The 144179-nt window shown below is 42.2% G+C and overlaps 7 protein-coding genes across 18 annotated transcripts in view; 2 read left to right on the top strand and 5 right to left on the bottom strand.

The window, feature by feature from the left end:
• The window catches only part of edrf1 (erythroid differentiation regulatory factor 1), a 17748-nt gene extending 1508 nt beyond the window's left edge, over positions 1-16240 (top strand). The window contains exons 1-26 of one of the 9 annotated variants that reach the window (XM_076075865.1): positions 1-32; positions 669-771; positions 5066-8215; positions 8299-8504; positions 8919-8985; positions 9082-9207; positions 9305-9429; positions 9536-9683; positions 9877-9978; positions 10063-10184; positions 10398-10509; positions 10615-10762; positions 10840-10951; positions 11305-11416; positions 11561-11839; positions 11967-12038; positions 12155-12494; positions 12639-12839; positions 13066-13272; positions 13466-13692; positions 13830-13988; positions 14186-14335; positions 14482-14635; positions 14730-14845; positions 14961-15133; positions 15229-16240. The exon at positions 1-32 is cut by the window's left edge and continues 1508 nt beyond it. In XM_076075865.1, coding sequence (XP_075931980.1) covers positions 8117-8215; positions 8299-8504; positions 8919-8985; positions 9082-9207; positions 9305-9429; positions 9536-9683; positions 9877-9978; positions 10063-10184; positions 10398-10509; positions 10615-10762; positions 10840-10951; positions 11305-11416; positions 11561-11839; positions 11967-12038; positions 12155-12494; positions 12639-12839; positions 13066-13272; positions 13466-13692; positions 13830-13988; positions 14186-14335; positions 14482-14635; positions 14730-14845; positions 14961-15133; positions 15229-15388 — 3717 coding nt within the window. In that variant the 5' untranslated portion in view covers positions 1-32; positions 669-771; positions 5066-8116 and the 3' untranslated portion in view covers positions 15389-16240. Of the gene's footprint in view, positions 8216-8298; positions 8505-8918; positions 8986-9081; positions 9208-9304; positions 9430-9535; positions 9684-9876; positions 9979-10062; positions 10185-10397; positions 10510-10614; positions 10763-10839; positions 10952-11304; positions 11417-11560; positions 11840-11966; positions 12039-12154; positions 12495-12638; positions 12840-13065; positions 13273-13465; positions 13693-13829; positions 13989-14185; positions 14336-14481; positions 14636-14729; positions 14846-14960; positions 15134-15228 lie in introns of all 9 variants that reach the window. The other 8 variants (XM_076075864.1, XM_076075861.1, XM_076075859.1 and 5 more) reach the window with 8 other exon arrangements.
• Positions 2344-4552, bottom strand: tex36 (testis expressed 36). 2 transcript variants are annotated; one of them, XM_076075876.1, is made up of 6 exons: positions 4454-4552; positions 3723-3787; positions 3340-3567; positions 3102-3242; positions 2850-2924; positions 2344-2761 (listed from the first exon to the last, which is right to left on the bottom strand). In XM_076075876.1, the coding sequence occupies exons 2-6, from the start codon at positions 3750-3752 to the stop codon at positions 2441-2443; spliced, it is 795 nt and encodes a 264-aa protein (XP_075931991.1). In that variant the 5' UTR covers positions 3753-3787; positions 4454-4552; the 3' UTR covers positions 2344-2440. The 2 variants fall into 2 exon arrangements, with proteins under 2 accessions (XP_075931991.1, XP_075931992.1); XM_076075877.1 differs by lacking the exons at positions 3723-3787; positions 4454-4552 and having other exon boundaries at positions 3102-3705.
• Positions 3812-8458, bottom strand: LOC142931781 (autophagy-related protein 16-1). 3 transcript variants are annotated; one of them, XM_076075881.1, is made up of 7 exons: positions 6884-8458; positions 6730-6793; positions 6538-6622; positions 6255-6328; positions 5268-5519; positions 5024-5145; positions 3812-4552 (listed from the first exon to the last, which is right to left on the bottom strand). In XM_076075881.1, exons 1-7 carry the CDS (start codon positions 6969-6971, stop codon positions 4545-4547), a joined length of 693 nt encoding a protein of 230 aa, XP_075931996.1. In that variant the 5' UTR covers positions 6972-8458; the 3' UTR covers positions 3812-4544. The 3 variants fall into 3 exon arrangements, with proteins under 3 accessions (XP_075931996.1, XP_075931995.1, XP_075931993.1); XM_076075880.1 differs by lacking the exon at positions 3812-4552 and having other exon boundaries at positions 4661-5145; positions 6884-7047; positions 7726-8458; XM_076075878.1 differs by lacking the exon at positions 3812-4552 and having other exon boundaries at positions 4661-5145.
• A 1060-nt stretch (positions 16241-17300) lies between the features above and the next one.
• dhx32b (DEAH (Asp-Glu-Ala-His) box polypeptide 32b) lies at positions 17301-22923 on the bottom strand. Its single transcript, XM_076075873.1, has 11 exons — positions 22645-22923; positions 22288-22481; positions 21369-21744; positions 21039-21275; positions 20595-20688; positions 20364-20513; positions 19215-19406; positions 18966-19106; positions 18558-18748; positions 18000-18190; positions 17301-17475 (listed from the first exon to the last, which is right to left on the bottom strand). The coding sequence occupies exons 1-11, from the start codon at positions 22921-22923 to the stop codon at positions 17301-17303; spliced, it is 2220 nt and encodes a 739-aa protein (XP_075931988.1).
• A 3037-nt stretch (positions 22924-25960) lies between these two features.
• Positions 25961-87112, bottom strand: adam12b (ADAM metallopeptidase domain 12b). The gene is made up of 23 exons (XM_076075810.1): positions 86998-87112; positions 77659-77765; positions 74995-75068; positions 59297-59375; positions 57441-57517; positions 56544-56733; positions 55694-55759; positions 54873-54944; positions 54121-54290; positions 53324-53408; positions 50477-50625; positions 42104-42281; positions 39555-39644; positions 38997-39192; positions 38794-38902; positions 38104-38302; positions 36411-36488; positions 34429-34537; positions 33960-34098; positions 33528-33636; positions 31671-31922; positions 26695-26861; positions 25961-26000 (listed from the first exon to the last, which is right to left on the bottom strand). The coding sequence occupies exons 1-23, from the start codon at positions 87110-87112 to the stop codon at positions 25961-25963; spliced, it is 2850 nt and encodes a 949-aa protein (XP_075931925.1).
• Positions 87113-127647: 40535 nt separating this feature from the next.
• On the top strand, positions 127648-131596 carry LOC142931833 (indoleamine 2,3-dioxygenase 2-like). The gene is made up of 10 exons (XM_076075951.1): positions 127648-127728; positions 128981-129043; positions 129154-129312; positions 129844-129962; positions 130141-130155; positions 130296-130395; positions 130562-130679; positions 130763-130814; positions 131039-131187; positions 131352-131596. Exons 1-10 carry the CDS (start codon positions 127648-127650, stop codon positions 131594-131596), a joined length of 1101 nt encoding a protein of 366 aa, XP_075932066.1.
• A 3771-nt stretch (positions 131597-135367) lies between these two features.
• insyn2ab (inhibitory synaptic factor 2Ab) overlaps positions 135368-144179 on the bottom strand; it is a 13106-nt gene continuing 4294 nt past the window's right edge. The window contains exons 2-3 of the mRNA XM_076075679.1: positions 142883-142954; positions 135368-135551 (exon numbers count right to left, since the gene is read on the bottom strand). Coding sequence (XP_075931794.1) covers positions 135368-135551; positions 142883-142954 — 256 coding nt within the window. The remainder of the gene's footprint in view (positions 135552-142882; positions 142955-144179) is intronic.

The following is a 144179-nucleotide window of genomic DNA, read 5'->3' as shown; positions in this document are numbered from 1 at the left end:
CTGCCTGAGAAAAAAAGAACTGCCAGAGAATTGTAAGTACTGCAAGTGGAATGACTGACAGGAGATTGGAAGGAGTCTTACAGTTGGGTAGTTTAACCCAGCTAAGGGAGTCAACTCTCTGGCTGTTTTGGACTTTTACGGTTGGTATTTGCACAGGAAGCTGAACCAGATGAAATGTTAAGCAGAAGGAAGAGTCCCACTGTGAGCCTTGACACCTTATTAAAAAGAATATAAGAAGAGAGAGAGGAAATATCTAAAGAAATCGGGGAAGCTAGACATTAATTATAATTGGCAAAAGAATAAACAGGAAAAAAAAAAATCTTTGAGATTTTGAGATTTAACCGAAACTTCTCCATGGCAACTCTCTTTCCAAGTCACCTCTCTAATGAATAGGTAATAGACAGAATGCAAAACACACAACGTCATAGTGTCAGAACAGAAGCCAAAACTGAAACGAGACACAAAAAAAAAAAAAAAAAAAAAAAAAAAAGAGGATTTTTGTTTGACAAATAGTGATTTTGCAGTGCGCACAACAGAGTATGTCAAAACAGCACAGCAGCCCTTTTTTTGAAAAGAAAACACACACACACACACACTTCTGTTGCTGTCATTTTGACTGTCTGGCAAATCCACTTCTTGTTTTCAAAGCATTTTTTTTTCTCTAACAGGTGCAAAACCTCTCAACTGAACACATCAAAGAGACACATGCACCTGCGAATAAATCACAGTGAATAGTAAGAATCCAGACTAGGGCCTCCTAACACCAAAGAGGTAGGATTCAAAGTGTCTGATTTAATATTCATGAAGTGCAAGGCTTTGGTGGTTGAATGCTTGTTTACTGAGATGTGTCTTTTGTCCTTGGGACAAGGTTTGATATTCCACCAAGCAGTTGTATTTACATATACTCGCGGTTTTACATCTACATGATATACATAGGCTATATATATATATATATAGCCTAACGTGGCACATACATTACACCTAACCACATACTGACTAATGATTGATACGCAATCTCAGCACGCTCTCCTATCCCCTCTGTGAAAGTATTAAAAACCCTTACTGCCGTTCTGACGGAGCTAATGAGAGTTTCTGATTATCAAGTGTTGGTGGCTCCTGTTGCGGAGGAGTCGTTCGAGTTGCAGCAAGTCTCAAGCAAAGTGTAGTCTGCAAACTGCACCCACAGGGACAGAGGTGGCAGACAACCAGTCAAGAGAGGACAGAACTAAACTGTCAAACTTCGTTAATAAACACTTCTTTCCCTCTCGTCAACACCACTCTTCTTTTAGATTAATTAATAAGGTACGCTCTGACTATCAAAAATGTTAACATCTACTTTAGGCTACTGTAGGTTTCTGTTTCAGTGACATGGCAAAGAGTGTGTTAAAATAGTGCTGCAACCTTTTTTTAAATTTTGTTTTATCTGTGCACCTGTTTTTTTTCTGTTTTATCAAAGGTATCGTCATTAAAAACACCCTCGTGTCAGTCGTGCACCTGCATCAAGGAATCCGTTTTTTTGGCAGCAACGTGCGAGATTATCTCAAAGTGGAAAAACAAAGGGGCAGCGGCTCCAAATGGATGTCTCACATCTTTTGTCTCTCGCCATTTAAAAAGAAGAAGCATGAGCTGTATGTCACCTTTTAAAAGTGAAACAAACTCCTACAAGGTTGGTGCCGTGTGCGGATCAGCTAATTAGCACAGCTGAAACAAAGCTTGGGAGAAAAAACCCATCTCCCTGATGGCTACTTAAAGACAGAAAGCAGCTGGTCAGAACGTACTCTGGAGAAAACATCAGCTACTGGAGAAAGTGGTTGGGGATGCTCTTCACTTAAGTGCCTTTCTTTGAACCGTGCTCTGTTATTCTCCCACGCTTTCTCCTCTCCTATAGGAGACACACACACGCACACACATCCATCTCTTTCATCCTCACGGGTGAAACAAACCCATGAATTATGACTCAAATCAAGCCTAATGTATTTAACATGCTCTAAATTAATGTCTTCATGTTGATGTGCATTGGATAAAAATAGCTGGATTATTTTTCTAATTATTTCCCCCCCCCGCATTTTCTCCAGAGCATGCACATTACACAGGGGTTTTGGTTATTACATTTCTCACATAGCTTGGTTAATGAACAACTCAGTGGATCAACAGGCCAACCGATAACTCGTGCAGATCTGCCGCCCTCTGCTGGTGACACTGTGAAGTTCTACTGCTCTGCAATGGCCACAGAGGATCATGAACGCCTATGATTAGGTTTTAGATACTTCCATAGCAACAATTTCATTGCTACATTGGTAATGTAGGCACTCGGTTTTGGCAAAGAAGAAAAATGTATTCTGATTCTGAAAAAGATTCTTTATTTGACAGCTGGACCTCCACAAAGTTCACCTGACCCCCTTCTATGCTGCGCCAACTCAGTGAGCCATCTACTGCCATCTTAGGGCTGGGATGGTGCGGAGCAGTTGGTAGCTGCTCGCGCTTGCAGGGTCTCTGAGTGGTTGGAGTCGTGTCGTCCAAACCACAGGAATGTCTCCCCTGCTTGCGACAAAGCTGCCTCTGCAGACTTCTGCTTGTGGTTGCGGGGGAACCGCCTGTTGCCGGTTGGAACATTAACAGCCTGCTTCATCGTAAAGTCAGCCTGGTGGACCGTAATGTTCCTCCCAGTCCCTTCGGGGCTGCTGTAAGCTCCATCGTCGCACAAGCAGAAGAGGGTGTTTTGCTGACTGTGCTCACCGAGACACTTCCTGAGCCCCACACCCTGAAGTATACCAACATGCAAAAGATATTGTTTCCTTTCAAGGTGCATTACACATTTCATAACGGCCTGAATTTGTGTTTATACTCACATGACTGAAGACCGAGATGTCGTCTTTGAAGGCACGCTTGTTGTCATGGTCGGAGAATGGATATTCTCTGGATTTCTGTTAAAGTGTTTATGAAGACAGTGTCTAGTACGATACAACTGAATGCCGTGGAATGGGATAAAATGAGGAGGCAGTCTTTCTTTGCTGAAGTGCAATGGAATCGTTCAAAGCCCTGGGCCATAGCAGTGAAAAACACGGTCATGACGAATACTATTATCTAGTGTACATACACACCTGCTGAGTTCTCCATTTAGGATAGCGCTCTATGTTCAAAGCCTGAGGCAATGATGATTGAACCTGAGTCAGCATGGTCCCAGTGCTTGTACAAAGCTCCCGACTCCTGGTCTCATCTTCTGGTAATACTGGATGAGCAAACTGAGAAAGAAATGAAAGAAAAGCTTATTACACAGCCAGGTTTGAATGTTTTGATTTGTAATGATCTGATTATGTGTTGAAATGAATAATTTCTTACCCATTTGCCATCATTGCTCATCGAAGAATATCGCTTTCCACCTTTTACCATTTTAATAGAGTTTGAGAGTAGTTTCACTACTACAGCACAGACACACACACACACACACACACACACTGTCCAACTACTGCAAACACACTGGTGACCATGGAAACATGCCGCTGCATGCAAAACAACATGAAATTTGATCACATTTTGCCATGGAGATGTGGAGCTGGAATTCTGGCACTAAAAGAAAATCAAATAATAACTGTTCAATATTACATTTAAACAAATGAAATGTACAATATTGGATTTCCTGTCTTTTAAGTCTCTGAATATAAATCTGGAGAAATTAGACAGAAAGCCTTTATTGAGGAGTTTATTTTGCTAATTTTGTTTACCGTGTTTGAGATGTACAAGGAGAGCAACATTTGATTTCAACCACGAAACCACGATTTCAACCACTCTGATGGATGACAAAAACAAAATGAGCAAATAAGTGACTTTATTTTTTACAACACTGGATTTATAAAAACAATAATACATACTTATATAAAATAACATATTCAAATGGAATAGTTTTTTTTCCATTTTGTTAGTTATTCAAAGTTATTTTTCAAAATATGTTAAAAAGTACAAATTCATTTAAGAAATAAAAATGATTCACATGATTTTCTTTACAAATAAACGTAGTTAAGAGTTGAAAGAGGCACCAATACAAAGCCCTGACTGTACAACACCAGCTGTTGCAATTGAAATGATGTGAACTAGATGAGCAGAAGTGGTTTATCGCCTCAAAAGTGGAAGGATTTTAAAATATCTTCAGTGACAGACGGTTAATCAGGACAAAGTCCAGATGTGATAAGATAACTGGAGTGTAACTGACATTAGGGAAAGGGGGATTTATGTTAAAAGCAGCAAATGTAGAAATTAGGCATTCTTAAGAAAGTCTAAATTAAACAATATATTTAGAAAACGGGGTGGATCTTTAAATACATCTTTAGGTTAATTAAGACAACAGATACGTTTTAAAGGGCCGCTTGTAATCTTTCTGGCCTCAAATATGGACAAATAGATTTTCAACTACACGCAAATGCAGAACAGAGAAATGGAAAGTGTACGGAGAGGTAACCTTTGTGCTGAGGACTGTCGCCTCCAGGATCCCGTGGGAATATTACACTTTTGCCACCGCTGAGACATGGTTGTGGTCTGAGCGCCCCTTTTTATTGGCCTGAAAGGAGTTAAGTATATCAAGTCTAAACATACTGGAATCACGCTGCACAATACCAACCACGTTTACGTTTTTTATGTCTTTTCATGTCTAACAGGAAGCACACAAATGCATAAACATGGCTGCGTCCTGAAGTAACATGCTTTCACAGTCTTTGTCCAGGTCCAGTAGTCACTTGGGTGACTGGCTTTGAACTGACTTCTGGTATTATTCCCCACCGAGTTATTTCATGAAGGCTAAATGGGCACTCATCAGCGCTTTGTTGATCACAGTAACATTGTCTTGACCTCATCAACTACACCCTCTTAATTAAGGAGGTCATAAGGATGCTCTTGATGAAGGCTCGAGGTGCCTCAGAGGGTCAGTGTGTGCAGCACTGAGGTGAGCTAATGGTTGTAAATTGAGAGGCAGCCATTTGATTGCACCTACTACATTATGCATTCATATTTTGAAGAGAATGCTGATTCTTACTCTGAATGACTGATGTTGGCGTTTCTGTTTCACCACTCCAAGAGCTCGTCACTATGGGAACACACTCCTTTCTCATCTCACTATGGAAGTGCTTCTTCAGCTGTTGGGCCAAACGTTGCCATCTGGGGAAAAGCAGTGATCAGCGACAGCTTAAAATCTCCAAAAATGTGGTTATGTTCTCATTCAAAGTGAGTAAATTGTTGTGTTTGAGCTTTCTAAAAGTCACAAGCTCACATCATCTTACCGTTGCTGTATTTCGTTGTGTTTATTCAACCTGTCTGCCTCCTCGCTCTTCTCCTGCATCCATCGCTGCAGAAGTTCTTCTTTCTCTCTCAAAGCCTGTGCCAACGCCTCATGTAGTCCTTTCTGCTCCGCACGCAGGGCTGCCAACTCTTTGGATTGACACTCAACGGTGAACTCGAACTCTGAAAGGGTCGCCTTCAGGGTGTTACTCCCTTTAGCCAGAGTAAGCGCCTCTTGACGGTAGCGGGACACACTGAAACAGACAAGTAATAATGACATAGCGGTTCACTGTACCGTTGATCACCTCCGGGTATTGTTACTTCAAACGTTTAGATGTTGGATTTTGGGCCACAAGTTGATCCACTAGTACTGAAGAACACCAACTGGTTTAAGCTGATTCATGCTTCTTCATCAAGGTGTTTCGGTTTATGAATTTTAACCTGTTGATTATCAAATAGAGCACTGGAACAACTATATCAAGTCTGCTGTTCAGTCACTATATGCTCAAACTGACCATATTAACACTCTTATTTACTATGTAACATATACAGCGATTATGGGAAGGTATTCGTTGAAAATAACTTTGCTAGACAGTTCACAAAATACTTGTAAATTCAGCATTTCTCCAACTTGCTCTATGATGTCTGATAGGTGGATACAATGTAAAGGAGGGAGGCTGACTTGTATATATTTCATATTTTTTTTAAAGCAACGCCCTCCCATCATAAAAAAACTCCTTAATACCCCCTGATAATATATCAAGACAGTATATTTATGTCAAACAAACAACAAAACATTGCCTTTTTTAAGAAAAAAAGCTGTTAAACATTATATATCCCAAATCATTTCCATAGAACTCGTAAATGTGACCCAACAACCAATAGGACTGGCACCCAGTGTTCATTCTTCTCTTGTTATTATACTCAGTTTTGTATAAAGAAAGCAGGGAGAAAACATTGTGATGGCCGGAGTAAAAACCTGAAATTACCGTGACTGCCAGTGCTGCAGTTCAGCCTCTTTCAGGTATAGGACGGTGGTCAGGTCAGAGACAGTCTGAGACAGCTGGGGACGCAACAAGCAAAAGGATGAATTGATTAAAGGGTGGATAAAGTGATGACCACACCAGTTCAAGGGTCACTGCCTGTGTTGAAAACACCAATCACCATTAATGCAAACTGCTTCTGCTTATATAGTGACATGATAGCTGATAACCTCTTTCATACAGTTGGAGGCTGATGTTATTATCACTGATTTCTCCACATTTCACCCACCTTTTCTTCAAGATGTTCACTCTCTCTCAGTTGGAGTTGAAGCAGTCTGATGTTTCTCCCAACTTCAAAGCCACCTCTTTCTAAACTGAAAAAAAACAAACAGTGCAATGATTTTAAATTTTAAGTTTTTTTTTTGCATCCAGATCATCTGAAAGGCCAAAAGTTAGTTTCGTGAAATTCTACTTTTCTGACCTCTTGGACTGAACATCATCCAAAAATTGTTGGCGAATTTCAAAACGTTCCTCCAACTGAGACACTAAAACAAAACAGGCACATGTCCTCAGACTAAGACAGTGAGAACATCATCATTGCAAATGCTGAAATAGAAAATAATAATGAATCTTACAGCTTGTGAAGACGCCAAGGTACGGGAGTTTCTCAGTTTGGTCTCTCTGCTGCAGCCGAGCACGCACGTGATTCTTCCAGCTTGTCATTGTAATAAAAACGAATATGTCACACGGTCCCCAAAAATGTCCTGAAGCGGCGGGTTTAATGAGTCTTTCGCTGCCACTTGATTTAGGTCGAAGACAAAAAAAACACGTACAGCCTACCCGTTAGCACAGGAATGATGCTTGAAGCAAAGTTTCTCAGCTCCTCCCTGTTCAGTCAGCTGCTTCACAATTGTTGTGCTTGGTAGGCCTACGTGTGTCTTATATGAGAGTGCCAAAGACAAATTTCCATTTTATGTAAATCTAATGGACATATTAGTAATCTGAATTTGTGCTGCTAAGGTAATTCGTCTTTAAGTAAAACTATGAATGCATTTTTGACTTGTTATTAACTAAGTCTCATTTACATTCTCATTTGGTTACTTCTACATAAATAAAATACCTCAATACTTCATCCACCACTGAATATAATATAGTATAATATAATATGATATCACGCTTTGACATACATTTGTATTTGTACTTTTAATACTTTACTTTTTGCTGTTAATAGTCGACATGTGAGTACATTTCAGAATAAAATACAACAGCACAGAATAGAAGGTGCTCAACGTTTCTAGAAAGGCTCGGAAACTACTTCCGGTTCATACATTCATCTCAAAAAGTCGCAGTAGCTGAAATATTTTCCTTAATACAAGGTAAAGTTCTACTATTTCAAATTGTTCATTTTATACTTAACATTTGGAGTACTTTTGATTGTCGAAATAACAAATAGGATGAGTTTTAGAGTTTGTCTTACCGTGAAACCGGAAGTTGATACTGCTGGTAATAACGTGCGGTCTAACAACAACAGACTGGCTGGTGATGGAAAGAGAAGAAGCTGCAGGCTTATTACTTAACTACTTAAGTAAAGGCTGAACATTACAACGGTTAACAGTGTATCGTGTGAGTGTTGTCTCTCCTAAATATAAGAACCGTGTAACTACACTTATTTTGTACAGCAGCTTGTGAGTCAGCGTTGAGCTAGCCTGTCAAGCTATCAAACTAGAGACCACTGTATCGAGATAACTCACGTATCTCGCTCGTTACCTTGCCAAACACATAGACTGTCACGAGTTATCCAAGTCATGGATAGCTGGTGTGGTTGTTAGAAAATCGCCAGTGCTCGCTGGGTCGGTCGTGTGTCCAGTATGAGCGCATCATCTGGGGACAGAGAGCCTGGGGTCCTCCAGGATAACGCCAAGGAAGACAGCAGTGGCCCTCCATGCGCAGTAGAGAACAGCAAACACGTGAGTAACTAATGTTAGACTAGACATGTTTACGCCGAAGCACCAGAATCACGGTAACTCACTTTACTTTTGTCGCCCTGAAGGACTCCGTATGCACGGGCAACAGTGAGATAAAGAGCCGCGCCGTGGTCAAGTACTGTGCCGCCCCACCTCCCACCAGCTATGCGCTGCTGCAGGAGAAGACCGACCTGAAGCTGCCTCCTGCCAACTGGCTGAGGGAAAACCCGCAGCTGGGCAGCGCTGGCACCACCGTATTAGGGTCCAGCAGCAAGAGCAAGCCCTTTTCCAGGTATACCATCGTGACTACAACTGATATTTATTAGTGTGAAACTCTGCTGGTCTCTGCAGAGCAGTTCAGTACTGTCTCTTTAACCAGTAGGCCCACTTTCCTCACCCCTCCTGATGGGACCAATCATACAAACACCTAAACAATCTCTCACAGTACCGACGACGCATGTATCACCAATGCATGATCTGCAAAATGGTGTTGACAATTGTCGGGAGTGTACAAGACCTCACGTTACACACCGAGTGCTGCGTTTGCCAGTCTACAGTCATACCTACATGTTGGGCATTTAATATGTATTGTGACGTTAAACACATTTTAGTGAGCACAGTCATGTATTTATGAAGGCTTTCGCTGCACATACTCTGCTTTATTGTGGATCCTGAAGTGAATACGTTCCTTTCTCTTCTTCTGCAGTTTTGGGATGGCTTATGAATTCATCGATTGCATCGGAGACGATGTCGACGTGGTGTCAGACTCGGAGGTTTGTGGAGCTCTTACGAAAGCTCACATTTCTTTCTTTGTTTCTGAAAACGTGCTCATACACCTGAGGGTTAACATTGTTTTCCGTCACATTCAGAACATCAAGAAGCTTTTGAAGATTCCCTACAGCAAGTCCCACGTCAGTATGGCTGTTCACCGCGTGGGGAGGACGTTGCTTCTGGATGAGCTGGACATTCAAGAGCTCTTCATGCGATCCTCTCAGGTACTGCAGGGACTCCAGACCCTTTTTCCTTATGACAGTATCTTTTAAGTGTGGGGTTTAAGGCCCTGTCGTGTGTGTGTGTGTGTGTGTGTTGTAGACAGGAGATTGGACGTGGCTCAAAGAGTTTTACCAGCGACTAATCGATCAGAAGTGGCAGAGGAAAAAGAAGAGTAAAGAGCACTGGTATCAGAAAGCCATCCTGTCAAAGTTCCTCTACTACAGGTGAGTACAAAATACACGAGTAGGGTTTACTATGGGAGCTAGGCGACGCTTTATTTTAAGGTGCATCTTTCCCAGTCTCATCCGATAACAACTGCTGTGTTTGCAGTATCAATGGTGATGGGGCAGCAGAGCCCGTACCAGACAACCCAAATGACGGGGAGGAGCAGAATGAGGCAGAGGAGTACAGTTCTTCATGGCCCACCGCCTTCACCAGCGCAGCGTCCGACACCGAAGAGTCAGATGCTCCCAAGCAGGTACGGTGTCTTAGCTGTTTGTTATTTAGTATCCAACGCGGGAATGTTACTTCAGAAATGATGTGAATTTCTTCTTTGATTAGGAATCAATCCTGTGCGCTGTAGCCAATCAAAACTTTAAGAAAGAAGTGGGATTACATGTTTTAGAAAGTGTTCTTAGATACTGACAGCGCTGCGACTATTCCATGTGCAGGGCAGTGTGTCTATGGACAGCCAGTTTGCTCTGGGCCAGGTGACTTCTGTACCCAAAGAGCAAAACCTCCCGATGCTCTTTGACGAAGGGGAGAACAGCCAGGTAGTACAACCTCTCACCCCTCCTTCATGGCTTACCGCTACAGTTTGGTAGCTTACGGCTAATGTCTGCGTACACGTTTGACAGGGCTTAAGAAACGACTTTGTGCGGAACATAATGTGGACGTTTGAAGACATCCACATGTTGGTTGGGTCCAACATGCCTATTTTCGGAGGTGGTCGCTATCCTGCCGTCAGTCTGAGACTCAGGTTTGACTTTTAAACCATTTGCTCCCGTTAAGGATGTGAAATTACTCATTTAGAGAGTAAATGATAATAATGTGATATTAATTGCACTTCTGTTGGGTGTCAGCAAGATAATGCAAATGAATCTGTGCATGTAATGGCAGAGTTTTTTAGTTTCATTTTAAACCTGTTTAATTCCTGTTTAATCTAACGTGTACCTCTCTAACTGTTCTTCAGGGACAACAATAAACCAATCAACATCCTCACAGGTATCGACTACTGGCTCGACAATCTGATGTGTAACGTCCCAGAGCTGGTCATGTGCTTTCACGTCAATGGCATTGTTCAGGTAAATTACCGTTTGCTGTTGTCCAGCATCGCAATAAGTATTATTATTATTGGTTTATTGATTTAATAACTGAAATAAAATAACAAGTTTTGTTTTTTCCTGCAGAAATATGAGATGATAAAAACAGAGGACATCCCTCATCTGGAGAATTCAAACTTCTCCACAAGGGTGGTAAAAGACATCGCCCAAAATATCCTCTCCTTCCTCAAGTCCAACTGCACCAAAGAGGGTCACACCTACTGGCTCTTCAAAGGTGGGAGATGAGTGAACAGGAAGTCTTCGCTCTGTACTTATCTTGACATTTTCTAATGTTATTTCTTGAATCCACAGCCAGCGGGAGTGACATTGTGAAGCTTTATGATCTTACTACTCTGTGTGAGGAGGCAGAAGAGGAGAAATGTCAGAATCCCTTCACTCTCCCCGTGGCAGTGTTACTGTACAGGTAAGTCTCAGGAAAGGACTGTGCGTCACAATCCCTGCAGTTCTCAAAAAAAAAAAAAAAAAAAAGTTTTCCTTTCCCAAAAATAGCTTTTGACATTTTATATTTTACCTAGAAAATGTATTTTTATGAGCTTATTATTTGTAATATTTATAATATTTGGTTAAGCTGACTGAATTAGGTGTTTAAAGAGTATTATGCTGTTGAATATTTTAAAATGGTCAGAGATTGAATCGGCCATTTTCACGTTGTTTGTACAGATATTGCTTGCAAATGAGTTTCTGCTTGAATCCGACATAAATAACAATGAAAGTGTGCAAAATGTAATGCGTTGTATTTTCTGTTGTTGGTTGCAGAGTTGCCAGCAACTTGATGCTGAAGGCGAGGCAGAACAGAAAGCACTACGGCACAATCCGAACGCTTCTCTTGAACTGCGTCAAACTTCTGGATGAGGAGAGGCACCCCCAGGTGAGCGAGGATTTAAAAACAAGTATTTTGAATCTATATTTAGACATCGGGAAAGTGAAAAGTAAAAGCAGTTTTCATCCGAGAATGCCATAGCTTAGGATTTGATCGAACCCGACTCCAGTCCTGCTCTCCTCGTCTGTTCAGATCATCGCCTCCGCCCACTACATGCTGTCAGAGCTGTTCCAGCTCGACGAGGCTCCGGAAGAAGAAGATGAAGGCGAGTCGCTCCGGGCCGGCGGATCAGAGGACAGCTACAGCGACGAAGACGGGGAGGAAGAGGAGGAGCTGACGGAGGACAGCGACGAGAACGGCTCCTACGGCTCCTGCTCCAGCCCGCAGGACGACAGCAAAGCTGTGGCTGTGATCCGCTCTGTGGGGGAGCTGTCGGTCCCGGAGAAATACAAATCCACTCACCAGATCAGGGTGAGCGCCCCTCCAAATGCTTTTCTTCTACACAGACCTGAGGGGACAGTGTGGAATACACGGATAAATATGTTGTATGTAATCACCAAAACATAACCTTCCCTTTTGTTCTTTTTGATCCCTGCAGCCGAGCGGTGTCTTCCCTGTTTCTCTAGACAAGGAGGAGAGATGCAGACACGTCCTGAGCTACGTGCTAAAGGCGAGTCTCCGCATGATGTTTATGTTTCGGGTTCATACAATGCTAATAATGTGACGGTGTCCCAAGACATGTGTCAGCCACTGTGCTGTAACTGTAACTGTAACTGCACTACACAGGGGCTGAAGGCAGTGGACGGCACCATCAAGAAGGAGAGCGATCTCCCAGCTGCAGACCCCAACACCGCCATTCCTCTTAAATACGAGGACAGAAGTGCAATCGGAGCCTGCGCTGCTGAGCAAGGCATCTCTCTCCTTCTGGAAAGGGGTCAGTCCACGGTCCACAGTCAGAAGCACCCGACTCGCTCCGGGATGATTCCCGGCTCGTGGCAGCACCGCATGAAGCTGCAGCTCTTCCTCAAAGCGTCCAAGGCCTACTACGTCCTGTCTGACGCAGCCACCAACCTGCTGAAGTACGGGCGGGCCCTGCGCTACATCAAGCTATCCCTGCAGTGTTACGGTGAGTTTATCTAATCCTGGAATACACCATTACGATAGTTATTGCTTTTCAGTGTTGTTGCTGGAAAGTGTGTCATTTCTACCAGCTGAAATCACCGAAATAAGTTATCTTTCCCCTTCCTTCCTCCTCTACCGTTTCCTCCAGATGCCTATTGTTCAGTGAGCGGTACACCGCACCCCCACATGCTGCAGTTTCACAGCCAGTGCCTGTCTCTGTGTGGGGACATCCAGCTGATGTTGGCCCAGAATGCCCACAACAGAGCAGCCTACCTGGAGGAGTACAGCTACCAGACCAAAGAGGACCAGGAGATCCTGCACAGCTTGAACAGAGAGAGCAGCTGCCAGGGTCGGTCACTAAAGACACGTACACATGTTAAAGCACACAATGGCCGACTTTCTTGCTTGATGTATTGAAATTAGGGGTGTTAGCAAACGCTTCTCCACAACAGGTGTCTTCTTATCCTTTTCAGTTCTACCAACGTCATTCACAATAACATTTCAGTGCTCGTTTCTTGTCTTATCACGTTGTTCTCTTCATTTATTTATCAATGCCTGTACTCTCTGTCCACCAGCCTTCAACATGGCAACAGACCTGGCCATGGACCCGGAGTACCAGCTGTTTGTGAGCAGTAAGTGCTACGAGGCGGCGTATGAACTGGTGATCTCGGAGGCTTTGAAAGATCAGTTGGCTCAGGTGCTCAAAAGGCTGGGCAACATCCGCAACGAGATGGGGGTCTACTACATGAACCAGGCTGCAGCCATGCAGACTGAGAAAGAAGGTATGTTGGATTAGTAGACAGCAGATCAACCAATGAATTTATAGATACAGCCCCCTGTAATTATGTAATTTACAGTTTTCCACCAAATAATATTTTCCAACCTGAATCAAATGGAGAAAAAAACAATTCATACAAACGTATTGCTGCCTTGCCCATGTTGCTGTTTCTAACTTTCCTTCGCCTCCTCTTCTAGTGAAGAAGTCTGTGTCCATAGCAGAGCAGGAGATGTGGAAAAAGAGTTTTGCATTCTTCGAGAAAGGCATGAAGGACTTTGAAGCCATTGGGGACAGCACCAACACAGCCTTGCTGCTGTGCAACACCGGCCGGCTGATGAGAATCTGCGCTCAGGCCCACTGTGCCGTGTCTGCCGACCAGAGCCGGGGGGAGTTCTCGCCTGAAGAGGCCCTCTACTACAACAAGGTGCGATTTCAAACCCTTTAGGTCTTTAGCTCTGGATCCAGCATTCACACTTGATGGAAAATGATCAGCTTGTTTCTCCCTACACCTTAACCCTAAGCCTAGTACGCTTTTCATTCTATCTATTGTATCACCCCCAGGCCATAGACTACTACTCGAGGGCTATGAAGTCACTGGCGAGCCGAGAGAACCACCCAGCGGTGTGGGACAGCGTGAACTGGGAGCTGTCCACGACCTATTTCACCCTGGCTACACTGCTGCAGGACTACGCCCCGCTGTCCAGGAAGGCCCAGGAGCAGGTGCGTTTGTTTCACAAACATTCGGAATTAAGTTAAAGTCACGGACATTTTGATTATCTTGCGACTGAATGATCATTGATGCCAAAAAGGCAATCATTGTGACTTTAAATGGATGCATTATCAGTTGTTTTTTTGCACCAGTAACGCCAAGACATGCGATCAAACATTCAGTCATCCATCCCTGTTTGTTTCCCCAGATTGAGCGGGAGGTGACTGAGGCGATGATGAAGTCCCTGAAGTACTGCGACCTGCAGACCGAGTCGGCTCGTCAGCCGCTCTACCAGTACAGAGCTGCCACCATCCACCACCGCCTGGCCTCCATGTACCACAGCTGCTTCCGCAACCAGGTGTGAAACCATGCAAAACGACACAGGAATATAAAGCTTCACTCTGACTAGAATAGGATTACTGGAGATGGGGACGCTATAGCTCCTTATAGCAGTAAAGTACACACAGAAGGATGTCCGTGTTTCATGCTCCAATTGTGTGACAGGTGGGGGATGAACACTTGAGGAAGCAGCATCGCAGCCTGGCAGAGCTCCACTACAGCAAGGCGGTCTGTCTGTTCCTCAGCCTCAAAGATGCTCCCTGTGAGCTGCTCCGCACGCTCCTGGAGAGGGTGGCCTTTGCCGAGTTCACCATGGCGGGTGAGTGACTTGTTGTCGTGTTTTGGTTTTGTCAAGAGAAACAGCGTTCCCACCCACGGCCTCCAGAGTGACGTTTCATAATGTGCTTCCACAGGTCAGAGCAGCAATGCAGCCAAGCTGAAGAGCCTGACGGGAGCAGTGGAGCTCATGGCAGAAACTCGCTTTGCTTTCCTGCTGATTCATAAAGAGCTGCTGGAGGAGCAGATAGAGGTACAGATGGGAAGGACGCTTTCTCGTGGTTGTGCGTATATGCAGAGCTTTGGTCGGTTTATGGATCACGCACTGAAACCCACAACTTCTTTTCCTTTCACGTCTTGTGCTGTAGTTGAGGGAACCAGACGCGGCTGAATCGGCAGAGTCTCGTGACTTGGTCGGTGGCTCCGCCTCCGGACTGAACCTCCAGGAAGTGATGAAGTTAATTGGGGTGTTTGAGCCGAGTTTCTCCTTCCTGCTGCTGCAGCTGATCAAACTGATGACGACGATGAAACGGAAACCAAGGTGAGCAAGAATAGACGACCGTTACGGTGTGCGTAATATCCTTTAAACTGTCACGGTGCTCACTGTTGGCCATGTTATTTGTGTTTTTAATACAGCAATAAGGATGAGGAGCTGTTGAAAACCTACAGGAATGTGTATTCCAAGCTGCTGCGAGCTGAGAAAAACGCACCTCTCCTCCGCCGCGTCGAGCTCCACATAGAGCTGCTGCAGCAGCTGACCCCTCATACAGGAAGTGACGACACGCATTCACGATGACACAAAACACAGCAAGACGCTCAAGACCTTAAGACTTAACAACCGTCTTCTCAGAAATGCTGTGACGGAAAACGATGATTTACAGGCACATGCTCAGGCAACACCGTCTTACTCTGAATTACAGTTTGAAAGCTAATTTCACCTCCTGCGCCTTTAAAACTGAGCTCATCTTTTTCTAACATTTGCATCACAGGTTTTTAAATTGTACATTTTTGTGAAAAGAAGTTGTAAATTCAGAAGATATTATTTAACTTTCTTATTGCTCGAGCAGTTATGGGTCACATGTTAAGCTCCTATGTGTAGGATTTGTTGTTGACTGTACCAAACATCACCCGGGTTGCCTCATTTTTCTACAAAACTAAAACATACGGCATAAGAGTTCGAAGATGGTATAATCACATATGACTTCTACGCACATGGGGCTCAAGAGATCGATCATTTAGCACATGCTCACAAAGATGATGATTAATCTGAATATGATTGGTGTTTTTCAATAATACCAGTAATGCTGTGAATATAATAGATTGAAGTATGATCGATGGCTGACAAGTTGAAACGAGATCAAACGAGTTACGTCCTTTTCCAAAACAACATTTAATGCAAGCTCAGATGCTAGTTTGTCCACATGGCTGTATGTATAAATCTAAGTTTATATCGGCATGGTTTGCTGTGACGTGAAAATAAAGTTTTTTAACATTGTATTGCTGCTTATGTACCGTCACCCTGAAGATATTGTAGGTTTCTCCTAAAGCATCACAAAATGCTCCGGTGCCCTTGTGCTAATAGGACACATATCTGACTAGCTTTTAGTTTAGGTAAACATATCTTTGGATAATAAATTATGATCTGACATATTGGACTGTTGTTTCGGTTTATTTATCCTGACATTTAAACACCTACTAACTTATCTCAAAACATATTGCGCACAGCTGGTTCGCCTCGAAAAGACAGTTTGTAAAAGACTTTAAGTGGGTCAGGCCACACTGTACCCTGTGGGTTCTGGCATTGGTTCTTGGTCACCGCTCAGCCCGGGTCACTGGAGAGGGGGAATGATGTTTTCAATGCAGTGTCGGTGAATTAGGTCACCTCACTGTTACTGAACTGTATCCGCACCAGATGGAGCTGCAGGTGGGCCCTAACTGTCCCTGCACCTCATTAATCAGACTGGACCCTCAGTGCTGTGGGTGAATATGTGAGAAGCAGCCCCAGAATCATTACTTTTTTTTTTTTTTTTTAAAGGGACTGTGACCCTAAATAATCAACCTCGCTTGAGTAGAATACAATTTGACATTTTAAAGAATGAGAAATGATCCTTAAAGGAACAGTGTGTAGCATTTAGGGGATCTATTGGCAGAAATGGGATAGCTTATCCATAAGGTTACCTTAGAATGAGCCATTTGTATCTACATACAGAGTGGGTCCTCTTCAAGAAACCACGTTTCTACAGGAGCCCAGAATGGACAAACCAAACACCGGTTCTACATAGGGCCATTCGCGTTTTTGCGTCGGCCACTGTAGTTCTCCTACACGCTTGGCACACGGGATACGTTTTAGTTGTAATCTGCAACCTCACCGCTAGATGCCGCCAAATCCTTCACACTGTTCCTTTAACAATTTAGTAACCAGATCTTTTCTGATGAATAGGTGGATAAATAAATAACCGGGAACTGAAAATCAAGATGAGAACAGCAATTATTGTTTTCATTTCATATATTAGTGCACTTTGTAAAACTATTAAACAACATGGTGTTGTGACACAAAAGAGGAGGGATAGGGGGCACAGACGGAGGAAATTACTCCTAAAAAAACAAATCAAAATATAATTTCAATTATACTAATTGAAATGGTGCTTCTGTGCAAAACATCCTACTGGTTATTTCATCACAATCACTGGGAACAATGGGTCAGTGAGTCATTGTATGACACAGCGGTCAGAGGTCTGGTCCTCCTGGGCTTCATCTGGTGAGGTTGGAGGTTTCTCCTCTTGGTACCGAGAAGCTCCGTGGTTCAAAATGTTTTGGAGGATGTCTTTGCTCTCACTAGGCGGTAGATTGTAGAAAAAGTACTGTGGTGCCATCTGAACAAACCTAGGAGGGGAGGAGAGGACAAAAAAACATTGTTGTGTTGAATGCAACTGAACTAATCTCGTTTTCAATTTGGGTGAGTTTGGAATGACACATTTTTGTTGGAGAGAAGCTATTTGAACCACAATGAACGGATATACACTTCAAGATGTGGAACCTTACAGAGCATGACAAAGGCTGCAGAGCTTTCTCTTCCCCCCTTAAGCTGCTGCTCTTCATTCCCAGGGATCTGTGCTATCCATAATCCCCTCTAACCAGCTGATACTTGAGAACGGGATTGGGATACCTCCCTGCACAACCAGCATGACTAGTCTCTGCTGAACTGGGGCTTTACATCTGGACCGAAAAGGGATCGGGAGCGAGTCTGTCTGATTACTTTTAAGCTTCTTTAAATGTGAAGATACGAGGGGTGGTCTACTGGGTTCTTTTAGAGCAACAGGGGTCTGCAACAATGCCAGTTATGTGATTGCAAAACAAGTGCATAGTTTAAAATACACAAAAAACATAATCTAGTTTAAAGGACTTACTCCTCTGGTGTTATGTGGGTGGCAGTGCGGAGGCAGTTGTCCTCACAGAAGGAGTGCTCGTGGAACAGCACCCACTCAGGCAGGCCCAGCTTGGGGCTCTTGGCTCCGTAGCCAGACAGAGGATGGATCTGTGCCACATGCTTATGGGTCAGAATGAAGTAGTTCCCTGATCCATCCACATCCCGCGCCACCTGAGGGAAATCACAGTCAGGCACAGTTGGATGGATTTCCACCAAAGGGACTGGAGTCACTATACTGATATACTGTGTATACTGATCTAGCCCTGAAAAAAAAGGCTGATTTCTCTGACGAAAATGTACTTGCTGCTAAAATTTGCAGCTGAAACATTTCAAAGGTTGAAATACTGAAACAGTTGTGGAGAGAAGTGGAAGTGTCGAATTAAGTGCAAAGACAAAAATGTCTTTTTAATGACATACATTACTAAATGAACAGAAATACATTGTTTGATGTAAGATGAAAAGTTTTAAGCTGCTGATGTTGATCTAATAATTCTATCGTGTTTTCGTTGACTGGTATCATAAAGTTGTGTTTTCTGACCTGCATGAAGAAACCCGCCAGCAGGGCTCTCTTAATGTTCAGGGTGTTGTTTCGTGAACCGAAGGCGGGCGCCGAGACGGGCAGCTCGATCCTCTTCAGGGTGTCGATTAGCTCGGCGCGAAGAGCGTCAGCCATCAGCAGAGCAGCGTGGTCCAGGTAGAGATCCTGACACCACTGCTCCACATCACAGTCTAACAAGGGAAGAAGGACAGAGCCAAGGAGATGACAATAGGAACGCAGAGTGGGACAATCAATGGGACAATAATGATTTCAAGTGACCTTCAATATCATTTTTCAAGGCCAATAAACTTGTTTTGCTAAACGTTAGGCTGATTTTTCTTCATTCACTCTTTGCAGCATCTGTGTGTGTTTGTGTGTTTCCATGCAGGTGATGCTCTCTAAACTCACATGGATCCTGCTGGCACTGTTTAAAGGCCCTGTAGATATTGATGAGGGTGAAGTGGTCTCCCTCCGGGTGCTGGAGCTTCATGCGGCACTGGGTCACCTCTGGCTTCAGCTCCGCAGAGGGAACCGAGAAGCAAGTTGGTGCTGAAAAAAAGAACAACCGGCTAAATGTGATGTTTAGAAACAGTAAAAAAAATGACCGTTTACTATATACTGACAGATATTTGTTCAAATGGAAGTACAACACGTTACCCGTTAGCATGGCAGCGGCAATGACCACCTCGCTGACACAGTCAAACTCACAGGAAGCGAGCAGAGTTTTGGCCATTTGGGGCTCTAAGGGGAACTCGGACATGATGATGCCCATCTCAGACAGGTTCCCATCATCATCCAGAGCTGCAAGGTAGTCCAGCTCCTCCAAAGCCTGCATTAGGCCTTCAGGATCTGGGTTGGAAAGGTTTTTAGATTATACATTGGTTTTTTTTTGTTGACAAAATGTAATCTTTGTTAAACTGAGAACCAAATCCTGCCAATAACCAGTACATGCATTTATTAATCTATAGTATTTACACTGGGAGATTATTAGGTACATATAGATATACTTTGTCTAACGCTGGATTATTTTTCAGTTTTCATGCTGTCTAAACTGTCAGCTAAAGTGGTGACCTCCCTGGGACAATCCCCGACAATATACTGGCACCCTGGTGGGCACGCATGGGTAAAAAGGCAGCAGAAGATTAGGATTTTATAATCCTCACCAACATCTGCCATGCATCACTATGCAAAATGAAAAACTATGTCATGGTATAAACTAGATTTTTCTATTCCGTCTTTGCAAAAAAAACATGTTTTTCCAGGAACATCGCAGTGAAACAAAGATACATGGACACAGAGAGAGAGAGAGAGAGGGAGAGAGAGAGAGAGAGAGAGAGAGAGAGAGAGAGAGAGAGAGGGAGAGAGAGGGAATTAAATCCACCTTAGATTCTCTCTATTATCATCTTCACTCCCACAGAGCAACACAACGTTTATGCTATAATCAACTAATGGGAGGCTCAGTGTGTGTGTGTGTGTGTGTGTGTGTGTGTGTGTGTGTGTGTGTGTGTGGTAGTGAGGGTGAATAAATCCGGGGGGAACAAAAGCACAGGGAAGCAGGTCAGCTCTAAAAGGATGCTCGCAGAACAGGAGCTGTCAGTTCAGCTGAGGCACGGCTCACTGCCTACCAATAAAAAGAAGCTCCTGTGTTGCAACAAAAGGGAACGGACTGACTGAAACCAAAATTCACCTCATTATCACCGAGGAGGAGGGGATGTTTGGGATGGGAAACACCACGGGCTTAGCCGATACAAACATCCATGAAAATATTCTCTCTGTTTATTTAGTCGCCTTTTTTGTGAATCTCACCCGGCCTGTCGATGAAGTCACAGTGGCCCAGTCCAGCAATCTCCATCCTCTTCAAGAAGAGCACCGTGGAAGAGATGTCAGACTCCACCACATGTGGGCGAATCTCAATGGGAAGCTGTCTGTCCTCTGGGTACAGACAAAAACACTTGCCTACACGAAAGAAAGATATTTTTTTTAGGACAGGACAGCTGCCAGAGATTTGCATCAATAAGTGTTTCCTAAAGTTCTCACCTGTTGGACCGGCCAGCTGTTTGCGACTCTTGGCTTGACTCGTGCTGATCGGCTGAATGATGACTGAGTTTGTTCTGATCCTGGGATTGTAAACCTGATTTATTGTTGTACATTAAAGGGTTATGGCATAAATAATAAAAAATTGTAAGACATTACATTTCAGACATCAGGTTAAAACATTACAGACTGTTTCTGGGTAGCAATTTCTATATACATAATCCCCAATGTCATTGCTTTTTAATGTAACAAAAAGAACCAGCTGCAGTTTAAAAACAAAACTAAACAAGAGTAATTATGTCATTTTAGCTCAACATGGTGAGTTGTTTTATTCCCCGTTATTCTACATCATTGTGGGGAACCCTAAAACCTACATGCCTACTTCTGTTGGGTTTCTACAGAAGCAGTAATATTTATAACCCTAGAATAAAATAAGGACTAACTTACATATCTTTTCCCAAGCCCGGCATCAATGACAAAGCGTATTGAGCTAGCAGCCCAGAAGAAGTCCTCGTTTGGACTGGATGTGAGGAACACTCTGCGGGTCAGTCCCGTCTCCTCCTCCCCCATGATTGGTAGATTCCCAGGCTGGCCAGGGTGCACAGCAACGGGCAGGAGCTCGCCCAGATCAGGGGGTAAGCTGTGCCCCTCATGACACAGGATGTCATGGGCCAGATCTATCTCCTGGTGGAGAGTAAAAAAAAAAGATGAAAGTCAAAGGAAGACATATACTGTATATTCAGACTGCTGATTAAATCATACAGTGTTGATTTTTACCTGCGTCGTCACCAGAAACACAACCACATCTCCTTCCTCCTCAGAGCGGTGGATCTCCAGCACCAGACGGAGGGCCGAGCAGAAGTAGCTGTCACCCGTGCTGCTGTGCACCACCTCCCCTGCACCCGGGCTCTCCAGGCGAATCAGAGGCGCCGCTGACCCGGTGAAATGGGCCAGCTGCTGTGGGCCCGGTTCAACAGCTGTCAGGAGGACCACGCGGAGCTCCGGCCTCTGCAGGGCAATGTCCTTCAGCAGACCCCGGAGCACATCGGTGGCTACGGTCCTCTGGTGGGCCTGGTCCACGACCACCACGCCGTAGCGCTCGAGCAAAGGGTCTGACATCATCTCCCTCAGGAGCATGACATCTGTGCAGTACCTGTGGGGGACAAAATGACGCTTCACATTAGGAGGGAGCAATATAGCCTGAAATAAATACTCAGTTTCTTGAATTGTAAGCCTCTATGCTGAAAGAGAGGAACATCAGAATGGCATTTTAATGAAAGGCACTTCAGCTTTGCCCCCATTAGTGTAATTTACTCTGATAATCAGTCGGAGGAGTGGATCCTTTCGTACTTGCCGGCTGCCAGTTCATTTGATTTTTTCTCCCCTCAATGTGCTGAGTGTCTTTGTTCCCCATCTGACTTATGAGGGACCCACATGAGGGACTGTGACATATGGGCAGACAGGGAGCCGGGGCAGCTGTGGAGGAGTCTCTGAAAAGAGCCCCCCCTCTCCCCCTCCCCCCCCCCCCTCAGGCCTTTTGTTCACTTCTCTCTTGTGAATAAGAAAAGGCGGGGTGATTTAGCTGTGTGTGTGTCATGACAGCGCTTTATTGAAACCCCCGAAAAGGGGGAGAGAAAGAACCAGACAGAGAAACACTGGTGGAGTTTGGAAGTAAGAATTTGAAGCTTCACCATACCTGAGGACTGTGTCATTAGTGGAACACGTCTCCAAAGGGATGCTGTACCCGACTTCATGACCAATGTTGACATCCATCTCATCGGCCACTCTCAAGGCGAGATCTACTGCCTGCTGCGAGTGAGTCTGGGTACAAACCACCATGCCCTGCTGGAACTGGACTGACAGGCAGAATTCGGCACACCACTGGGGAATCTGTTTCAGAATAAGAGTGAGAGAAGTTGTTTACGTGACAGATGCCTCCCAACTATAAGTAGATTAAAAAATGGGTTTGAACGTGTCCCTTTTGCGTGATTACATTTTGCAATATTTTCCATGGCAGTGCAATCTAAAGTGTCCAATACCCCACGGTACTCACTTGAGAACTTCTCCCAGTGTTGGCAGAGCCACTGACAATGACAAACTGTCCCTTGGCCAAAGTGTCCATGAATTCACACTTTGCTCTCCACACTGGCAGCTCTTTCCTTTCTCTGAGCAATTTGTAAAACCTGGAGGAATAAGGAAGTCCATCAAACTGATTAAGCTCCAAAATGTCTTCACATTCTTTGTCCCCTGGACTTAAAGCGTCCGTGTCTGAACAGGGTGAGTTCCCTTCAAAATAATCCTCTCCAGTTAAACTGGTAATGTCCTGCGCCATGACAAGTGAGCTCCCAGTCCGTCCGGTTAAAACTTCCTCTACAGATCCAAGGAAATGAAGTCTGGAAACCTCCAGCTCTCAGTGACGTGTTGGACGGCACACAGACGGCCTCTGCAAGTGAAGCCAAATGAAAGGCTCTCTAGGCGGCCAGCCCAGTGTTGTCATGTGGCCACTAATCCCATAGAAGTGACTCACACACACACACACACACACACACACACACACTGGTGTGACAACAGAGATAGATGGGCAGACTCAGCGGGGTCTGATGTTTACAATGAGAACTGGCTCACATGCAAGGCCCACAAGCTGTACATAAAACACATTTATTTAACAACTGTTGTTTAATTTAGTGATTAAGAATATAATTATCTCAGTGGTTGACAAACTCGGATCATTTATTTCTACAGCCAAGAACAGAAAATGAAGACCTGCAATAAGAGTTTAGCAGTGTGACACTAACAGAAGCCTGCAGTTCTTCAAGAGTAGAATCACTGAACAAAAAAAAGACAAAACGTCCTTCGGTAACGGTATCAAATACTACTACTTACCGCACAGACATGAGAGTGCTACAGCAGTTCAATCCTCTCCTCTAACGCTACGAAAGACAGCATATAATAAGCATATTTACCAAAAATGTCAAAGAATTCCTTTCCACTAACATTAGTCAAATATTTTTTTTTGCGCCAACAAGTGGCATTCTCAATGAATGGACAACTTTACTGATTTTTTTACAGCTGACATTAATTGTTCACATGACGCCATAATGTTACTGTCACTGAAATGTCACAGACTTGTTTCGTTTTGGTTGCTTTTAAAACAATCGGACTGTTTTTAGTCGCTTACAGACATTAATATGGATCATTTCTTTTGGTCCCATCATGTTCTTTAAGTCACAGTTTAGACGTCAAAGGGTTTTCCTGCGTTAGTATTCTTTCCCAGTAACGGTCCAAGTTAACAAGCGGGGGAGCCGGTCCTTCATCAGGACTGAAGGGCATCTTCACCGCGTGGTTTGAGGCAGAACAATAAGACAAGATTAAAGAGGGAAGCGCTTCAGGTTTTGTAATGACCAGTGTTGTCCGGCAGGTGGCAGTGTTGAGCCATTTCAGACGGCAGAGCAGACCCTCGTATAAAGAATGACGTAAGACTTTCATTGGGGAAAATGACACGTACACCTGGAGTGTTTATTGGTCGCTGCTCGAGGAAAGGATGAGCAAAGCCTCGTTTGTCATGGTGACTCTTGGTGGCTTTCTTGCATTTTTGCAGATGGCGCTTTAGGCACACTCCTCCCCCCCAGAGGCCAGAAAACAAACAAACAACAACAAAGAATGTCATCAGTTAATTATTCATGCTCATCGAATGGTGAAAATGTTTTTCTTATGAACCCTTATTTATCTCCTTAACAGCGACTTATGGTTTTAAAAAGTTTCTCTGAAGCTATTTTCTTTTTGAAGTTATTTTTTTTTTTTTAATAACTTTGAAAATCAAAGTGAGGATGCAAATTAAAACAACTTGTTATAAACAGCCATGAAGGGATTTTTATTTGGCTCCGACTTCATCAATAAAATCTCTCAGTTCAAACATTCGTCTCTGGCTTACAAGTCATAGGTTGAAATCTTCAAAGTCATGTTTTCATCAGCCAGTGTAAATGGGGCACAACCTCAAAGCAGTTCTTATATTACTGTGCTTATAGAAAAAAAGAGAAAAGAAATAAAGAAAATGATAACATACAATATTTACTCTTTACAATGGCTTAAGCAGGTTACAGTGATGTAAATAAACACAGCACATTTAGGATTGTTTTACAAATGGAATAAACATTTAAGGACTAATCGACACAGCACTAACATTTTCCAGCGGAGAGCAGTTACTCTGAACACTTGCGAAACAAGAGAAGCATTACTAATTATTAAGAACGCACAAATAATCTCAGAGTTCAAGAATGTCAAACATACAAAACCAAAATGGAATGTTATGAAGGCAAAAAGAGGAGATGGATACGGTTAAGCAGGTTGTTGGACGCGGTCGAGGGGAAGCTTGGAAAGCTCACAGCGCTGAAGTCATCCGGCTTGGCTCGAACAAGTCGAGGACAAAGTGAGCGTAAATGTGAAACATACAAACACCGGAGTTAATGTTGAATTATTTGCTGTTGGTGTAATTCTCTGGAACACAATCAGTCTGTCAAATCTGTTGAGACTCCTCAGCAGCGTCTGCCAGAACCAGGAGGTGGAGCGTCCAACACATGCCCCGAGCAGTGAGTCAGAGAAAGTGCTTTTCCTGTTAAGTACTTAGCCGCTAAAAAAAAAAACTGAATTTATAAGGGAATAGAAGAGCCCGACTGCGAGGCGGCGGAATGAGCTCATCCGATCAATCCCGCAATAAAAACGTAGTGAGAGGAGTTTAATTGGAGTCCGCTGCATTTGATTTAAAAAAAGATTTGATTAATATCGACTTTAGAAAAGATGTACTTGGTATCGAATACATCATAAAAATATGAAACACTGAATAAATAACTCTGCTCTATCGCCCACTCGCTACACTGACAATTTGCCAAGTTGTGCTCCATTTCCCTTTATCGTCACTTTAGCCACAAAACTTTCTTTTGCACTTCAAATATTCAAGCAACTTAACTGGTTATAAAAACATCCGATATTTCAGCATTTCATTTGAGAAAACAAGTATAAAAATCAGCGAAGAATGCAGAAGAAATATTCTTAAGTACACCGTTACACCATTTTTCGAAACTTTTCCGTGTGGAAAAATCACTCTGGACGAGTGTCCTGTGCACAAACTGGTAATATCGCAGTTAAATAATTAAATAGATAAATAGTTCATTGGTACCTGAGTGAGGACAACAAAGCACCTTTCAGAGGCGTAGCACCGAGGTGGGATGTCAGCCCCCTTTCACTAGAAACTCCGTGACACTTCAGACTGTCCAAAAGCTCTTACAGAGTCCCAGTAATTAGTGCAAATACAGAAAGTCTCCGTCTGTTGGTGTGAGATCGACTCGTCCGTGACGTCGAGAGCTCAGCAGTCCTCATGTCTTTGGTGGTCTGTAGGGTAACATTGGCACAGGTCTGAAACGAAAGCATCACAGTAAAGACAGAATGTTAAATCGCTGTGCGTTAATTCAATCAGCAACACGTGCATGATTTCTATTAGCGCAAGGCTAGAGCGGTGTAATAACGCTATCACGTCTCATGCATGACATTGTGTTACAAAAACCAGGATTCACTGCAAATTATCCAATTTGAAGTTGCTGAGGAGGGCTTCTCTGATTAGTCTTTTATCCCACATGGTGTGATGCAAAAGAGGTTAAAAAAAATAGCCTGCGTAAACTAAATTTTATCAGACCATATTAATCAGACCAGCACTCCCAACTGCATGGATGGAATTGTGAATATCCAGCAAAACACTTCACATACAGCGTGTGAGCAAATAGGAATTTAACGAGTGTCGCGAGAGCCTCAAACTTGATGAGATCGAAGGGAAACCACATGAGGAGATTCACAAGTGTCCCTCATGCTCACGATGGTCATTCATTTAGGCTTTAATGGCAAAATAACTCCGTCAGAGATGCAGTGATTCCTCTTGTGCACCAGGTGCCAAACATGGTGCAAGCACTGTGGCTCCTGTCATGAATAAAGCTGCGACAAAACGTTGACGTGATGGACTCGTAAACCATCACTTTCACAGATGAAGATGAAGCCAACAATGTATTGTGTTCCGTGTGTGAACAGAGACATGGGATACGTGTCCCGTAGCACTGACCTGCTGGGTAAAGGGATGGTGGGTGGAGGCCTGGGCACAGTGGGGATGGGTATGGGGAGGGGTCTGGTTCCCGGGACGTGGACCCGGACACTGTGACCCAGCCGAGAGCTCCTCCCCAGCGGGTCTGCAGGTAGGGGTTTCTGTGGTGGACTGGGTTTCTCAAAGTCCTGAAGAAGAAAGTCAAACGTAGTCCATCAGGTCAACACTATATACAGTATGTGCTCATTTGAATGCGTCTACAGGATGAAAGAGAACAGCGTTGTCCTGTTTTCAATGATCCAGGATTTACCGCATAGAGGTGCATGATCAAGCACGCGTCTTGAGGAACGAGGGACTTGTTTTCTAATTAACTGATTTCAAATGCAGATTAAAACCTGTACGGAATCATTATTGGAGCAGCATTTTAAAAACTCCTCATTTGCCAACTCATAGTAATTTGAAAAAAACAAGACAAATCGCATTCCTCTTATCTTGAGACGCATTCTAAGGAAACCTGAATCGTGTATCATGTCACCGTCTACCTCCCTTTGAATATGGATTAGCTGTATAGCAGCTATCTGGAGACAAAGACAGACACGTTTCACTAGAGGGCACTGTGTTATCAGTTTCCTCTCTGAATCCCCAGAGCAGACACCAGATAAATCCCAAACCTCCTCCTCCTCCTCCTCCTCCTCCTCTTGTCTCCTCCGCCACCTCTGTGGCAGTGCTGTGTGAGTGTAGAAGGTTATCTGCATGAGGTGCCATCATGTGTCACTAATCTACAGCAAGGAGGCGAGGCAGTGATAAACATCTGCTACCAGCTACTGTCACACACGCCTAACACATATGCACAAGACCCCCCCCCCCCCCCACACACACACACACCACAACACACATTTTACAAAAGTAAAATAAAGTGCCCACACAGAGAGAGAGAGTGTTCCACATCATGCATGGGTGAGCCTTAGAGAACTGGAAGGTTTAAAAACATGCATGAGTGCAGTCAAGACATGACAGCCTTATAGTTATAAACCTGTGAGTGTTCAGTGCTGTGACCCAGCAGAACTATGCATGGAGGAGTGTTTTACCCGAACGTATTACATATTTATTCACTATATAGACAAAACGAATGGAGACACTCTTGTTCACATACTTTTGTGGTTTGGGGCCCTTTTGCTTCCAATTGAAAGGTCAATCTCAGTGCTCCAAGCAAGCGGTGATGTTTGAGACAGTAGCGTTGTGGCAACCCTTTCTTGTTTCAACATGACGGTATCTTCCTACACTACCCAAGGTGCAAAAAAGTCTTGGCCTGCAGAGACAGAGCCCTGACCTCAACACCGTCCAACACCTTAGTGATGACTTGGATATCTGCCATAGCAGAGAGTCACACACACATATATGGGCGCAGTGTTTGGGTCTCTTCATACTTTTGGCCGTGTATGTCAGGTTGAAATAATAATCAATAATCAAATCAGGACAGCAAATAAAGGCTTTTTTCTTTATTGATTAATCTGCTGTTATTTTCTCGATTTAACCGTTTTGGTCGATAAACTTTCAGAAAATTGCTAAAAAAACAACAACATCAAACTTTCCCACAGCTGGAGCTGAAATCCTCAAATTGTTAGTTTTGTCTGACCAACAGTCCTGAACCAAAGACGTGCATTTTACTTATCACAGAGGACGAAGAAAACCAGCAGAAATTGTCATTTGAGCAGTCAGAACAAGATCATTTTTGCTTTTTCTTAAATGATCAATTGATAATCAAAAAAGTTGCATCTTCATTTTTTTTCTGAACGACGAATCGACCAACTGTTTCAGTTCTAAATAAATACAGTCACGGATGTCACAAATTAAGCAACAACTTGAGACATAACATATTTAAAGGCTACATTCCTTCCAAAGTATCACACTATAATAGTTTATATGTCTACTTGTAGTTATTAAAACAACAAGGGCAACAATTCACTCGTGCTACAGAATATTCATCAGTTAAGGTGCACTGTAGCCTCTTTACTGAGAGAATTACTGACTCAAACCTCTCCGCATACATACATCAGCCTAAAGCTCTTCGGATGCAGCTAGAAGCACGAGATGCCCCACAGAGGTAGAGATGCTACGACGCGTTAATCAGACAGAGCTTCGTCAAAACGGTTTAGCAGGATTGTTGTACTCTGAATCTGCATCGCATCCCCACGTGGACACGGTTCCTACTTGTTGAGAATGTCGAGGGGGGGGGGGGGGGGGGGGGGCAAGAAAACATACAACAGAAACCAACAGAGCATCTCACAGACGGTTTAGTTTAAGTGGAGAATAACTCCCCCAGAAACACACAGAAGCACGATGTTTTTCAAAGGAGTGCACGGACGAAAAAACAAAGATGTAAATGGCCAGCTGCATCCACTCAAACGCAACAATAACCCAGGACCCGTGTGCATTCTAATGCCGCCGTTGGCAGAACAACTTCCCGCTGTAACTGGTGTTCCCGGCGGTGTTCCCATGTCTTAATTCAAAATGAAAGATTGCACTGCCCTCGTCGGCTTGAGGAAGACCTACGAGCCTCGGGCCGACGAGCACCTTTTAAAGCCCTCCAGAGGAACGGAGACATGCGCGGTCGTCTGGCAGAAAGCAAAGCTATTTCTCTGCGTTCCTGAAAGGATGACATTTTGGAAAGGCATGATTTGTTTTTCCCCCTCCTCGACAGTGCGATGAACCTGAAGAGGGTTCGAGCTTGTTTGCTTCACATGTATTTCACTCTACAGGTATCTGATGTGTATTTTTTTTTAGGATAAACGAACAGGTCTGTTTGGGAAAATTCTCATCTCCCACTCTGCTTTCATTGCACTGCCTCATTGTCACAGATGCAGGATAGAATTCCCCTGGAAACAACTCAACATTAATGGGGTGCAATTAGGACACAGAATAGCGACATTTTTTTGAATTATTAAAAAAAAGAGACATATTGGCACAGACCGTGGGGGGGGGGGGGGGAGAGGTTGTGTCAAGTATCACAATGAGCTTGTAATACACTTTCTGTTGCAGGATTGATGTCCAGTACGTCCTTGCTGGGCCGGTTATTAAATCTCAAGAGAACCATCTCCTCTGTTTCTGACCTACAGGTGCCATCTCCACTCGCTCCATCTGTTCCATTACAGCGGTAGCAGGTAGCGGAGGTTTATTGTTTTGGCAGGTCAGCTAGCAGCGGCCTCTCAGCTAAAGTGCATCTTCAGTTGGCACACGTTCGTATCAATCAAGGTTGATATGGTGGATATGTGTCCCACTAAACCATCCAGAACTGGACATGATACCTGCTGCTCAGTGGTAGAGGAACTATTCTTTACTTCAGTAAAAGTACCAATACTCTATTACAGCTGAAAGTCCTGCATCTCAGATCCTACTTTAAGGTTCTTTATACAATATTTAAAGCATAAGTAGAGCAGCAAACAACTGTTTATGTAAAGACATAGTGAAGTAATGTTTACCTGAGCAGAGAGTCAAGTCGCTCTCCCTCTGTGTGTTGTAATCCCACATTCTCTGTACTTTGTTGACAAAGCAAAGTCAGCAGCTTTCGCCCTTTAGTGCATGAGAGCGTGACCCACTAGCTGACTAATGGCCGCCGGCAGTTACAGCTGATAACGCCGCCTTCGACCGAATTTCACCTCTTTGGCCCTCAGTTATTCAAACGCAACACTCTTAGAAGTTCGGAGGGAAATTACTCATTTGATGCAACTGCTAACAATTCATTAATGAATTAATTATCTGAAATGTGACAAGACAAATCTAAAATGCAACTAGTAACTCCAGCTGTAGATAAATGAAGTGAACTAAAGTGTAGCCTCCGAAAGTATAAAACAGCAGAAAATGGAAATACTCAAGTTAAGTACAAGTACCTCAGAATTGTGCTTAAGTACAATACCTTAGTTCGTTTTCACCTCGGCTGCTGCTCACCTGAATGATTAACCTTGGAGGTAGGAGGGTTTGATGTCTCCATGTCACCTTCTAAGTCCTTCATGCTATTGCTTTAAATCTGGGATTATGTTCTGCTCTTTGTCCAACAGAGGGAAAGCGTCTCATCGCAAAGCCAAAGTCTTCCTCTTTTGTTAAAGCGGCACGCGTCTGTCGATGTTTTCCGAGCACCCTGCTGCGGCTCCGACATCCAACACAACTCTGGTAGCTGCGCTGGTACATTATATCTGGATTTGGATGCACCACCAAATCCACCAGACGGACGGATTTACTATCCCCACTGCATCCGATACTGCTGGCTCAGCAGAAAGCAGCGCCTTTTACTCAGGAGCTGGGTCACGGGGAAGGAGACGGATTGAATTTTGCTGTCGATATGTTGGAGAGCGAGCCGACCGCAGTGCAGAAATGCAGCGAGTTTCCCGTATCCTACGCTGTGCTACAACCTTTAATAAGGTGGCTAAGCAAGTTTTAGACCATTAAAGGCAATTTGCACATATTTACTTTATACATTACTGCAGAACGTTTTGTAAGAATACATTTTCAGATGAATTTCCTACTTTCCATTTCACCCCATTGGTTTCTGTTAATTTCAGAGACTTAAAATGAGCTTGACAAAGATCATCCATCACAGAGAGCATTTCTTATTTATTACTTTCATGTTGTAATGAAAGAGTGTCCTTAAATGCACCACCAAGGATTGATTACTAATGTTTACTGGGACGAATTTCGGTTTAAGTCTCAGCAGGTTGACTTGTGCAATAAGCATACTTTATGCAATTTAAAAAAAAGTGATGGTTGCCTAGAATATAGTGTAGAACATCATTAAGATGTGGTATGGTTTAGAAACTGGTCAGGAGTAATCTAGAGTAAAATATACACAGATTGAGCTATTTGAATGGGCTAAGCCACATCAGCATGGTCCATTAAAGATGTGGTCAACATCAAAATAAAGTCCCATTTTTCAATATTAAAAGACAATTTTAAGTAAAAGCAACAACCTTTGTAGGATTCATGAACTCTTGACTCAAACAAACCTGGTCCACTCTGTAGGATGACTGCTGGCGTGGCAGACTGAGAAAAGGTGGCACTCGAGGTGCTGAGAGAGACGCGTGGGCAGGCAGGACCCTGTGGTGGACCGGGAGAGGAAGCAGAGTGGGCTGGCCGACACTCAGGGACACCGGCATGGGCTGGCTGATGTGTAATGGCTGGTAGAAGGGCAGTCTGCGGAGGCTGTGGGAGTGGAAGTTGTGTGGGGGGAGAAGAGGCTCCGCGCTCAGGAAAGACGGCTGAAAAGAGGACGAGAGGAAGTTATTTTCAGGAGCTCCGGGGAGGTTATGCGCTATCTGTTGTGGCAGCAGTACAGAAGCTTTTGTCACAGGTGTTACTAGTTGTTAAAGTTAACAATCTCTGTTTGTAGTCAAGCGTCCCGGTACACCATGACAGTGTGACGAGTAGCTCGCATGCACAACACTAAGACGCTGAAACTGAAGCAGCTAAATGGAATTGTATCATATAATATATCTATAAAATCGATATTACTCTTTTTGATCAAGGCTGCTTGTTGACTGGTCCCATCATGCTGCTGCTTCCTCTGGTGCTCGGGTCTAGTTATCCTCTGGTCTATTCATCGTGTATTACTGTCTTTTGGTCCCTTTTTGAAAGTATTTTGGAGGTCCTGTTCTGGTAGGTTTTTCTAAAAAGTTGCGAATCAGTGAAGACTTCTAACTTCAAGATGTCAAACGAGCCTCTGACAACTTATAGAACACATTCTGAATATCAGATGAACCAAACAAATAATCAACACATTTGTGGTCATGAAGAACATCTACAGTTGCAGCCCTAGTCTGTGATTGTAGTGCAGGCATAAAAAAGTAAAACTCCCCTTCAGTCACACATCTCTCATTAGTGTGAAATAGCTGATGTCAGAAACAGTCATAAAACTGGAGAACAGCTTATTAGATATGACGTTCTGAAATTGTAAAAGCCAGAGTCTGACCGCATGTCCTGAGCAGCTGTTACCTCTCCGCCCCAGAACAAACGAACAACGCCTAAAATGGCCAGAAAGGATTTGGCTGGTGGACAACACACACACACACACACACACGCACACAAACACACACACACAATGCACACGTGCTCTAAGAGGGATGTTGAGGGACATCTGGACGTCAGCGAGTGGCTGAAGCTGTCACCATAATAAGAACAGACAGGCTGTTGTTCTGGTGGACAGAATACTAATCATCATGAACTGGATGAACGTCTAAGCTCAACTATCATAACAAATAGAACTTGTATACAGAGTTGCTGCAGAAATCACTTCCACATGCACACACTCGTGTATATAAATGCCTTAGTCTCGTCACGCACGTATAAAAGAAAGGTAATCTTCCGTTGTGCTTATCATTTCCAACAAACAAATCAAGACCTACCTTCTTCCTCCGCCTGAATCAATCAGCTCTGCTCCCTGCTCATTAAAACAATCTTTATCGCACACAGCGCATTAAAGGGGCTCAAATAACAACATCCTGAGTCTCATTTAAACGGAGCGATCGCTCAATTACAGTTCCTGTGCCTCCCGTCAACAAAAGCGCCGTAATTAATATTTCTCAGAGAAAGATATATATATATATATATGTATATATATATATATATATATATATATATACACAGTGAGGCTGAATCAATTACCCGATAGCTTGTTTTGTGAACAAGCCTGGAAGCATAGCAACTCTAAACCAGAGCTCGGAGGTTGGTGATCTAATGGTTTGTGATTATATAATAAATCTAATGGGCACTCAAACACACACATATGCAGCGAATATATGGCTGCATATGAAGATAAAGTAAACGCCGATACACATTGATTACTGCAGTAACAGATGTATTTTCACCCTATAAATGTTGGCTCCAGAGGGTTTGGGTGGAGGCTTGCGCTGCGGGGTGGGTCTGTACACGGACTGAGTCCTGATGGGGCTGGTCGGCCTGTTGGCCTCCACAGATCTATAAGAAGAACAGAAGTGCTGGTGTCATGTGTTTGTTTTCATGTTGCTCTCTTGTTTCTTACCTTAAACATTTCGGCTATATTTAGATTACATTTCTGGTATATTCACAAACTGTAAGATGTTGCTTCCAGGAAAAAGGTCAGTGAGCTACATCACTAAAATAATGTAACAATTTAACTTTAAAACAAGACAGCAGGAGGAAGAACTGAACATTAAGTGTTAATCCGATAATCTAACTTTCTGAACAGCCTCTCCACACGACACTGAGCCCCGATCGCACCTCACTAGCTCTTTGTTTTGTTTCGTGAAGAGTCGGGTCACCTGAATTTCTCCAAGGTGCTCTTCTTGTTGGCGAAGAGGAGGCGCAGCAGAGTCTTCCTCCTCAGAAAGATGACGATGACGGTCACCAGAAGGCTGACCAGGGTAACCAGGATTGCCACAGTAATGACCACACTGTCGGCTGATGCCACATATGACAACACGCACATTAATACACACGCACGCACATCTACAGCACAGAATGAAAGGACACAACGCAAAGGCTGTTACCGCTGGGCCACAGTCAGCAGCACAGTCTGTGATTCAAAATCACTCCAAGGACTAAAACTCATTTTCTTTCTCTCTCAAAGCTACAGACTGCACACAGGGTAATGCATCGCTGGGTGGAAGGGGAGTTGTGTTATTATAGGAAAGTCACATTCCAGTCCAAAACACACATCAATCCAGTATTGACTCGGCAAGAAAGTGATGTCTAGATGAGTGAGGACAGAAATGAAATTGTCCACATTACCTGCCAGTCTCATTGGCCCGCTGTCAATGCTACCACCGAAGCCCGCTCCCTCACAGAACGGAGGGGCCCTGTGTGCCTCACAGTGGCAATTCTTCTTGTTGTTGCACACCTGCAAACAAGGCAGTTGTGCCGTATATTACATACTATATTGATACTCCTTTTCTCCTGCATAAAATAGCATGGAAAGGCATTTGTATTCCTACCAGCGAAACTCCAGATATACATGATGTATGATTCTATCCATAAATAACACGACTAAAACTGAATTGGTTTATCTTTCATGAATAAACCACTCTCATTCAGTTAGTCTGAGTGGCTTCCAATATGAGGGGACACTGGCTCTGCAAGAGTCACAATAGATAAAACATGTGCATGGGAGAGTCCATCCCGCAAAGCCTCGGGTTTCCAGTGCAGAAGTTTGGATCCAGGAGGATTCCCCCGGTGAAGTAACGCAGTCCAGCTGGCAGTTGGAGGGAGGACGGAGGAGGACGGCAGTGCAGAGGGAGTTGTACAGCTGTGGGGGGGATTTACATTTAGCATAGACGTGCAGTCAAGTGCCTTCACTTGCCTCCCGGCCATGGACACTCCTTCACCGGGTGACGGGGTTAAGAAGCACTTGGGGGGGCTCACAGGGAGGTATGATTTTGAGTGTGAGTGTGTGTGTGTGTGTGTGTGTGTAGGGAAATGTTACAGCTGCATAGCAAATATGATCTCTTAACTTTCTAACAAGGAAACAATCTCTGGATGAACACTAAATATGAAATCAGTATAGTCACCTAATTCTTTAAAATCCTCTTGAACTACAGATGCATACAAAAAACAAATATACAAAGACAGATTATATCGACTCTATGCATATTTGTAAAAGTCATTTTTCTATGTCTGAGGATATCTAAATATATATTTGAAATGTAATCAGTGGCTGATTGTCGTATTTGATGACACACACAGGCTCTGTCTTCAGTTCCTCATATCAACACCTTTTATACATCAGAAAAGACGAGACTTTTTGAAGATGTCTCGTTGATAAAAGCAGCAAACATTCAGCAGATACTAATGTACTTGTCTACAGTCAATACATGCCTGGCAAGATAAATTGAGTTGCCTTGCAGGCAAACAACATTCTTTAAACCAAAGTAAATTCAGATAATCACTATTTTTCCAGTCAGGTCTCGTACTGTGTGAGGTGTTTGAGAAAATGACGGACAAATTGATTTGGCAGCTCATGTCCACACTCTCAATGGGAAACTATTTCTCTTTACTTCAATTCTCAAAAAGTACTTTCTATGTGATTATTGTTACTGCGGCGAGCCCATCAACTGGCAGCATAACTACATTATTTTCTATTGACGGACTGATTTGGCTCAAGGGTGTTTGGCCATTTGCAAGATAATAAGAAAAAGTTGAAGAAATATAACGTTTTTTTAGAATCACAGGTTTGGTTTCTCCTTGTATAGAAGCTCTGCGCAGTAAACCGACGATGAAGATCAGAGTTCACCGTGAGCTAAGCTAGCCCCCGGTGAGCGTTTGATTCCGAAAGGTAAAACATAAACGTACCCCCTGTTGATGTATTGATAAGAAATTCCAAGAGAGAAGGGTGATCATTTCTTGGCAGGAAGTGTTACTTTTAGGCTGAACTACCAAATTGTGGTTCCTCCCCGCAGTGCTGCACTGTGCAGCCTCTCACTGTACAGCCAGAAGATGACGAACAACAGCTTCAGTAGAACATGAACGGAGCTGCTAAGTGGGATTGATTTAACCTCCGTGGGACAATGAAGATCGATCGTACAAAATAGGAGTTTCTGCCACAAGTCACAGGCCGTGAAGTAAATACACGGTTGCTCTGCTGTTATATGGCAATAAAAGAGTCTTCATTTTGTTTAGTTGGTCAAACAGTGGCTCAATGGATAAACACAGAGTTTCACAGGCTACAGTGTTTTATTCAACACGGATTATTAAGCTTGTAGATACTTTGCACTCACCCCACGTCCGTTGCACTTCCCAGAGCACTCATGCACACCATAGACACTGACATTCTGGCACCGGCGATTCAGGCACACCTTTAAAGAGGAAAGCATCATTAGGCATTCATAAGAGGCAGAGGATTTGAGGGACAATAAAGACGAACACAAAAGCTGAGAGGAAGTGTGAACCGTTGGATCATATCTTGTCCTGTACGTGCACGACTTTAGTAGACAATATGTTGTGAATCCCCTAGAACAAACAAAAACATAGAACTGGCAACGGTAGCTGTTGCTTTTATGTAGAAAATAAGGCCTGTATTAGGCAAAGCAGTTCTGAGCTTTCATCTTCCACAAATTGCCACTGCCGTGTGGGCCAAGCCAACGTAACGCCCTGATACGCATGGAAAATAGAAAGCCAACAAAGGTCCATGACAAAAACCCACCGGCAGGCCAGCAACATTTCTAGATAATGTGTGCAGCTCATTCACATTGTTCAGAGACAACAGCCAGGAGGGGGGGGACAACCTGACCTGGCAACCGGCCCAAAGGCTTCTTAGCTCCAAGGGCAAGTCGCTTCAGGAAACGGACAAAGCGTAGGAGGACTTGTGGGACTGTGAGACAGCACGTTGTATAAAACTAGTTCTCTTTCTAGCATCGCACAGCCCTCACACATTCAGCCTTTCACAAGCTAAGGTTTGGTCAGTCATCCAGTGGTGAGGATTACTGAGGAGACACCATGTGTGTCTGGACAGGTCCGGGCCCCATGTGTCAAAACTTGTGTCATATTTTCTGTGTTACAGGAAATGGTGAGAAAGGACAATGTCAATGCAACTGGATTTTAAAAATGTCCACCAGGGAGAAGCAGAAGGAAAGAGTATTTACTCCAACAACAGTTCACCTGGTACCATAAGGAAAGCATCAAGGCCAGTGAACACTTCATTACTGAAGCTCTGCACAGGGAACCTCACTTCTAAAGTCTGTACAGCTGCTACATCTTTTTACTTATTGATATAAAACCAAAGAGGAAGTTGGTAACATTGCCCATACGAGCCTCATACCATACGCCCTCACGACCACTTGCCAATTTGCCATTAATGCAGGACTGAGAACAGATCTTGTAACCTCATATGGAGAGAGAATTAGGGAGGCAAGTGCTCCAGGCCAAAGCTCTTTCTCCGCCTCATTCTTGGCAGAAAAAGGGCCTCGATGTCACTGGTGTGGTGAGAGAGGGTTTCTGAGGGCAGCGCATAGAAGGAGAGACGTTGAGAGGCACAGCTAATAAAATAACGGGTTGCCATAAGGGTCTTGTCCAGCCCTCGGCATGATGTGTATATACGGATCACTGGATTCACTCGGGAGTTAACTTTATTAGCCCTTCTCTTTAGGAAGGGCAACCACTCTGTCCATGCCGTTGCTCTGCACTGCAGTACTCTTTACTCAGCACCCAAAGGAATATTACAATAGGCTCATACAGTTATCAGCCTTTTTAAGGTGTCAAGAGGACAACTACTATAGGGCAATACACAACAACGGAACAGCTACAGAAAGAGATCGCACATTAACGTAGTGAGCAATCAGAAAATATATAAGTTTAATATAAACACCTATACATGGGTGAGTCTTGAGCAGCGTCCGTGCTACTTAGCAATAATTAAAAAACAACCTCTTAAAAATGTCTCTTTACAAATGAAATGATAAACTGAGCACTCACCGTGCCGTCTCCGCACTTTGTACCAGCCAGCACCAGTCCAGGATCCGGCATGTCGTCGCCCAGATAAACATGCGTTCCCCGACACAGAATGCGCCCTCCTTCCTGTAGTGGGATGTTGGTTTCGATGGAAACGGCGTTTGTTCCGATCACTGGCCGGTTGGCTCCTCCCTGGCACTGAATTTTACCACACTTTGCATCCCTGCATGAAACACACACACACAAACGGAAACACACACATGCACAAACATTGGAAGACACGTTATGGAAACGCTTAATCAATTAAGCTTCACACATTAACGCCTGTCAGTCACGGACAAAGATAAGTAACTGTATAGACTGATGAAAGACGGCTGAAGAGAGATGTAGTGCTTCAGTCCTCCGGTCATTAAAGCAATTATATCAGTTAGCAAAGAGCTTGATTACAGGATTCACCCAAAGATAGAAGGTCTTTAGAACAATTAGCCGACAAGAATAGCGTGAAATGATTCATGAACACTTTCCTAGACCGTAATAAGCTGCTATCTTCCTCAAATTACATTTCTCAGCCATGTAAACTTTTGTTTGAAGATCACATGTCAGATTCCACCACGTAATGAAGATTGCTAATGACACCACTTAAGCTAATCAGATGTGTTTTGTACAGCCATTTCCCTGCACCTCCACCACATCAGTGGAGCTGCAGAGTCTTACCTCGCATCACATTTGGCAAAAGAGCCTTTGGAGTCCTTCCCACAGTTGCCGTAAGGATCCCCTGCAGAGTTGACTCTCTCGAAGCATATCCCAGGGGCCGGCTTGGCTCCTACACGAAAAAAAGAGAGCAAAATACAAAATATAACCACCAAAATGAAGTGAAGGATGTACACGGTCCATCTTATTGGCAGCCATTGATTTACCTGGTCCCCACAGGGTGATGCATTGTTGCTCGTGAGTCTGGCAGATGCCGTTGTAGCAGTAGCCTTCGACGCTGTGGCAGGCGTGCCCGTCATGCAGATACACGTTGGCTGGGCAGTAAGGGTTGGCACCGGTACAAAACTCTGGCAGGTCACAGGAGTTACTGGTCTCCCGACACATGGTGCCAGCCGGTTTCAGCTGTGGACACATACAGTACAGTACAGTAAGCTCTTTCAGACATAGAGTCATGATTATTGATTATTAATTTTTGTATTAAGTACAGGTAAATTGCCTTAAAATGGAAATCTGTATTCTATATAGAATTATACACAAGGGGACACTATTATGAGTCTTTTAGTAACATAACCGGGATTTTAGAAAGTTTTGGATCTTGGATTTGCAATGAAAAATGGTTTGTGTAATATTCAGAGGACCAGAAAAAATACAATTTCAGAACTTTTTCAGCTATGAAAATGTGAAAAGGGCATTCAAAATGGCATAAAAAGCTCCAAAGTGGAAGAAGAATGAGTGAGAAAGACTGCCTGCATGAAGCGTCTTACCCTGCAGTCTTCACAGCACTGTCCGTGTGCACACACTGCGTCTCCCTTGAGGGTGCATGTGGTGGCATTGCAGCATGGGTTCATACATTCCTGGGATAAGGGAAACAAAAACGAAATAGTTAACAACATGTGGAGCCGATCACCGCTCAGGAGATTCTCTCCCAGCTGGTTCCCTGTCAGATCAAGACTTCCAGGTCAAAGGAGTGGACTTCCTGTCCGGGGATTCCCGCCCATTCTTCTCTGACCCGGAGACCTTTGAATGAAGACATTTTTACCGAAGCATATGTGTTCTGGATTTGGGAATTCTGGAGACCTTTAGACTCAAAGAGGAGTGTGTGCATTGATGACACATGCGGGTTTAAAATAGTGGGAAGCCATGAAGCAGAGGAGCAAACGATCGAAATTGTGTTTAGCAGTTGGGAGGGTGTGTGTTAAGATCTTCAACTCTGATTTGATGTAGATAGTGGAAAACTGTGGCAGAGTTGACTATTAGGGTATATTGGACAGGGGCAGGAGCAGAGATTGTAGTCACTTCAACATAATAACAAGATCAGCTGGCTGCTGGCAGAAAGCTGAGAGAGAGGATACATAAGGAGGAGTCGAAAGGGGAGTCATGCTGTAAAAGACTTCAGGGAGGGTGTTGCAATGTTTATCTTTTATTAGATGCCAAAACACATCAGCTTTGTTTTCCCGAGTAGTTTCGCACACGGCACTATCACGCAGAACACAACCCTCGCTATCATTTATCTTCTCTCAGCGGGGCTGTTTCGCTCGTGGGGCTCTAAGGTAATGACACGATGTGTTGAGGGCTGGGAACTGGAGGCAGCTGGCTTGGGAGGACGTGTAATTTTCAGTTGACGTGTGGTTTGGCTGTTTACCTCTTGGCCCTGACATAAGCCTGTTGTTTAGAGAGGAGAGAAAAAGGTTGTTCCATCTCTCGGTTTAAGTGGGCCGGCAGAAAAAAAACAAGCAGGCCCTTTGAGGTAACATCGTGGAGGTTACGGAGGGACAAGCAGGCGGAGACGGAGCGGGCAAAAGGTAAATCATACATTTGTCTACAGTGGAGTCAAACGCAGGGACTCCACTAAAACATTATCTAAAGTTGCCTTTAAATGATTGAGCACCTCGTCATGACACCCTGTAACTAAATAATCAAACACCTTGCTGAGTCAGTTTAAAGAATTAGTTCAGCAAAATTAAAAGAAAATGAAATGCCCACTTTCTTTTTTATTATTCCAGAAACAAAGCTCTAGTAAACACTGGTTTTTTTTATGGACTCTGGTCCATTTAGGATCTGGTTCTCGGTTAGCAAAATAACCAGATTTGTAATTTTTTGGGCAAGCATTAGCCTGGCTGTTCACAACAAAAGCCCTTTTCTCGGTGCCGGTCAATGTGAATATGTGTCAGATGTAGAGCTCAAACAATCAATCACAACTTTTAAAAAGTTGTTGTTCAAGCAACAAATTTTTCTCTGTCTTATATCATCATAAATTCCAATACATATTTACAGGCTTTAAATGTTGGCTGGACAAAAAGCATTTTTTTTAATCTAAAGTCTAAAATTCTCCAGGAACTCCATGAGCCTCAAGAGATTCTGAGTATAGATATATTCATCTTCAAATCTCCACACAGCTGCCCTGAGTGAGATCTGCTTCCTTCCCACATAGGATTCTCACTTCCCTTCCCTTTACCAAGGTGCCCTAACGCTGTGTGTGAGCCAGAAACAAAGTGCGTGTGGGTGGATTCATGCATCGGAGCGTGCCCAGTTCTTCGGGTGGCAAAGCCAAAGAAAGCTTATTTCAGCCTCGACCCGAGTACATCTGTGTTTGTTTCCTTTGTCACACAGTTGGACAGTGGTTTGATTAATGGGCCTTCAACAGGGGCGGGCCATCCAGCGTGGCAGCCTGTCAAAGCACTGCTCGGAGACGGAGAGAAGGTGTGAGGTAAATAAAACACATATAATGGAGGCCTCGGGTGATTTGCTGAGCTTTTAGTTTTTTTTAGTTTTTTTTTTATGCCTTTAAGCCCAAAACCCAACGTCAATGTCAACAGAAAGTTCAACTTGGAGTTTGTTGTGGTTTGTTGGGGGCTCTGAGGGAGCTGTTGAGACATTCAGTGGTTCTGGATGATTGCTCACAGGACAGTTAGTGTTGTTCTCTTTAGACAATAGATTTCGTAAGGGGCGTATTAAGTTAGAAAAGTCCTTTCTTCTTCAGATTGGAGTATTTATATATAGATTTGAGGGGGCAGTTTACTGTAAGTAGAAAGAACCATAATAAAAAATCTGCCTCGTTTGTTTGGGAAATTTGGGGAAAGGACCACCCATATACTTCTTCTGAATCACATTAACTACACTTCGCTGACTCTTGAGTCACCAAAGACATGATATTGATTTTGTGTTTTAACTTTTGTTTATCCAGCAAAAGCATTTTCTGTGTTCCGCACTGTTTGACATAGTTACACAGCGCTGCCCAGCACAACCACAGAGTAGGAGACTGATCCACTCCACTGAAGCAAGTCCAGATGACGGCCTCTGGTCTCCGTCTTACCTCCGGCTCTCCGCAGTCACACTCTTCCCCCTCCTCCACGTAGCCGTTGCCGCACTTCTGGCCACCGTAGAGCACCTTGACCTCCGGCATGTTGTCCAGACACATGCCCACGCCTTTCTCCAGACTGGCAGCGAGGTCCTTCTTACTGCACGTACTGAACACTGTTGGGAATGGATACCTACGGGAAGAAGGGAGGAACAAGGTTGACTGAAATGAAAGGCACGAAGAGACATGAAAAGACTGCGTGACGTGCCAAAAATCCTGCAGCGTGTGCTTTTACTGTTCAGAAACCAAAATGATCTGGAGAAGACTCGTTCTGCTCAGCCTGAACACGGACAAGGCTTTCAGTGGAACCTTTGTTCGATGTCCTCATTCAAGAGGCCTTTTCACACAAATGTAATGGTCTACTAACATTGTACTGCATGAGGTCCAGGTCAAAAGATTTCCAATCCCACTTGGTTCCTAAACGGCCTTTAAAAGTGTAGAGAACCATTTTCCCTGGCAGCCACATTATCAGGAGGCATATCCCGGCACCACCGGGACCATTTTTAAGCAACTGACTGGAGGGAAGAGCGTGAGGAGGGGTGTGTTGGATGTGGATAACTTGTGTGTGTGTACGTGAAACCTTGATAGACCGAAAACCACATCATTTCTAACACATTAATTTCACTCCCTGGTATCGCTCACCTGAAGGGCTGACTAATGTCTAATTTAGTGAGGAAAGAAATTGGATTTTGTATTGAACATTTTATGACTTTAAAGATGAAACTTTGTGATATGCCTTTAACAGCTGTGAAGCCTGGGGGGGGGGGGGGCTTCTAGTCTAGGAACCGAGGACCAAAAATAAATAGGGAGAGAGAGAGAGAGAGAGAGAGAGAGAGAGAGAGAGAGAGAGAGAGAGAGAGAGGGGGAGTGAAAAACAAAAATAATCATGCACCAAGCTAATGGCAGAAATCTTGTTGCTTTACTAGATGTGGGGCCAGAAACGTGCCCGGGGCCCCTAAACTATCAGAAAGAGGTGCAAAAACAACAACAACAAAAAGGTACAAAAAGGCTAAAAGCAAGGGAGAAAGGGAGGAAACTAGTCATTGACTGCTCAACCTAAACAACCAAAAAGTGAAGTAATACAACCACAAACGCAAAATGCCTTCAAAGAGACGTGAAGCCTTCGATTGCAGTTGTTTTGTGTCTCTCTCAGTCTGGATGTCCTGCTCCTATGTGGGTGGGATGGGGGGACTTTTACACTTCTGTGTTCAGGGACCCTTTATCTCATAATCGATCCATGACTGTAGGACATTTGGAGTTACAAATAACAGCTATCTATTGGCAGTATTTCATATTAGAATAGTAGTAGTAGTAGTATAATAATAACGTTGTTTATTTGGCGTTCATTTCTCACACTGAATCAACAATGTAACTTTTAAACCATGCCACAATCTGGTTCCCTCCTTTAAAACGCGTCTAAACCCGCCGCTGAGCTTAACCTACAGGCAGCATGACGCACAAGTCCCAGGACATACAGAACTACAACACAGTGCACAATAGCGACTCCACCAACCCTCTGACATCGTGCTTCATGCCAGCTAACACACAAGAGCAGCCTCGCAGACGATCTGACACAGAAAAGCAGGCTTTAGCTCACACGGGCACAATGGGACCCAGGCGAGCTTCAAAAGGAGGAGCTATGGCCATCACAGAAGATGGGCAGACGGTCAGCTGGTATCGGATACTTGAAAATCTTTACATCAGACGTGAATACACGTACTTATGCAACAGCAGTAGACTGACTGGGGGTCTCCGAACGCAACACGGCGAGTCTGCAAAGCTTGATGCTTGACGGGGCACATTTGTGAAAATTCGACATTACACAGTCGTTGTTCGTGGGACAGAGAGGGAGGTTTGTATGTGATGCTTTGCCTTTGCCTGAGGGGGATTTGGCTGCTGCAACTGCATGGATGTTTCACTGTCGTTAGTGAAACTATAGTGAAGCCGACTGTAGTGACTGGAGATAACGATGGAGGCATTCAACGGAAAATAAATCCGCTTTTTTTTTGTTGTTGAAGAGAACACAGAATTCCAGAGAACATGAAACACAGAAAAACATCCTCTTCCATCAGCCACCCTTGGGTGAAAGCGTTGCATCCACTTCACTCAGACTGTCCACCTTTGAGTGTCGGCTGCTTTCATCTCTCATTGACCAAAAGCCAATCTACCTGTTTCTGCCTGTCCCCTTCTGCTCCCATAATCCACTTGTTAAGAGTCTTTTTTTTTTACCACCGTAACACACACACACACACACACACACACACACAGAGAGAAACAGCATTGCTGCCCTCTGCGTGGAGACTTCAGCACAAAATCAAGGATAACAAAACACTGGCGTGCTTTGGGATCTGCATGAGGGGCTGGAATGTGTGTGAGGGGTAAACTAAGTCTGTTCTCAATAAAGCGGCATTAATGGTAAAGGTTGGGACGGTTGTCAGTTGGAGACATCGTCACCGAGGAAAATCCGGTTTCTTTGCACCAAATTAGACCCACATGAAAAGTATTAACAAGATCCAATGGATACATGTCTGTTGAAAACAACACAGATTAATTGCTACGTTTACGCCTTTGCTTTGGGTGAACTCCCTTTTGCAGACTATTGAATGATTTCTCTTCTGAAACACTTTCAGCATAAACCAAAAGCACACTTTATTTTCAGGGTTAACCTGTCCAAGCATGTGTTCACTATCACAGTTATACTCTACAGCCCTCTTTTATGTTTCACGATGTAAAATTAGAACTTAATATGCTAGCAAATGCCAAAGTTGAGTGAAGCCGACTCCCAAAAAATGAGAAAGTAATGCGATATTACTGATTGGTCTTTGAACGAGTGAAATTACATTTTAAACCAATTCAACACAGCGAGCCATTAAGATGTGCTCTGTCATTTATATGCTTGACAATTTGTAGCAGAAGGAACCTGAAAGAGCCATGGCGGGAGCCAAGACTCCATTCCAATTTAAATCGAAATTAACTTTCTTTAACTGATGTCCAATGTGACCACTGACTGTGTATGAATATAGCTTTGATAAATCAGCCGCACCGCTAACTGTCCCTCCAGGTAACAGGTGCCCACTCCATCCTGGTAAGAGGTGCAGTGTCAGCCTCACGAGGGGTCCGGGGACGCTGCAAGAATATCCTCCAATAGCTTCTAAGTCATCCACCGTCCGGTTCAGTTCTTTACGACAATGAGCAGATTCACCACAGGAGCTTACTGTTCAGACACTGATGAGCACAAATGTCCGGGGCTTTCAGTAGGAGGACGGAGATGACATTATAGGAACAGGAAGAGACAACATTCAATTACTGTTCACTTGGTTTGTGATGCAGACGCTGACTGTGGAAGGATGGAGACTGTTTAAGTGCAATGAGCAATGCAACAGGACATCGGCTTGTTGGTGAACTGTAATATATCATAAAACTGTCAAAGCTGTTCCAACCTTGGCAGAAAATGCTGTTGTCATGTAAGACCCCATCACTCATAGTAAAAATGAAATTGGAAAACATGGTTATCAGGGCCTGTAGTATTCTTTTGTTTGTATGCAGTTAAATTGTGTACCTTCAGCGAGACCACAGCTAGATTGAAACAGCTAGATATTGCCCTGTATTTAAGGGCAATATCTCAGTCAAAATAAATTAAAAGGCTAAAAAGTCCACGATCAACTTGACACCACCAGGAAAAGGATTTTTTTTCCGATAAACCTACAGAAAGACGCACCGTAAATCAGCATCAGTCTGCAGTAGACAACGCTCTGTTGTATCACAGCTGAGACCACACGGCTGCTCTACTGTTCAGGAAATGAGCAGAGCATGAGAGTGTAGGTTTCCCTAGATAATATTAGCATAAAGCCCTGCACCCTCTCCAGGTGGAGTTTGCTGGGGTGGAACTAATTTGTCTGAGCACAAAAGTTCTTCTCAGTCAGCTCCTTTCTGTCTGTTGGCAATGTTTGAAAGGCAAATATGTCACGGTGTCTTACAGCCTCATACATCTGTGATACTGTCGGAGGGAAATGTTTTGGTGCGGTGAGTGTAGCAGCCAAATCACAGAAACAGAGGAAAACAACATGCTTTTTACCGGCCATCTCTATGGGAAATATAATCGAAGATTTCAAACATGGCCATTTTCATTCTACCCTCTACCATGTTGCCATGTCTGTTGATTTGTTTTAGAAAGGGGGATGTGGTTAAAGGGCTGCCCTGGAGTTCTCTTATAAAACAAAGTTTGTTTCAGTGTTTAGTGTTACTCACCACAAAGCATTGCATGTATTCTTAAGCTATAAAAAAAAAAAAAACCTGTTGAATTGATTGCCTTACTCAAAAAACATTTGAAAGCCAATAAAAGAAGTACTTTGAATCAAGCATTGTTTTCATCGATGTTTACTAGCGTGCAGGCGTCTTCTTCCCTCTCTTTGTTGGCGTATTGCTGCATATCTTGGCACATTACCGCCATCTACAGGTCAGTTTAATAGTGCGACACCAGTGGCAGGAATGAGTATCGCGTCTCACACATATGTGTGATCGTGTCCACACATGATAAACAAAACAGGGACATACTGTAGTAATAGAGCCTATACATTCGTAATGATGACTGGAGGCCTTCATTCTCAGATCATGGACTGTAAAAATACTTTTAATTTCACAAAGTTAAAGATAACGAAGAGGAAAAACAACATAAAGATATCCTTTCGGTTAAAAACATCTGCCCGAGCCCTTACACTGTCCTGAGATGCAGAGAAACAGTCTCCTTGTGCACCAGGCAGCTTTTCCCGGATCTAAATCCATACGTGCCGTGCAGATGATTCCTGTCACTTCGATGTTCTCGGCACTTGAGGCCAGCGGTTCCAGACGAGGACGAAACAGTAGACGCGTTGGTCACATGAGGGCTATGGAGGGCTTTTCTATTTGTAGGCTCTCTGGCTGACATCAAGCTGTCTCTTCTGCTCTCTAAGCTGCTCCAGAGACCGACATGCATTTAGTCCAAGCTAAGCAGGAGAGACATGTCTGACCTTTAGGTAAATGTTAGGCTGCAACACTGGCAGGAGCCTTCGCTGATTAAATATGAGGAAGGAAAAGCAAAACACGAGCTAAATTCACTGTAAATATTTACACACCGGCGAGCTAACTAGCTCTCTCCCACTTCTCCTCAGCAGAATGTCTTCAGATATAATGGCATTTTGTACCTCCTCACCTCACTTGCACTCTGTCATTTCGACGAGAAAATAACAAGACTCACAAGCCATTTCATACTCTGTTGACAAAAGGAAAGATTCACCTCTTGGCCTCAAAGTCCAGCCACAGATCCCTGCTGGGCTTCACCTTTCTTCCCGGTAACACGTACAGACACAGGAAAGTGCTTTTGAGCTCTCTGCCCACGATCACATGATGCAACTCTTAGCTCAACTTTCTAAAAGAAATCCCTACTTCCAAAATGTCCAACTTTGTTCCTCGCCCCCCCCTGTCCCTCATATTTCCCCTCATTGTTATGAAATCTCTCGTGGCCAGACTTCACGGCCTCACACGCCTGTCATAGACGTCCATGTGTACCTAAACAATACCTTCATTGTCATCTTTCTCCTGTTTGTCTCTCAATCCCACCGCTATCTCTCTTTGTGTTTCTCTTCCTGCTCCACCACCGAGGGAGATAAAAGACAAATAAAGCCAGCGCTTCCTCGCTCCGCCTGTCCATCCAGGCATAAAGCACCTCTCAACCTCGGTGCACCCCCGCCCCTGATTGCAGCTGGCAGCGTCACTGATAATCACGTCATTTGGATGCAGCCCGTCCTCTCCTCCATTAGCAAGTCTAAGCTGGGAATATTCCAAACACACAGTCAAAGGAGCTACACCGCCTTACAACAATGTGTTTAACATTCTGAAGGCATCTGTGCTGAGGGTCAAAGGAAGATGCTAATATATTTATATATATATATATAAATATATATGTATATAAAATAAAGAAATCAGATCTGTGATTGGGGAAATGAGTTCTAGATTGGTTTATGAAATTATTGGTTTTGTGAACAGGAAACTGTGAATTTGGGGCGATAGTTCAGGAAATTCATTATTTGGGAGATAACTGGCTACGTCGAGCTTGAACTTGGCTAAAGTCATACTTTTCATCTTTTAAGCTGGAATTTTTACCATGAAAACTTCAGACTAAGAGCTTGGCTCACAGTTTGACTGATATCGTCTACAACAACATTGTTACTCTAGACAACACAGTTGATCTTACCCTTAACATCAAACGTCAAAACAAAGGAAGGAGATGTGAGATTTATGAGTTTAAAGCAGTATCAATTGATTTTTTTTTGGCCTCTTGGAAGACAACCAAAACGGTAAAGTTATGGACCGCAAAAACCAAAACAATGAGCTGAAAGACGTGACGGGTCCGTGGATTCACTGTCCGACATGTTGTCAAAGGACTAGAGTTGAAAATGAAACGGCTGGTTAACAGAAATGCTATGAAGTGAAATGCTGAGTTAGTTGACTTGATTGTAAATCAGTGAGCTCCATTAATCACCTTCACTGAGTACAAACATGCAGACTGCAGTGAGCAATGCACAGTTCAAATATTGATAATTAAATAAGGAAATATTGATACTTGGAATCGGAGAAGATTGCCAGGCAAAATGTCAGCGTGTCCCGCTGTGTATGGATTTATCTCATTTATTATGGAGGAGCGAGTTTCAGAATGAAAGGTCACTAATGACCTTCTCTCAACTATTAATGTGTCCGCTCTCATAATCATACAGCAGACGGTGCCTAAAGGAAGCGACGGTGCTTCATAAACCTATTCTGTTGTAAAGAATTCAATAACAGCGTGACCCATTTTTCATCTCTGTAGATCATGCAGTCATTTTTCTAAACGCTCCGCATGACATCATTTAGACATCTTTGGGCCGGCGATGAGCTAAAGCAAAGTCGTCATGTCGCTATGCAGAGTGCATATGTTAATGCTACACTGCATAAATCCAGTGGTGTAAAATAGAACACGAGTACAGCAGGATGCGCTCACAAGTGCCAGCGGCTTCAAAAACAAGCAGAGTTTTTGACAGTCCCCCCCCCCCACCCCGCCTGTGTTCTACTTGTACTGCGAAAGGTCATTCTAGTTTGTCTGGGACACGTCATGGACCGACATGTCCGTAGATAGTTACATGTTACATTATTGATGTGCTTTCTGTTCTGGATTCGTGGCATTTTTAAAGAATTGAACTCATAACTGTGGTTTTCTTCTACTGCGTCTCTCTGCTGATTTAAGAAAATGACTAAAGTCTACTTTTAATGCGTTTAATGTTATGTATCTGCTCATTGCTTTAACAAAGTCAGCTTGTAAGACTTTTAAGATTCTTGTTAATCTAATACAAAATAGACCGCTAACAACTATATTTCCCCGTTTCTACATTTCTATACATTGAGCCTGTTGTCATCTGTCTTTCATCCACACATATTCATCAGCCGATAGTTATTTAAAACGCATAACATACTTAGACGATCTTGATACAGATCCCTGGACGATTCGTCGATGTAGCCTCGTAAATCATCGACCACCAGCACTAACGTGCATGATTTAACCCCAGCGCGATCGTTAATGTGTGAGACAGATGTAAGCTAGGGTTGATGTTGGTCTGTGTGTGGTGGGTGGGTCCGTGTGAGCGGTTTCTTTGATTTGTATTTTGAAAAACTCAACAGCAACTGTGTCTTTCAGCCTTTAGTCTTTGTGCCGTGGAATCGTTCCTGACCACATTCATCGGTGGCTTGCAGGATTCCTCATCAGACAAACCAGACTGGCACCGGACCAGAAGTGAAATCTGGTATTGCGCTCTGGGTTCGCCTTATCGGCTCGCTGTTTACTAACAGTCACAGAGTCCATCACTTGCAGAAGCGGCGTTATCTCAGCATCCCAGGCAACACGAGCAGAATGCTAGAGCAGCTGCTTTAGTCTCAGGCCAAACTGTGTGTGTGTGTGTGTGTGTGTGTGTGTGTGAGCCTCCTCTCGCTCAACAACACAAACGATGGACGGATGAAAATGATCCAACCTGTAGAGCTGTCTTTTTTTGACTGTATAAGTAAGAAGAGACGTCCGAATTCATTAAGAAAAGTTACAATGGCAGACATTTGAATCTCTTAGCTGTGTGGAACAAGGTTTTTAACGGGTAAATCATTGCATTCACAACAGAGACAAACAGCCTAAAGTCCTGATTTTAAACCTTTGAGCTAATGTTTTTAAATAGTCCAGCAGTATAAACGCTAATATCACATTTGTCTACTAAATCGTGAAGCTCGTACTCTCAACATGGGTACCGTTTTGTATGAAAAAAGACAGAATCTCACCCCGTGGAGGGGGTCATGATGCAGCCTCCACGATCAACGGTCATCCTGCAGCCACAGCCGCGCTCTGGGGTGTCGTGGTTCATCCCAAAATTGTGTCCGAGCTCGTGTGCCAAAGTCACCGCTGCCCCCAGTGGGTTCTCGGAGTGATCCTGCAACGGGACACACCGGAACATGAGAACATGTTAGTCATCTGTAATGACAATACTAGAGGTAATTATAACTTTTACATCATTATGATTTTTGCAGGGATCTGTACCAAACAAAGATGTTTTCTTAACTCTGGAGAATACGCTGTGTAGGACAGGACGTCTGTGCAGCACGACACTATTTATTTTGACACGCATTTCGCCATTAACAGATATTGTGCGTCCCGAGATTTGGTAATTGCAGTAGGCCATGTTGCGATTTTGTTCAAATTTAAATTAATTTTGCACCTCTAGTTACTTGAGTAAGCTTTGAGCCGAGCCATACTGAAGTGCACTGTTACTCACAAAAAAAAGAGAAGAGAAGAGGGAAAAAAAGAAAACTAAACTCAAAGAAGACAATTTTTAAGCAGCAGATTCCCAAAACAGTTGGGCAACCTTCCAATCTGCCACCTCATCATTCTTCTATTACTCATTCTCCTCACGGAGACCTGAATTCATCTGCCATTCCATTACCCCTGCAGACCCAATCATAGCCGCTGCTAGTAGAGACAGCGACTGCAGTCGGCTCCACAAACCTAGCTCCGTGTGACTCGCTGCTGCATTGATAAGCACGAAAACTGCACTTCACAAGGCAGCCGGAGATGGAGAATGACGAGGGAGAGGTGGAAGGTTTGCAGTCAGACGGGTCGGGAGGCAGATAGAGACGGGGGAGTTTGAAGGGTGACTGAGAAAGGAAGTCAATGTAGTTCTGTATGTGTGTGTATGCCAAGGTGAGACTGGAAAAGGGACAAACGGATAAGGATGAATGACATAATTATAGTACCCCATCATCTTCCAATAGAATCGTCTCGGGATAAAATGATCATTGTGTGTCATCAGCTACATACCACTGTTTGAATCAATTAATGTGAACAAATTGTAATTAAAAGGTACACAAAATGAAGTGTTAAAGTGTTTAATACGTAACAGTGGAACACAGTTAAACACACTTTACATGTGATTTTGCAGACATTTCCCACATTGATATCGGACGCATATTCTTATCTTTTTTTGTGACATTGACATTATTGTCACATTTTGCTTCTTCACATTCTGGCAGAGAGTTAGATCAGAAGAATGATACCAATCTCATGTACGAAGCTGCTGTCAGCAGCCAGTTATCTTAATCCATACACGAACATCTGTGACTGTGAGTAGCCCCCCTGTACTTTAGACCAGAAAAGCCTTACGACAGATAAATGCTGTATAACTGGTGGCATGTTGGTTATATGCTACATTCTCAATAACGTGCATGATTCAGCAAACCTGGTAACCTCTCTCTGACGTAGCTTCAGTATATCTTACTGCAGTATTCAAATCTTTTCACCGTGAGAAACACATGCTTCCTTTGAAAACTGGGTCATAAGTCAAAGTTGAAGGCAAGTCGAGCTATTTTCTACTGTGATTACAGAGCAGCATCGTGGGGAGATGCACCCGGCCTTCTAACAAGACGGATGGGAAAACTTCTTCCTCTGCTACTGTCATGTTTATCAGCGTGTGTCTCAATGTGTGTGTGTGTGTGTGTGTGTGTGCAATTCGTGCCTCCTCACAAAAATAAAACTAAAGTTATATCAGAGTCAGCAGAAATGGATGAAACTCTTAGAAGCCACAGTCATTTATTTTGAAGCAGCTATTCAGCCATTGTTGTGATAGTGAGCATTTGATAGTGTCGGTTACAAGAAACGCTCAGATAATCTTTCTGATCATTTTCCCGACCATGTGAGAAAGTAACTTCGTGCAGAATGCCGCATAATAAAACAGGGGGATATTGTTCACTGTTACAGTTTAAACCAAACCATTCACATTTAAAGACTCATGTGAGTTTAATGGCAAAATGAGTAACATTATGTCGTTTACACTGGAGGAACATGTGGACCAGATAAAGGACTTGAGGCTGATTAACACATGGCGGTGTATGGTTTGAGAAATGGTTCATCTCATCTGTCCGCCCTCTAACTGGTTACATGGCCCTTTAATCTCGGGCCAAACCATCTGCTATCTGTAAGTAATGGGGAAGACAAACATCTGGAGATGCCACGGCGAGCAGAAAACATATCTATTAATGGGAGGGATACACATCTGGACTTGGTGCATCGGCACTGGGCTGATATCCACTTTGTGATTTAGCATGGGTATCAAGTGCTACATCAGGCACCCGACAGGCAGCTAATTTACTATGTACAATCATTTTTGTGTACCAGGGGTGACGCACAGTTGAGTGTAAAAAAATAATAAAATGTGGGCTCTGTGAGAGCTGGTATGAACAATTTATCACATCTAATAAAAATGTAAATGTGATTTTGTTCAAACAATGTGGCCTTTGATTTACCTCTCGGCCACACCGAGCCGTTTAGACAGCATGATGGAATGATGGGACGACTTCAAATGACCTTAGAAAGGAGGGTGCGTATCCCTCTGATTGTACATTTTTTTTTACATATTCCTTTGTGGTATTGATGAGACCGTGAATGTTGAGGGAGTGCCAGCACAAATATTATTAGGGTTTAAAAGCATGACGTCCTGCCAGCAAACAGTAAAAAAAACACCTTTTGTGTCTGGATTGTGTTAGCCTGCTGAATCTGAACAATGTCTACACTGATACAATCTGGCTACATAAGGGAAGAGGAGGGTGGGAGCAGCAAGGATATTTTTTTATACTCACCATGACAATGCCTCCGGACTGCTCCACTGTGCACATGCTCATAATGGGCGCCATGCCAATGGTGGTGCCCTGGAAGTAAACCCCGCTGCAAAGGACAGAAGCAGGGTGGGAAGGAGATAAAACACAGCGTACGAGAAAAGAGCTCAGATCTACAGCACCATAACAGCTGATGTGCGTTTCTTTCAGCTTGTCACCCACAACGTGTTTATTGTTGACACCAACTTCCTACCAGGTTCAGATGTTTGGAAATACAATATGTTTTAAAACAACCATATTATTATCTACACTTAAAAATACTATATTCTGGAAGTATCCACAAGTGAGGAGAGGTTTCATAATGCCAGCTCAACCAAAGATAAACGCATGGAAAGTTAATATACAGAGCCATATTTTACATGAGTGGGTATTTTTGAAGGCAGATAAGATCTTTGAGTTGTGATTGTATTATCATTTAAATATTTTTATTGCCAGATGTTTGGTTTGATATAGAATCATGTAAGGGTGTGTATTTACTGTATGTGGTACTGTACTGTATATTCTGATATGGAGCCCAGGAGGAGTAGTTGTTGCAAAGATGGCAGCTACTGGAGATCCAATTAAACAATAAATAAACCTCCAGGTAACCACATAGTCTAGTTAATTAATGGGGAACAATGGCTGACTGGGCATTAAAAACCCATGGTATCTTCTGGGAAATGGTTTAGCACTAATGTAAATTATAAGTGACATAGTAGCTAATGGCCCTTTATGGGTCGGTTGTCGTGTGTACCAATAACATTACTGGGCTCAATACCCACCTTATCAGTTGAGCATTGTCATGAGGTTTCTGGGGCAGAAGTTTGACTTTCCGCCAATCTAGGAACTCGTGCAGGGTGGAGAAGGGATCCTGGGTGATGGGACATTTATCAGAGTCACTCCACACCTCCAGACCCACCAGAGCCACCCGGATGTTCAGGGCCCTGTAGAACTGTTGATGAGCAGGGAGTCAGTGTGGAATAGAAAAGGCCAGGGGAGCTATAGAGTTTAGGTTACGTGAATGATCAAAGACTTTCAAAAAGATGTGTGAGACACTTTCACCTTTGGTTTCTTAGTATGGCAGCCCTGAGTCATGGACGTAGAGTAAGAACTGGATACGCACCGCCGCTCAGCCTTTCTTACAACTTTTTGTCGTATGTGGGTGGAGAGCGACTGGATTGAATAGGCTCCATCTTGGGGTCTGGTATCCAGTTCTTATTATACATCCATGTCCCTATTAAATGAAAGTTCCTATGTGCATTAATAAGAGCGTCTCTTTTTATGTTTTTCACTTGATCAGTGCACGTCTTCTTCATGTCTTTATCTATGCCTCCCTTAAGTAAATCCATCTGCCCACTGCATCTGCTAGCTATAGATCCATAGCTAGAAGAGGTTCTGGACAAACTGAAAGCAGCTGTTTTCGTGGGATATTAATATATCACACAGTCAACCCATTAATCTCTGCTGCCAGTAATATTTATATTTAAATAAAGTGATTTATCCCTTCTGTGCAAAAGGGGAGAGGTTGTTTTACCTTGTCCACGTAATTGGCTATCTCTGCCAGTCTCTGTTTCACCTTTTCCACGTCCCTCCCCTGTTTCTGAAACTGGGAAAACAAAAATGTGATGAAAAAGGAGCATTTACACCCAGACGTAGAGGCGCTGATGAGGACGTGAATGACACCGTAGTTACAGTCATTTTCAGAACTAAAAAGCATGAAAGAACACAGGACACCCACGAAGGCAATACGTTTTCCTGAGTGTTAGGCAGCTTGTCAAGCTGTGACCATCTGGATCTAGAAAAATCTCCTAGTGTTAGAGAGACAAATGGCAAGGCTGCAGGGAGCAGGTGTATTGGCAGATCTGACAGCCGGCAAAGCTTTTGATCCAAACTGCAGCAAAGTCAGATTTACTATTCCTAACCTACTGTGAATCCACCTGCGTTGGTGCTGGACTTCAACAACGTACTTGATCCCCTATTATCCTTTCGTTTCTTTCTTTATTTCCTTTTGCTTTCCATTCAGGTCGGGGGCATTAGCAGAGGGCCGCCAGGAGAAAAACCCCACAATGAGCTTGTCAGTGCTTATGGGAGACTCTTCTGTATCCACACCGCTTTTTCCGGTTTCCTGTCCGGCCGGCTGGGGAATCGTTCAGCACTTCCTGTCAAAACGGAGCCTCTGCCACAAGACCGCACTGCTTGTTGCACACTGACCTAATTCAGCAGCCTCAGTGGGATCCGCTCTACAGTTACTACAGCGTACCCTGATTTCCTTCTGCTTATAACATGAAGGGCTGCTCTGCTGTCAGTGTGTAGTTGTCTGTTGTTCAAACACTCTATTTGGGAATGTTGCATTACCTCTCTGTTGTCCGCAACAATGATCAGCTCAACGTACTTGGTTGTCTTCTGAGCGTACCTTTTATGCTGAAGGAACAAACAGAAATGCTGCATGTTAGAAATATTTTGAGATTTGTTAAAGAAAATGTTTTTCAAGGACTTTTGCCCGCTTCTTCCTCCTTAATATCTGGGTACTTTTTCAAGCACTGGAAAATAGCAGTTTTTGTAATAAAAAAACTTAATTGGTAAGCTTTAGATATGCTGGTAGGCCAAGTTTGTTACTTTTGGAAATAGCCAATTGACTGTTAGCTGTAGATTCATATTTAACATACAGATATGAGACATAATTGTGTAATTTAACTCTTGGCAAGAAAGTGAATAAATAGGCAAGTTTCCCTAAAAGCTACTGCTAAGCCACCAGCATTTCTATCTCGTTTCCCAGGACATTACACAAAGCATGCCGGGTCATACGGCATGTTGGTACGCTTTACTTCCTGACTCAAATGGAGTTTTTAATGCTTGGGAATAGTGGCAGATGGATGCTGCACCTGCTCCATGCAAATCCTTGGCCAAACCTGCATGGTCCCTCTACTTTGGGCTCTAAGCGAAGATAAAATGTGTCAAGCTCATGGCAACACCCTCTGGGAACTTATCCAAACTGGTCTACTTGCCAGTTTGCTGATCTTTGGTCAAACGCCCATTTATTTTTCATCAAGTGAATGTTAGCCTCCCCCTTCAGAAATATTTGACAATTAAATACAGCAAAGAAATCTGCTCAGGTTGATGACTATGTAGTTTTGGAGTGTGATATCCACATATCCATAGCTCTAATACAGCTTCTGCAATAAAAAAACCATAATACAAATCTCACCCTTGTGTGGAAGGACTGAAAGGGGCTTTTGATGTGGTTTTCAGGGGCAACAGAGGACATGTTGAAGCCATGGCCGCAGGCTCCTGGGTTCATTGTGAGTTCTTCCACCCGGTAGATGGAGTGGGCACCGGTGTCATGTCCCGATACCGGCTCAATGATGAATGTCTTGTTTTCAAGTGCGATGAAGCCTCTGCAGAGACAGCAGAGCAAGTCTGAAAACAAAGCCTGAAAGCATAACCAGTCACCCAAACCCACAATTTGACTGAATGTGTCTCACCTCAAATGGAATATGCTACAATTCAGGTGGCACTTTCTTTCTACAGGCTCACTTTTACTGGAGTCAAACTATAAAAGATTGTATTTTGACAACAGGGCCAAGCCACACAGAGCTTCTAAACATTGACCTTGTGATCATTAGAGCTCCTCGTGGCTTTATGCACAAAAGCTCCATAAAATTCACAAAGTACTTCAGCCTTCTTTATGTGCACTTTGTCGCTGAAATAATCTCATTTTTCAGATCATTAGTATTCCTAAATTGTTCGTCAGCTATCGTGTTGATAAAATGGCAAACTAAACACTTTCTGTTTCCAAAAATGTTTCCTTGCTGTATAATTAAGCAGGAGATGACATTGCAGTCATTAGCAGCAGCAAGAAGCCAATTACTGCCAAAACGATATTAACTGGATGCCTCTGTGGACAAAGACAATGAGGCGTGACATTTCCTCCAATTCCTACGAGTCACACACCAACTTACTGACAGCGGGCTTAAGGGGCTAAAGAGCAATGGGCTGCTGTGCAGAGTGACTTAAGTAAATACAAACATTGCAGCGGCAAATAGCACTTAAAGGGCAGCGTTGAGATGCTGCTTGAATACAAAATGATGCTTATGTTTCTTACCGAAGGCCCGTGCAGGTGCTGAGGGTGACATCGGAGTCCGGATGCGCCTGCACTTCCCCGTGGTAGTAGCAGTTATTCTAAAAGAGGTAGATTTTGTATATTAAAAAGGGAAGTATGATGTTCATTTTCACGTTCATACATCATCTTTACATGATTTAAATGTTCAAAACATTATTTTTCTCATACGGTCTGTCTGAATACACTCTGTATCAGACTGAAAACACAGTTGTCCGAGCACAAGGAGAGCAGAGGAAGCGACTCTCGTTAAGAGGGAACACACACCTCTAATTACTGTCTAGAAGCACTCCGGGCCTCTTAAATCAACTGTCATTAGTCACTACGCCGACCATCTCTCATCTCAAATATTGAACTGCGGGAGGAAATACTTTGGGGTTAGATTCTTTTTTTTCTGCAGTACAGTGCAAGTTACTGAGCCAGGTGGTGATGGAAGGGAGATTCATTCCATTTAGCGTAAAAAAATAGAGCAGCTACAAAGGCTCTGTGCTTAGGCTATGCTTGACCTAGATTAGTTCACCTTTTTATACAAGAACACAGGCAGGGGGAGTGATTGTCTTCCTCAGTTATGTGTCAGTGACTTTTAAAGTAGCTGAATGCATTCCAAGGGAAATATGTTATAAGCTCATTTTTTAGATTTCCTGAAGCTACACAAAGCAGAGCAGAAATGGAACACATCTCCATTAACCCCTTACAATCCGGTTATATTCCCCCTTAAGTGGCTTTAAGGTTGGAAGAATAATTAACACTTCCCGCTCCGGTTTATCTTATAGGTGTTGACTTGTGTGCTAGAGCAGACGCAGCAAAGTCATTATATTTAGATTCTTCCGTCTTATCGGATAATTCATAAAACGGCAGAGTATATTTACCTCGTCACATCTTTCCGTTGCACCCGGATTAACACATGGATGATTGCAGTTCAGTGACAGCAGGTGGTGAAATTGTGCCGCTGCGTAAAGCTTATCTAAGACAATACAGTATGTCTATTTGACAGCCTGATGCAATGCTTGCAGCACCATTCCCACTCAAGATTAAAGGCGAGAGCGAGAGAGAGTGGAAAACAATGTTTGTATAGCTTTGCAGGGAAATAGACCTGTCAGCCATTGCCAAATTACCAAACATTTCTCCTCCGAGTTGTAAGCGTCAAACTGTCCTCACCACCGTTCAATTAAACACTGATTGAATTAAACCGCAAAAGATCAAAAGAGTCTGTAAAGTAAGAAAGAAAGAGAGAATGCTTTTCAAAGAAACGTTATCCAATGGCTGCTTTCAACCTAAATTCAAATAAAAAATACCTCCATCATACAATACAGAACCGGTTCTCCAACAGTGGCACAGTGAGAATAGCTTCGACAAGTACTCAAAACTCAAATTGAACATCAATCTCTTCTTCATTTTCAAGAGTAGCAGGCACTCTTCTGCTTAACACGGCCAGCATGCACATGGAACAGAAAGTCAAAAGTACTCCGGAATAGATCAGCTGCTAAAAGGGGATTCCATAATGAAATCCTGATGGCCATGTTGGCTGAAAACCAGCCGGCATAAAACACAGCTTATCATGAAGTAGGCCACAGGATGGATGTGCTGGTCACCAACAGCCAGAGGCTTCCAAATGCACATGGTTGACATTATAGCTGAGAATAACAAACAATCAAAATAAACTATCTATTTTCAATCCTACATTAGGTTCAGCGTAGATTATAATCTAGAATACCGATCCTCTACAATTAAACGAAAACATCTGTCTTCGTGATCACTTTTAAACTTTTAAACACTTTTTTACAGCGTCACTGCACGTCAACTCGACCGTAAATGTCAAAAGCACTTGAGTGTCATCGTACCGTGAAGTTGTGAGCACCGGTGACTGCACTTCCATCCTCCCGGTAATGTGTCTCAGTGTAATGGCCTGCAAAAAGACCCCTAAGAAGAGAGAGAGAGAGAGAGAGAGAGAGAGAAAACACATCAAACACCCAGGTATTTATTCAACACTGTGAATGTGAAGTGAAAAAAGTCTGTGTTTTAAGACAACTAACAAAACTCGACCTTTAGTCGACTTTTTTTAGTGTTGCTTGTGAGGATTTGGGGGATAATGTGGATGACATGCGTAGCATTCTGAGGCCAGGAGAGACTTTTCCTGTGGATGTATGAGATGTGAATTTATTGTACGTGTCCTTGAATCCCCTGGCATTCTGAATCCCTGCTGAGGGAATTATTTCGTGCACGTAGGTTTGTGGTGCACATGAGTGTGTGTGTGTGGACACATTTTAAACTGTGTGTCTGCGTGTGTGTGCGTGATGGTTCTCCTCCAAGGGCCATGAGCAGATGGACGCAGAGAGCCCCACCCCGAGCACTGGCAGAGGAGCAGCAGGAACACCCATCTCTTGCAGCTGCATAATCGCACTGACATCAGGCAGGATGAGCTCAGGTTGCATGAATGTGTGTGTGTGTGTGTGTAAGAAAGAGAGAGGGAGTACTAGCAGGTGAGAAGGTAACAGCAAGTGAAAAATGAAACTCTGTATGTGACATGATTCCGGTCCAAAATGTATTTTTTGAGATGAACATAAAGCAATAAAACAAGCAGACAAAACGTTTCAGAACAATGTCACAAGTTGTCTGACTTTCTTTTCTGCAGAAAACACGAGATGCATTAAAGACAGAGGAGGAGATGGAGAGGATTTAAAAAAAACTGGGAGGCAGTGTTTGTCCAAATCACAGCGGAAATCATTCACATCCCACAGCGCTCTGATATCCCACACAGCTCGCACGGACCAAATTAGATGAGGGTGGATTAAGCCAATAATGTACGTTTTTACACACTTCAGGACCATTTCATATCTTATCTGTACATTGAAAGTTAATTTTCTATGACCCACTTAAAAAAGGATCCATCCTCCGCAGACCGAGCCTGACCACATTTAACTACATTAAATACTTATTATGGCTTTAATGTGCCTTATCAGGCTATTAGCGAGTTCTTAAACCGATGTGATAAGCTGGCGGCCGGTAATCACTTTAAAGAGCCCGGTATGTCTCATTAAAAATGGATGACACATCAGAGGCTAGCGTGTGGAAAAATGGAAAAATCCCCAAATAGGCATCTTTATACTTAACTTGCAAAAAGCAGTGTTTGAAAAGGGACACTGATAAACAACCACTTCATGAAAACACCAGCGCAAAACTGTGATGTTTTTGTTGTTGAAAGGAGGGCAAATTCAATATGCTCTAATACGGGATGTGTTTGCAGTAAAGACGGGATTTGTGTCATTTGAGCGGTAATTCCAACGCAAATGCTCACGTGCCGTACTTTGAGGGCGCGTTTGGGAGCAGCGTGGGCCCCGGTACTACGACACACACTGTATTAGAGCTGCAGCTCTTACATGGTGGGATCGGCCTGTAATCAACTCCTTGGCAGGAGTACACAGCTTTATGAGGCCGTGAGGGTTTGCTGTGTGTTTGAGAAGAGTTTGCTTTGCCCTGTTAGCTCTGTGATGTGGGGTTGTGTACCTCACACAGCTGGAAAGGAGCCCTTGGTTCTCATTTCTTTACAGCTCTACCGTGTTCCCTCTTTGCCTTTTTACTGACCCGCTATAGAGAGAGAAATACATCGGAGCGGTTGGACTGACTGCAACCTTTTAAAAAACAGGCCTTGGATTTACTTTCTCCTGAGTGTATTCTAAACAAGATTTGACATTTTCATTGAGAGCAGATAGAGAATGTCATCCCCACTGCACCCGAGACGTGTTGGTCGTGTTTAACCACTGAAGCCGGTTGGAGGAGGAGGAGGAAGGCGAGGGTGCCGTTTCTCTCTGAATACCAGAATACTTTCATGTGCTTATACCGACCTATTCTAAGCAACAACTACCCACTTCCATCCCTGTGTTTGGCTAGAGGAACATGCAGCTAATCAAATACAGTTTAGATGGAGAATGGCAGATGAGAATTGGTCTGATGAAATATACATATATTCTTTTCTGACTTTCTTTTCCAAAAATGTTGAAAAAACGTTTTCATCAAATGTATAAATCTCCTCTAATAGCTTGAGTCGATGCTCCTACGTGTGTGTTGCGATTCATTAGATAGTCTCACGTCTAATTACAGATTCACTAATAGTCGCCCAGGTTAATTGTGATGGATGAGGGGCTCTTTAATGGAGTCTCTGGGAGTAAGAAAACACTGTTATTTCTCTTCAAAAATAATCCCTCATCTCTTTTTTTTAGCATATTTATCATCAAACTGGTCTTCAGCATTTATTGGATTTCTCTGAAAATTAATTCAGGGCATTAATTATTGACTATTTTCTCAAAGCCAGATGAATAGCTTTCGAAATTGTCCTTTAGAGTCTCGTGTGTTGTCCGCGCTAATGTTGTTTGAACAAAATTAGGAGTCAGATTTGCTATTTATACTAATAGTCTCAGATGAAAATGTTCCTGTTCCCTTTCTGTCTCTTGGCATCAGTGGATAGCTGACATACAGTACATCCGACTCAACAATCAATGAATGGCTGCCGCAGATATGAATATCACAAAGCAGCGACCGGGCAGAAAAAAAAACCTCATTACAGTCTGTTGCTGTTGTTGAGTTTCACTTGAAAAGAACAAATCAAACCGAAGTTTCTTTTTCTTTCAAAAAGGTACAGTGTTCTGTGCGAATGTAAAGCGCTGAGCCTCATTTCCATACATGTGACTCCATGCCTCATGTCATAATTCACCATTACACAAAGCGCCTTGAGCACGAAACCATTTGAGAGAAATGTGGCTCCTCTCGCAGTCTCTCTGCTTCCTTTGAAGGCTGCTAGCTTCAGTGATTTCTTTTAATCCCTTCTCCCCCACGAGCCTAACCCTAAGCCTTCATATAGCTGCTACGTAGGGTACTGTATGCCGAACTTGAAAAAGAGCACACTACTACAGAAGGGACGAGAGATAAAGAAAGAGGAGGAACTAAAGAGGTGTGGTTGACAAGTTTAATTCTATTTCCACATACGGCTGGCGTTCCAAATTGATTTACATACAGCTCAGTGTCCTATCGGCTTAGGCTTGACTGTAGCGGGAGCGCTGGAGTGTACAAAGACAGCGAAGCCAGAGGAAACCAGGGAGGGAAGGAGATGAGGGAGGGAAGGAGGGAGGAGTGGAGGGAGCGAAACACAAAAATCTCCTGAACTCCAGAATTAGAGGAGTGCCTTCGTTCACTCGGCTTCTCGGGCTGCCAAAGATAACTCAAGTACATCTGTGCTTCTCTGGGTAACAACCACATAACTGTAGCTTGTGAAAATACAGTAAGTCAAAAAGAGGAATCCGCTTGGTAACGGGCTTCCCAGTATCTTCGTGTCCTTTATCTGTGTTGAACTAGGTTTATCGTCTAAAGCAACGCTAGCGGCTCTGTGAGACAGTATTCAGGCACAGCAGTGCTTTGATCTTAACGCTAACGGCAGTTTATACTAACAAGCTCTCAATGACAATGTTAAGATGCTAATGTTTAGCAGGTATACATTCTATCGCCTTAGAATAATCTGCTAATTAGTACAGATCACAGTTGAGGCGAATGGGAACGTCATTAGTTTTGAAAGGTGTTTTAAACACAAAAGTTATAACAAGTCTTCCTTTGGGTAACATGAATATGTGTCCAAAATTCCATGCAATTCACAAAATAGTTTTCGAGCCATTTCACACCAAATGCAGGCAGATGTATCCTCTTGGAACAATGAATGTCTGCACCAGATTTCATGGCAATCCAACCAACAGTTGTTGGGATGTATTCCTTTTAACCGAATATGCAAACCTCATGGTGGCGCTAGAGGAAAAGCCAGTGGTTCACCAAAGTCATTAGTATACATCCTCTGGGGCCCATGAATGTCTAGAAAATCATGGCTTTCCATATTATACTTGTGGAGATTGTTCAGTCTGGACCACAGTGGAATTGGACAGAAAGACCAGCTGAGCGTATGAGTCCCTCCACTCCAAAGTCACATCCACGAGAGAGCAGACGAAAACATGTCCACCATAAACGCTCCTGCAGGCAGCAGACCGATACCAAACAAACAGGCTGATCAGCCAAGCCTATTTAAATATTGACTGACCAAAGCAGAGATAGCTCATTAATGAGTGAAGATCCCTCTTTGCTTCGTTAGAAGTCCCTGAGAGAGACGACTTTTAAATCGTTCTGCTGAGAGTTCACCAAGGAACAGACGACACATTTTCCAGGATACGATTCCGGTCATTAGAGAAAGAAAGACAATAAATAGCTCATTTCTACCGTGTTGTTTTTATAGCTTAAAGAACAGGAGGCTTCTGATCAGTGGCTGTTGGGAAGTAGCCAGCAGAAGTACAGACACTGATGGTGGGTTGTACCAGCGAGAGGCGGCTGTATGACTATGTAAGAGGAATGCCTTAAGATAGAAGTATATGTCCATAGCGTGGGATTGTGGATCAATTGTCAGATATTTGTTTAAGCATGTGATAGTATGAGTCCATTTCTTTCCTCTGGGAACGCCTTCCTTCTCTCATATCTTCTTTAAATCTCTAAAGTGGTTTATTTTCTTTAATAGCACGGCGATGGAAACCTTATCTTCCATGCTTCCAGATATTCTTCCTATTACCACCCATTGCTTTTTACGAGCACTGCTTTTAACTACCATAGAGTCTAAATAAGTCTTAAGAGTTGATAACAGAATACGGGTGAAATTAGAAGGCTGCAGGTGCAAAACAAGGATTCAAGAATATGCTGTTGTGTCAAACCCCAAACCTTTTGATCCTTCTAACGACAGCACACGTCTGGTGGATGTGAAACATTTTAACTTGTACTGAAGCTAAATTAATGTTATTATTTCCCCTTTTGGTTGGTAACCAAACCACAACAGCTAACGGTAGTGACAGCAGAGCCGTTAAGAGAATGAACCGTTTCATAGCTGTTGGCCTTCACGTCCGGAATATTTAAGACCATAAAATGATTCCTGCACGAAACATATTTTCCCTCGTAACCGTACAAAGAGCATGATGTCATATTACCAGCACAGGGAATAGTTTCGCAAATCTGGGGGGGGGGGGGGGGGAGGGATGCTCTCATCAGTACAGTAAGAGTGAACCCTGCACATGAATCCAGGCCAATGTCTCACTCCTCTCCGAGTACGGTCAGCCACCTCTCCACAGACTGCACCGCTGAGGCAGTTTGTGTGGAAATAAATGCTTTGGACTTTTTATGAACGTGTGGCTAAAAGAGAGTATGAATTCTGGATGACGACGGTGCAAACTCAAAATGCCTGAAGGCAACATCACCACCATTACCAAGCAGTGAAACATTAACTCTTTATATGGGGAGACGTGAGAAAGATATGCCGTTGATAGCACCGAACACATGCTTAATTGATCTACTGTAGTAACGATGCAAACAGTTCATCTACGGAGATCTTGCACTGATCATCATTAAAACACTAATCACTAAAGGAAGAGTGCAAACCCAACCTCAACCCCCTCTCTGCTAGAGGATTTAATGTCTTTTATATATAAATATATATTTACTTTGAGAGGTGGTACTCTGCAATTGCTAAATCAACCCACTTTTTTTTTACTGTGAACAATTGTGTTTGGGTGGAGAAATTTTCATTTAAACTAAATATATATTTTTCTTGGGGGGGGGGGGGGGGGGGGGGGATCTGGGGGGGATCTGGGTTTGAAGTGAAAAGTTTAATGTGAAAGAAAATCAGCACACTTCCATATTATTTCCCTTCAGGGGAAATAGATGAGTAACTGTAGTCCTCAATATTACACCACGACTTCTTTCTGGAAACATGCTGTTGATTATTTGCATGCTTGCCAAACAGAATGCAAAAGTCCATTGTACCTCCTGTAATGCTGAAGCTGAGGTACGGATAACAAGTGTGTGGAGTTGCATGGAATCTTCATTAAACGTTAAAGAGAAAGACGTTTTCTCAACAACCTCTTGACAGAGGTTTTGTATGCCTACCCAGCACTGAGAGGAACTGGTTTTTTTGGGGGTTTTTGCTTTTTGCTGCTTCAATATTCCCATCCATAACAAGCTACATACCGGAACTAATGAGTGACTAGGGATCTTCAAGGGAGGTGGCCTATTATTATTCATTGAAAAAGAGTAAACAAATGGATAAATGTTAATGTCAGAGGGTTCCTATCTGTCCAATTAATCTATGGTGGCTCCCCTGGGCAGCCTCATTATTCAGCCATACTTTTTTTTGTCTTCAGGGAAAATATGCAATTAAGAGCTGAGCAGAAAGAAACATATTAAAGATGGTTTTGACTTTCATTTTTCTTCCCGTTCCTTTAATTTTTTGTCTTGTCAAAAAAAAAAAAAAAATATCATATCAATATGAATCATCTCCAGCCCTCCACACCCATGCCATCCTGTTTGAAATCCTAAAAGTTGACACACAGACAACTTTTAATTTGAAGCTGTAGGAGCACTTGTGCTGCGCGAGACAGCTGCTTTAATAGAACACCAGCCGTTGCTCCAATGACTGCACACATCCCAGAACATCAGCCCTCCAGTCCCAGACCGCACGAGCCGTCCCGTCCCTCCTCTTAAAAAATGTCTCACGCCATTAAACCCACTCTTTGCGCTTTCACGGAAGCCGCGCTGATTCTCCAATGAGATAATAGCACACGATCTGTCATCCTCCACCCCATTACCTCGCAAACACGGTGGAAATGGGAACTTTCACTTGGCGCTGATGTATCATTTTAACATAAGGGTCGGGGTGAGCGATCTGTCACCGACGCTGATGCAGTGGAACGGGAGTCGTCGTGACTGCTGGGTATTGAGCCGGGAGATGTCAATGATTGGATGGGCTACGGCTGGTATAGCAATAAAGTGCGTTGAAGCTAATCAGAGACCTGATTTTTGGGGTTTCAAGCTTTACGGCACTTGACATTTCTCTGATAGGTATGGCCAGTGTGAGCGGTCTAAAATACAACACTGCATTAATCTACCCGCTGACCACAGGAATGTTCCTGACCTTAAAGAGTTTAAGATCAGACTATATGTGCTGCACAGATCACCGCACACTATATCTTGAAGATGTGCAGTAACCTTGAAGGATAATTCCAACTTGGCTTTTTTTTTTTGTCGTGGGTTTGGCCATCATTCTTACTGGTGATAAGATCAAACGTAGCGCTCGCCCCAAATTAATTGCAAAGACGTGGGGAAGCAGCAACATTGCTCAAAAGAAGCGGGACACGGCGGGAAACACCAGCAGTGAGACAATCAAATCAAAGAAAAAAAAATAAAGACATAGATGATCTGCAAGATTAAAATCAAACTGTTTGTTGAGAACATCAATCACAGTTTACAGACTGAATACTGATTCACCTTCAGCCGTCCGTACTTGCCCTGGTTGTCTTTTGCATTCACACGCTTTTCCAGTCCATTTACGGACTATTACAGTTCAGCTGTGCTTACCTTCAGTTTTACCTCCAAATAAAGTGGTCTGATCATTTGGTTCAGAACAAAATCAGCAACAGTATGTCTCTGTATTTACATAGAAGGCTTCTGTGTTTATACAAACAGCCCGTGGACGAATTGTGCTACTGCCCCGGTGTTGTCATGTTCAACCAGACCCAGTACAGCCAAAACTTCCCCTCCATCAGTGACATCATGTGATGCACTTCCTCTCTGCCTTGTTTTTCACGGCACATCTGGATTTATTGTGAACACGCTTCCTCTCATGTGTATGTGTGTATAGAGCTACCTCATGTGTGGTGTGTGTGTGTGTGTGTGTTCAAGCTTGTGTGCTGGATTTAAACACCGCTGACCGTCTGAATTTATGAATGTAAGTCGCTCTTTGTCACATTGTGCTGAAACATACATTATGTGACCGAGCAGAGTGAAGCCAGAGGCTGCTGGGCACACAGTATGTTGTACATCCATAGTGATGTGTGTGTATTACGTTGAGTTGAAGCACATATGTGATATTAGAGACACAGACTGTAATCTGAATGGATCTGGAGCAAACGCGGTAATGCAAATCTAAAATGTGGCAGACCAGTGGCTTTAGCTCAGGAGCAACAGCATCAGCAGCTATCTCAATAATCCCTAGAATCTGTATTTTATATCACCTGTAGGGGCTGATAAGATTGCTGGCATTATCAGATAAACACCACTGAGGGTATGAAACAGCTGCTAAGCTGTGCCGTCTCAAGCAGAACAGTCCTTATTTCTCATGGGTCCACTACAAACGACCCATTCTCTGAGCTGTGCTGTACCGATGTCGAGGAGGATTTCTACTTTGAAAGGGATTTCTCATTAAAGCTTCAATATCGAGCTTTAATGGCGAGGTTGTGTTTGAAAAGTGATTTTTGATACCCGGCTGAGTCCCTGGCCTTGGAACTAGGGGTGGGAATTGAGAGGCGGTTCCAGTTGAGATCCAGTTTCAAATTGTCTGAATCATAGGAATTGTACGCCTCTGAGATTATCAATTCCTTTTATCGACACCGGCAAGTTTTTCTGACAGTAAAAAAAAAGAAAATCACGTATCATCATGTCAAACTGGAAACATGCCACCATAGTCATGGTGGCGAGGAAGAAGCGATCCAAAGGGGGGCTTCATTTCACAAAGGAGGAGGACAGGGCTACTTGTAACGTCTGTAAAATGGTCATCTCTCTTTGATTGAGAACATTTTATCAGGTATTTGTCAGTTTTACATTTGTTTTCCAGGTCCCAAGCGTTGTCATTTATGTTAACATGTTCAAATGTTATCAGGCAGACATTCTACACCGTGTTAAACCTGTGTAGGCCTACATTATTTTCCACAATCAATAAGGGGATTGGATGAATAATCAGACCAATAATCAGAATTAATAGTGGCACAGGCATCAATAACATCTTATCAATTCCCATCTCTACTTGGAGCTGTAACTGGATGACGAATGTATCACTGAGGGTTGTATCCTGTCATAGATAAATGCATGGAGGTGCATTATAATATACAGTTCACACAAGCCTTTCATTATCTTGAGAAACCTATTTATGTACAGCGAGGTAATGTAATCACTCATGTACCCTTCTCTCCAGGTGTTTTTTTTACAGCAGTGTTTCCTGCTGATGCACATAAATGATGCTGAGGATAAATATGGATATTATGCACCATCAACATATGTAGCCCCCACTCCACCCGATCAAAAACTCCAACGCAGATAATAGATGCTCTGCTCACCTACACCAAGGCAATAGTTCACTCCACTGATACCACACCGAGTATATCGCAGAGTCTAATTTAAAATATTTAAAAAAAAAGAGCTGCAGCCTTTTTTTAAGAACTTTGCGAAGGCTGCAAACGCATCCAGGAAACGGCATCCTGACTTTTCTGCTCACTAGCACCTTATACAGGTGACCCACTCATCATAGGTAAGGTTAAAAGCAGTTCAATTGGGAGATGTTCCGCTCACTGTTCCCTCGCAGGAATGAGAAATAAACATATAAGAGAGAGAGAGGGCCAGAGACGCAAATGGACCGTATTGGCTAAGTGCAGTGACAACACCCTCAGCACCCTCTCTGCTGCCGCAGGCCCCTAAAAATAGGTCTGTAGAAGTGAACAAATGGATGATGCCATATGCTGACATACTGCATTATCGCATTAATGTATTTAACTGTTTCATTGAAAGCAAAACATTATGATAATATCTGGAACACATACATCAGTTTGGCTTACAATTCCTAAAAAATTTACTTTATCTGCTGCACTCCAACGACAATAAACAAGCTGCATCACGTCATGCAGACACTAGTCAGAAGTATATTATGTGATTTTCTTTATGGCTAGATCAACTTAAACAATTGTTTGGCTCAAAAATAAACACCTATCTTGCCCCCGAGATCTCTAGGTCTGAAAAATCAATCACACGTTTAGGGACCGAGGGAGGCAAAGAGATAAAGTAAAGCTCAGATAGGGAGGGACTTAAAGAGGGAAAAAAACTAACTCTGAGAGACTTTGAGCTAGCTTGGCTCCGATGCTTGGCTCTGTTCCCACCGGTCAAAGAAAAAAAAACACCACTCTAATCTTTCCCAAAGCAACGCCTAAGTCTCCTCGGTTTTTTTTTTTCTTTATTGTCCTTCAAGACTGGCCAACTTTCCCCAAGGGCGCTCCGCTTTATCCACAAACTCTTTAGCCAACTAATTAAAGATGGCAGGAGGCAAAATGCGATTAGTGTGTGCTCTAAGCTCAACAAAAGCTACAACTACAATGTCATAAGGGGGGGGGGGGAGAGGCTGAAATTTACATCGGATCAATACTCAAACAGACGGGATGTGTGAAAACTCTTGCTACAGTCGTGTGCTTCAGATCTCTTTCCAGACTAGACGTGTATTTGGGGAACGTTTTTCTCTGCACAAGAGAAAGGAGAAGGTCTGACTGTGAAATCATTTTGACACTGACGAAAAGTCAGTCGCAGGTAAAGGACTTCTAGCTGCTGCAGTTAAGAAAAGTCTTGTTTTGTGATCTTTTCGGGCAAAACGTACTGTATCATGACATAGATTCGGGTAATCCAACAGGAATGTGTGCATGTATTGCACAAAAAGAGTTTTTTTACGTGTATCTGGATTAAGTAAACTGTTGTCTATCTGAACACGGGCTTAGTTGTACACTAACACTATAAAGAAAGGTGCAGTGAAACCGCTGATAGAAAGACCTCGCTTGTAGATGCCTGGTGTTTAACCTTGTTATAATGTCTGAATTGATTGTGACAGGCAGAACAAAACACCTTGGCATCCAAAGTAAAGTCACACAGAGACTTGGCACCAAAGTCCAAGGGCACATGTGTTGGCACCAAACAGCAGCCCGGGGTCCACCGTTCGCCGCCGGTGGCTTTTGACGGCACAAGCATGCACGTGGAGAGCGTGGGAGAGACAGAGACGAGAGGAGTGGGGTAGGAAAAACCTGAATACAGACAGAAAAAAGACACGGCACAGGAAGAGAGCATCACAACAGACCAGGGCATGGGCGACATGGCCGAAAACTTCTGCAGCGACATAGGTCATTACATATCTCGATAATACCGGAGACATACGTGGGAACAGAGGACGAGGGAGTGATGGAAGAGTTGGTGCAAGGGGCAGCAGAAGAAGAAGACGACTGCCAAAGTGTTGCTCGTGAAGTTAGCTGCTGCTCAACATGCAGCATCTTTCCATTTCCTGTCCTCATGCAGGCCATTAAGTCAGCGCGGCTGTATATACTGTAGACGCCACGGAGAGCCATCATTACACACTAGTTACGCGTATTAAAGTTCCTTCTACAACCCCATTAGGAATCAGAGTCGACATCCTAACAAGCTAGTGGACAATTTTTATTCTACATAAATAGCGCCATTAAAAGACAGAGCCACATACAGTGCAACCTATTTCATATTCCTGACAGATCCAATTAGGGTGCAAAGGAAACCTGGGGATCTCTCTTTGTTCGGTCTGAGCTCCTCATTGAATGGACAGCGTAATATTATACCTCCTCTGTGGTACCACACAATGAGAAAAGTATTGGCATTGTCAGCTATGTTATTGACACGGAGTGCATCTTCTTTCCCATAGAAAAACACACCGAGGATGTTGCTGTGGGGACTTTTTTTTGGTCAAAAACATAATGGTTTTGTTTAGAGGTGGACGTGTGTTTCAAAAGGGCTCTTTCCTCTTTTCTTTCCTGCCTCAGAAGAATGAAAGGAAATGTTCTCACTGGGAAACGCGGCGTCTTTTGCAGAGCGCCAGTTCAGCTTCAAGGAGAAAGGCTGAAGAAATGTAACTGAATAAAAAACAGCATCCTTGGAATACAAATACAGTAACAATATGTCTTGTATGCGTTAAAATAAATGTTATGCTAATTTTCAGGTTCATACTTGCATTTGGGGTTTCCACTAGAACATGTCTACATGCTTTCTTTTTTTTATGGACTGTGTGTATTTCTCCATAGATTGAGCGTTTCAATACTTTCACAGTATTCAGAGACAAAGACATGGGAATTTCACTATTTACAATATGGGATCTTTAAACTAATATTCAATAAAAAAACTCAACCGAGTTCAATACTCCGAGGTTGCACTAAAGTATCTGGGTATTACCAGTGGCTTTTTGGGGCTAATGCAACCTAATGTTAGCAAACTCTTTGACTGACATTACCGAGGCAGAGTTTACGACTCCTTCCTACTTGCAACACTAAAGAATGTTAAAGTATTTAGTGTCTCTGTCCCATAATTACCACTTGCCATAGTTTAGGAAAAGTTACAAATAATCTCTTTAAATGCAAATACCAGCACTAGAACTTCACAATTGTAATAAATACGGGGCCTTAGAATGCATACGTTATGATATCAAATGTAGAGGTGTAATGTAAGTGGGCCAAGCTGTACACCTTTGATAATTATCAATTTCTCTCTCTCTCACACACACACACACACACACACACACACACACACACACACACACACATACACGCACCCACACGAGCACACAAGCACCATGGTCCTCCAGACATTGCTATTGAAGACTTTAATCAAGACTAATGTGGAATGTCCCATACGGACACCATTAATCATTTGAAGCTGGCCAACTGTGCCATTGATCAATGCTATACATCAAAGCAGCCGCTGCTGGCACCGAGCCTTAAATATTGTGTATGACACGGCCCTTCCCATTGCTCACACAAAAATAATAACAATAATGACCCAACACAAAAACATGACAAAGTGATGGGAAAACATTTTCTCATGTTTAACCGTGTTTAAGATACCAATTTAAATGAACTAGCATGTGGGACAGAGAAGTGGATATATATAATGACATGTAGGACAGTTGAAATAAGGCTGAGAGGGCCGATCTGAATCACTGTGATTCAGATCAGAGTGCAAAGAGCTTAACTCTGAACTAACAGGAACATTCTGAAATGTGATCATTTTAAAACGGACACATAATATCAGAGTCTGTGAAATACCGAAGCAGCCCACTCACTGCTTTTAGATCCGAGTGGCCTGCAAGGACAGAAGAAGAAGTGGCCTCCACAAACCAGCCAAATCAAATCAAACCAAAGATTTGTTTGCAAGGTGTACACAAACAAAGAACTCCCTCCCCCCGTCCCACCACACACACACACACACACACACACACACACACACACACACACCCCGCTGATTCCTCTCCTCAGTAGATCTGTACTTGTCCCGCCGTAGCCAAGTTTTCCTGGGACAGGGCCAAGCGGCAAACAAACAGCAGTTTATTAATTGGATGTGGTAGCGTGTTGGTGATGACTGCGATCATTTCACACTGGCCTTGGAGCAGGTGCACTCTGCAGCGGTGCCAAATCAAATGAGCAAACGGCACCGGGTAAGCAGATTCATGCAAAGAAATGGATGAGCCTTCACAGAGAATCTGCCATAACTCAGCACAAAGAGGCACCGCTTGCTATACGCTCTGGAGTTCTTTGCATTTAGATCTATTCACTTCCACAACCTAATGCTTGTTTGTTGTTTTTCTCTTGCAAATTTGTTTTTTTCCCCTCTAAACCTTTGTTTTCACCACATTTCTCCTTAAGCAGCTAAAGTCAACTGACTTCCACACTGTATTGCTTCCATGCTTCCATTGAGTTAAGTACTCAAACATTAGATGCTATTTTGGAGCAAATAGAAAATTGAAGATGTGTTGGACATCATTTCATCGTGTTCCTTCTAACGAGGGTTGGTTGTGTTTTAGAAAAAATGTTTTTTATATTTGTTTAACTTTTGGAGCTAGTGCTGCTAGCTACTTTCATTGGATGAGTTGGCAAAACTGCGCAAGGTTTTTCGGTTGTATATTTAGAGAAATCTAGCTGGTTTCTCCAATGTGTACCTACGAAAGCTTTAATTTCCTTTCAGAGCATTCCTGATCTGGACTAAAATGAAATTGTTTTGAGGGTCTGAACAAGTTTTCTATGGATCAAACTCAGTACCACCTGACCCTTGTGCTCCCCATTGAGCTCCAGTAAAACAAAAACATAGTCTATGCTGCCCTGCAGCACTAAAGATTAACTGCAGAGTGGTGTGAGTCGCTGCTATGAGGAATATCCACACTGACAACGTGTGTCAGGGTTCAAAAAAGATTACATACCACACCTCTAAATTGCCGTTATTCTGAAAAAAAACTTTTAACTTCCATATTTTGTTGCTTGCTGGAGGAAAAAAAACTGCCATTCAAATCCTAAAAGGAACCATTTTATAAATGCTGAGCAATTGAACTGTCAAGCATATCTGTCAAGACGTTGGATTGGTTCGGCTAACTTTGGTGTACTTGGAGTGCACGATGTGCATATGTTTAATGGAGGAAAATGACAGGACTCACTGCTGCCATCTTGGAAAATATTACTGTAAAATTGTTCAGAAAAACTAAAGGCATCGCTGCATCCTTTGCATATTCCTTTATCGTGTCCTCATCTGTCATTCTGCCTCGGACTGAAAGGTCACAGCCTCGACAGCACCGACCCACGTACAGGTCAGAGACCACCTGTTCTGAGTCGGCTGAACTGGTGAGGGGATATCAGAGGACACATCTGGCCTGACGGGGAACAGGCCGGATGGGAACGGCAGCATGCTCCCAGTCCGCGGGCTGGTGACGGATGACTCACAGCTGAAGCCGAGGTCACTAACGGTCGAATGGAGAACGGGGAATGGACGGGTCAGTCGGGACAGAGCTTTTCGAGAGACTTTGTCATTTGTGAAGGGGGCATTATAGTAAAAGGCTTTTCTTTTTTGTCAAGTAATTAGAATTCTGTGGGTGAGTGTTTGGCCGGTTACCTTGAGCTTTGGATGAGGAATGTAAGACAAGGGGAGCGGTGTTTAAGAAGTCATCTGTTTACGTAAGAGACAATATTTCAGAGTTGTTGTTGTTTTGTGTTGGGCGTAAAAGAGACAAGGTCTGAGCAGCTGTGGACCAAGTCCATCATTCCAATGTCAATATCTGTATCCTGAATGAGAAACATTGGGACAAAGCAAGACCCGAGACAGCGATGCCATCATTCATGCGAGACTGTAAAGGTCCCGGACATGCAACCTGGCCTTTACGCACTTTTTTACAGTGATAATAAACAGCTTGTGAGTGAGAATGTGTGTACATCTACATATTTATGAACTCCGAATGATCCCCCACCCCTCGTTTCTCAGTGCACTGTGTTATTTTCTGCAGTGTGGAAGTGAGTGGCGGAGCGAGGAGAGGGAAAGCAAAGCAGGGGAGAATAAGCATGTCCTCAGAGCTCTCTTCTTCCTTATTCTTTATCGGCTTTCATCTCTCGGCCCTTCAGAGAGACCGAACCATAAAAGAGTCCAATCACTAGGGGATATATTATTTTCTCCCTCCCTGAATACACTATATCATAGCCCAGACCCACACAGCTTCTCTTCCTCCTGCATATAGAACTCCAGCAAGCCACAGCCGGGAGCACGGCTTTATCTATTGGCTCTGTGTGTGATTAACATAATAAATATCTGGTTTCCTCGTGCTCACGTTGAGTATGGAAGGATATGACGATAAGAATAGAGTAGGGAGAATTCAAATAAATCGGAGGAAACTCACTCATTTTTCTCCAGCAACAGGATCAGCTGTTCACCTTCCGCACTTACCAGCAGCTGGAGTGACGCAGGATGACTCTGAAACACACACACACAAAAAAAAAGAAAAGATGACACGAGCGTCAGGGCGGCGCCCGGAGCTCACCCATCCTGCCTGTGGATCGACCTCACCTTTAGTTTGACACGGAGGCTGTGTACAAGGCAGGATGTGGCAAAGGCACAATAGTGTGAGAGGAACAGGAAGAAAGCCTCCGCATCCTACACTTCCCAAGTCTGTGCACGACACAAACGTTGATACATTGGACTAGTTTCAGCTCAAGTGTTCTATCCATACTGTAAGTAAGTCCTAATCCTTCAGATTTTCATGAAATCAAAGCCATTGTTGTCACTATATACGGTCGGCATGTTTTCTGAAATAGCCGTTTAATATATTCACTGATCACCTTTCTATATAGTCAGTGAGCCATTTCCGAGCGGGATCAAAATAGCCCACATGTGCATGAGGGATTCAGAGGAAGCAATGCAAGACAACAATCATTTTTGCTATGTTTTGATAGCAGATAATTTTGACGATTTGCAAGATAGTAATGGTGAAGAGGGAGCAGCTACCGCGACTGCTAGATGAAGAGTTTCAGACGACTCCTGAGCGAGGTGATCAAATTCACGGTGCTCTTCTCTTGTGTGGAAGAGTACGCTGTGTGCAGCATGAGATCAGTTCACCGTCGCTAATGACGTGATGGGAAAAAGCTGATGAAATTAAACGTTTCTTTTAAAGATAGCTGGCAAAGAAAAGGATTTTATCTGCAAAAAATATGCTTAAGACCGGATTCGGACAGTATTTCTTACCTAACCTGATGCAGAATACTTCTCTCACTTTTTCAAATGTCATTTTGACAGACATTGCTTAGTCACTAAGGAACAGACAGATTGTCGTATCAGTGACTCAGGTCTGCTGACCAATGTCCTCAGGCTAATACGCTGCTGTCTGCAGCTCTGTCTGAGACTCAGTGCGTCCATGTTTGTGTGAAAGTGTGTTTGTCTGGAGAGTCTGTGTGACTGTCTGCAAAGACTCTGCAATACTTTGCGACTAAACCTTCTATTGGCACGAGGAGCGGCTTCATCAATCTGTTTCCCGGGTGCTTTAAGTCTTCGTGCAATCTCTGCTAAGAAAATTGCCAGATGCCCTAGGAGTCAGTTTAATTTGGGGAAGGTCAGTTGTTAGATAGCCTACTGCGGAACAACTGCATCTCCTCAACACATTTTGTTAACGTTAGCAGTAGCTGTAGGTTAAACATATCTGATGAAGCTGGAGGTGCTTTCAGGGCTCCAGGATAACTTGTTCCAGTGCTACAAACTTTCTCAGTTGGTCACTCCAGCCTTTATTGGTACTAAAGTAACTAAGTATATTTACTCAAGTACTGTCCTTAAGTACAATTTTGGTGCTACTTTCTACTCCACTACATTTCAGAGGGAAATATTGGACTTTTTATTTCCATTTATTTATAATGAGTACATGAAATATAATGCATTGATGTACAGTAAATAAACCACAGTAAACCACAAAAAGTATAATAATTAATAAAATTAAATTGCTTCCAGCAACAACATTAAAATGCATCTCTCATGCAACTGCATCAATTACAATAATTTAATATTATAATATATAATGTAACAATTAAAGAACCCATTTGTCGGCACAGTGAGAACTTTAATTTTATACTTTAAATAGACCGACTTTCTCTTGATTATATTCTTACATACTTTTACTTTTGAAGTAAAGATTTTAAATACTTTTTACTTGTAAAAGTGTTTTTTTTTTTTGAGTGAATCGTGGTATTAATACTTTTATTTAATTAATAGATCTTAGTACTTATTTGTTTCGTAAAGTTTTCCGGTTTCAACCCGCGCACATAAAATGAGATGGAAGCAAATTTTTGTATCTGCAACTCTGTTGGTTGCAGTTTGGAGCTTTGTGTTGGTTATTAACTATTATGACGCTAAAAGCAGCATTGTCCCTCATGCCAATGTGACATGTGGGTGATCAGTTCCATTCATGTAATTAACTTCACTGCCCCTCTCTACTGACTTGGAGAGGGAAGCATAAGGCTGGGAAAAACACAGCTCTCTCAGATGGTGACTTCCCTGCACCAGGAACAAAATGTTTAATTGCTCAGGGAGTTCTTAACACCTACGCATTTCCCTTCTCTGGAAAAGTTTCCTCAAGTTGTGGTGGGGGACGCCGAATTTCAACTATTTTCTTTTTCCAGCTGTACTAGGTGGGACAGATTGGTTTTCCCTGCCTGAGAACACAAGTCTAGAGAGTGCAGGGAGGGCTGATTGCACGATATGTATGTGTGCATCTTTTAATCCAGCATGTATGGTAAAGGACAGAATTGACACAATGTACGAGGTTGTTCAAAGGCTCCTTCGCGCTGTCAAATCTTTCTCAAAGCGTCAGGTTTTTGCTGACGCTGAACAGTTGAAAGGCTGACTAGTTTCAGGAATCATTTCACGGTATGTTTTGCCGACGGGGCGAACACGTACTTCGACAAACAAAGTAGGAAGGAGCTAGCGAGGAAACGTAGGGAAGAGAGTCATATGCTGCGGTTGTGTCAAACAACAGCATTAGCATAAGCTAGTGATGCTAGCTGGCCTTGTGAGTATTTACCCTGGCAGGGAGCTGGGAGAAAGGTCTGCGTTCCTCGCCCTGCAGCAGCAGAGGTACTGTGGTCCCATAGCGCTCCCCTCGCTGTTTAGCCTCATCTGGACTACTTCCTGTAAAAAAGAACATCAGAACGAATTAAAGACTTGAATTATGAAATTAGACATCACACTAAAAATGTAACGGATGCTTACACAGTGAAAAATGTCACCTGGCGTGCAGACAAAAGGGGACAATATGGGTGACAACGTCTCCTTAATGTCCTCTTATATTCAAGCACACAATGTTTCAGATAGTGAAAAAGCACTGCAACAAAGGCAGGGAAGCCTCAGACACAACCATGAGGGCTGTGGACCGTGTTGCTGAGCTGGAGTAAAAGATGACTGTTGTTCCTGTGAAGAGATGTGCTTTCCCCCCCACACACATGGCCTTTGCAATAGGACCACAGCCACAGACAGATCATCAATAACAAATGCTCTCACACAGTTTATGAGCAACTCAGACTTTATGATATCTCCACACAGGAATGGAGTTAAAAAAAAATAAAAATGAAATTGTCCTTTCCACCTCTTATTTATCTTTTCCTCTTTCACTTTATATAGAAAGTCAGACACTGGAACTGCAGTCTGCTGCCTTTGTCCGTTTCCATCTCTTTAACATATCATTTAGCTCTTCTTTTAAACTCTTACTGAAGCCAAATTAACAAAGTTAGAAGCTGATTATGCTAATTGCCCCACAAAAGACTGCTAATTTGGGAGGCAAATACAATAGGATGTATGCATAGCATAGGATGAAACATAATAAACCGGATCAGAGGCTTCAGTAGAATCGTAGTCACAGTCTGCTCTCTCAGTGCGTCTCTGGGCTCTCCTCCTCCTCATTCCCCCACAGACAACAGAGGCCGTCGCTAACGCTCCCACGGCCTCGCTGAGCACGTCTGTACTGAAGCACGCCCAGCAGGCTCCCCGTGAAGCCCGATAAATGTAACCCAGAGAGGAGCTGTGGAGATGAAGCACACAGGGAGTGTTGGAGAGAGGAGGCGGTCTGAGGTTTCACAGTCCTGCTATCACCAAAGGAAAGATTGAGAGAGCATGTTGGGTCTATATTTACTGTACGCTTTAAGGTCCAGGCCTGTTCCTCAATCCCTTGAGATACGCATGTAAAGCATCCGTTTGTCTGCATCGCATGTGTAGCGCCACGCAGGGTACAAAAAGAGTTCAGTAGCACACCGAGCAGAGATACTAAGAGACATATTTTCTTCACCCTTCCTCCCTCTCTCTCTCTCTCTCGCTCCTCCCGGCTGGAAATATCTTCATTTTCAAGCTCTTAAAAAGTCTGATGTTTCCTTTCTTTGAAGACAAAATGAAGAGATGGCTCCTGCGCCACCACCGCAGCTCCATTTCTCACAACTTCAAACAGTCTGCGACAGCGGCCGCCCCGTGCTCTCAGCGTGGCCCAGACTCTCCATTTATTCTCAGTGCGTAATAAGCTAACAAGGGCATAAAAAGGGGACCTATATTTAACGAGGTATTCCAACATGTGCCGATTGGTAGTTTGTTGGTTTTAGTGGTGCATGAAAACCACGTTAGACAGACGGAACACCGTGACCGAGACCACGGGCTGTGGCTAGAGTGCCAATAAAAAAAGGAGCTATAAAGGGAAAGTCGAGCAGACTTCTTGTTAATAAAGGACTTCAACGCTTCCACTGGCGTGACGTCCTCTCGCAATGCATTCCCATCTCTCGAATACTAAATGACTTTGTGTTAGTTAAACTATACGGATGCGGAGAGGACACAGACAACATGCCATCAGACCACATCCGAGGGCAAAGCAGGGCCAACAGCCCGCCGCCGCCGCAGAGGGCGAGACACCATGAATTCACACACTTTTTGAACAATCTTTCCCTCAAAAGGCATTACTGCTGTTGCATTTGTTTTTATTCGCGGGACAAGAGGGTGGGAATACTTGGTTGAGGAATAAAGAGGAGAGCTTGAAAGACAAGTTCAAAAGGTTGGCTAAAGGTTTGTTTCAGGTTTTTGTGTGCGGGCCTCAACACAAGCTCTCCAAAGAGAAGCATTCCCTTCAAACAGCAACATGACATTCATGATGCGATTCATGATTCTCATGGGCTTCATCCTCTTTGGGAACTCAAACTGGGTTAATCCCATATGTTTTCCGGAGAGTGTCTTGATTGCTTTAGCCAACTACGGTTGTATCTCCATATTGGACACAAGGGGAAAATCAGCTGCGGGTCAAACATCTATAAAAAAAAAAACCACACACAAGTCTGTTTGGCAGCCTAAACATCATTCCCCTACTCTCTGGTTACATCTCTTTCAAAGCCAACTCCTTTTTGATCATCTAACAAAGGCCATTTAGCATTCTACCCTGAGCATGAGCTGCATTACTAACTAAGTGGTCAGTAATGTGAATTCAAACAGGGGCTGATGTCCACTTTGCCCAGCAGGGAAGTGACACAGCCAACAGAATAAACAAACTGAATCAGATGGGCGATGCAGGACGTAGGACCAAAGCAGCCTCATTAAGCACACTTAGTGAGTTACCTGCTGTATTATGACTTCCACACATATTTGTTTATCCATCTTTTTGATGGAAATGATGTACGCATAAATAACGTGTGAACATTTTCTGCATTCCCTTCAGTTCATAGCGGAAACAGAACACTCTACTTTTCATTCACACCCTGTATCTGCTCAATCGGCAATGTATACGCGGAGTGCGTCTCCGGAGATGAACAAGAGAATAAACAATATGAGGAAGGTCACAACAGGCGTGTGAAGGACATGTGGTGATCTATACGTGAGGTATTCAGAGTACAAGAGAGCGAGCGGCACGGAGGGACTTCAGTCAACACCGGCATACAAACCACGTGCAACATACCAGGTACTTCATGGGGGGAAAAGGACTGCCCCCCCCCCCCCCCACCCCCCGACATGTTTGTATTGATTTAGCACACGAATAACAGCATCACTTTTAATTCAGCTTAAAAGTTTAGTCTTTATGTAGGAAAGACAGCAAGTTAGAAAATAATCTCAACACTATCTCCCAACATCATGCGATGGAAAGCTTAAGAACAGCTGTTTAAGGGACGATACGTTTAATAGAACTAATATAAGAAGAAAACAGTTTAAAATACCCATCGCATTTTCCTGAAGCCCAAGCTGATAGCTGACCAACGGTATTGAGTCTACTTTTATGGAGGAATAAGAAAACCAGAAAATATTTACATTTCAGAAGGCAGGAACCCATTTTTCTGACACTTTTGCTTAAAAAAAAAAAAAGACCGAAGGGAATGTTTAGTATCCAAACTGATGCAGATGTATTCTGACAATTAACTAATCAATCAGCTCATTTTTTCAGCTCTAATGTAACAAACACTGCGATGTGACTTTCCAGTTATTTGTGAGCTCAGGCCTCTAAGCTCAGAGGATAATAACTCTCATTATGGGTTTGAAAATGGCAAAGACTTAATGTTCAATATCTGCATGCCAGCTGCGAAAACAAGCCCTCCAATCAAACCCCTGCGATGCGTCTGTGAGAGCCCTCAAAAGGTGAGTTCCGGCCTAAAGGGACTCACTGGAGGAGCCTCGGTTAACGAAGAAAAGGAAGACGAAGTAAACACGATTACACACGAGGACGGACGTCTTTTAAAAGAATACATCTCGGGCCAAAACGACGCACAGCAGAGGTGAGTTCAACTGCTGCTATTGGATTCGATGGAAGTCTGGCTCCAACCCAGAATCATTTTTGGGAGTGCCTCCTGTATTGATCACACATATTTATCATAAAATGGCCACTTTTTGATCCAAGCTGAAAGCAAAGCGCATGACAGCGGTCACACGTGGAGTAAGAATGTGGGAGAGAAGAGAATAAGAGCAAAAGGAAGAACCAGAAGAGCCGGCGCTCAAGTGCTCCGATTCAGTGATGGTCTGAGGGACTTCTGCCTCCGACGCTCCACTTCTACATTCAAAGAAATCAAAAGACATCGGAGGCTTGAAGACGGTAAAATGTTTTTTTTAAATCTTTTTGTTCAAAGCGGAACAAAAGGAGCTCTACGAGCACTTCAGCAGAGCTTTCTGTACACATGTGATTACTCATTCTGTACGAAAACACCACTGACCTAAAGAGGATGACCAACGAGGCCGCTGTGAAACATAACACAGCTAAAGACGACCTTAATGGAGTCGTTCCTGGAAGTATAAACGGCACGTAACTTAATTAAAGACGGTGATACCTGTGAGGTTGACCTGACATTGATGTAATTAGCAGGAAGTCATTCGGAGGAATAGAAAGACATCGACATCATCTACAATATTACAGGTTGTTACAGAGACTCGGCACTAAAATAAAAGCATGGCTTTCCTTTCATAATAAACATCTTTTCCTTCCCAGCACATCAAAGAGAGCACTTTGCAATTGCTCCTGTTAAAAGGCTCCTGACAAATCCTTTTTTTATAAACAGAGAAGAAGAAAAAAGAAGCCCTGCTGCTGACACAGTTCATCTTCAATACGATGTTCCTCGACTAATACAAGACGGGCAGAAGTAGACAGCGTTGTTTAGAAAATGAGTACAGCTGTCGCTCTCTGAAGTGAGAGCTACTTTGCCGCACATGAATTGATGCTTGGTGCTCGAGGTAACTGAAAAGATACTCTTCAACTGATTAAAAAATAAATAAGTCATCCATTGAAACGTGCAAAAAGGCTTCTTTTTGAAATGTTTTTTTCATGAATCACTCTGCTGGTTTGTGTTCTCCCGCAATAAAATGGGAATGACAACAAGACACTGTAGCTGTAATGTCCGTTTTTTTTTGCAATACTACGTATTAATGAAATCCGGTATGTACTATACGCTAATCATCACAGTATAGTGTTTAATGCATTAATAAAACAAATATCAAAACACTAGTATGAAGGTATTAGGGTCTACCAGGGTGTTTTGTAGGAGGTGAAAATTGAGTGTTCCCTCATTGCCTCATTTCAACAGTCCCTCCCTCCATCAACTCCTTCATCACTCACTTCCCCAGTGATGACACACCGGAGTGATTAACGCTGAAGTTGAGAAGGTGTTAATCCTGGACGTGGGACCCCCCCGTCGATCTATTCCAAACAGAACAGCCCAGTATTGGCCTGAGGGAGTAACGACAAGGTCAGCAGCTCACGGTGAAATAATTGTAACAGGAGACTTCCCAGGGCGGGTCGCTGGTATTTGCTTGCGGGTCCCGTTCCCGTCCTGTGGGAGCAACAGCGGTGAAGCCAATACCCGGCTTGTCCTGCACAGGTTTGAGCATTAAGTCTCGGAGAGATGGGGACTTCAGCTTGCGAGATTTTGGGGATTAACAGAAACTTGTCACACACACTGAGGGTCACCTAGCAGCTATTTGTGAGGGAGAAGGGACTCCGACAAATATAGATCCCAATAACTTTGGGATGGATTACCCCTAGTTTATAACCAAATACCTGCAAAACGAATCACATTCACATTAACTTCAGATGTACTTTCTGTTTAGACCAAATAGCACGTGACAGCCTCACACACACACAGGCACACACGCACGCACACACACACACACACACACACAGATCAAGAGGTCCCAAATTGCTGTGAGCAAAGCACAACCTCAAAAGGTCTTTCTTTACAAAAGATGTTCACTTCATATAATCCTCTCTGAAAAGAGCCTCATCAAAAACTCCCCAAATATACAGGCTGATGGTTTAAGAGCGTGGCCGGACTCCAATCAACGGCGACTGCACTGACACGGAGGTGTGACGACCTTTCTGTTTGACGTAGGTTCAGTTCGCGGCGCAACTGCAAACGAGTCTCAAACCAGAATCGTGTTGTTGCGTCACTTCACTTTCTTGTTCCGTCCAAAAGCAAATATCTCTTAAGAAGGGCGCTTCTGTCAAAATAAAAAGCAACAAACAAAGCAACCGCTGCTCTGAAGAATTCATATGTTCACCAGCTCTTTTGTGTAGCCAACAGAACACTCCCCATTCCTTCTATTACACCTCTCGCCTCTCACTCATTTTGAATGGGAGAAGTGATGGCTGCATGTGTACATCGCTTGTAAATACGATATCTGCCTTCATGCTGCATTCAAGCGCATACATCGATGTTCACGAATATGTTGCGAAGGCGGTGGCTCTTCTTTTTGATTTCAGAGGAAACGGTCTGTTAATGGATGAGCAGCGGGTGACTGTCTCCACACTTCTCTCTGTGAAGGCCGATGCAGATGGAGGGTACATGTGATTGACAGCTGTCTGTCGGGGCCTCTGCAGCTGGCAGTCTGCAAACTCTGTTGTTCTCCTCACAGATTCGTGATACAACTCACATTTTCTGTCATTGGCTCATTGATCCGGGATAGTTCAAAGCATTGTTCTACGTGCACGTGTTAAGTTTCTCAGATTATCACACAGCAGCATGCATGCCTGAGTCGGCTTACCTACTATATGTATCTCTGATCCCGTCATCCTCGGGGCAGAGCGGCAGATGATGAGCAGGAGGAAGCTAAATCACACTGATGGCTATAATGACCAACGATGCGTAACGGAGGGAGACGTTTCTAACCGCGTCTGTCGTTCCCTCGTGGCTGACAAATCAATGCCAGCCTGCCCTAAAAATGTCAGGCGACAGCCACCCGCAAGGGTTTGAAAGACAGACTCGGGGTGAGGCTGTTTCCTAAATGGCTTTAGCAGAAAGGGGGTTGTTTTAACCGGGATGGCAGACATACGTCAGCGTACCTACCGCAGACTTGGGAGGACGGGTTTGAGTTACGTCCCAGGAAACCGTGCTGAAAGGTGCAGGTGAGAGACCTAAGTATGGGAAGTTCTACTTGTTTCAGGGCGCTCTGGTCAGCGTATGTTCCCGCTCTCCGCCTGTTTGTTAAGACAACAGAGACGTTCTAATCTTTTGAATTCATTTTGATGATATCCTCAAATCTAATCCAGGGTCATCTGGATCTGTCTCTAATTATTTAGAGTTTTCTCTGACCAGAAGAAGAAGATAAAAAGATCAGACCCTCAGAAACGCAGTTGATATGCAGAGGAGAGACAAAGAGACAGGCAGAGACGGAGAGAGACGTCCATCAAAGATTTGTAAACACACTCTGCTCGATTCTCGCCCTCATGGGACTTGTTTTATTTGAGCTTTTTAGCTTTTTTGGAAAGCTAATGAGCAGAAATCCAACTCAACTACTCATCACCTGACTTTAACTTTGTAGATTCTTTCAAAGAAAGAAATGTCAGTAAACCAACATTCATGTGGTTCTTTTAAAACCATCTTTAAACAAGAAACGTGTTACTATTCTGAGAGTCACTGTCGGAGCTGCCAGTCAACCTTTTGATCCGTTCACGCATTCTTTGTGATGTTGAAAGGAAAGGTTGGATTTGTCCCCGACACCTTTTCTTTACGTTTTTAGGCAGCGGGCGATATGACAGTGAAATGCTGTCAAGCACATTCAATAAATAGCCTTTTTGTTCCTCCTCTGTGCTTTATGCTATGCTGGGGAAGAGTTTTTAAATATGCTGTGACGAAGATTTCATTTAAATTTCCTCAGCTGTAAACTTTTCCCACGCTTTCACTTTTCTTTTCCTGTAAAAATGTCCAAAACATACACACCGCGACACTCGGGAGACAATTCTTATTATCTGACGCACCACTGACTTCAGTAACTAACACAACACACTTTCTGAACTCTGTCCAGGTAGTCGATTGCATCCGAGTGTTGGCACGCTCCGATGTGTTCTGTCAACAGAGGACTGAATGTCAGTCGGCTCTGATCCAGATCTGGCTGCCAGATTTGGCTGAGGTTTATTTATTATTTATTTTTGGGGGGGGCGGACTTTAGCTGATTTAGTCTGAGAATCTGTTTCAGCTAGCATCACTCACGCTATATATGGGCAAGGAGAACCTCCCTAGCTTGGTCCTGGATGATGAAGACATCGCAGCGCATCCCCCGCTGAGGTGGATGGAGGCCATTAAATAAAAACAACCTTTTTAGAGAAAGGCTGAAGTCAGTATCCTGCTGACATCAAAGAGGTGGTATGTACCGCCTGTTTCATTACTCACACTATTTTTACTCCCCCGGCATTCATACATGAGCTAACCCTCCGAGTGAGAGCTTTAATGACCCCACACCGAGATGATGAGTGTGGTAAAACATCTCCTGAACTACATCTTTCCACTTCTTCTCTGCCGGCGTGGGTCGTTTTGTTTCAGGGAAGCTTCACTCTGCGGTCCTCTAATGATGCAGCCTTCATGTTTGTGAGCACGAAATCATAAACAATGAGCAGTCTGCGCATTACTTCGAGAAGAACCGTGGTCCATTCACTTTTGTTACATGCTTTTTAATGATTAAGACCATGAACCAAACTTCTATTGTATTGTGGACATTTTTTAGGACTTATTAGGCTCTAATTGTGACATGCAATGTTGTAATCACCTGATAAAGATTAAGATTAAGGGATAAGTCATTTTATTTAACCTTATTAATAATTGGAGCATGCTGTATCCCAACTTGCCAACTTGTTTAAGGTCCATATAGAAACCACTTTCACAGCCCAACCTAAAACCTAAAACATAGACTATAGCTGTGGTTCACAAGGGGGTGAATCTCTAAGGGTGTATATCTCTGATTCTATCTTTGCCATTTTGTCTTGGTACATGCAGAGCCACACACACACACACGCACACACACACACACACACACACACACACACACACACGCACACACACAGACACACACAGAAACATGTGTATCCTGGCTCGTGCTCTGTCCCATCAACACAATAGCCGGGTTGTCACTGTCTTATTCATTCAGCAGATTAGGTTTAGCTGCTGAATGACAACATCCTGTTTGGTCTGTGTTTACAACCTAAAGATAACGCTGCATCCTCCTGGATGTTAAACTCATCTGTCCATCCCAACACTTCCCTGTATTGTTCCATCCAAGCAAAAAGACAGATCTAAAAAAAAATTAAAAAAATCTTTTCCCCTCTGCATGTTCCAAATGTAGAATGCCCTGCAAGAGGATTACAGTAAAAACTGGTGTGCAGCATTGGTATTATAAGCGCATACCATCAAGCTTATCTATAAAAACGAGGGAGATTAGTCATTTAACAAATTAGAATTTCTATAAACTACATTAAAGTAACCCTGCTGCTAACACAGAGCTGTTCAGACTGTATGTATCCGGATGAAACACAAATTAAATCCAGTCCAAACGCTCAACATCTGGCTCAACATCTTCAGCACTTACTTCACATGAAAATGGTCCAAATGACTAATGACAGTCATTTGAACACTCGTGTTTTTGTTTTTTTACTCACCCTCCCGCATATTGTAAACCGTGTTGTCAGCATTTCCCGTCGCCGTGGACAGACACCAGACGCGCAGAGCGAAGAGCAAAAAGGCAAAGTTCCTCCGCCGCCTCCAGGTCCTCATGATGCCCGGGCTCGGTGAGGTGAAGCCGGGGCGGGGAGGGAGCGTTCCGGTCAGACGAACCAGCACGACCAGACACTTCACACAGGTGACAGGATGGAGATACAGGTCATAGCAGTTCACAGGAGGTGTAGTAGCGACAGGGGGGGGTGAGTCTCGCCGCCGAGACTCAAACGAGATGTGGCTGAGGCTGTCACTCCAAGAAAGAAGCTGTCAAAAACTTTTCCTTCCAACGCCAGACGGCGAGCGACGGTCTGGGGGGGAAAACGTACAAATACATGCGTTAGCTAAATGTTGCTAATGTGGTAGTGGATAGGGGAGTGTGACAAAGAGCGATAGGAGAGGCAGGAGGAGAGGATGTTGGGAGTAGTGAGGCGGACTTGCCATCCCTTCCAGGGCCGGAGCAGCCACCCTTCGCCATGTGCGCTTCAGGCTCCGCTGGGTCCTAAAGCCGGATATGTTGAAAACAATTCAAGTGAATAATATTTTAATAACTTTATTGAACAATAACGGTGACAAACAACAGGACAGGGTGTAGAGCAGAAAGAAGACAAAACAAATGTATCGTAATGTGTAATAATAAATACATTCCGAACTCTTAAACATATTTCAATACATTTATCAATTTACAGAAATAAAATTGTATATACATAAATCATTCACCTGACAATATACCAAATATTCATTTGCAGGAGGGATATCCACAGATTAAGAGATTTAAGAGATTCCACAGATACAATATACATATATACTGTATATATACATATCTATATACACATATACTGTATATATATATACATACAAATATATATATATTGCTTTTGATCTACAGGGTCTATGGTGGATTAAGATCATTGATTCCTTCCCAAACTCACTCTTTGTAAGATATAGTGGATTCTGGAAAGGGCACCTCCCAAGGCAGTTACCTAATTTGACTATGGCACTGCATGGAATGTCATTTGCTGGAAAATGTAGTGTGAAGCACTGTGATGAGTTGTGTAGAATGACATTTATGCATGTACACTGATGGGATTACAAACTGACATTTAAAAAAATGTTAAGCTTTTAACCTGTTGAACCCTTATTTCCCACTAAAAGTTTCTTTTTTCAAAATCCTTGAACCAATGTTTTAAATAAAGCTGTGTGCGTTTAAACTATGCTTGTCTGCGCATTGTGCATTTGTCATGATTGAGGTTTGTAATGAGATGAACTAAGAACACTTCGTGATTGAATTTCGGTGTGAATGTTGTATATTAAAAATGTACTAAGCCCATCAAAACGATGAGTCATTCCTCATTTTGAAATACCCCTGGGATGAGATTGCATCGTCTCTTTCTCCATCTCTGTGTCCAGACACGCACAAACACACTCTGACAAACAGTCATCACTGTCCCCATCTGTGTTTAGGGCAGGCTACCTGAATCTAGTTTAGTCTAATCTTTTTTAGTGTGTGTACGCCAAAGGCAAATAAAGTCACAGACGTCAGTTCATCTCCACTGAGACTACAAACTGCAAAGAAAATGATCAAATATACTGCTTTACCTGAGGTTACTTTGATTGAAAAAATAATATCCCAGTGTCTGATGTATCTGTGTATCTTTATTTTCTCTCTGAGGAATTTTATTAAAATGTACACCCCCAAAATACACCCTTATTTTCTGTTGTTCTCTTGTAACTGTTGAATTGTTTCTGTTTTGTCTGTGTGTTTGAATGACACCCCTGCTTTTCTTGCCTGGTGCTCACCCTACGATTCTTTAGTGATACCAATTTCATACAGAAAATATAGCAGATTTTAAAATGGGAAGACTTTTTGTATGCATGTTAAGATCACAATCCTGAAACACAGCACTGCTAGAAAGAGATGGCCATGAGGCTAGACGTTCAGATAGTATGGGTGCCAGTGAAATGACTAATGGCTTAACACATACATATAATGAGTGTCACAGCTTCAATGTACACAATTAGCAGTGTAAGCTCAGCTAGTGTTCTCCTTTCTAAGCCAGATATATCACTCTTACCCTCAGGGCATCTGAGTCAGTCAGAGCGGAGCGAGGGGCCTCACAGAACACAGTGCACATTATGCAGAGATACCGATGTGACATACAGACACACGATGCCTCAGAGAGGGAGGCTAACTGACAGGAGTCCTTCTCCTCGTATACAACCGCCTGTCAGTCTGTGCTCATCGTCTAGAACCAGCACACATGGCAGGAATGCATTTCGCCAATGCGGATCATTCATTTAAATTGCCTTGCTGGTAACACAGCCATCATTTAAGTCAGTGGAAAGCAATAACGTTTACTACATTTGTTCCTCGCTGTGGGCCAAAATCAATCCACCTAGATGCAAGAACCTTGCAGCACCTGGCAGCTGGTCCATCATTTTCATTCTGGAGGAGACTGAACTACAGTAGGCCTACCGGACTAAAGATTGCCATTTAACCGAGCATTTTGTTTGGGATATAAAACACTGTCAGTGTTTAGTCAAGAGCAACCCACTCACCAAAAGTCCGCCAGAACAGTATGCATTTATACTGCGCGTTTGTCTGAGTCCTGCGGCACATGTCCTTCCCCTGGTCTCTTTGCATCCCAGCAGGCTCTGTCTAAATGCCACAGATATGTCAGTCACCTTTACAGGCTATATGTGGACCGCAGTCCCAGTCTGAGAGTCTCCTCTCTTATTACAATGTCATCTCTGGTTTGGAGCTCTCGGACAAAGGCCCCCTTTCACGGGCGTTGCGTGTCTCCTGAGTTTGATTAGTTGGAATTCCAGTGTTCCGGATGGGAGGATCCAGAGGCCTCGAGGCGGACGTGAAGCCAATGACGAAACATGGTTCACCCTTCTCCCACTTCATACACCTATGCAGTAGTGTACAGATGACAGAGTCAAGGTGCTTTGCTCAAAGCACTGGGACTACAATTTCCTGGAAAATGACACTATTTCTATACAGAATGTCCTTGGAATGTTTTTATTTCATCTTGAGATACATTAGAGGAAAACAATTTTATAGATAAGGAATCAAATCACTAAGGAAATGAGAAAATTATATGAATAATCTGTATTGTGTTTCATCATTCAGTGTGAGCGAGAAAGACAACTTAGAATTTCATCACTTTAATATTTCAAACATAAAACCATTTCTTAATTAGGAGTGTGTGGGTGGTAGGTGAGAAGGTTGAGCTTTGTCAATGTCTGCCCAAAATAACACTCATAAGCATATGCATCATATAAAATGTTCATCTATAGAATACTGTTAAGAGTGTCATTTTGGTCCACAAAATGCTCATTTCTCCATATTTAGCCATTGTGGCATAGACAGAAATATACAAATGGGTCTTACGTAAGGTATCAAAATAAAGTCAAAAACTGGTGAGAAAACTACTCTAAACATGTTCCTGTCACTCTGTTGACAGCAAAATCTTGTTTACAATGTCTGCCAAATTCAATGGTTTTGTTTCTATTGTTGCATTACTTTGCATTGTAAAGCAGTCAGGATACAATGAGCACAGACACATGCTGAATGAATATGGCATCATGTTCATGGTAACATAAATTGAGATAGAATCAAATGTATACATAAACACAGGCATAGCATACATGGAGGAAAGTGAAGAGCCAGAATGGCCAGTGTATTAACCCTGTTTGCCTTTTGATGTCTCCCATTTATTTTTGCAGGATCTGGTCCAGAAGTCTCTGTAAAACAAGAAACAACATTGAAACAACAATGTAATGAAGAAACAAACAGATCAGGGACACATGCACTCAGACTTCCCTTCCCTCAATCCCTGTAGAGCAGATCTGCATCACAGGAGCGACTCATGCTGCTAAATTGGCTTTCATTTCCATCAGCCTCACCCCTGAGGTGGCCAAGCCCAGAAAGGGGGAATATTTCTGCCTTGCTATCTGACCGAACACACAGCTATGCAATCACCCTCCTCTCAGAGTATACCACCCAACAGCTGGAATCTCATTTCTGCCAGCATTTAAAACCGCCCACCCTCTACGTCTCACTATCACTACCCTCTGTGACTCTTCTCAGGGGTCAACATCCGTGTGTTGGTGTGTGTTGCAGACTTTCTGACAAAGATGAGGCCTCTAAAGCTCACACGCAACTCTCTGTTCATCGTGGAGGAACACACTCCTTCTCCCAATTTCACTGGGGTTGGGCCAGGCTAACAGCTTCATTTCGAGAGGTGGCGAGGTCACGCTGGCATCGTTACAGTTGCGCCCGCTGCATTTCTTCAAGAAACAAAATGTTCTGTTACAGAGCCATTTGACGTCACACTATGCTTTATAATTGCTGGCACTGTCAGCAAACCACATTATGCTGATTTACTGTAGATTTACTGTTTGAAAAGAAAATTGCTGGTGGGCCAGGGCAAACCAGTTCCCAGTTTACGTAAATGTTGGCAAATGAGAGCGAAGCCAATCATGTTGAGATCATCCTGAATAAGTTCTTGGTAAAAAACACAAATGCATTCTCTTTTTCTCTCTCTCAACACACACACACACACACACACACACACACACACACACACACACACACACACACACACACACACACACACACACACACACACACACACACACACACACACACACACACACACACACTATCTGAAGCTGCCATGATTGTGTAATTATCTGAAAGAGATTGGAGACATCTCTTTACATTTTTCACATCTCACCTGACTGACAGCAAACTCATTGTTGTGGTTATCTTATAACTGGGAGAGTGAGTGAAGGCTCACCCACAAGTGAAGCTGAATGGATCTGTCTGACACGGCATGTCCTAAATAGATCATTCATTTGCCACATCCCCCTCACTCTCGGAGGATGATATACTGCCTGTTAAATTCAGACCCTATGCATTATGTCAGCAGGGCGTCTACTGCGCTGAAAGCCAAAACCACACCGTGGTACACGGTTTAAGTTGAAATGGGCTTAGCTGTGATGCCTCAAGGGTTTGGTTTTAGGCTCTTTGTGTTTCCTGATCTGATAGAGGAGAAAACACTAGTCAAAGAAGACAAAAGTTACAGATTACACATAAAATATGAGGAAAATGAAATGGCCTAAATGTTAATTGTAAATGTATTAGGGTGGAAATCCAGTGTGATAAATAGCAGAGGATCTGCCTTTAGCAGTCAAACAGGGACCTCTGCTGGATGAGGATCAAACCATGTTGCATTAAATGAAAGACGCTTATACAGAGACTCTCCTTAACACTTCATTTATACTTCATGAGCATGTGTCATGTAGATTCAAGAACTCAAAATAAAATGGAGAGGTAAACTTCAATAACACCAAAATGTTTGTTGTTTGTTTGTTGTATTTAGGTGTATTAATGTTGACATTTCTAGAAATAGGCTATCATTTGAATTGGTGTGTTTCTTAGATTAAAAATATCCAATCAAAACCACTGACACACTTGATACGTTAAAATATTGTTGGCATAAAACATATTGTGCAGACACCTGCTTTGAACATTTCTTATCCCCACCGACAATTATAAGATGACTGTGGTCAGCCACGTTTAGTGTAAGGTGATTTGCTGGAGATGACTGTAATATTACTTATTCAAAAATGAAATGTTGTACCTAACTGCTGCCCACCTCCTGGTTGACAAAGACGTGTGACTAGACTAGAGTGACTCACATCTGCACCTCTTCAGAAAACCTACTCATCAACATCATTTCTTGAAAAAAACATTCCAACTTTAAAATGAGACCTTGGTGCAGTGTTACACAGCATGTCTCCATAAAACAGTTAAAGCACAGTGTTATAATTTGAGTTTTATGTTTAGGATTTTAAGCTTTATTTGGTGCAAGACTATTTTCTAACCTAATGAATTTAATTAGTAGAATGGACACATTTGATCAATGTTTCGAATACTTTTTTGTGCCAAGAATAAATCCCAACTTTACCTTTTTAAAGAGGTCTGCTCGCAATCTGTTGGTTTGTGATACAGCCCTCTTTTTCTCCTCCTCTTTTTTCTTTGTTACCTCTGGCAGCTGGTTGTAAATCCTACAGACACAACAAAAAGGCAAATTCATACAGGGCAGAGGAATATGGCATCAGAAGTCTGGGGGTGGCTGAGCTATGTCAACAGATTGGCATACTAGAGACAAGGTATTATCTAGTGAGACCACAGCCTGCAAAAACCTGTATCCACTGATAAAGAGGTCTCACACAGACTCCTTTTTCACTCCCACAACTACAGCCAATGTGTTACGAGATCTTCCAAGTCAGATAAAGTCGCCTTTGAAAAAAAATGACAATGGGCAGCCATCAGCTGATCAGGTGTGCCTTTCCAGATAAGACAAGAAAGAAAAAGAAAGAGATAAAGGTATAAGGTATACAGAGGGTACCTCATATCTCCTGTCAAGACATTTGGACAACAGACATCTATTGTATCCATGTGGGTGTGTGAATGTGCATCGTGTTTGCAGCACAAACCCGAATGCATGGCAGGTATGCACGGCAGATATGACAAACAAGCGTGATGGATTGTGCTGAATAAAAACAACAAAGAGCAAGGAGAGATGGAGTGACATCGTCTGTCTGGAGAACTCACCGTCTGGACCTCAGCTGCATCTCTTTGCCTGATATAGTCCTCTCTCCAGGCTTGAAAAGGTTATCTAGGACACGCACATACACACACAAACACATAAGAATAGCAAATAAGAATGCATATGTAAATTCATCTTGGATATGTTAATGAACACTGTGGGCTGTCTGAGATCTCTTTTTGTCCAGACACATTAGAGCAATAACGCATTGCCACACACACACAAATGCATGGAGACATGTCAAATAAATAGCATACATAGCCATATCCAGTCCTATTAAGTCTGACTATTCTGTCTCCCACAGATTGAACTGAGGTGAATTGCCAGAGAGCTGCTGCTCAGGTCAACAGCACCAAGACTCTTTGTACATAATTAGGCTTCAGACTTCAGTCAGAGACCAGTGCGAGCTATTCAAAGCTCTTCAATGACTTCTCTATGACCTCCCAAAACTAAGTTGGAGCCCTTCATTAATCTGACATGTAACGCTTCCCTACTTTATTAATGTTTCAGTAAAGGGTTGAGCGGCCATGTGTCCGGTCCAGTTGGACTTGCTGCAAAGAAAAATTGCTGTAAATAATCTGCTGTGATGAATGTGTGCGGGGAGAAAGTGTAATCAGAAAGCATTTAAGAAATTCAGATATTACCCAACCTATGAATAGAATCAATGCCATGTATAGCTTTTAAAATGCCATATTCTCGTAAAGCAGTAGTAGAATCAGACAGGTGAGTTAAAACTGCTGAGAGAAATGTTGTGGTCAATTCAACTAAACATTGTCTTCCTTGTCAGAGTTAAAATAAGTCTGACATCTTCAGCGTGAGAGAAAAATAAAGCTAGACTGGCTTGTGTTTACACTGAAAATATAAAAGCATTTCCTGCACAGAAATCACAATCTGCACCTTCAGTTACATCAACAACATTAAAGTTAGACACAGAGGCACACATGTGAATCTATTATGTTGTCACTGTGGAAAGTTTCTATTACAACCATAGAATTATAGGCAATTTTTATACCTTGCTGGACAACGTTTTTGATGCCGGTGTAAATTGGGCATTTTGCATAGAAATATGTTTCCCCCGCCCTTTACATCATGTCTGGGCACCAGTTATATATATGTGTCTCTGTGCTCGGTTTGAATTCATTCTTATCTGTATTTGTGTATTCATAAGTATAGTGTTTTCTTTTTTCCTATATGACAAATGCTTGTTTGTTGTATTTTGACCTTGTTTAATTCCTGGCTGCAGACCAGTTTCCTGTGGTATAAAAAAAAAAGTTGGAACAAATAGAAAAAAAGAAACATCACATTTATATTCTAGACACTTTTGGTCTCAACTTGTGGGTATTACCTGCATACAGAGTTTGAGAAGGAAAGATGCTTCAACTGATCTGCAATACTAGATAATGGCCAGCAGAGAGCAAAGTTGGATAATTACACTATGAGGAGAATAACATGTCAAATCACAGCTTTTTTCCCCCAGATCATCTGAGGTTGTTGAAGTTAACATGAATGTTCTGAAGCAGTTTATAGTTCCTTGAAAAGCCAGTATAATTCAATATGACATAACCAGAAGTTCATTGTTTACTTATTTCCAAGTGTATGTGTGGGGCTATGCAACCACTGAAGGAGCCTTCATCCCAACAGTCCAGTATTTGATGTGTGTGTTACTCCCCGCAGAAGTGATACAACGACAGATGGGAAACATGGTGAAAGATCGATGTAGAAGATGAGTTCCTGCTCTCCACTGACTCTTGGGAGACTATCCCAAGTGCTAGACTGAGTATTGGTTGCTGTCGTCAGAGGTCGACTGCCACACTGCTTCTTCCATTACTTCCAAGGATCTTCTATCATACAGTATAATCTACAGTTGGTTGTTTCCTGCTGTCATCGTGGGTGGTCTGGTGGCAGAACCGAAACCCTCCGATTGAGATATTAAATTGTACTTCTGCTTTTCCAGGTTCCAGGCAGAGCTATTTAGCTGCACTTACCACTGAGCGGATCCGGTGTGGTGCAGTTCCTCTTTTGTTTCTCGTGATCCTCCCTGAGGCCCTGCTCAAGGTCTGGATTGGAATCCTGCAGGTATCTCCTTCTCCTAGCCCTCTGCTCCAACCTCCTCACCCGACCCTGAGAGCGGCTGATGAAGTCTGGCCTGAGGAGCTCTAAAGCCTCCTGGGGTGGAAAGAGGGATACATAGACTAAGCTGATTGTTGGTGGGAAGAATACAGAACAACTCATAGACACTAATCCTGTGGAAAGAGAAAGAAAAAAAAAATCTTCCGTGGGTTAGAATCTATTCTGAGCATAGCCTAATCTATTCCTTAACCTTGGAGAATCCTCTTCACAGCCTTGTAATAGCTAAGAGGTATAGGCAACATGGTAATATTATGCTCAGCGTTAGCGGGGATAGAGGTAAGAGAGCTTTACTCACAGGGGGAATATGAATCCTTTACAAACCCCACTGGATCCTTACCCCTCACAACGCTGAGATAAAACGTACATCAATTTGGCAGAAAAGATCCTTTTTAATTGAAAATGTAATAAAATAGCATGAAGGAGAGAAGAAAACTGAAAATTGTGTAATTATTAAAGATATATTTGTCCATTAGCCCTCTACTTGGCAGAGGCTATGTCAAACACCAACTCAAGCAAAAATCCCTCCAAGTGTAAAAATCAGCCCTCAGGAGATGCTGATTCTGTTGTGAGGATGTTTATTCCAAAAGTAAACACATTAAGATGCTCTGTGTCGGAAACCTTAATTGAATTAGTCTCTAATCTAATGCATCATTCCTAAGGGGTTAAAGGTTCCATATGGCAAATAGTTAATTTTTCCACATCTGATCATAAATCGTGTGCAGTTTCACTGCGTATAATAGTATGTAGCTTGTTTTTAGTGGTATTTTCTTGGTTCCATAAATGACCTCAGGTTGTCAGTCTTGGTTTTGTACTTAGTGAAACCAGTATTTGTTGTCTTTGCATCCACAGCGGCTCCATTTAATATTTGATAGTGACTGTGAACTTTGATGGATCAAAAGCACTGGAACAATAAAAATGTGTTACTGTGGACTTTTATTCAGTTTTCACTTCCAACCTCCATCCTTGTTACAGCTGACAGTTATCCAATTGTTCTTGTTTACCGAGTTATTGTATTGCAGCCTTATGCACATACAGTATATATATATATATATATATATATATATATATATATATATATATATATATATATATTGGAACAGTTCAAAAATGGTCAGGGTTGGCAAAAAAGGTTTAGCACGAGATCCACTTCTCCGATTTTACACATCAAAGTCCGTTTACAGGTCCTGGTGAGTACTGCTGCATATGTATAACAAAATGTATGAAGCCTTTTGTGGCTGCAGGAGGAGCTGCTCAAAAATAAAAAATAATTGCCAGTTGGGGCTGAAGACTTAAAGTTTAAAAATGAAAAAATGTAGTCAAATAAAGCTTTTATTTCCATTTGCAGTAATATATTTGGCAATATGGTTCTGTTCTGGGACCTCCCTGCCCTTCCATGTTCATACCTGGAATCAATGACCACAGAAAATGACAGAAATGACATTGATGAAGTCAAAAACATATCAATTGGATGCATAGAAGTGAATTATCTGATCCATCAGCTGATTGGGCTGGCTTGAGATCAGCTGCTATCAGCTGATGTAGCTGGGTAGTAGTCGACTTCGTTGCCTGCCTGAACGAACGCTACGCTCAATTTTGTGCGAAGAATGTTTTTGTCAAAAGGTTAGTTCCAAAGTCAACAATGAACCTTTAAGCACAATGTTAGGTTTACTGTAGAGCACCTTTAGCTTCTATTGTGTAGTATATTTCCTCAAAAACAAGTCACTATTTGAAATGTGGCTCCTACTTTGAGGCTGAGATTCTTGGGTGTTCCTTCCAGGGAATCCGCCTTCAGCCGGGAATGACGAGTCTTATCTGAGTCATGTTCTTTTTGTTCCTCTGTCTTGTCACTCCCTGCTTGCTTGGTCCAAGTCCCGAAGTCCACTTGAGAGACACAGAGAGAAGTAAAATGGCTATAAACCTTAATTTGAAAAGTCACATCTTTCAAAAAAAAAAAATATATATATATTCCAATCCACTTTTTAATATATATATATAATTTAAAATAGATGTGTTTTGAAGTTTGGGATGCAGTTTATCACTGTGATATTATATTTAAAATACAGACAGTAGATGTAATCCAGATGAGAAAGCAGCTAAATATACACGCTTCAAACTGACCCTACACACACAAACACACACAACTCATAATAGAGAGAAAAAACCCAGAGGGAACATGAGTGTGGCCTATGAATAATGCAAATCATGACAGTGCCATCCATCCTGCACCTGTAACCCCATTCCTCGAGCGTTTGTGGAATACATACAGGATCTCCACTGAATTCCCAGCCATGACCATGTGGCATGTACAGTAGGTAGAGAATCATCGCATGCTCCAGGAAGCACACGCAAACATGTAATGTCGCCGGTCAAGCTACTGCCAGAGGACAATTCTTGCCCTTCACGCATTGGAATAAATAAAGTGCGCAATGAAATAAACAAAAGTTTAAAGACTAAAACACACAAGGGTGCCATGATGATGTAGAAAAAAAAATGTTGTAATGGGTGGAGAGAGAGCTTTAAAAAGTAAAGAGTATTATGTTGCAGTTGTTCTTCTTGAGAGCCTTGGTAACAGGGGAGGCAGGCAGGTGAAACTGCTTCAGGCAGTGATATCACTGTTTCTTTTTTTTCATTTTGGCTACGACAACCACTGCTATATGTACTGTATATACTGCAAAACGATTGACTCTCATGGCTGGATGTAAAAAGGGGGAAACATTTGTATCACCCTGAAGAAATTCAGTCACCAACATTTAAACAGGAAGCTCCTCAGTTGCATCAACCAGTTTTCCCAATACAGCTCTCATATAACCTTGATCTTATCCTAACTCATGTAGCAGGAGACCTGGAGAAGGACTGTTTGAATAGACTGAATTTGCATTATTCTAATCACTGTTAATATATACAGAGGCAGTTCACCATTTTTAGATTTTCTATGGAAGTTTTGTAAGTCAGAGAAGGATAAATGAAAGTGTTCTTTATTTAAATCTGCAGTTAGAATTAGTATGCATGTGTGAGTCCCGGTTGGGATTCATCCTAAACAATGTGATCGTAAAGTAGGAGAAGTGTGGTGGGTGGGTGTGGTTCTCTTTGTAATGCATGAGGTATAAATCAAAAAACGAGAGGCAGAGTGAAAATAATAAACGACTTTCCAGTCACCGAGACCACCTTGGCACCGCATTCAGCTTGCCGCTACTCCAAGGAAATGTGATCGTATCTAAAATAGCTTAAGAATATACCGGCCACTGAAAAGGAATACAGATCAATTGCATAGGCACTTTTAGATTTTCACTTCTGAAGCAAGGGGATGAAATTCATACCTGGGCCAATATTAGAAGCGTGTTGCCTGTGGCTGAAATTGCTACGGATAGGGAAGGCTGCCTCATCTGCATTCTCCTTCCGCCTGCCAGCCTTTGTGTTTGAGCGGCTTGGCCCTCTGAATGACAATAATCCCAAAGTAGCGCTGTGGAGCTGCGTGTGTGAATCACCCGGCCCGCTGTTAACATCGTGTGTGGGTGCTATCTGCTCGACCTTGTGGGCCCTGTGCTTTGATAGAAGGCTTCTGCAGTGACCCAAACCGGTCTCTCGGACAATGCGTTTGTTTCGTCCCAACATGGCCTCTTTGGGTCTTCCGTAACCCTCATGTATTTGTGCTGGTCTGTTATCCTTAGAGGATCTGCGGCAGGATGAGACACCAAAGCGAACAGACAAGGTGGACCTGAACAAAGTGGGTTGACCTGCTCTTCTTCCCTCTAGTTCCACGAGGGAAATGTAAAGTGACTTGTCCAAAAACAAAACAGAACTAATGGATCTCAGGGGCACCTCAAGATGGATACAAGACCGGTAGGAAGGCCGTGAGGAGAGGTTCATTAACAAGCCACCTCTCTCGTCCCGCTTCATGAAGCTCTCCGTGTAGCAGAGTTTGCTTTGTACAAGTTGTTCTGTCCTCTTTCCTTGAGCTCTCAGTGCGAATCCATCAGCTGGCGAGCAGGCCCGTCTGAACTCATTCGGCATCACGATGGCAGGATTCTGTCGCCGCCCGTCCGGTTGAGAGTTTGAGACTCTCATTGTGCTCATGGGTATGGATGAGGCTCTTCCTTCGAACGTTTCTTGTGGTTTTGGTGGAGTTGATATCTTCACAGGCTGTGTTGGAGTGGATAGACACACAGGGTCCTGTGGGTTGGAAAGTGATGGCAAAGTCCTCTGAACTGTGATGGTGATGGACGAAAACGCTGACTTTGGAGTCCTTCCCACCACATCGGGGACACTCGCAGCCCTGAAGAGGTTGGAAACTCCACCGTAAGATCCACGCTCCGCAGTCTGAGAGGAGGCAGAGTGTGTTACTGCTCTCGGAGACACAGTCTCCTTCTCCTCTTGGCCCCGCCGCACACCCCATGACAGGACATTCCTGCGCAGTGAAGCAGGGACATCCTTATTTGAGGCCTATGAAAACACAGAGAGAAGAAAAAAGCTTCATGTCAGAGTTATGCTCAAGCAGCGCAATTGACTCCTCTGCAAACTGAAAGATTCAGTAACTCAAATGAAACCATAGAAAGACTGAATATGCAAAGATATTAGCTGCTGTGATGTGGGTTGGAGGGTCTTATTATCTGCTCTTCTGCACGGCTTGTTTCTTGATGTTACCATGACAATGCGTAACTTAATGGACAGCACTTACCAATGGCATTTAAAACAATCTAGAACAAACTGTGAACACACAGTACATACTGAAGTTATTCCCACTGTCCTGCTGCTAGTAAACAGGATACCTTGCTGGTTAACATTTTGTCTTTTCTCTCTGTTTGAAGGGCAAAGAATTACACATCTTCTTCAAACATCTATTGTGTTGGCCCACATTCCCAAATCTGATTACCTAATTGGATCTGAGATCAAACATCATAAAATCACGGTGGAAACTGTATTTTATTACATATTCAGACATGGAATATTTACAGGATATGTATTTTTGGTTGACAGTGATGACAGTGAAATTGCCCTGGCTCAGATATCCATAATAACAAATATTTTAAAATGCAGTTTGTTCAACAAGCATTCTCAAACAATCTAAATTTTTTTGATTTTTATTTCACTGTACATTTTGTTCTTTCAGAAAAAAATAATTTGCATCTTTAAGTCACAAATAAAAGTAGTAACAGTGCGTATCCAACCTGTATTTGCAGATACTGTTTAGTAACTCAGGTCATAAAACCTTGGGTAAACAACAGATAAGTACACCCAGAGCCGTTTACCTCATTGATGTTAGGTGTGGATAGGCGACTGTGAAAACCCACTGACATCGGCCAGCTGTCATCTATTTTCTCATCTGTCCATTCACAACAGAAAAAGAAGGATATTGTACATTAGACGACTGCAGCTTCTGATTTTAACCACGCTGCACACGCCGTACATGACATTAAATCCACTTCAAAGGTAACTCGAAACACATTTATCAGACTTACCTTACTTACTCATCATAAAAGCACCGCTATCTTGTCTCATAACTGCACTTCTGTGATGAGTAAGTAAGTCTGATAATGACAACTTGTCACTGAAAAAAAGTCCTTCTCCTAATACTTCAATAATGCATTATTCACCTCCCTTTATCGTTCCATCATTTATTCCATGCTTGGAGCCATGTTCATTCCTACCCATTAGCACTGAAAAGAAGAATTCTCTCTCTCTCTCTCTCTCTCTCTCTCTCTCTCTCTCTCTGGCTTTCTGCTGCTCAGCTCAGTAGATGACAACTCTCCTAACGTGGTTATCTGCCTTGCTTGCCTGGCACATTTTTGATTATTCCTTAACAGCCAACAATAGCTTAAATGTTTAGGCCTATTGTTTCAGACGGCATAGGAAGGGGCTTATCAAGTCATTGTATTCACCACTCAGTGTAATTCAGTTTTTTAATCATGATACACCAAGTGCACCGCTCTCAATTCAGCTGCATGGTATGAAGCTCGACGTAGCTATTACAGTTAATAAAAACTGAGATTACAACGAATGGAGGCATCATTTACTCTTTAAACAAGCTTCTCAAGCGTGCAGGGCATTCATTATGTGTTACACATTGTCACAGTGAGACCTTGCAAATTGAAGTCATGTTGTTGGCCTGTTAATATGTTTGCATGAATGGGTCGGTTCATATAATACAAGGAAAGTAATTATTTTCACCCCGTGTGTGTTCCACTTTGAGGTGAGTCACGTGGGACGGGAATGCAGGCTGCAACAACAACACTGAAATAGAAGTTTATACGTTCACAGTTCCACCCCATTTTTCCTTTGATTTATTTTTACCCAGCCAGAGAGTGTAATTGGAGGAATACCATTTTCCTAATGTTGCACTGTACAAAAGAGAGTTGGTTAGGAGTTTGTTTGTGTGAGAGAAAAGGACCCTGAAGGACATATTGCCTGAAACGGGATATTAAAGAACCTAGTAAACACAGAAACAAAGGAGGCAGAGAGTGGCAAGAGTTGTTCAACTAAAGACGGATATTTTTAACATCAAACAGCAAATATACTGTCTGCTGTAGTATACAGTGTATGGAAGACAATGCAAATGAATACTACTGCATATATATGGGTATGTATTGTGTACGGTACCGTGAGCAGTGGCGCATCATTGCAACAAATTAAACATGTAGAAACATATTCATCCCACACAGCCACATAACGGGAAGAAGCTCAGCCAAAAGCTCATGATTACAATTTGTACCTAATCGAAACACAATTCCACAACTGAGCAACTTAATTGACGGACAGCAAAAACATGCAAACGATACATATGCGAATAGTGGTGCTAGCGATTTTACTACTTCATGCTACCTGCTACCTGCACAGTCCACCACAGCTCACTGAAGCAGCAGCCAAAGAAGAGAAATAATAGACATTACTTTAGACAGCCATAAGTATGAATTTATCTTACCTTTGCTGCTGTTTTGTGATCAAAAGCTGTGATCGAGGGCTTATTAACCCTGCCAATGGCTACTCCGATATCTCTGGATCATTTTTGAGTCGATTTCAGCTAATTCATTTCAATAGAAATGAATACAAACAGCTGAAAGGTTGATCGATGCTTCCACGAGCATCGATCAACCTATCAGCCTTCCACGTGAAAACATGGTCCATGTTTCCATCTGATGGATGAGTTGTTGTACTGCTCTCATCCTAAAGCCATTGGTATTCAATACAGGCATGAGCTGTCCACATTACCCATGGGTTATGGTTTTCTTTGAATGGGAACATGCATAGAGGTCTGTCTGATTGCTTTTTTAAATATTTTGATTTACATATACCAAGCAGATATGCTGCTTAGATTTATGCAGAAATCTCACACTTGTTTCCATTATTTTGACACCAAGATTGTTCAAATAAACCTTGTAGTTGCAGAGATACACTATCAATTTTTGGGATGTCATTTTTGGGCCGGGCCAGATGCCTATAGTGTTTAAGAGGCTAAATGATAAATCTGGTGATATTTTATATTTTTCATACTTTCACCAAATCCCACATTCAAGAATGAATTTATTGTAATAACATGTCTTGTCTGTGTGGCCAAAGCCCGATTCAGCTTATTCCTCTGTCCAAAAATGATTAAAACACATCAATTGAAAAGAGAATTGCGCTGGGTAACATGGGCCTTCATTACGAGGAAAATGGGCACTGTAGTTTATTAAATGAATCCCACATGCACCTTCCTGCTAGCAGGAGGGGAAGTCACAAATTACATTTACTCTCACTACCATAGCAAAGTTGTTTTTGGTGTACTTGCACTTTTATTTTTTATTGTTTAGTCTATCATTTTACTTTTACCTAAGGAGCCTATTATATATCACAATTATTGCAGACTTAGTTTGCTAAATTTCAAGTTGCATCCCGGCTTAGGGAGTAAAAACAGAAGTCACATGAAAAGTCGCAGAGAAGAAGCTGCAGGCGTGTCTGTGTTCACTGAGGAACTTTTACCCTCAGTGAGGCGTGTGAGGACTCTCTGCTGTTTGAGACCGTTAATCCCTGATGTGAATGCAAACACAAGAATTTCAACCAGGAGGTTGGTGTTTGAGACCAGAGTTGGTGTTCCAAAGTGTTATTTTGAAGGGACACTGGTGATGATTGTGACTCATTTATTTTAAGCCCAAGCGTGATGTTTTTCCTAAACCTTACAAAGTGGTTTTGTTGCCTAAACCTAAGCAAGTGTTTTTGTTTAAATTCACAGCGTTAGCCACCAGGAAATTACTTATATTGTTGAAATAAAAGTATGTATTTGTGACAGTTTGTTTTAAAGATCTATGTCATTGTCAGGAACAAACAAGCATGGGGCTGAGACACAGAGACGGACTTGAGCTATATATTGAGAGACGGTTTTAGTCTTGTTGACATAAAAACAAGTCTCTGAGAAGCAGAGGAAAATATGCAAAACAAGAGAAAAATAAAAACAGAGAGTGTTTGCGAGAGAGACAGAAAGAGTGACAGCTCACAGAGAGCGAACCGGGTTTGGATTTTGGCAAATGTGACCAGATGCTTATTGCTGCATGCACGGAAACCAGCGATCGCGTAAACCTTTGTGCTCCTGACAGTGTCAGGAACAGACAGAGAGGCCATGGGACCTACAGCTGTTTAGGAGGCAGACAGGCTTTGCAGAGTGTGAGGGGATTATTCATTCTCCTCTTCTGACAACCTATTGGCCTATTGAAGTAACAACATCCTCTCAGTAGATATAGTGGATCATCTCTACAGAGTCTCCAGACACACTGGTTGACTGTTCTACCGGTGACCTGGAACATGTACATCATGCTGAATCTATCTTCGTTTACGACATTGCAACAGTTACTTACACACGCAACCTTTTTGTGGAAGATAACTTATCGGGCACCTCCAATTTTTGTACAAGCTGACAGGTTAAATAAAAATAAAAACTTTCAGGATTGAGGGTGGCGATGCACTTGTGACCAGACTCTGTGTATTGAATGATTTGCCCTACTGGATTCTCCATAAATTCAAGCGGCAATAAACCTTCTGCCTGAGACACCGATCGTCTCCCGTTGCTTCTTCAGATTCCAGTTTGGTCTTTTTTTTTTTTTTTTTTTAAGAAACCTAACTTACAAAATCCACTTCATGAATTGAAATTGCCTCTTGCATGAGGAATATTTATCTCTATATTCCGTTTTAAAGTGCGCTCTTGATGGAAATTACTTTCTGAACACACATGCGTTATTGGTCAGTGAATCATGGATTATCAGGATGAAATACATGCTTCTTGTTATTATCTGCAGCAATTTGTCAGACTGAGTCAAGCGTGCTGTAATAGCCCCGACTGTGGGTCACTGGAATGTGGTCTCATGGGCCATAATCTGCTTAAATTCGCAGTAGGGAAACATACCAGTGGCATCAAGAGTTATTTGTTTCTAAAAATGCAGCATTTCTCCCCACCTGAGACAGCAAGAGTCAGGGTGGAAATGTTCCTCCTAGTAAAATCTAAAAAGTTGCAATCACAGAGAGCATCTGCCTTTTCTGAGTTTTATTACAGTAAACATGGTTTGCTGGGCTTGGAAGAGCAAGAGATAGCTAAAAGAAACCAATACTTTAATAGTTCTCACCCATAGCAGGTGTCTTTGAAGAAGCACAGAGTCATTTGTCTGCACATTCGGACCTCTGTCTTATACTGGAAAACTAGAATCCCACAACTTGGCCTTTTCCTTTCACACAGACACAGATACATGCAGCTCCTTTGGCGGCCTGAGAGAGTAACACCAAAACATTAAAACATGCCAACACAAAAAAATGAACTACATTAATTACTACTATGAATGTTGTACTCATTAGCAGCTGTGTAAATTACCTACTACCTCTGACCAGTCTGCTGGATTTCGTTAGATTATATTGGTAGTGCCTGTAAACATAATATCTAAAATATGTGGTATATTCTGTTACCTTTACCCTGACAGTTATTTATTATATATATATTTTTTAATGAAGGAACCCAAGTTTAACGTAATTACAGGGAAAAAATAGAAGCATAATTCTAAAAACTACCTTCCAACCTTTACTGTAGTAAAGTAGTAGTACAGTAGTACTGTGGAGCCTTCTTACCTGATAAAGCAGAGTGTCAAGGCCAAGACATCAGCTGTTGCTCTGCTCTTTGGAACAGATATATCCACTTCTTTCAACAGAGGCAGCAATGGAAACTCTCCTGCATTCAGCCAGCCATCAGGTAGCCGAGAGCGCGGGGGTCTTTTCTCAAGCCCCAGTGGAAACTCCTCTCAGCTGACAGGGGATGAAGGAGCAAAGCACAAACATCAACTGAGTCAATGTGTTGATATAAATACAAATGACCCTGTGAGCTTATCTTAGCCGCCTGAACGTTAAGAGCTGAATATGCTCTGCAAATGAAAGAGTCCTTGGTAGAACTTTAACAGTGATGGCTGAGGAGGAGAGGCTTCAGTAGATATTGATATTTCTCAGTTAATTTATTCTGCACACACACCTCTGAGTTAGTTACGTCGGTTAGAAAACAACCAACAGGGATCTCTGGAGCTTCCAGCTAGGCCTTGAGTCCATATGAGTTGTGTCCTCCAGGCAGGCAGCTCAGCAAGGCTGTCTACCCTTCTTCTCTCCTCTGTCCGTCCCCAGAGCCCAGGCTCAGGTAGCAGAACAGGTGACCGGCTCTCAGGTTTCAGGTCTTGCGTAACAGGTCCCCACTGCACAAGTTATTAATGGAGTCAGAGGATCTCAACAGCTCCTGCAGTTACCTTACTGACGCAGCAAAGAAAAAAAATAGATAAAATAAAACTTTTTGCTCCCTCTTTTACTCTTTCCACAGTTCCCCAACCTGGGAGAGATGTATTCCCATTCACAGCAGCTATATGTACGATTTAAAAATATATTTTAAAATGATAGAATGCCCTAAAGATCTGTACATCATTTGGGGAAATCATGATGAGCCTCTTTTTTTCAAACGCAGGAACCTTCCTTGGGGACTAGGAACCTTTTGTGGAACTCATTGCATCTCGCCCTCAGGGACCAGAGTCCAAATTAAGGCCGATGCTTCAAGTCGTGTACCACTTAATTAATAAAACAGTACTCTAGTATCGATTTAGGACCATGTTAAGATGAGGGGAGGACATCTTTCTTTGTTTGATAACATTAAAAGTTAAGTTAGGCGAATACAGACAACAATGGGCTGAAGGAAGCTTTTAGTTCCTTTAAAAAGTATAAATAAATGTCTAGATATGGTACAGCGCTGAAAGTGTTGAATATTCAGCTTAGTGTCTCTCCTCAGCCAAAGTAGGGGAGCATTACAAATCACAGTAAAGTACAGTACGTTTACACTGTCTCAATGATGAATTACCCAGTTACTCAACTAAAACAGTAAAAACATTGAGGCATATTTCACTCCTGTCACTACTCGTGACTCAGTGGTTTATGCTGATGTGAACTCTGAGTGGAGCGCGGTGAAGATGAATGATTTACATCTCCAGTTTTTAATCTGAGGCATGTGCTGCTACACTTCGGTTGTCAATATGGGTATACACAGTAATAATTTTGTACTGCAGTAATGCAGAGAAGATGGGGTCATTTCATGTAATCTATTTTGAATTGCAAGTATTTTTTTATGGTGCCTTTTATCTTCATAAACTAGTATCCCTTTTGACCCCTCTCCATGCTAGCTGATCATATTCATACAGTTATGCTGAAGCAACTGAGCAATGAAATAACAGGTTTGAATAAAAATCTCAAGCGCAACTTCAGTCAGGAAGACACTCTCTCATAGTCTCTCCTCTCCTTGTGATTACTCTATCAGCTGATTGGGGGCGTGTACTTTTAACTAACCAACCAGATTCTGCACACAGTTTCCTTAAGCCAATCATATCGTTGCTGTCAAACTTTAAATAGTGTTCTCCTCTCTGCTGCTGTCAGTTGTCATTTCAGCTCTAAGCAGATGTGACCTTCCTCCACCCCAGTCACCTCCAGTCAGCATCACAGTCATGCTCCTGATTCATCAGATTGCAGCAGCTCCTTTCACCACCACCACCACCACCAGTGTCTGGACCCCAGGGGGGATTGGGCCTGTTGGACCTCAGTATCCCTACCCTCGGTGATATTACTTCAGGATGGAGTCCAATCGCCAAAGACTTTTCATATTTGATGCATGCATAATAAATCATTGTTAAATTATAAAACAAGTCTCTCCTGATTGAAATGAGTTCGCAACCTAGAGATAACACAAACATAATTAAGAAATTTAAAAAGTTGATCTTATACTGCAGACTTTAAGTACAAACAATTTAGCTTGAAGTGAATTGCACTTACACTTTTGCTTCCTCCGAAATAATTTCACTCAAAAAACAACTCTTTGAAGAGCACATACCCATAGTGGTGGTCGTATCCCGCTTCAGGGGATCGAGCTGAGCAAAGTCTTTTTAAGTCATCCTTGAACCTCCTCCCACCTCAACCTTCGAAACCTTTTTTCTATTCCTCTTTGGGATTTGTCTGTGGCCGGACTGACCCTACAAGATTGCTTTAAATAAACACTAAAAGTTGAAGTTTCACTCAAGTGCTTCAGTTTGAGAGCTCTGAGAAAAGTACCTGAGAGAATTGGGCAATTCTTTCACCGTGCCTCAAGATATGTGTAGGGGAGTCTATTCTGAGCTAATCCTATTAAAATTCTCATGTTGTACAGTACGTCCACCCTAAGTCTTCCAGCAATGTCACTTTCCATTAGATTGCCACTGTTTCAAGTTTCAAAGGGATTTGTGCAATCAATTGTGTGCTCTAAAGCTATGCTGTGTTGATCAGAGAAAATCTGAGCAATTTCTCTTCTCTCTAACCCTAAAGGACTCCTTTGCCTACATCAGAGACGCCATGGGTCTGCTGTATTAAAGCTCCCGTCAGGCCTGTTATGTTAGGTTTTTCACAATGGCATAGTTGGATTTATCATTCATAACTCGTTTGGTTCAAGGCCACTGCCCAAATAGAGTGTCAATAATGCAGATCTGGATCATAGGGCACGCACAAAAGAAACTAGAGCTCCATCAAATCAGAGCAGGTCAGCTTCTAATCGCTGGAATGTGGCCTATTCTTCCTGTCTATAAGTCTTTCTCTTCTAAGTGGACTTAAGGAAGCCCATCAATTCAAATGATAAAATTTGAGGCAGAAAGATGTGTAAATGTCATCTGCAATCAGTGTGTCCATTAATATAATACAGTATTTGCTGTAAATCCTTGAAAATACTATACTTTGTTATAACTAGTTCCTACGAAGTACTTTGTGGTCATTCAAAACCTGCAGTAAATTGCATTTTAAAGGAATAATTGCCCTCAAACTTCTTTACACTGGTATAATAAAATGAAGACACATTTTGTAAACATAATGAAAACATTTTTTATCAAGAACAGGAGGAGAGAGAGTTTTATTTTGCATTTTCTGTGTCCAAACCAAATGAAAATTCGAGCCAAAGTTTGCCATCACAGCAAATTGTACGAAGAAAAAGCATTTTCTGCTTTTCATTTGTGGTTTGGTCCAAAGAACCAGTTTCCATTTTATTTTATTAGAACTTAGAACTGGTATTGTTGGCTTGACTTGTTTTTTTTGGATCTCAAAGTATTTCCTTTGCAGAGGCCTGGAGGGTGAGCAGAGGTCGGTTACTCCAATTTCGATATCACTTCTAAACTCGACATGAATGCCATTGCCTCTGAACATAATCCAGGCATTAATTACGTTTTCCATCACAACGTAACTGGGAAAACAGTTTAATTATAAATAGATTTAATATTTGAATGTGACGACTGAGGAGTGTCAAAGTCAAAATTTTGCAATATCCAAGTTAGTCCATTAAACCAGAGGACCAGATTAGTTAAATAATGTGGGAGTGTATTACACTTTTGATTGACAAGACATCTGTGGCAAAATTCTGATCTTAAATCTTGTTGTTGATGAACACAGGAAAGACGAGAAAGTCAAATGTGTCCAGTCATCTCGATGACACTCCTGTGTTGGTTTTCTGATGAAATTTGAAGAGGAGGCAGCTGGATATTGGAGTACTTGGTTTCACAATACTTTGCCTGATTTTACAATTATGCTGGAATAAAAACAGAGGCAGCAGAGAATAGCATGACCGTGTGTCATGTGGAGGGCCTCGATCGAGAAGATGTTGGCAGCACCTGCTAAAATGAAGCATCCACAACTCTCATTTTTCATCAAATAAAATTCAACTACAGTGAAGATTCGGTCTTGTAAATGAAAAACGCTATTGGATATCTCATGGATGAAAGCAAATTGCTGAAGTGTAGCCGCATCTCATCTGAAAAAAATCTCGAGTCATCTATAGCGATATGCATGTACTTATTTTACCTTTTTGGTAGGAGCTTTTTCATTAGTTTGATTATTTCATCATTACTTTCTGTTATTTTTGTATTTATCCCTGTAGAAACTAGGGATTAGCTCTAAGCACCAAATCAAGCATTTGTTGGGTGAATGGCAGGTTTAAGGATAAAGAAACCCGGACTAACAGGCGGAGGAACAGCTTTTTCCCCAGAGCGGTTTCCTCCATCATCATTTTTCACTTTAAAGCCATTGATGCCTGTGTTTTATCTTGTATATATTTATTTAACGTCTTGTTTTGAATCAGAAATGTCTTGTCTTAATGTTTTTTATACATTTTTTACCTTGTATGCTGCTGTACTGACTGATGAGTCGCCAGCTTAATTTCGTTGTATGTTTTTACGATGACAATAAACATCCTTATCCTTAAAGGTAGTAGGTGTGTTACACTCATCACACATAAATAGTCATGTCTGTACGCTCGGATTGTGCGTGCATTGGGATCCGATCAGCCAGTCCACCTGCCAAAGGGGCCCGGCTCGCATTGAGCTCAGATCTCAGTGAGGTGTGGACAGCATGAAGGCACAATCCCGACAATTTGTCAAATGCGGGTCTCGCATCATCTTCCCGCCACGCGGGAGTTCCTCTATACGCAGAGAAAGCAAAGGGAATCACAGTTAGATACTCATATCTTTGAGATATCTTTCAAATGTGTTCGTGTGCACCCATACACTGGAGATGTTAAATGCTTTCATCTTCCTGTTTTGTTGTCATGCAATGTCATACTGTCGGTTTGCTTTTGTCTGACAGGGAGATTTATTTCTTTGACAGGGTGAGGAACAGGAAGCTTTAGGAGGAATGCAATTGTCTAAGGTGAGGAAATGTGCAAGCAAATAAATGTCAACTGCTTAACTGCTGAATCAACCAGCAGCTCTCTAAATTTAAAAGTAGATTGATTTTTCTCCTGTTGAAATGACTGTACATCCGTATGATTTAGTGTGGAGCGATGAAGGATGACACTAAACAGCAAGTACATCTCTAAAGCAGTAGATAGATAGATAGATAGATAGATACTTTATTTATCCTGCAAGGGGAAATTTTTTCGCACAACAAACTCTACTATGGTGTCAGGAGCTAGGTTGCGCAATGTTCAGACAAAAAAAACACACGTGGGTTGAAACAAAGCTAAAAATGACCAAAAATATACTATGTACAACAATGTTATTTAAAAAAAAAATCTAAAATCAATGACGTAGACACATACATAGATGTACATAGATAAGTGAAAGATGTTGAATGCTGGAAGATATAAGAGCACCTTCAAGAAAACCTTCAAGGCCATGCAGGAGCTGTGAGAGAGAGCCCAGGTTCACCTCAGCTGTGTTAAAATCCTTAGAACATACTGATTCTATGCAGCTTCTTTGTATGTAGTGTGTTCAAACTAGAAAAGTGAAAAAAAACCGATAGTCATCACTTTTCCCATGAGCTGGAAGACATGAAACCTGGCATCTTGCTATCGCCAGATAATCAGTTAATAACACTGATTCATCAAATTTTGTTATGTGCTGATGGCTTAATTTCAAGTCCACAGAAAAGAGACAAAAGGCTTGTGCTGTGCTGTGATTGTAATGCTACATTGGGCACGGAAGATAAGCCGACAATAGACGTGACTAGGCGTGTCTTAGCGTCCCCTCACAGCCACAGCATATTGATACTTTTTCAAGTTCGAGAGGACATTTTTACTTTTTTTGTTTTTCAGGGTAGGGGTCCTTCAGCCAAAACTCTGGGGTTTAGTTACTCTTTAAGTTTGCGCACCTTCAAAATGCTGCCATTGTTTGATTGTCCTTGAAAAATCGTACAGAAAGACGACAGGATTTAACAAGTTATCGCAAAACAAGTACAATTTGAATGGTTTTAAATACGTGGCTGTCAAACACTGCTATGAAGACCTGCTGTATCCCAGGAGCTTGGTAATTATGCTGTCGTCTTTGAGCGAGAATCCCCTAAGACGACTCTGGCTAGTGTTTGACAGAGTAGAACATGAATTTCATACAATTCATAGTAATTCTTACTTGATTCCCTGGACAACGTTTTGGATGTCAAGCATACACATGAAATACAAATATTCAGTGGAAACTCAAATTGACTAAGTGACAAACTACATGAACGTATTACAGGCAGAGTTGATGGCAGTCAGAAGAAGGACATGAAATATTGTCCATTATAAAGTCATTTTTCTTTGGAAACCGAAGTACAAATTGTAACAGTAAGCTTGTCAAACACTTGATCATCGCAACAAGGAGCAAAGGGTGATTAAATGGTGTAAAAAAAAAACAGACCTTGCACTGCAGACGTGAATGTATAACTTCTCTGAACCATATGAAAAGATTTTCTGTTCTTGATTAGTGTCATTTTCAACTGCAAAGGGATTTGTTGCCGACACAAGCAAATACATTGTATCACAGCTGTGAAAGAAGGAGATTCATCGGATCATTTGGTTTAGTTCTCTTGTGATACAAGATACATAAACAATCAGGACACTAGGTTCCTCACGCTCTTACGTCTAAAGACAGGTGTGTGGTAAAGGAGTCTCCTGTTACATTTGCACATTTAAACCTCGGTATTTGCCATTTCAGTTTTAATTCGACACCACAGCTATTGTACACATAATACCAAGATGATGTCATTCTAAAATTTCAGACATAAACTTGAGTGTTGCCTTTTACTTTTGCTTTAATCCTCTGGCAGTAATTAAACAATTCCCAGGTGATTAGAGGCCTGGAGCATTTATCCAAAATGTAATTTGGTTCCAAACCATTAAAACGCTTTTATAAACAAGCAAAACAATTTTAAAATCAATTATTTGACTCCCAGATAGCCAGTGCAATGATCTGAGAAGTGAAATCATTTGTTTTGCTTCTTTAGTTTGGTAAGAACTCTGTAAACAGAGCTTCTTTCTCTTGACCTCTGCTTACATTTTACTGCTAATGTTCTTGTTTTTCTTCTGTGAGAAAACTTTGAGCAGCAGCTCTTGGATACTTATAAATCACTTCGACTGTAATTTTTTGTAGATATAAATGCCATATTTTAACATTTATACGTGACATCTCATTGATTCAAATCAGTAAGTCATTACACTTGTAAAAACCTTTGTAGAAAATGCTGTGTAATTTCACATTTTGGACAGTCATCTGTTATCTGTACAGTCCACGTCATTTGTAACTGCACAATTTTGCATCCCTAATAATAGTTAGGTTATTTGTATACAACAACACTGTAGTCACAGACAATGGAGGGCTGCAGGGAGGAAATATATATGTAGGCCAACCTGGAAGTTATCATCTCAATGGTTCACTGAAACAAAAAGCCATGGAATACATAATCTCTGTGGCAAACACAAGTTTATAATACTTGCACGTTTTCTTCACCAATATAATCTTCACAAATGAACTCCACTTTCATGATATTTGCAGCGTGACTGACTTCAAGACGAGGGATCCGGAAGTGCCAAAAATGCAAACTTATTTCTGGGTTGTAGGACTCATTCCCGCAGCACTCTATGCCCACAGCTCACAATCGACCGTTGCAATTGTGTGCAGTATTTTCTATTCTATTTTCTCATTACCTAGTGCTACAGTAATTGCTTTAACACAGCACATTATACACGGTACACCTCCTCATCCTTGCCGTGAGGTTGTGCAGCTGTTGTTAACGCAGATAAGACGCGTGACGCCGCGAGTGGCTGACGGGATTGGCTGTCACGCCAGCTCAAATCACAGGGCACATACGTATATGTGTGTTTGAATTAGACGGATTGCACGTTACACTCCTCACCTCTGACAGTCACGCCTGCAGCTTAGGAAGGGAGACTCTAATTCTACACACACACACACAAACACCTCAACCCCAGCTCTCTGGTTTGTTACCAGTGCGTTGCTTTGCTGAAGAGGACTCTTAAAAATGTTGTGCCAGATGACGTCAGTATTTTTTTTACAGTATTGCAGTAGTACAGAGTACAGTGATGCTCCACTTTTCCCAATAGTTGTTTTTAGAAAAAGAGTTGCTTTGCAATGTAATTAATTTTTCATGCAGAACAACCTTGAGATCTGAGCCATCTGTTCTTTTCCTTTGCCTGTTGTTGTCTTCTTGCAGAATCTTTCATTTGCATTGTAAACATCAACCGACTCCTGAAAAAACAACAATAATAGTAATTGCTTGTGCCATACATGAAAAGCTGCCGAATATTAACCCAAACAAACTGGGAACTTTTAAAATGTGAAATACATTGAATGATTGATGTACAATATTGTTGCTTTGCTGATTGGTGATATTCTTATTTTAAGTTCAGGAGTCAGTGCCAAGCCACAGCTCTTCCAAAACCATCTCAATACTAGAAAGTTGTAAGCGAGGGGGGGGGGGGGGGGGGGGGGGGGCTGCACAGCCTCTACATTTGTTGTAAAATAGAAAGTGTGCAGAAAGTGCAATATAAGAGCAGAAACAAAAGTGTCCGTGTCGTATTCCATTGTAATCTGTTTCAAATATCTAGAGCTACTCTGCTAACCAGCAACATGACAAACAAACGGGACGGCAAACATAACCTCAGTGGCAGAAGTAATTACACTGAAGGTATGAGGGAGGCAGGAGAGCTCCTAATCAGTTTGTCAGCCTTAATAAGACCTCGCTCCCGCTGAGAGGAAGTAATCTACTGGAAACTGATTTGACTGATAAACCTCCAAATAAACCACCACGCCAGTGAATCCGTCATATTATACTGCACATTATCCTCGTGTTATTATGGCGATCACCGAGGTTAGAGTACAGAATCTGTCTGTCATAATTCTTTAGTCAGTGATGATTTAACAATTACAATTATTAATGATACTGGTGAATAGTGGTGAAATTAAGTGGATTGCAATGAGCTCTGTGACTTCTTTGCTACACCTAAATCCAAAATATATACTACATCTTATATTGAATGTAAAAGCTTAATGTAGATCACTGAACGATCGCACGGCATTTTAACATCCTTCCTGTGAAGGTCAGTCAAATGACAATGTTAATATCATTTTTCTTCCAAACTCAATGTCATAAGCAATTTCTGTCCCGTGTTAATGAGACCGAATTACATCTATATTCACACATCACAGACTGCAGATGATTGAGTCCTGGATTAAAGTGAAGGGCCAGATGACATTGCGATATTCAGAATAGCACCACATAGCTCTGCCATTCTCCCCTTTATCACTTTAAGCATTAAAAAAACACATACTGTATCGAGGCTATGACGAGAATCTGCTAATCATGATCACTTTAAGCCTCGGGAGGCTTCACAAATTGAAAGATAGCTCAATGTGCAGTGTGACATGATAAACATGCAGTAAAGGGACCATCTGCCCGTATGGTTGGCAATTACATTACAGTTCCAGCTCCATAATGGTGATTGAGTGAGAGAGAGAGAGCGAGCAGCAGAGAGATACACTGTCCATGACAAGCGAATGTCCCATGTGGTCAATGTGTTTTTACAGGATGTTCGACTGTAGGTAAAGCTTTGCTCTCCATGCACAACTTTAAAGTCTTCATTTAAAATACACCTGCTGGTCTTTTTTTCTTTCCTTCACATACATTCCTTACACGACTGCCTGCTGCTGTCCACTTAGAGTGAAATGCTCCGTTTGCAGAAGTACGGAAAGGCCTGTTGTGTGTGCACGCCTTCGGAGGACATGACGATTCCAGTGGATGCAACTCGTTAGAATGAAAGTGTCATGTGGCAAATCGTGACAACTGTTTTGCCCAGGGAACAGTTGCTCCTGTCCTGGCAGTGTTACACATGACGGCCATCTGCAGCCCACAGTTTTAGAGAGCATGCAGCCAACATGGTGGCAGATAATCGGTGAGGGAGGAGGGCTGGAACAGGAGATGGGGTCTGAACATGCTGAAATCAATTTGGAAGAGCTGGACTGAAACATGCGTGAACACATTTGTGGGAGCACACTATCATTTACATATCACCCATATATCCCAGAGTATATGGAGGAAGAATTTAGATAGATTCACTGACTGCGAAGGTCTCTTGAGTTATTCATGGGCTGAGGGGGGGCCATCATTCTTATACATTTCACTGCACCATTTGCTTCCATTTAGCATCACTCATGTGAGGTAATGACAAAAGTCAATACGTTCAAGGAAATGAGAAAGCACTACTGTAGCAGGACTGTTGACTCACACAATCTTGAATGTACATTTGCAGTACAGTGCTGTGCACAATGCTTTTTGCATTTGCATTAATTAAGCATTTGCATTAAGTGTTTATTGCGTGCCGGGTGAGAAAAACAACCCATGAAAAATACATAATTGATTACCATGTTAAAATGGACTCACGACTTGTTCGAGGTGATTTTTCTGGATGCAAGCGGCCACTTTTTGACATTTTTTAAACGCTACACATTTGTTTTTGAGGGAATATTCCTCGGTGAAATTATTCAAACAAACACATCCAGACAAATGCGTACACATGCACAAAAGCTATCGCATTATGAATGACTGACAATCTGTCAACATACTTGTGTACGTCTCATTTGTCTGGGAATTATAAACAGGAAGACAGCTGAGGAATCTCAAGACAGCAATCTATCCGTCAGACAATATGCTTCCACCACTTGTATGAGCCAAATGATTATTTACAGCCTGATTATTTACAGCACAACAGATGAATATATTCATGCAAGTGCTTTGGACTCCATGAGGCGCAGAATCAGCATGCAAGTCTTCCATGCATGAATTTGAGGTCATTGACTCACAGATGATACTAAAGAGATGTGGGAAAATTGCTCAATTCTAAGATGCATCGCGATGCGGACGTGAACAACTCTGCATCTATGCAGTGACAGAACATAATCAGGAATTTGGTTTCATTTTAGCTCGGTGTGAGCCTCTACTGCAGTTTGCTGTCATTTACTGTCTGTCACACTCCTTTCTATCCTCTCTCTGTCCTCTGATCTCTGTGGTTCACTTAGAGCAGAGCTCACACACAGTCTGTGTGCGCGGAGATGAAAGACAGCACTCGGCAGTCCAATAACTTGCTCTAGTTACCAATAGTAGCTGCTCTGTTGTTAAAACGTGCATGCGGGCTGAAATTCAACTGTGGTTGCCTTTGTTCAAGTGGCTGCAGAATGACAGGAAAGGATGGAGAGAGAGAGAGAGAGGAGATGACATGCAGAAAATGGCCGAAATCAAACCCCCCCCTGAATTGCCAACAATTCAGCCTACAGGGGGCACACCATTTCCTTTGTGAGCTAGAGGTTGCCCCTCAACCATGGTGTTATTAGCCTCGGGAGATGCAGGGACTTAAACCAAGTACGAGTAAGAGAGCTATGACTAAGGCAAAGCTACTAGCCGCTAGGCTAATTCATGCAGTGTAAAATGCCATAGGCGTTCAGTGCGTTGTCTTGCAGCTGCTATGTGAAAATCTTATTTTGGAGATTACGACACACTTGCACTGCAGAGGGATTTGTGCTTCCTTTTTGTAATGTTTACGTACTGAGGTGGGTCACACAGGGAATGGTTTTGAAATGGTGCTTTTCTATATTACAGACTGTTGTAGTCGGATTGAAAGCACTTTCTAAATAAAAAGGTAGTTCATATTCATCTGACTGCTTGTATTTATTGGTGAAAAAGTAGTCATGTGCATTAGAATAGAAAATTAAGGATGTGATACATTGAAATGCGTTGAAAATCGTGCATTCGCATCGTTGACAGGTGAATCATAATCGAATCATGAGGCAATCTAGATGATAATCACCACTCACCCGATTACAATGGATTTACATGTATTATTTAGAATTCATGCATTTAATTTGACTGCTAATCATAATTTTTTTGTAAGAATGTAAGCTGGAAACATGTGCACAGATTTTTTTTTATCACACGTGCGCGGATTTTTCCGTCTTTGTTGGTGTCACAAGTTGTTAGTGTTGATAAATGTTACTTGCTTGGCAACCTTGCAAGCCTGATGTTGAAAAGACTACAGTATCTGGTCCAGTGCGTCTCTGGGAGGCTTCATGTCAAAGTTGTCAGAACAGGCTTCCAGGGACCAGTGCTGATCCCAGACAACAGGCTTTCATCATCCAACAGCTCTGGGCTGTTTCCTCGAAAATACAAACTGGATCAGCTCGCCCATTAAATGATCACAGGTCAGTAAGTTTGACACAGATCATGCGTTGTCTGCAGCAATTATGGGTTTAAGCAATAATAAGCAATTCGTCCTCCGTCTCTAATCTCAATTATTCTTTTCCCTCTTATACCTGGAGATATACAAACAGGACAATTTAATAGTAAAGCAAAACCTGTTCACAAGCTTGGGGATTGTCATTTGTGATGGTGTCACTAAATGTGTAGAGGTATTGCTCTCAGATGTTATCTTTAGCTAGAACCCCCCAGACCAGATGACTGATGATTCATACCTCCAAAGTTAAGCAAATAACATCAAAACAATCTGGATGTACAGCCTATTGTTAAAAGGTTTCGTATAAGCTCCTTAACATGGCGCCAGCTGAGCTCACATGCAAGAGCTCACATGCAAGAGCGTGCGCTCAATGCACGGGCGGCTATGTCAACAAAGAACGGAAAAACTGGGATTACAACACACAAAGAGGGACAGCGACTTCATTCTCTGCTCAGGTAGACATTACTCCACTAAATCCTTACACAGAAAATAATTGTTTGCTGCTGTATTAATGCTCTGAATATCAAATTTAGATGAAACTAAAGATGACCTTGCATGTTTCCCTCTGATATCTCTTCATAGGGAAGCTTCTGCTTTGCTTATCTGTTTATGCTGCAGCAGCTATGTACATTTTTGAAAGTCAGCCAAAAATCTCTAAAACTGTGATATTTACTTGATCACAGCCAGCAGCCATTAGATAGACTACTGCAGATAAAGAAACTTATTTTTCATATGGTGGATTATAATAAATGCTACACTGTGACTTCTAGACGCATTAATCAATGCTGTTAGCACAACAGGGAGTTTACTCAAGGGCGACTATTACATCTGCATTAATCAGCTGTAACAGAATCTCAAACTGTCCAGATACATTTATGATATTTAAAGTTCAGGACTTGTACTCAAACAACTTTTAAAGAAATGGAATGCATTTATTGTTTTCCTTTAAACATTAATTACACATTGTTTTGAACCTTTCAGTTTTCTGCATGCAGAGATTTTGGACCCCTGGTCATTAGCAGTTTACCAAACAATATGGTGGCTGGGTGCATTCTTTATTCCAACAGCAACAAGCCATCTTTATCACAATATAACAGTATAATTACAAAACACAAGTCCACAACATATGGCAAGGTGTTATATTTCTCTATGACTTAGGCGTGCTAGTTTTTCCTGCTGGCGTATCGGTTTATAAAATCTCAACTGAATTTACTTAGATTTAGTCTGAATATGAGTCATGTAAATGGATACAAATGCTAATGTTAGGGAGATTAAAAAGGTGCAATGTGTAATATCATGCCACCTGCTCCGAAGTACAGCAAGGACCGAGATCCTTCTTGTGGGACTGGCACCGCAGTGGCAAGTCTGTGGCAAGTGTCAGACAGGTGTCAGGACAGTAGCAAGCGAGCGGCACTCGCTCGGCACCCGTCGAGAAGCTGCCGAGCTGAGCGGGCGGGGCCACAACTTGTGAGAACACCGATTGTCGTTACGACAGGTCAGCTGCACTAAATCGGTTTTATGATTTTACTTGAGTCACCTGAGCCACCCGTTCTCTTTATACATCCTTTGCAACCACGTTGTACTTTTTTGTTTCTCATTCATTCATTTCAGAAACGTAGTAGTGACAATCAAGACAAGAATGAGGACATTCTGGTTGAAAGCTAACCTTCCTTTTACACACTGCATGCAGCGAGGTATAGCACTGACCCAGTCGAAATCATCCCACTTATACACGGTGTCATAGTCAAGTGGTACTAAGAGAAATGTTCCACTCTGACAACACAAAGGTCAACATCCAGTGGCTTTATGCAACATAAGCATTCTAGAAAAATAAATGCACAGACACTGCTAATGGCACGACCAAGAGGAGTGTATAAACAAACACACTTAACCTTTTCACCAGCACTTGCCTCACTGCCCCCCCCCACCCCGTGCAATGTAATGCTGATTATGTATTTTAAAATGTGCGGTAGTTCCAGACTGCTCGGTCTAAATGGAGCAGTGTGGTCCTCAAGATACAGGAGAGTGTAATAGGAGCGTTCATTCCTAAACCCAGCCTCTCTGCAGCGGTTACTCATTTGTCTTTATTGAAGACTCTAAGATTTGAATGGTCATTTTAGGGTGTGCGTGGGACTACTTCCAGATCATATCACTGACCTCATGACCACAAATGAGCCCGAGATCCAAAGTTGGTCCTTGTGGGTTCTGAGGTTTAGGCCAAAAACCAGAGACCAGACTTTTTCAACCAAGGCCCCTTGGCTCTGGAATAATAAAATGTACTGTATCTTTATCGTCTTGTAAATCTCCTTTTTAAAATTAGGTTTGCTTTCATTTAAATTATGTAATATTAATTTACAATTATATGCTGCATCTTTTTGTTCTTTCGTTGCATTTCAACTTTCACGCCGGTTTGTTCACTTTTCTAAATGTATGCCGCTTTAAAAATGCAATTTAAAAATTCTATTTTGAAAGTTACAGATGTCCACCAATAAGCTCCAGTATTCTGCATATCACGCTGTCCTAGTCTTTCCTATGGCTTGAGTCTTATATTTTATGTTTTAACAATTATTCCTCGAGAATAAAACTTATATTATATCTATTTATTATTTTAGATATTAGAACACAGAGTATAGTGTACAACAAGTGAAAGACGTAACAGCATGCACCAAAACACACAAACAAACTTATACATACGCTTTTGAACATATTGATAAATGAGGCCCAACAGGAGAGACAGTAACCAAGAGAACTGTGAACCTCGACCTCCCTGGAGCTTATCTGGGGCGCTCTGTTTGTCTAGAACCATCAATTATTCACTTGGAGCAAATCTCATTATTCATTTTTGATCGGTATCATAACTGTGCACTCTTCCTCTCCAAATATTGAAACTGCACCACATGTACTCAACTGTTTGACCACACCAAGCAGTTCCAACGATCACTCCGTGGTGACTCCACACGTCTTTGTTACAGAAGCAGCAGTGGTGCCAAACGCGATGCTGTGACTGACTGGTCGCTCGGAGCAATGCCCTCAGCTGTGGGCTCTGTGACAGTTCAGTTGAAATATGGACACAGTTCAAGGGGGACAGAAAGGGGAAGCAGTGTCTGTCTATAACAGCATCAGCTCTGTGCTAACACAGAAGGGCATCCTGCTCTAGTGCAGAATGGATAGCATACGCCCCAACCCATCCTCTAGCTTAGAAATTACAAAGACAGATGACAAGAACTACAAATGGTTGTGTTCTCTATCCAAAACGTTTAGTCTTTGTTTTCTTTCTCTGTTGACACGTCCTGTGTGTTAGAGGCATGACCAGGAGCAGGATGGTATGTGCTTCTCGTGTGACATCCTCAGGAGATATGCTAGCTACAGTGAGACTGATATATTGGCATCATTTTTAATACTTCTTTAATTGTTCAACAGACTCACACTTTTCACAACTGAGATAGAAAGATGCTACATGCATAATAACTAGGGCTGTCAATCGATTACAATATTGGCACCCTGGAAACAACATGTATGTGCCATGAACCAAGCCTTTCACAAACAAATAAAGATGGAAGTAAAAATTGACAGAGTTTATTGCACTTCATTATAAAGTGTTTTTAATTTTTTTTTTTTACATCTTAACTACAATGTGTGAACAAAATCCTGATTTGACCCAGTTTAGCCCCAATTAAATGTTCCTCTGCTGGAAAGGCTGAGCTCTAAATCTCAGGTTGTTTAAGATTAGGCTTTCTCAAAATACAAAGATCTTGAAAACTTAGGGAATTAATACAGCAGCTTTGGAGTTTGATGAGTAACCAAAAAAAAAACTTGTGTACTCGTGTACGTCCAAAAAGAATCTGCCATGTTCTTGTTAATGAGCCCCAGAGCGATAAGTATGGTACGACACTACCCACTTTCACATAACATGGTTAAAGCCAAGAGGAGCAGTGTGTCCTACACAGTGAGTTGGTGTGAAATGGACTTTGTTATTAGTCCAACTGTGGGTAAATAAAAACTGGAATTAAGCAACATTTGAAAAAGTTCCCCCGAGGATATGGCTGTCAGACTTAAGCGGGCTTATGTTTGACACTTGGAATGGTGCCTCATTTGACACATTTCATAGAGAACATTTAGACCTTAACCTTGGTTTCATTGCTCAGCTTGCCTGAAGCCAGGATGAGTGAGCATGGGAAATTATTTAGAATGAATTACAAAGAAGGCAATTTGCACCACATGAGCTTACAAAGCCAAACCTTTTTGTTAATTCAACAGTGGTTCATGTTGATATACATTTTAACGATTAATCGTAAATTTGACATCATTTCAAATAGAAAGAAATATTTGGATTATCTTGTCGAAGAGAGGTTTAGATCTTGACCCCTTTGATGAATATAAATTAAGGCAAAAGTGCTCTTCATTAGCAACAAAACAAACTGCATGAATAGTACGGATAGAGGGAAAAAAAATATTAATCTTAAAATCCCAATTCTGAATCGATAAAAAAACCTCCAATAAATTATGTTTAAAAAGGTTTTTATTTTCCTTCTGGCATTGATGACCCACACAGGCTTCCATATTGCACAGTACAGAAACCGGAGTTGGTTGCGGCAAGCCGTATGGCTGCTCGCTAGTCAGTCGACACTAATGTTAGCTCTCGTGTCTAAAATGGTCAATTGAGCAGCAAGATTCAGCCCGTCCCATCTTCACTGAAGGGAAATGTTTGGGCACACTTTGGATATTCTACAATATCCCAGGAAGGATGGAGCTTGATGTGACTCATTCAATATGCAAGGTTTGCAAAGTGAAAGTCAAGTGCTTCAGGATCACTGCAAATACCTGGGCTCACATCATACACCATTATCCGGAGTTGAAAGAAGTGGAGGAAGTTCATCGGCCCACAGCAGCTGTACACCACTTTACCAAACGCCCAGTCAATTCTGAAGAGGAAAAAACAAATAGATTGATCGCCTGTTTCATTTCAGAGGACCTGCACTCCAACATCGTAGTCGAGAAGGAATACTTAAGATTTATGATCTGGAAAATTGAACCGAAGTATATCATACCATCGTTTTTTGTTTTTTTTAAACTGCGAAAGCCCTGACTCAGATTTACCAAGACGGAAATCGGTGAAGCAAAAATAGACCACAGCCGCAATGCTTTCCATTTGGAGACCACATGCGTACGAGTTGCAGCAGTTCTGCAACAAAACGGAACGACAGCAGCCTTTGCATAACCTTAGAGAGTATAAACTGTGTGGCAGTGACGTAGTTCATCGGATGCTGCAGCTCACTTGTCCTCATGTGTGCTAAACCAAAACCAAAGAAGGTTACTACTATACGGTGGGGAAGCACTAATGTTTAAATATATATTCCTCATGATATTGTAGTTTATTTGTGTAAAAACTGTTTGTGGAAGTTAAATGAGTACACCTTACCTTATGTGTTTTGCCCTTGTGTGTTTACATGTTTGCAATCAGTTGGTTTAACCTTTTCAAATATAAAGTCTCCACAATTTCACTGGAGTGGACCCTGAAATTACTATCCCCATGTACTGAATCAATTTTGAATCGAATCTTGAGATGCCAAAAGATTCACACCCCAATAACTATAGCATGACAAGATGGAGTAGGCTGGGTGCCTATAAATTCTACATGTAGATGGGGAGGATGATTCAGACCATCAATCGTATGCATTATTGGGCTTTTCCTCTAAAAATGTAAACAAAACCTGTTAATCTCATTCTTATGCATACTGTAACACAACTAACCCTCAGAGAGCACAGAATGAAAGCATTGCTCCATATTTTTATCAGTAGATGTGCCAGTTGGACATCATCCTTCTGCCTCTAGACACCGTGGATGTGGGAGAGCAAAGAAAACAAGTTGGGGAGTAGCAGACAGTTAGACAGTGAGAAGAAAAAAAATAATGTGGGACGGAAGGATGAAGGATTTGTGTCTGAAACAGCGTACAAATCTACAAGATGAACCTTAACACTGCTGCTCCCCCTTTCCAACCTTGAAGTATCACACTGCACAGATGCTGTCCTGATTCTTAAAAAGTCCCTTTTAACGATTTTAACGATTTATCCACTTCTCCCCTTACAGAGTAAATGTACTGTCCCTTTGTGCCCCCTGTGTCTGATGAATCCGTAAGTGGTCTTGAAATTAATTCGATCACCACAGCTTTCATCCCCCCCCCCCCCCCCCCCCCCACCCTGCTCCTCTCTCCTCTTTCTCTTCACTCTTTGGAGGGTTAAATGGTGTGAGAGACTGCTGGTCGGGGCAGTAAAGCATGCTGATAATTTGGAGGTAGAAACTGAGAAAAGGTGGGGGGAGGCGATTGCTCTGCGTTTCTGTGATGCAGCAGTTTGACGAAGCAGCTCAGAAATGGGTCTCAACCTGATCAAATCCAAGAGAAATAAACCCAGCACCTCCCGCTGACAGACGACAAAGCAGCCGCCCATTGGAAAATATGTCAAGCAATCCTTTTTGTATGCAATCTAAGCACTTCCTTAGCACACCAGTTGGCGTGATGACGTTTTGCAGCCTCATTTAGCCACTTATCAGCAACCGCCTTCTTAAGTCACGTCAAAAGCTTAAAATATTCACACAAAGGGGTTTGTCATTTATATTGTTGAACAAAACGTTAAAATCTCTTAAACTTGTGTTAACCACAGACCTTATTTCAGGCATCTAACCAAAAGCCCATTCAAAAAACCCGCTGACTTTGAATCAAGGGAACCATAAGTGCAAAAATGCTATTCCATTTCTGGGTTTAAACCAAGGATTATTGGTTTAAGGACTCATTCCTGAAGCACTCTATTTAAAGTACTGAGAAAATTAACAAACCCAATGTTCATCTACCCAGGAGGTGTTTTTTTCCTCTTTTAATGTGTATAAGTGCCATCGCAGCGCTCATCGGTGCGCGGTGATGAAGACTGTAGAGTGAAGCAGCCCTCTTGACATGTGAGAAGCTCCTCTGCACATCCACGGTGCGTTCTCAGTCCTCTCCATTGGCGGGTTGTCTCTTTCTCCCACAAATCATCACCAAAAAACCAGCATAAGCAGTGAATAAAATATTCAATTAAAATTTAAACATTACCAGATTTGGTACAAATATCAATCAAAGTACAAAGTACATTCAATCCTTTTAGCTGCTGCATATATAGGACCCTGGCGCCATCACTGCCCCCCTGCTGGACTGAAATAGCTATTTCAAATGGGGGGGAAAAGGATACGAACACACCCTTATTATAGAGCATTTAGGGGTTTACGATAAAATACATTTCAACTCATGCATAATGCATAATGGATTATGACATAATTTTAAGTACAGTGTATCTGTAGATATAATCTGATATTTCAGAGATATTAACAGCACTTCCCTTTTGGGTAGTCGTCAAACTTTGGAAAAAAAATCAGGAATACGATATTTCCCATGGTATCTCTATAAGTTGTGTTGAGAAAAAAAAAATACTATTTATAAAATCAGACACACAAACAAACCCTTAAGCAATAAGGTATAAAAAACACCCTGGTCAAGAATAACATATTAGCAAGGAAGTCATCTTTTTTGCAAATGATGCAATTATGACACCTTTATGCCAAAGCACCAAAATACAAAAGTAAACAATGACAGTAATATGATTAGTAAAACACAATTGGTGCTTTTCTGTGCAATGTAAAACATAATTCTGCATGTAGAGCCTCTGTTGGATGTTGGTCACAACGGGTGTTAGCTACAATGACTGTGTTGTAGTTTGGAGTGGAGGAGCAGGAGAAGGACCACAATGTAGATTCAAAAGCAGGCTGACTGATGCAGTTAAATGATTTGATAAACACATTGAGAGTCCAAGATTCAGGCAGGTAAACAAAACTCTATGCATAACAGAAGACAACAAAGACAAAAGGAACTGGACTGTTATATGTAATGACTGACTGATTGGAGAAGTGAGAACAGGTGAGCAGGTCTGGTGAGTGCAGGGCTAACGAGGAACAGGTGAAACTAATCGGGGCGAGGCAAACATCCCAAACAGTCGCAAAACAGACAAAGGAAGTGATGTGGTTTGAAACAAGAGGAGAAGTGAGTAACAAAATAAAACAGGAAACACTAAACCATAAATGATATGAATGAAAAAGATGGAGCAAGGCAGATTATTACAGGCTGAGTGGACCCAGTCCTTTACTGACGTACAGATAATGGGCTGGATTGACACTATCAAATAATTGCATTTGGAGATCTTTGAGCTTTTTCCTTTAGTGCATTTACTGCCATGTTGAAATTCTCCGATGCTGCTATGGTTATATCAAGATAGGCGTACCTCGTGCTAAGTTCAATGATGGTAAACTGATACTTGTTCTCCTAACATCTGGGCTGTTTTGGAAGAATCACAATTTCTGCATTTACCTTGTAACACTCTGTCATGTCAGTTCTTATCCACCACAGCAACAACCAGAACAAAAACAGAACACATTAGGGTTTCATTTTTGGAAGCACTCAAGCTTCAGCTAATGAGCTCGAGGACAAGTTCGACTGAGGTATTTGGGTTAAGTTTGCAAAATGTAGTGTCAGCCTGGACCCTCAACTATAACTCTCCATCTTATTGTGGAGTTTAAGAACCCCAATGATGTCGAATGTCTGAATAATTGGTCAATATCTAACTCTAAACAAAAGTTGCTGTGTCAAGTTATTTTTCGTTGCAGAGCAATAAATACAAATGAAATGACCTTTGCATGTCTAGAAGGTATGGTGGGGTGAAAGGAGAATAATTCAAACCTTTTATCCACAAAGACCTTTTTCTGATATTACATAACACATTTGAGAGTCAAATGATTTTCAGCTGTTTGGATCCAACATACGCAGTGTTTCTTCAATAATTCATCACTCTATATTGAGTTTGGAACAATCAGCAGTTGAATGTATTATTAAATCGTTCTGTATTTGTCTCAATAACCAACTCATATGTATAGTCATCACTTCTGCAAAAGGTTAGCAAAAAGTGTGCAAGTATAATGTTAATATTTATGTTATTTGGCAGCAGCTGTTGTTTTCAGTTTCTTCCATCAACTTCCAAAAAATATAAATGAAGATATCCTTTAAATTGCACACTGTACAAAAAAGGGGAAATTAAGCTCTGCTCTGTGAACTCCTGACACTAAAATACAATACATCTTTTTGTTCTTTGCTGTTGGGAGCGTACCAAAAAGGGATGTAACAAATGTAGTGAAATCAGGCTCAGAGCCAGTTTAACAATTGATATCTGTGTGTCACACACACACAGAGTGATTACCCTCTCAAACTACTGCAGTAGAGTGCCGGGCAGAGCATATGGAGACTAACAGCAGAGAAACACTGCAGGCAGACTTTGATGCATTTGAGAAGCTTGGATTTCTCCCTGAAGAGCCACTGGTACGTTTCATTGTCATCTTTTCTTTTCTTATACAAAAGACATTTCCTGTCTGTTTAGTATTTTATGTGTCAAAACAGATCTGAAACTTGGTTTTAATATGTCATGACAATAATGATACTGTATATACTGGACACAAAGAGACAGTTTTGTTGAGACAACATTGCTGATTATTATATTTTACCTTTTGCCTTTGTGTAAGTAATTTGGTCAGCAGAACACATAGCACCTCTGGGCTGGAACTGATAATAATACTTGTTTTTGAGTAGGATTATGGAAGATTTTATATCCAGTGAAAGCCCGTCTCAGCAAGTTTATATTGAGCCATTCACATGAATGGGCCTGCGCACTGTCACACAGTTTATGACACTTAAAGCAACAATGAGAAACTTTTATTTTGCATTAATTTTGGCGGCACCTGTGGACAAACGCGGTAGCGTTTCAGAGCAAAATGTCTGCCCTGCTCAGTCCTGATTCTGGATCTCGCGTCACTCCCTTCCCTCCAGCGGGCTCAGCAAAAAGGCCTGGGCCTCCAGCAGCCTGGTGTCGGTGTTGGCTCGCAGCGGGGACCGGCATGCACTGAAGGCAAAGCTCTGCTCCCGGCAGCCAGAGGAGTTGTTGCGTCTGAGTCTGTCCGCAGAGGGTTGGTTTCTCCAGAATTGGACCTTGTGTCACCGATCACAAGCATTAAGAAAATCTAAATAGAAATAGCCACTCTTCTGGCTGATGGTCTTGTTTTCTTATGTCATATATATCATATATTAGTATTCACTTGAGACTGTTTCATAACCATTTGAGAGTCTGAAATGCCAAATTGTTACACAAACTCTTTTATGTCTATGGAGACATTTCGGAAAAATGAAATAGTACATAAGAAAAAATTAAAAAAATCCATCGACAAACTACTAGAATAGATAGATTTGTAAACGCTGTTAAACCTATTTATCAGCATTGACATAAAATGAAGAATTAAACATTGGCATTAAGCACAGCCTTCTCGTCTGTTTTCTACAGTGATTTTCCATCTGGGCATCCCCTGTTTTCTGCTTGGTGAATTTCCTCAGTTTTCTACTGCCTCCCTCTTTTAAATTGCTTTCTGTCTCTGATTGATAGCACCAGTCATTCCCTGACATGCAGGTCAGGCACCATAGCAAACATGAGCTGATGATGTTACTGATTACACTCCACATGAAAATCCCCCATGCAAAAAAACAATCAAAAAAATCAACATTTTATTTTGTTATTATTGTCTAGACTGACCTTCCAGACTATTATCGGGAGTGGTTAGACCTGGCAAACAATCTCACACATCTGATAGCATAATCTGATAGCACCTTGGATCTGATAGCACCTTCTCCATAGCATGCATGTAAATCTGGACTTACAATGTCATTTGTGAACCCTTGATGGTGTTTACTGTTCTTGAGAATGGAAATTTAAAAATCGAAAGTCTGATCACAATCCAGATGCCGGTGTTGAGTCCCCATCTCTTGAGTGACCATCGGGAGCTCAGGCTGGCTCACCTAGCGCTGGGGTTCATCAGCATGGGATATGTATGGCAGGAAGGACAACATGCACCTGCTCAGGTAAAACACTACAGTGCAATGGGATGAGGGATGGTAAAAAAAAAAAAAAGGAGGTGCATTTCAGTCGGTGGTGTTCTGGCAATGCAACAATGCAATACTTTGAGCTAAATGCTATCATCACCGTGCTTACAAGCTGATGAGAAGAAGGTAGAATGTTTACTGTGTTCACCGTGTTAGTTTAGCTTGTTAGCATGCTAACATTTGTTAGCAGTGAACACAAAGTGCAGCTGGTGGGGAAGTCATGTGAATCATCTGATAGATGGGATACATCATCTGGGATACATCATTTTCTACCAATCTGCTGAGATACGTAAAGCTTTGACCAAAAAGTGTCATGAGAGGAAAAGTTAGGAGAATCATCAAAGTCAGCAGGATCCATCCTCTGGGCACCAACATATCTTGGCAATCCATCTAATAGTTGAGATATTTAAGTCTAGATCAAAGTGTTGGACTGACCAACATCCTCAGCCTTCATACCGAAAATCTCAGAGACGCGTCACTGCTTGATGTCTTATATGTTTGTTTTGAAAGATTCTACCCAAAGCCCTGGCCTTGCCCTATTGGCTGGTATCTTGTAGGCTCGGCCTTCCACCCATCCTGACTTACGCGGATTCAGTTTTAGCCAACTGGAAATTAAGGGATCCCACAGGGTGAGTAATGCTGTTTCATTGCCTCATTAACGACTTGATTTCATGCCCATTGTCCACTAACACTCTTTTAGAATAATAGTAGCATTACAATAAAAGTGTTTATGTCTAATTTTCAGTCACTCACCCAGACAAATTGCCAGTTATTTCTTTCTCCACTAAGGTTAATTTTTCATTTCAGGAATATGGAAATCGGGTAAGTAAAAGGAAAATAAAAACTCATTAACTCCCACATTGTTTTTAATATTGCTAATATTGCATTTCTACATGATTTCTTTAGTCTGGTACTCGTGAAGTTCAGCATGAATATTTTTAAAACATCATTCTCATAAATAGGAACATGGACGTGATATTTTCCTTACCTGGTGGGGAGAGTTGCAGGGGATTTTTCATGGTGTCATTGTTGGTTGAGCTGGCTGCCAGTTCCGGCATAACGGTACTGGCTGCTATTGCTATTCCTCTTTTTCATGTTAACTCTTTCTGAACTTCAGCCTCCTGCTGTCTGTCCATCTGGCCCCTTCTTTTTTCCTGTCCCATCCTCATGCTATGTGTGTCTTTGTCCCTTGCCACACAGTGATGGATCTTTTTCAACTCTAACCCAGGGGGCTCTGGAGGTGATGCATGCTATGAAAATCTCAGACCTCATCGCCATACAGAAAGGTCTCGTAAAAGTGACTCAGTCTTTAAAGAAGATGAAGGAAACTTTCAAACTCATGCACAGTAAGTTTAAATGAAACCTAGCCCAATCTGAATTTAATCAATTTACAAGGTCATTAAAATAACTGAAGTTGTGGTCTTTCCAGACCATGTGGATCTAACTGCATTTCATGGAACATTGAGGATTTTTTTCTCAGGGTGAGTTTTAGGGCTGTCACAATTATCCTACATACTGAAGTTATTAATGTTTTTAATTATCTAATCTGGTGCAGATGAGAGGATGCAATTCCCTTCTGCTTCCTTATACCTTCCTATTGTACTTTTCTCTGTTAGTGCACTGTACATATAAAATGGTACTGTGTGCTTATAATTGCATCTATAAAAAGGAGGTTTATAGTATGTATGCATTTCAACTGTTTTAGATGGCGAGACAACCCCATGCTTCCAAGGGGGCTGTTGTATGAAGGTGTGAGCAATGAGCCAATTTCGTTGTCAGGCGCAAGTGCAGCCCAGAGTTCAGCCATTCAGTGCTTTGATGCCTTGCTGTGCATCCAGCATGAGGATGAGGCAGGTAATGATGCATTTCCCTCAACCTTTGACCCCCGTCCGATGCTTCTCATGAATGAATCACTCTGTTTGTGCAGTCAGTTGATTGCTCTGACAGAAAAGAGAAGGTTGTTATTTTCTTTCGTTCAAAGTCTGTTTTCTGTTCTCTTCAATGATTCGGCTTTCTAGGTGCCTTCCTGACAAGCATGAGGGATTACATGCCTCCCGCCCACCGTCAGCAAATAGATGCTCTGTCTGTCTGTCCATCTCTGCGAGACTTCATCCTGTCCAACTCCAGCTCTGATCTCTGCCAGGCCTACAACTCCTGTGTCTCAGCGCTAGTGGATTTCCGGAAGTACCACCTCAATACCGTGACCAAGTACATCATCGTGGCTGGTAATCGCGCCCGCACCATGGGCTGCCCGCTGAGCTGAATGCCACAGGGACCAGCGGATCCAGCTTCATGGTCTTCCTAAAGAGTGTTCGTAACGCCACTCAAAAAGCACTGATCTTCGAGGGGCCGGCTGTAATTTAAATATTATACCATGCACTATAGCCAACAATTCTTTATGCACTACGCTCTTGAGGTTGAATTTATATATGGTTTTCAAAAAAACAAGTATCAGCAAACATCACCTCCATTATTGTAATGAGACAATTGTATCTGTCATTATGACAATTCAAGTCTTAGTAAATTTAGTCAGCTGTGCAACTCATTGAATTACAGTGATTGGTAAATGTTTAGGGTGCTCTGTGGTAACCATGACATATTAGATAAATCCAAAGAGAGGTGCAGTTTGACACCGGATGAAAATGTTATTTCTGCTGACCTCCAGTAGTTTTAACTTCTCGTTTTGCTACAGTGACATGAAATGTACTCAAGGGTGTGGTCAGTGCACTGTGACATCACTGTTGGGTGTGGCCAGACAGACTCAAATGTTTGAACCAGAGGGGGCAGTGAAACACTGCTTCTGAGCCTGGGATTAGTGGAATTTGTTCTTGTTCATGTTCTTGTTCTTGATAATAACTACTATAAATTACTAAAGTCGTTTTTTACATACTATCTCAAATAAAATGTTGAATGTTTTATGTATTGTTTTTCTTTTTTTGAACTGCATTTTACTCTATTATTATACTTAATATAAACATGATATGATTGTAAAAACTTTTAAAGACCATCCTACAGAGAAGGACTATGTTTAGTGTTGCATTTTATCTTTTCTGGTTTTATTTTTTATCAATTAATTAATATATAATTTAAAAGACCTCAAATCTGTACACCCTTGATTGTTAACATTATGTTTGGGATAAAATGTTTAAATGTTGGTGTTTTAAAATAGTATAATTAAAATGTACAGTATATACAAATTCTTATCAGTTACTATAACAATGCCTGATTATGTTGTTTTTGACCCATTAAAAAAATATTTATAATATTGAAATGCACACAATGATACCAATAATGCCAAACAGAAGAAAAGCATTTTTCTTTTCTTGATTGCTAAACTAATTTGGCTTTTGTAAATACAAACTGAAAATGGGAACACCTATGTAAGAGTAAGAGGCAGATGACCGATAAAGGAGACAAATGTAGAGAGAACCATAAGCTGTGAAAATAGGAAACAGAAATAGAGGAAGTACACGCTGCAGGAATCGAATGCTAGAGGACACTGGTAAAATAAAAGCAAAAAGAGAATCAGCTGAGGAGAATGAAAGAGACAGACGGTGGGAGGATGGATCAGTTCACTTAGTTTGAATGACTGGAACCCCCACTCGCCTGAGCCTCCAGGTCTTGAATTGAAGTGTCTCTTCTTGGTATTGAGCAGTAATCACATTAGAAGAGAGAAGAAGGAGCTGAACCACACTGCCGCTGCTGAGCCCTGGTCATGGTCAATCCCTGCTTCACTAAAGCACAAAAGATGTAAAAGGAGGACCGTCTGACACCGGGTGAATGCAGCTCCGCCTGTAACTACACCTAGTACTGTAGCATGCTGGAGAGTTGACAAGTTGAAGGGGACGCTGCCTCTGGAACCCTTTTTCTTTATTCTGTATTCCCATTTCCATTTGAACTTTCAATGATATCGTCAGTGTTACTTAACATAGAAATTCTCTGTTTTCTAAATAGCGCACGTGAAATGTTTTTTAAGTTGAGATCATTGGAGGTTTCTTACCGAAATGAAGCTTGGGAGTCTTAGTTAACTTCTCCCACAAAATGTTTACACAAGCTTGTAGCTTTAACTTATCTAAGAAACAGATATTTTCTAACATGCCTGTTAATCTTTTGTACTGATGAGTCAACTGGGAAAGTTTTCGTGCCAATCGAAGCTGTAGGAGGACTCCAACTGTGAGTCACGTATCATTGACTATGGGAAAGATGAATGGAACTTTTTCTTCGTCTCACTTCGCAACTCTAATGCCTCTAGCTTTCAACAGACATAGGAGCGCATCAGATCCCTTTTTAGTTGAAAATGTTTTATTTGTGATGTAGAAACAGTAGAAAAATGCATAATATTGCACATAATCACTAAATTGCACTTTCTCAAGGTACAGATCTTTGCATGGAAATTGGTGACCTGAATAATGTTATCGACTGCCTAGTCTAATGATGGGAGGCCAGTATGAGTCTTCCTGACATTTCTCAGACATACAGTACCATAATCTACATACGAGCTGCTGTTATAAAATTACTTAAAGTAAATACCTGCTTTGTAACAGCGTGCAAGTTCATCAGTGTGTGTTTTTTTTTTAACTTAACCAAAGCTGGCTACACTTCTCTACAAGTCTCTGCTGTAAGATTGCTACCGTACTCCATCAACACTGTATATAGCCCTTCTATTGTTTATGTGGGTGGATAAGCAGATGTTTGGTGTTCTGTAATTCTGCAAAATAAAAAAAAATGTTTTTACAAGATGGAACTCGCGGTTGGATGGCAAGTTAAATCAATATTAAAAAAAACGACACTTCAAATGTTAGCTAACCTACCATGAAATAAATGACTTAGAAGTAGATTAGGTTCAAGACTTCACATCAGAGCTTTGCTGTGACACAATCTGTGACTCTGAGGCAAGGCAAACTCTTAAAGAACTCAAAAGAGAAATGTCAAAATAGCCTTTACTTTTTGTTTGAAATTCAAAACTAAATAAAACCCTTTATAAGTTATCATAGAAAATATTCTGCCTTAGAAGTATATACACAGTGTGTTGTTAAAAAGAATTCGACCTAACCCAGAACACTTCTGCACTTTCAACAATTGTACCTGCTTCAACAGAAGGGGCCCCACACATATATATTTTTATAAATTTCAGTTCACAGTACTTTGCTTAAAAGATTCAGATATTCTGAAATATAAATTCTGAATATTACGTGACAGTGTAGCCAACAGAAAGGACAGGATGACTGAGGCAAAGTTGGCTGGCTAGTTGGTTGGTTGCACAGTGAGCTAAATGAAGAGTTAGAAAGAAGGACAGAGAGAGATAAAAGGGACGGAGTTACAAAGAGAGGGAGGACACAGGAGTTATAAACCAAGGCAGGCAGACGTTCAGTCGGACGGACAAACTGAGCAGGATGCTGACAGATAATGAGGAAGAAGAGAGAATAGACGGGTCATAAGAATAGCGCTGACACACTGCCATGTATTGTATGGTGTTTCAGTCTTTCACGCATGTTCCTGTCAATAGTCAAATGTTTGTGCTTTGCCGGAGGTGGGGCTGATGTCCATTCAAAGATAATAGCTTCACTCGTAAAAGGCCCTCCACATGGCGCCTCCTCTTGTTGCCAAGCAATATGCTCTAAGGGGAAGAAGACCAAAAGTGCATTGCATTGGAGAAGGCAATAAAAAGTCATACATATAAACTATTGAGTTGCATTTAACTAGTAGATACAAACACATTCATCTTTACGCAGCTAAGAGACATATACGTATGTATCCCAAAGCTCACCTAGTTTTTGCAGGTGTGTGTCCATCCTCTTCAGCGAACATGCCAGAAAAAGGTTTGACAGAATCTAAAATGTTTTTTTGTCTCTGCTGTCCCCCAGCTGACTTAATGTGCAGTCTCAACTCAGCGCCCCCAAATGAACTGGTTTCTGCTGTTATCCATCCTCATGTGATGATTGCTCCCTCTGAAAATTCTCTCGTCCATTTCGAGAATAACGGGGGTGTTCATTTTCCCAGGAAAAAGGCTGTTTGCGAAGCCTTCATGTTTCAGTCAAAGGAACCAGAGTTTCCAACGAGCATGCTTTTTGGACTCTGTCTTGGATTTGCGTTTCGGGGTGGATGTGAATACTTCATTGGAGTAAGGGAGAGCGGGACATTGTTGGCTGTCCAGGGGGCAAAGCCTCTTCATCAGGAGATGTAGCTTGTCCTCCTGCAGTTTGAAGTCCAGCTCGACACTGTAACACAAGCACGAGAGGCAGAGTTTTACATAATTTACCTTTTTCAGTTCAGTATTTTACCTTAAAAACAAGGATTTGACAGTAGATTCATTGACTTAAAATCAAAGTGCGTTCATCTGTAGGTGTTTAAAGTTAGCGATTTATCTTTTTGAAAGCTGGGGCATTTCTGACTCAGTTTTTGACTTATTTTTTTATATTAGTAATACGCCGATGTCCAGATGGAGGCTGGGAGGGAGGCAAACCGTTCAAATGCACTGGCAGACACCCTGGCAGCACATATCTCTAGCAGCACATATCCACATTTCAGAGACTCCTCCGAGTAATAGAGTTCCTTTGCGTCATGTCTGTATTTTTTATGAATGCAGTCAAAGGGCTTTTCCTGCATAGATTATATTTGTATAAAAAAAGAGCCAGAAAGTGGGTTGCTCCTGACATCAGACCTCCATACCCGCCAGCATAATCCCAGGCTGGTCATCGTCTGATTTTGTTCCCGGCACCGTAGTTGAACTCTCTCTCCGATTAAATCTCTCAGGCCAGAGAATAAATGTAGGGCTTAATCCCTTCCAAATGAAACCAGTGAGAGGCCAAGCATATCCTGATTAACTGCCTGTATTCAAGCAAGGGATAAATGCATTATTATACACCATCTCCTTTCACTTTATTGCTATTGATTTGTAGTGATCTGTTAATGTATTTATTCCTGGGGTATGCAATAAATAGTGGTAGCATCTGAGTGGAAATAGAAGAGAATGAATAATCTGCTATGCGCCTGCCAAAGTGACACTCCTCAACAAACCGTACCTGATGATAAAATGTTCTGTTGCTTTTTGGTTTTGGGGCATTTTTTGGATTCATCCTCATTTCATTTACTTTGATCATTGCCAACGTTACTCAACACACTGCATTTTTAAAGCACTGTGAATACTACGATTTACAAAGCTTATTTCTGTCACTCAAACTCTGGAGGGATTAAAGGTGGAGGGGAGTGAAGCTGCTGAAAGAGATGACATCTGACATGTCAAGGTCAAACATGAAGTCCTCTCCTTGTCTGCCGGCACACAAATAGACGTTAAGGCACAAAGCTTGGCCTGATAGGGTAACGGCTTTGATGGGCAGTGTAATTAGTTTGGATATGCTATACTCAAAGTGACAATGAATCCTGGGAACTGTCCTCACCCTTAAGATAAGTGTCGGTTAAGAACAGAGCTCTATTAAAGCCTTCAGGGGAGAATCCGCGTGGAGGGCTGGATAGTAGTTTGGCAGGCTCGGACTTACAATGAATCAATACACTCGATTATATGAAAAGCAAGTCAGAAATGTGCAAGAGCCCGTGGCTGCTTGAAACTCCTCATTATTGATATAAAAAGGTATTTTCAAGCATGTTTCGCTGAATCAAAACAAAACCTCTTTTCATTCAGTGCTTTGCTCGTTTTTAATTTTCCTATGTGCCTTTTCCTTGTTTCCACTTCAAATAAAAGCTCACTCACACCTGCAGGTAAACACTGATGACAGTGAGAAACTCAGTTTTTAGATTAGACTAAAGCCTTTATTTTGACAGAACTGCTGTTTCGTGCAGTATGTGATGCACACATCTCTTATTTATATCATCATTTTATTTCATTTGCTCCAGCTTTTATCTCTATATGCATCTTTTGTTTTGTGTTAAAAAAAAAACCTGCAAGTTTACAACTGCTGTTTACAACAAGAATGTTGACTTGACAGAAAGCAGAGCAGAATCACAGCAGCACAGTGCAACACAGAATAGCCTCAGCAATTATTAGGCAATTAATCAGTTGGCAGATCACTGCAATTACTGTACGCTGTGGACAAATGCCACGGTGGGAAGCCAAGGGCAGCACTGTATGACGCGGGTGACACTGGGGAGCAGGTGCTTCAGAAAACAAAAGCGCTATATCTAAGATCATCTCTGTGCAAAAACAGATTGAAGCAGCTGGAGACTGGGGCATTCAGCAAAGCAGATTAATCATCTCTTTAGCTATGCAGTGTGAGTAGCTGTTGCTGTGATCAGTGGCGAGCCGTTTGTTTGTCTGTGGTCGTGGTGTGCTGAGCACCATTCAATGATTGTTGCTCCTGGGAGGGATTCATGCTGCTGTGAGATGTCTTTTTAGCAGGGCATACTCTATTCATTCAGCAGTGTATACCTGCTCGCCACTTTTCTCTGTTCTTTCCGCTGCCGGCACCAAAAGTAATTTCTCCTCCGGTGATTTCCCCTTTGGCCATTCAAAGTTCAAACTCTCCACTTGACAAGATGAGTGGTTCAGGCCCAGTATAGTGTAACATCTTCGGAACTATGACAGGGCATAGTAGAATGAATCGCTAGAGACTGACAGTTATTTCCCCCACTGACAGGCAACAGTTGAAGCAGATACTTCCCGCAGGTTATCTTGATCAGATGCTGAATTCTTCCCCCGTCATGTATCTCAGATATAAAACGCCATTGTTGTTGTCTATTACACAGCCTTCTGCTTTACAGACACACAAAGTAAACCCCAAACTCATTAATGAGAACAAAACAGAGTAAGCAATCTTCACAATTGTTCACCATGAAAAAAAAAGACAGCTCCAGCATCTCAGCATGCGATACAAGTGCTAATTAGCTCTTGCGTCTCATCATATTGCTTTCCCTGAACTTAACTGTCTTTCAAAGTCATTGTTAGTTCCAAATTGGAAACAACTACATTGCATTCTTTGATTCAAATGCTGGTTTTTATTCAACACAGCATGATAGGAATAAAATCCTTCAATGCTTTGATCTGAGTACGTTTGTTAAACTGGGCTTCCCGCTGTATACTCCAGGTTGACTCAGTGGTAGGCCGCATATAATTTGCTTTGGATGCTCTTGTATATCTTGTTTGAACTACTTGTTTGAAATGTAGATAACAAGAGCAGATAATTGATGTAGTCCGATCATACTATCTCTGTCTTTGAGTTGAATGTTTTGCATGTTGCAATGAAGCATTTTGAATTTGCTACCACTCTGATTTGTTCCCCTGACTGACCTCTTCTCCATGGCAAAGGCTGCCGAGTCTCATGCATATTGTATCGTATTTAGAGCTGTCCACCATGCCAAAATTAGGGCCGACGCACGATTTCTCAGTAACAAAGTAAAACCTGAAACAATCTGCATTACTAGACACCACGAGAGATATAGGTGAGAGTTATTTTTCTTTTGTAATGTGGGTGAAGTTAAGGGATTCCTTTCCCCCTGATGTAATGGACAGTGTCATTATAGTTAGTCCCCTAATTTACATTACATTCAGGCTCTCTAGCTCTTTCTCTCTCGTTTACTTGCCATATGTACGCCCTATTTGTTGCAGTGATGTATGAGATGCTGCAGTAAACCGGAGGGTGGGTAGGGACTGTCAGGGCAGAGCTGAAGTCTGGATAAGACCTATAGATTGACTACCGGAGCTCAGCAACTACTCATGTCCTGAATTTATTGGCCATACTGGAGATGCTGGACTGCTCTGAAATGAAGTGCTACATCTCGGGGGCCGCTAATCACGGTTACAGTTGCAGCACGCAGTCGTCTAACCTTGAGGGGTAACTTTTCATCCAAACTTGCTTTTCTAGGCTTTAATTCGCATCACTGCCTCCTATTCAAGGTGTCACGCAGAGTGGTTTGACCATCAAGGTAATTACCGCTGCCCTATAAGTAGTTCAACTCTCTGTGTTAATAGACTATTATAATAACAGGGCTGCTGGTGATAAGGTGAGCTGGCTGTATGTGACAGTAAAAAGAACATCTGAAATCAAGAGCAGAGGCAAACAATAAGGTAATGCTTTTTGTGCAGCTGAAGAATACCAAACAGCAGAATTTAAGATATTTATGACAATTGCTCTGGCAGAAATAGATAGGACCGTGACAGTGCACTACCCTGCTTGCAAAGAGACTCTGCTCTATTCACTGACTTAAAAACCAACTGGGTGATCTGAAATAAACAACATTTAATGAAACAGAGCACAGATGAAATGATAATCTTCCACGTTATTAGAACTCCGCAGTGATTTTATTAGCATACCACATGCTTTGGTTTGCTGACAACAGACTGGGGGCTGTTTTTTTGCCATCAGAAATTGTTCATAGTTTGTTCATTAAGCCAAGCTGCTTCACCGACATACAGAGTTGGCAGAAGATAAGATCAGTGAGGTAGAAAAAGAGAAACTCAGCTATGGGCTTTGGGACTTTTCTTTGCTCCTCTACGCAGTGGGTTTATTGCTTCAGTCGTACAAATTATGTTGCTGTTAAAGCTATAATGTTTGCTTCTCAGTTAAATGAAACCCGAATGCACCCTGTTGCCACATTTATCTGCAGTAAGACGTTATTAAACAAGAGGTCCAGTCAAAATCACATGACAGATAATACCCTTTACTACCATACCACTTATTTGCAGTAATAAATATTCTTACACTCTGCTGAAACCCTCGGATTGAATAGCACACTTACTTACAATCATGGCTAAACACATGGAAACAAATCAAAGAAAAGGCCTGTGTAATCAATAGGGACACCGATTGACAGACACACTGCAGTATTCGGGCTGTAACACAGGAGCAGTACACATTTTGATCAAGCCTCACTCCGTTTGCTTTCAGAATCTAATAATCTACTCTATAATTATCATATCGTTTGTCTGTGAGAAATGGGATTCTATTCACTAAATGTACTAACCTTGGCTTTCTTTACTACAACATCTTTATATTGGATATAGTAGGTGAACAGCTTCATTTTATTTAGGTGAACTCACACCATACCAGGTCATCAGGAGACACTGTCCTCCCCCAAAAACAAACCCCATAGCTTGTTTGTACAAGCAGCTTACTACGACCCATATTTACACTAATTGTTAGGCGGCAACCTTTAGTGGCAGTAGTGGTAATGATTATTTCGAGACTTATGGACGTAGCATACGTTACGTAACATTCCTATTTTAACCCAAACCATGATCATTTCCTTAACCTAACTAAGTATTTTATTGCCCACACCTATCCAAACTGCATCCGTATCACAACGTTAACCACGTTTAGTTATGAAGATGTATGGATCTCCTGCCACCGCTAGGAAACGTTCCTGTGGGTCACATTAGAGGGTAGGAACAAACCACAACAGGCCTTAAAATTCCTCCTCTGATAGCATCAGATTCAGGTATGTTTGTTTTGCCTTTCCAGGGAGTGTGGAGTCAGTTTTCAGCTCTTGCTGAGTAGTGGTGATCTTCCTTTTGCCTTCGGTTGGTGAATCTTATTCTCAGGATCATTCAGTAGAGGCTTAAATCTGTTTTCCAGTTTTATTGATTACACAGCTGCTCTCCGTCTTGCAGTGGTAAGAGTAGCTGTCGCTCTGCAGTACTCTGTCTCCGCTATCCTGCTGGGGTTTTGGAGAGATATTGATGAAGGAAACCCTTTTGTTTCTTATTTTGCTTCAACTCAGACCAACATCAGACCAAAGCTCTTGTTTTGATGCACCAACAATAGACCTTTTAGTTTAGTCGTGCTCCTTAGGCGAGCCAGCGGCTCATGTCTGAGTCATTTGTGGTGTTCATATCCAGTAGGTATTGATTAGTGTGCGGCCCAGATCAGGGAATATATGTCATCTAAGTCTCCAATGTGTATTGGGATGTCAATGGGATCATGCAAGACTATTTCAATTTGAAATCTCTTTAACTTTTTCCCCCTGAGGCTCACTAGAATAATTGCTTGAAGTTTTAACGTGATAAACCACTACCTGTTCATGAGTTGCATGTTCATTATTTTATCATCAGCATAATCAAGGAGCTTTAAGGCCTAGGTTTAAAAAACAACAACAAATTAGTCAGTGTTACGGGACTCAGAAATTAGAATATTTGACTTCATCTGTCATCTGAGCATATAAATAAATAACGGTTTGACATGAATTAAATTGCCAAAAAAGGTCTCGCTAGAGCAAAGCATGATGGATGGCGGCCAAGGGGATATGACTCATTGTAAATGCCGGGTGCAACAGAGGAGGTTCCCCTGGGCAGTAACTTCCATCAAACCGGCAGCTTTGGAGTGTGAGAATTATTATTTTTTGGGGATTTTAGCTAATTTCAGCAACATGTTTAAACTCAAAATGCAGATTAAGGCGTTATAATTTCAAATCAAAGTCCGTTTTTCTCCTTCTGTGGAGAAATGCAGACTATTGCTACATGAGTCTTATAACATGACTTGTCATGCGACACTTGATTAAGAACAGATCTGTGAGGCCCAATGCTTTCTCATCCCCCTGTGTCTAATACGAAATGAGGACCCTGCTTTCAAGTTCCAGTATTGTTTTCACACCACAATCTGGGTCAGCTTGACACAATGCACTCGTCAAGGGAGAAGAGAGAGGAGGCATCTTGTAGAAAATATTACATAAATCAAAAATCCTGAAAAAACGTGTCCAGGACAGGGCAGTTTCCCTTTCTTTGCACGAAAAATATTCACAGTTAAGTACCATCATGACTTTAGAATATTCAAGATGTTTTAAATAACTGAAATTCTTTCAAGATCATTTAAAATGGCATCAGCTCTGATTGTATTGCTGTTAAAACCAACCTTTATTGTAATGCAGCACATTGCAAACTTTCATATTCAGTAGGGATACAAGGTTTACGAAAGCAATCGAGAAGTCCCACTGTACAAAGCATATTGCCTGGAGAGTATTTTCCAAACAGCTGTCTGCTTCCTGCTTTAAAGAACAAGGTAACAAGCGGGTTCGGCAGTAGAGGCTTTCGGAGTGAAGTGACAAATGACACAAGGTTATAGCTTTAGCGTATTTCCCACCTGCTTCAGAGCCATTGTTCAGCAACACTTACATCACACAAAGCCGCTGTGTATTTTGACATAAATCCAGAGAGTTAATCCAACCTTTGTTTCTCAACAGAACATTGAGTTTAATGGGATGTGATGAAATTCTAGATCCTCATACTTCGTGACAGGTTCAACTATATTTCCCATCTTATCTAATTCACTTCCTACGGCTGTATGATTATTTATTTATTACAGCCACACATTCTGCAGAATAATTATTTTTCATCATCCATTGTACTGTAGAAAAACACGCTGTAGTGCAACACCGAATATACTCTAAACAGTACCGCCAGCAGCTGCACATTTACTTCTTTGGGCTCTTCTTCCCATATCCCTGATGATGATTTCATGATTCTGCACAGAAAAGCATCACTGCACCAAACACCTCTTGTAAGCATCCCCCTTTCACACTGAACCAAACTATCATACAGAAAAAAAAAAAGCATTTAATGCAGCATTTATGAAACAGATATTAATGATTGTGAAAAAGGGCCCACCTGTAAATGATGCATGCGCTGTTTCGACAAGTGTCACAATTTGCTGTGTCTTGTCCTGTTCGGTAGGTGAGCCTGTGAACAGAGAGATAAAAAGATACGTGTGATCTCCAGTGACAGGCTTGAGCTTCCATTTTTCAACACCTGTGGGCATCAGCTATCAGCCAAAATCTGTTCAGCTTGGTTTTCACCCAGTGTTGTTTATTCCTAACAGTTGAAAATGCAGCAGGGGGCTCTGATCCTGCAGTTCTCTCAGATTTGGTTAATCAAGTGTGCAGACCTGCTGATTTTACATAACAGGATTACCTCGCTTTGCCGCCACATAGTTATAAAATGTGTTCTGTGTCTCAATTCTATAGGCAATTCGAAGTAAGTAGCAACTAAATGCTGCATGAATCATGTGTAGAGAAAAATCAATACTTGCGCTATACTGTACATCTTTTTTATTTCTCATCCAACTCAATTTGCTACAGACATAATGAACAACAAGGATTCAAAAAATGCAATCACCAAGACAAATTGTATCTGCTCTGTTTATGGCATAGGAACACAGCCCAGAGGGCCTGTTGTCTTTACTGTACAAGAGTTGCAATTTGTTATGTTGAAAGACCTCCGCAAAGGACCAACATAAGCCATCTCTGTGGCACGACGGAGATTGATGCGTACACATGTTAAAGACGACATATTAAATAAACAATGGCTTTGTTGGAACATTCTATGCATATTCCCTAATTTGAGATTACACAAGCATGCAGGTCCGCATATTATTTGTGCTATACGTCTCTGCATGCAATAAGTCACGGCTGCAGTGGTCTGGGGATGAAGGGAGGGGCTGTGTTAGAGCTGCACATGTAATTATTCGCTGTCACGGCAGCCCATCACCCTGCTGGATGTCACGTGGAGGGGCCATGACACGAGAGGTGATCTCACTGGGGGGAGACAGAACAGCGCGTGGATCGAAAACGCTGATGGGAGCTCAAGGTCAACAAGTTCATCCATCCTGCCCTGTTCCCAAATGAAGTCTCTCTGAGCAGCTGTGAGCAAGAACGGTAACTCACTGCACAGGCAAGATCCACACTAGTGCTGTGCTGCTGCCTAGCTTTTCTTGCACATCTTTGTAATTTAAAGAGCTCCGCTCTAATAATCAAAGCGTATTAACCTAAATTCATAATCACCGCGTGTACTTTAAGTGCCACTTAAGTGCTATTAAAAAGCACAGAATGTCACAGAATATGATTTCATAGATGCATCATGGACAAAAAAACCTGCACCTCCGATATTCTTTCACTAAGCCGACTGT

Source organism: Anarhichas minor, unplaced genomic scaffold (assembly GCF_050575085.1).
Source record: "Anarhichas minor isolate MPS153535 unplaced genomic scaffold, ASM5057508v1 ptg000054l, whole genome shotgun sequence".
Classification (NCBI taxonomy): Eukaryota; Metazoa; Chordata; class Actinopteri; order Perciformes; family Anarhichadidae; genus Anarhichas; species Anarhichas minor.
Note: the sequence above shows the minus strand (reverse complement) of the source record. Positions and strands in the feature narration are given on the sequence as shown.

Excerpts from the sequence above, each read along its gene's own strand:
- tex36 (XM_076075876.1), bottom strand. The coding sequence starts at position 3,752 with ATGTTGCTCTCCTTGTACATCTCAAACACG. Across the intron at positions 3,243-3,339 it reads TGAGCAATGATGGCAAATGG|TTTGCTCATCCAGTATTACC; the intron begins GTAAGAAATTAT and ends TTTCTTTCTCAG. Across the intron at positions 2,762-2,849 it reads ACATCTCGGTCTTCAGTCAT|GGTGTGGGGCTCAGGAAGTG; the intron begins GTGAGTATAAAC and ends GGTATACTTCAG.
- LOC142931781 (XM_076075878.1), bottom strand. The coding sequence starts at position 6,971 with ATGACAAGCTGGAAGAATCACGTGCGTGCTCGGCTGCAGCAGAGAGAC. Across the intron at positions 5,520-6,254 it reads CTGCAGCACTGGCAGTCACG|TGTGTCCCGCTACCGTCAAG; the intron begins GTAATTTCAGGT and ends TGTCTGTTTCAG. Across the intron at positions 5,146-5,267 it reads CACAACGAAATACAGCAACG|ATGGCAACGTTTGGCCCAAC; the intron begins GTAAGATGATGT and ends GCTTTTCCCCAG.
- dhx32b (XM_076075873.1), bottom strand. The coding sequence starts at position 22,923 with ATGGCGCAGGACATTACCAGTTTAACTGGAGAGGATTATTTTGAAGGG. Across the intron at positions 21,745-22,287 it reads ACTAATGACACAGTCCTCAG|GTACTGCACAGATGTCATGC; the intron begins GTATGGTGAAGC and ends TGTCCCCCACAG. Across the intron at positions 18,749-18,965 it reads ACAGTGCCAGCAGGATCCAT|ACTGTGATGTGGAGCAGTGG; the intron begins GTGAGTTTAGAG and ends TTCCCTTGTTAG.
- adam12b (XM_076075810.1), bottom strand. The coding sequence starts at position 87,112 with ATGAGGACCTGGAGGCGGCGGAGGAACTTTGCCTTTTTGCTCTTCGCT. Across the intron at positions 75,069-77,658 it reads TCTCCCAGCTCCCTGCCAGG|AGTCATCCTGCGTCACTCCA; the intron begins GTAAATACTCAC and ends TGTGTGTTTCAG. Across the intron at positions 54,291-54,872 it reads TAGCCAATTACGTGGACAAG|TTCTACAGGGCCCTGAACAT; the intron begins GTAAAACAACCT and ends GCTCATCAACAG.
- LOC142931833 (XM_076075951.1), top strand. The coding sequence starts at position 127,648 with ATGGAGACTAACAGCAGAGAAACACTGCAGGCAGACTTTGATGCATTT. Across the intron at positions 130,680-130,762 it reads AACTTTCAAACTCATGCACA|ACCATGTGGATCTAACTGCA; the intron begins GTAAGTTTAAAT and ends TGGTCTTTCCAG. Across the intron at positions 130,815-131,038 it reads TTGAGGATTTTTTTCTCAGG|ATGGCGAGACAACCCCATGC; the intron begins GTGAGTTTTAGG and ends CAACTGTTTTAG.